Below are 134,669 nucleotides of genomic sequence, written 5' to 3'. Positions count from 1 at the left end.
TGCTATGCATGATTTGACATATGAGCTGTCAAGTCTTCATTAGCATAATAATAGATAGGGTCGAAAGTTATTTTTTGCACTTGTTCAGAATTATTCATACCCTTGCCAATACCTAAACAAAAATGTCCTTTTATGACAATGCGCATTATTTTCACTGTCTGGGAATGTGCTATTCTTTGTTCTATAGTTATTTCAAGATGTTCCAATGAATTAAATACCCTCTTTGTTAAACAAGCCATTAAACAATGATGGAAAATAGCATCTTTCTAAAAGGGTATAGAGGAAAGCATTCTGGATACTCGCAGTCTCTGATAATCGTGGCCAAGAAGAAGGAGCTCAGTGAGGACCTACGGCAATGTCTTGTGAATGCCCACATTGAGGGAAAAGGTTACAAGGCCATTTCAAAGCAGTATGACGTCCCTGTGGCAACAGTCCAGAGCGTAATCCAGAAGCACAAGAGGTACAACACTGTGAAGAACCTTAGTGGGCGTGGCAGGAAGTGCAAGGTGTCCCCTAAACTTGCCAGGAAAATCTGCAGAGAGGTCAACAACAACCCCCGGACCACAACCAAGGCCCTACTTGAAACGCTTGACCGGGCAGGGACGAAGGTGTCCCGGTCCACCATCGAGCGAGTCTTGCACAAAGGAGGTCTCCATGTACGCAGGCCTCAGAAGACACCGTTGCTCAGGAAGAAACACCGGAAGGCTCGACTGGCCTTTGCTAGAGGTCATCTGAAGCAAAATCCAAGCTTTTGGTCAACCATCCTGTGGTCTGATGAGACAAAGTTGGAGTTATTTGGCCATATGGATGTTGAATACGTCTGGAGGAAGAAAGGGGAAGCATACAATCCAGAGAACACTGTGCCAACTGTCAAGCATGGTGGTGGGCACATAATGCTATGGGGATGTTTCTCTTCCAGTGGCACAGGGAACCTCACTAGAGTCAAAGGAATCATGAAAAAGGAGGATTACATGCAGATCCTTGATGAAAACTTGAAGGAATCTGCCGAAATACTCCAGCTTGGCCCTAACTGGAAGTTCCAACAAGACAATGACCCAAAGCATACCGCCAAGCTGGTGAGAAAATGGTTCAAGGACCATGATGTCAACGTCCTAGAATGGCCAAGTCAGAGTCCTGACCTGAATCCGATCGAGAACTTGTGGCGAGACCTGAAAGTCAGAGTGATGGCTAGGAACCCGACCAACCTGACCCAGCTTGAGGCCTACGCCAAGGAAGAATGGGCCAACATCCCGCAGGAGACGTGTAGGAAGCTTGTGGACACTTACAGGAATCGTCTAGAAGCAGTCGTAAAGAACAAAGGCTATGCTATTGACTATTAATGAAAGACATTGGACTCAGAAAACCTAGGGTATGAATAATTTTGAACATGACATTGTTTGAATATCTATGAATAAAATACCCCTGAAAAGAGAAATTTCTTGAATTGTGCATTGTTGTTATTCTTTCACTAGTAGGTCACACATAAATCTTAGAGAAACTTGATAAAATGCATTCATTTCATCACAAACATGAAAAATCACAAATATCAACAAGGGTATGAATAATTTTGAGGACGACTGTACCTTTATGAAAGTGTTTTCTCCCCATCAACATTTATTGTATTCATTGATAGAATGTTGAACCTGCTCTCTTTTTCTAAAGCTCTGAAGCACCTTGAAAGTTCACTTTATAAATTATTAATTTTATGAAGATTATCACAACTTTTTAAAGTATTTCATGCATGAAATTTAAGAAATAAAAATATGAAAAAGCTTAAATTATGTTAGAAACAACAATATACATGTACATGTATTGCTAGAATGTAGGCAAGTGATTTAAAATACAAAATAACAATTCACATTCATTATAATCAACACCCATGAACTTTTGGTGCAGATAATTTACCATAAGATGAGATCATCAGTCATTCATAAAGTCACTTGTAACTTACTAAAAGTTTTGAGAAACACCATCAAGGAGACAACAAGACTATATTTAAAGGCAGTATGTCTCTACAACATTGAATATCATCAGCTTGAGTTTGTTACTGCTCACGGAGTTCCTTGATTTTTACCCAGAATGCAACATTTTGTCCTTGTAGTCTCATAATATTCACCCAGTATAGATTCATAACATGTACATGTCTGGTGGCGGGTCCAGGGGGGAAGGGAAGGTGGGGGGGGTGTATAGTAGTCCAGATTGGACATTGATAGAGGAAATAGCTATCTTTGCATCAATGATATATGGCAAACCAGCCAGTGTATTCACTGACACTGTGCAAGAGAAATGACTGGACACCTACTGGTCATTCTACCTCCCTGGTTGGCAATTTTCGGGGTGAGCCCCCTCCCACCCCACATGACATTAATGAAATCCAGTCATTCGCTGTAATTGTTAGAATTTTAGGTATCAATTTTCTGCCATCATTTCAACCTACACGTCTTCTACCTAACACGATTCTACACTGCATGCAGAATCTTGATTGGTTACTGAATTTGTTGTGTATTGAAAGATAATTTTTCCTTCGATCATATTGCAAAATTGCCATAAAATACAATGAAATATCACATTACACACAAACATCATCTTGGTTATTATCCCGCTGATGACCAAGCCTTCACATCATTATGCAGAATGGGGTCTTTGTAGAAAACACACAAACAACCAGTCTTTAACAGATTATTAAACAAAAAATTCAAACAAAGTATGCACCATGAATTCAATATTCTTCATTATCATACATCAGGAAATTGGAAATATATCCATATCATATTCCCCATTAATATTCAACAATACTAGTTGCAAAATGCTAGCTTTAATATACACATAAAATTATTTCATCATTCTTTTAATAAAATTAATTTCTTTAAAAAAAAACAATTCTTTTCTAAATGGGTAATTCTCATATTCTTCCTTCCATGATTTAAGACCACCAAAATAATTTTTCAAAAATCATTGAAGCTCGTTTTGTTTTTTAAAAAAATGTACTAGATGCTTGACATTTAAAATGCAAAGCAATATCTATGTGCATGGATAACCATACAGTTATGACTCTGTAGAAATATGCAACCAAAATATTTCTTTAAAGGACAAGTCCACCCAGACAAAATGTTGAATTGAATAAAAGGAGAAATATCCAACAAGTAAAAAACTGAAAATTTCATCAAAATCGGATGTAAATTAAAAAGGTTATGACATTTTAAATTTTCGCTTAATTTCACAAAACAGTTATATACACATCCTGGCTGGTATGCAAATGAGGAGACTATGACATCATCCACTCACTATTTCTTTTGTATTTTAATATATGAAATATGAAATATTATAATTTTCTCTTCTATGTCAAGTGATACAACCATTAATTCCTCCCTGAACATGTGGAATTAGCATTGTTTAATACTATATGGTTCAGTCAAGTTGGTCTGTTGTCAAATCTATAAAAAAATGAAATTTTGTATAATTCAAACAATGAAAAACAAAAGAATTAGTGAGTGATGGACATCATCGACCGACTCATCTGCATGTCACTGAGTTGTGCATAACACAGTTTTGTGAAAAATGAGGGAAACTTAAAAATGCCATAACTTTCTTATTCTATATCCAATTTTGATGAAATTTTCAGCATCCTGTTAGTTTGATTTTTATCTATTTATTCAAATCAACAATTTTCTGGGGTGGACTTGACCTTTAATATTAGAAAAATATGAATTAATTGACCTATGTATAAAAGTAATTGGCAGTTCTTTCATAAATTGTTAATATTTTACATTTGACACCATGACAACTCGGGACGGAAATTTAAAGAGTGATTTTAATATTCATTAACAACTTGGGCTGTCAAGTGTATTTGTATAAGAACCAAAAATCACCATAGAAAACATAATCTACATGGAAGCAATGTATGGCACTCTTCTTTTGGCATTCCATAAATGAGGAAATTATTTAAACTTGGTTCACTCACATATTGAGTATCCAACCCGAGGGGACACAAACATCGTAGGATAAGTGTTGCTTCGCATCTTTCCCAATTGGATGGGGAAAAAAGAAACTGTAGACCTATTTTCACGGTCTGCAAAAAATAATTGTGTGCTCTAAGATGCCGTAACAACAGTTTAAAGCCATTTTAATAGCAGCTTGCAATGAAAATCATGCTGAACATTGCATTCTTTCTTATCTTCCAGTTTTTTACCCAAATAATGGGGACTTTGGGGAATCTCCAAAATAGTATGAAGATAGAGGCAAGTTTTGTTAAGGTACAAAGCTATTTGACAAAATTAAGAATCCATGTTAAAGGGGAAGTCCACCCTGGAATCAATTTGGATTTAACAAAAGCAAAAAAAACATTAATGAAGATTTTTGTGAAAATCAAAATTTATGGAGTATTAATGTTTTACTGTTGTACAGCACTCCCACATATCATTTAATCTAATTTCCGTACATCATAATACTTAAATGGTTCATGATGATTGAACATGTTTTCCTTCACTAGCGTCTGATTCCATTTCAAATTCACAAGGTGCATTATCATTTTTCTGAAAAATGTAATTCATGGTATTTACATGGATTTAACATTTATATACAATGTGTCTAAGCGCTGCATACTATTACCCTATAGTATACTATTATTAAGTAAGCTGTTTTAAAAATCTAAGCTGTTATTTTTCAACAGATTTTTGCCAAACCTTTGTTAATATGCTTTTATTATTTCCCTTCTTTAACTAAAATCAACTTGATATCAGGGTGAACTTCCCCATTTACTCATATATGTATTACATAACCCAAGTGACGCAACGGAGTACTACTTTTCTTCAAGGAGAAGGCACATATCATAGATGACCTGGTTGATCCTATCAGAGAGCCCTACCCACTTGTCCGTGTTGAACCCCATCACGTTGGCAAGACACAGCACTTCTACATTTCCCATCAAACCATAGAGGGCAGATAAACCATAGTAAACTAGAGTGGGAGAAAGGAGTAGAGATCGTAATGAGTATCAGTTTATAAAGACCATGCGTGATTTTGTGTTCTACATACCGCTACAAACACTGTAAAACTAAGAGCAAGTTTTGCCAAAACAAAATGGTGTAACTTTTTAGGTTTTTTAACTTTAACATTTTTAGTAAAATGCTAAATAAAATAACTTTGTAGAATTGTTCCCAGAATTATTGGTTAACGTATGAGTAATAATCCAATTGATCTGTTGAGTAATGCATGGTTGAGCACAGTTTAAAGGCAAAACTGGCACTCATCAGAGTTTATGGGGTGCACTTTTATGCCATATTAAGAAATAATTTCAAAATATGTGTATTTACGGTAAAATTATAATGATTCTTATGAATTACATTAAAAATACATTTTTACAACAAATTTTGGGTGCAATTAAAAAAAATTCAAATAAAATTTGGATGGATTTAAACAATGCAACATTTAGCAGAGATGAACACTGAACATTTGCAACTGAGTCAAGCAATGAATGGTAAACAACATTAACTAGAAGTTTTTTTTAAAAAGGACCCATGTGTGTTATCTGTGTTGGTAACAATCAGTTTACCTGAGTGAAGATCCAAGATTTCATATTTGGTTTAATGCAAACCATTTACAAACTTACTAGATCTAAATCTATGATGATATGGTAACCAATAACCTTGCTTTTTTTCGAAGGCTTTCCTCAAAAAAATAATTTCTCACTACGTCTACTCAAGTTTAGCTTTAAAGATTGCAGCGTTACATGTATTCTTTATTTCTTGGATTAGAATGGTACTCACCCGTTGGTTCTGAAAACTCCCCTGTAGATAGCACCTGAAGCAAAGCACTTCCAAACTCAACAGCATTGTCATCTACAAGCTGAAAACAGTACAAAGATAAAAGAAAAGAAAAAAAACATGTTCACAATTTTGGTTTGTAATAGATTACCTGATCATATTTTTAAATATCAATGCCAACATTCTTAATATCAAACTATGTTAGGAAGACTTTTTTTTCAAATTTCTCCTTTTTCTTCATGACTTTATTGCACAATGCTATTTACATGTACAAAGTACATACTTTCACTTTATATTCTTTTTGTTTCCACTAAGTCTTTTTAACTTCATGACATATCTTTAAAACGTGTATAAATATCTGAATACTGACAAATCAATTGTATTTCATTTTAATTCAAAAATAAACTGAGCCTTTGAAATGTACAAATGGCCAATCTAGACATTGGACTGCGATTCTTTGTTAATAAACCTTTAATTGGCTTTATTTTGAAACAATGATCATAAAACCTTGAAATTTCCATCAATTATCATCTGTGGTTTAGCAGTCTGGTTATTTTTCTTCTCAAAATCAATGCGAAATATACAGTTATATATATAGTACAAGTACATATACAGTAATAATATATGTGTAATTGTTAATAAGTTATAAACAAACCATACACAAAGCCAAGCCAGATTGACTAGGATTGAATTCAATAAGACACAAAGATAAAAAATACCTTTCTGTCCAACCAAATCTAACTATACCTTGTGCCTTGCAAAGTTATAAACGAGAGACGCTGCTGCCTCACATAGTTGATCAGATCCACTCAATAACAGGGCTATGACGATGGCCTTGATGGTCTTCATGTTAGACGTTGACGTACCACTAGAGGGGGCTTTCCATTCTTTCTCTGATATGAGCCAGGCATATCCCTGTCTGCTAGAACACAGATTACATAGCTGAAATGGAGTAAAAAACACCATTTTCAAGTTTTACATTTTATTTTCAATGATTCTTAATTTAATCTCCATTTATCAGAATTCTTCAGATTAATTTCAAATATGAAATCTGCCAAAGAGAGCTGAGGAATCCTATTTGAAGTACTTAAACAGAGCTGCCAACCTGATAAAGATCATTTCAGTATTTCTAAAGCAGAAAATCAGTATTTTGGTGAGGAAATTAGTATTTTCAGTGAAACATCATTGGACAAGATATAAAACTGAAACATTAGAAATCAGTATTTTGCATGAAACCATCAGTATTCTTATTTTTCAGTACTAAATACTGAAAATCTGTACTACTTGGCAGCTCTGCTTAAACCACTCTAAACATGGGACTATTTTGTCATATGAAAATTGGGAAGCATTTGCATAGAATGGCAGTGGCTTGAAAGAAAATATCACATGAATACCTGGGCCTTATCTTACAAACAAGAATTCCAATGAATTCACATCAAACTCAATTTGCAATTGATCTAATTTCGCGTAGTTTAGGTGTTGTGTAAAGAATTTTTTATCAATTGCAATTTGAGTTTGATTTTTCATATCAAAACTCTTTGTAAGATGGGGCCCGGGTGTCCTATTGCAAAGAATAGGGCCTGTCTGTGAGTGTGTAAATTACAAAAATGTGTGATTTTGTTTAATTTGGCTTGGCACAGAAAATTGATCACATAAAAATGTTCACTTTTCCATTTGTGACACAACACTTACCAAATGCATGACTTCAACCTGGACCTTCTGGGGCTGGCTCTCGGCCCTGCTCACAAAGTCAATGATAGTCCTGTCCTCATTGGTACAGAGAAGACCAACCACATCTTCCCTGAGAAAGGCCAGTTGAAGGAGCTGTAGCAGTGGGACTAGGACCACAGGGGGTAGATCGGTCCTACCAAGTAACTTTCCTGGTGAAATGAGGAAATAATATCTTATATTCATAATATCTACAGTTTCAAAATAGGGTTTACATTACTGGCAAGATCTGAATGAAACAGTGGAAATATTCTACGGAACATTACATGAATCATCGACAAGTACAATGTTGGCCCTAATGTGTGGAAAACTTCTGGTAGCCCATAAAGAAAAGCCATCCATTATGATCATTATTAATGAGGCAGAGAAATACGGCATGATACTGGACAAGTTATTTAACATATGGTATAGACCTAATAGAAATTGTCAGATTTTGGCATGTTGACAAAAAAGGCAAAATGTATACATGAAAACAGGTGTTCATTCCCCATTATCCACAGCATAACAGTCCTTGGACATATATTATTCCTATATTGTAGTAATTAGCTGAAACAGCAACAGAGACCATGGTTGGGCACTAATCACTATTTGGCACCATATGGTAAATCACTGACCTATGACCAGAAAGTAGTCTGGTTTGACGGGAGGTAGAGTTTTGTCCCAGTCGTCATCAAGGAGACTGTCGCTAGGTGCTTGGAAGGCATCTTTCATCTGGTCTAAGATCAGCATCTCGTCTGCTGTCAAGATGCTCTGTGGAAGATGCTGTTTGATGCTACAGGCAAAGGCTGCTGGCTAAAAAATTTGACAGAAATGCAAACAATTTGATAATAACAACCCTAACAATATTCATATCATAATACAAAAATAACAACAGAACCATAATCTGGTCATTCAGCACTCAACATATACAGATATTTATTCCTTGAAAGTTTATCATTACCCTGATCATTCAATGCAGTCAGTCTTGCCTCCATACAATTAATACACATTCACCACACCCTGAGGAGTAATCCAGTCAGTCTATGTGTGAGGCCCGCCTTCACAATGCTTTGCAAATATGACATTAGAATCCTTCTGGGCACCCATTTAAAACCTGAAAAATGTAGTTTTAATGGCTCACTATAAGGAAGCTTGTTGTGTGAAGGAGACTGAACACACAATCCTGTGATTAAGACAAGAGTCAGGACTCCTACATCACCAAACAACTATTCTCCTGTAACAACATTAATACCAATAATTCTCCATCCAACATTCGAGTGTCGCCCTGATCATCAATTCAATAGGAAGAAAGGAATGGAATAATCACTAAAAAGAAATAGACAAATTAGAAGAAACAGACAAATACAAATCTAGGTTTTTGCATCTGAAAAACAAGTGATGTAGAAGTATGAGATTATATCTTATACGAAAGTGCAAGAAAAAAAACGTCATTCCCAGATTTCTTCTTCATGAATAGATGATTATCTCAATGACTTACATCACCATCTCTGAAAAGACAAAGCCTTGCGACTGATCTCGATTGCCTTCTTTCCCTTAACTTCTGCAGGAAAAGGTCATCTTCTTCATCGCTGCCGTTAGAGGGCGCTGCAGGGGTTTCTTTGGGTTTACTGGCTTCTGAGGGCTTTTCTGTTGTTTCTGTAATTTAATCACAGTATTTCATTATCAATGCATGCAGACAAAATATCAACCTACATGTAGCTTTAGAAGACAAACACAATTATGAACAGCAGTACTTGATGATTTTTTGTTTAATTCTTCTAGCCTATAGTTTAAACTTCCTCTTTACAAAATACCCAGCCAAGTACAGAGCAACATTAGATAGATGTGCATGTAGTGTATTCTGGGGGGGGGCCTGTCACAGGAATCTTATTTACAATCAATTACAAATGTCAGTTGCAAATTTGCAAGTGATAGATCAAATTTTAACAATGTAGCAAATCAATTCACACATACTGCTTCAAGATGCAGGCCAGCAATCAATATTAAACTTGCGATTAATTGAAACCCCTATGATTGATACTAAGACTGGATATTGATTCAAATTTGATTGCCACTTTTCTTGCCATACCCCTGTTAGCCCTACAATGAAAACAACCTTTTATTTCTACCAGTATGAACCCAAAGTGCTAGAGTTCGCACTTTACCTTTGGTGCTTGTGGATGTTGAGGCAGGCTGTGTGGTTGCTTGAGATTGACCAGTCCCACTGGCTTGGGCATCAAAGATGGATGGACCCTCCGAATCAGGTCGGTTACCTGTAGGATTGTAGGCTAGAGCATCTATGAGAGGCTTCATTGCTTGACCTATGGGTCTACAAGAGATAGAGAGGGATATAACCAACTATTTGATTTTCACATTGACTATTAAGAGGATGGCTATGTCAGCACATCATGATAGTTGGCAGAGTAAATCCACACAAGACATTGTGCATTCCAAACTCAACTAACATTGCCTGACATGTCAACTGCCTCTGTACTTACCATTGCAGCAAAGTTACTCAAATCGGAAGATCTTTATGAAATTGTCCCCATCAAGTAGTATCAGGAACATGGCATCAATCGTAGATTACCTCATAACTTCAAAATTATTCATTGCACCAGATGAGATAAATTACACTGAGCTACATTTCTGACAAGTTCAGCATTAAAGGTTAAGTCCACCCCAGAAAAATGTTGATTTGAATAAATAGAGAAAAATCAAACAAGCATTATGCTGAAAATTTCTTCAAAATCGGATGTAAAACAAGAAAGTTATGACATTTTAAAGTTAGCTTATTTTTAACAAAACAGTGATATGCACAACTCAGTGACATGCAAATGAGAGAGTCAATGATGTCCCTCACTCACTATTTCTATTGTTTTTTATTGTTTGAATTATACCATATTTCAATTTTACAGATTTGACAACAAAGACCAACTTGATTGAACCATATGGTATTAAACAATGCTAATTGCACATGTTCAGGGAGGAATTAATCGCTGTTTCACATGACAACAGGGGACAGTTGGAATATTTCATATTTCACACAATAAAATACAAAAGAAATAGTGAGTGAGTGATGTCATCAGTCTCCTCATTTGCATACGGACAAGGATGTGAATATAACTGTTTTGTGAAATTTAGCAAAACTTTAAAATGCTATAACTTTCTTATTTTACATCCGATTTTGATGAAATTTTCAGTGTTATGCTTGTTGGATTTTCTCTTTTTATTCAAATCAATTTTTTGTTGGGGTGGACTTGTCCTTTAAGCTGATTACTAAAGCCCACAATCGCACACTAATATTCCCACAACCTAGGGAATAAAATTCTTACATACAACAAACAAACACCTTTCAAGTTGTACTTTACAAATTTTGAATGGAATGGTACAAAACAATACACATCTGACAATAATATTTCTAAATAATAAGGATGCCAGTCCCAATGTAACTGGAAGACCTTGGTTACACTGCAGTCACTTTATCTTGGACAAAAGTAATTATTGAACAGCAGGACTTACGTGTTCAGTACTTCCTGTGGTAAATCTGTGATGTATGATGGGATAGGGTTGCCTGTAAGGAACTGGGCCACCTCATTGCTGAAGTTATTGCAGTTGTGATTAAACAGGTTGTATTTATCTCCTCTGGGAGTACACAAAGGAAAAAAATGGGAAAAGGATTTTAGATAAATATCAAAGAGGTTGAAGAAAGGGAACATTGATGATAAGTAAACCAAAAAAATCATAATAAATGAAGTAGAATATAAGCATTGACAACAAATAAAATAACAAAAAATGCAAATAATCTGAACAATATTACTGATAGTAATAATAATAATAATCAAAAGAATAATGACAAATATATCTAAAAGAACTACTACTACTATTACTACTAATCATCATGATAATGATAAAAATAATAATAATATATTTCTTCTATTACTACTTAATGTGCTAATACAATGACTATTACAACAGCAGCAACAATAATAGTAATGATCACTATCAAAATGGTAAGTACTGATAATGATGATGACATTCAAAATAATAACACAAAGATAAATATTAATGGCCTAGCAGTAAGATTATGAGTATGCCGAAAACTTATACTAGAATAGACTTATTGATAAAACCAAGGCATAAAAAATCATTTCAATTATCACTATGATCCTATTAATCTTGTCACCTTTTGAATGATCAATATCGTCATAATCATCACAATTTTTCAAATTTTCTTCTGGAAATTATCTTTTCTGTGTATCTTTTTTCTCATTTTCATACATCATAATTAATAATAATGATAATAATAATGATAAGCAACATTCATATAGAAATTAAAACAATGTTTCTCAGCACTGCATATTATTACCCTGGCTTTAGCAAGGCTAGTACTCTTATCGAACACTCAAGCATTCACAGATTTTTTTCCTTCCGGTACCCATTTACTACACCTGGGTAGAGAGTGGCAAATGTAGATAAAGGCCTTGCCAAAGGATGTGAGTGCTGTGGTGGGATTTGAACCCCGGACCTTGTGGTTCAGACTTATCCACTGACCTACAACACATCATCATTGCCATTATTAATATCACCAGTATCATCATCATAGCCTTCAGTAGTAACAAAAGTAACATTATCATCAGACTTAAATTTGCAACACTGCTGTTTTACTTATCATATGCAGTCTCTATTTATGTGCTGGGGCCCGTTTCATAAAGAGTTACAACTGTTGTAACATTGCCATTATGGCAAATACCATGGAAACAGGGCTCAGCAGCCAATCAAATTCAAGGTAACCATGGTAGTTGCCATTATAGCAAAGTTACAACAGTTGTAACTCTTTATGAAACCGGCCCCAGGATAACGAAAATAGATGTTTTTCTTATTTACCCAAATGCAGACATTCCCATCTCCCCTAGATATTCTAAGAAAAGTGAATAGGAGACTTGTGTGGATCCTATCTTGTGCACTTGTGTTGGCTGTCCTAAGATGGTTCCACTCTGCAATAAAATCAATTAAGTTTAATTCATTTTTTTTCTAATCCATGATCCATCAACAATTTCATTCTTTGCAGCAGTAGTTGAAGGTGAAAGTAAGTTTAATGCATAAATATTTATTGCAAATGAACTCTTCCCTTTTCATTCAACTATTGGTTTACTCTATTTTTTGTGATTTATAAGGTGAAGTGTAGTGAAGTAAATTAAAGTACCGGGTAAAGGAAATTAAAATATGTAAACTCCAGTCAAGTAAAGAAGTCTTCAGCAAAAGAAAATAGGGACATTTAAAGAAAATATACATTTCATTATTTACATTATTTTCTATTTTACATTTTAAATAAAGATAGTATTAAAAATGAAAATAAAATGAAAATGTTTTAATCTAAAATCTTATATCCAATATTAATTAGATTAAGTTAACTTATTGCAAGTTAAGTAAATTAACTTCTCTGAAGTAATGAGTTACCAAACTAATGTTGGATAGTTTATTGGATGCCCCTTTACTTGGCCTCAGTACTCCTCCTATTAGCCTTGGATATTTTTGTGCCGTTTTCAATTTTTCCTATTTGTGCTTGAATATATGAAAAGTTGTCTTGCCCCCCAAAATATAGGAATTTAAGCCTACATTAATTAATGTTTACTTTATTTCTTTTAAGCAAATGGGGACATGATATGTGTCACCATGTACGTGTATACTATAATTTACTATAATTATAATCAGTTTTATATTGTGTTGCTGCTGTTATTATTTTTTTAATCATTTTTTTTTTCTTTATCACTGGACGTTGTGGCCTGAATACTATTACAATTATTATCATTATTATAGTTATTTCTATTTTCTAATAATTATTATTGTTATTATTACCATTATTATGATTGTTACTATAATCCTTACATCATTATATAACTATTATTATTATTATTATTAATATTATTATTATAAGTATTATTATTGCTATTGGTATTATTATTATTAGCAAAAGCCGAAAATATAATCATTAAGTAGAGTGGAACCTTGAGCAAAGAAAAGGAAGTGAGGTAAAGTAATATTATTATTATTTGTAAATGGAATTAAATTGAAATGATTGTTTTAAATCTTACTTACCGGCTTACAGCTTTCTATCCCTCCACCACCAAAGAAATACTCTCTGCCAAACACTACAATACCCGTGTGCCATATTCCATCAATGTGTTTATCTGGAATAGAAATCACAAAAGCTGTAAATGAACTTTCTTATTATTTAAAATAAATGACAAAGCTAAGGTTATCTTAGACAGCTGGCAGCCAAAAGGTTAGGCCTAATCTACAAAATTAGTAATTTTGTAGATTTGCAATCATTTGGGGTTAATATAAATAATGCAAGCACAACTTGATCTGTTGTTGTCTGTTGATTATTGATTTTGCTAGAACTAGAAGTAGAACGATATCTTCAAAGTAACACAGGCATTGTAACACTCTCCGTAGAGATTAGCATTGTATTCCAAAGCCGGTAAGCTGTGTTGTGTGTAGCTGTAATGCATCATAACCTTGTTCATTGACACCCATGGTTTCAAATCATCTCGCATGCGAAGGATTCATATGCACCTGGTGCACGCAAATCTTTCACACCTTTTTACTAAAATAACTATGACTTTACATCATAGCTAAGAATTCTAATTGTGCTATGACACTTACCGAACCATATGGATCGTTTGTTGAATTCTCTTTGCTGTTTTTTTAAATAAAATAAGAGCATTTTTCGTGATCTTCACGTAGATACCTTCTGCTCAGCGTGGATATCAATTTTTGCCTAAAGAGGGTGCGCGATATTATTCACAAGCCGGTAGGCACTTAAGAACCAAGTTTGAAAGGATACTCGTAAAATTACGTCACTCTTGCCGATAAATATTCATTAGATCGTGGTCGTGCGTGTTCAATACACACTGAGTGCATGCATGCAGAGAGTTTGTATTCTGCATTTGTTTACGGTATTTACGGTATACAGTACCTTTGTTTATGGTTTTGCAAGCTAGCTGCATTCTAGGCGATCAGCATTATTTTCTTTCTTGTTCAATCCACTTTCATCATCATCTTGTCAAAAGATGGCGTACTTTACCAATAAGTATATACATAAGATGCAACCTGTTGATTTTTGGTATGATGGGGTGTCCAAACTTCGCGCACTTTTCAAAAATATTCATCAGGCTTAATTTTGTCCACAAATTATTCATAATTTATACAAAACCAATTCAAGAAATAGTTACCACATTGACGGCAAGATTGTAAACTATAAAATCATGGACGAAAATGTAAAGTAGGTCACGGGGTTTCGCCGGTATCGCGATCTCAAAATTCTATTCCGATCGGCGAATGCGGGCTGTGCTGGAAAACCGTTTAGAAAAAGTGTGACCTAACTTCGCGCACCAAAGCTTTTGTGGAGATTTAAACAAAGACTCAAGCTCAAAAAGTGAAATATTTATATCAGATTGATGGCAAAATGCTATGGAATCGGTTAGTACCACATTTAACTCACATTTTTTTATGATTTCTGCTTGTAAAATGGTGATATCGTGATGCTCACAACGAACAATTGTGTACAACGGATAGCGGAGCGTGAACGTAGCGGTCGTGTACAGTTTTGCTTATTACATGACGTCATCCAGCCCCTGCCGAGAACCAATTTATGAATGAAAATATAGTAAGCATGCGCAGTGCAAGCCTTTTATTTCCCCACACAGAATTCCACCAAAACAAGTGTGCAATTCTCTATCACCTCGTACCAAAATGGACCTAGAATTTCCCTTTCCCGTATTTTATATGAATTATGAAAGGTATTCTCGGAGGATCTATTTTCTCACCGATACTGCACAGGTAAGCAAATTTCGATTACTTCTTGCTTTTCCGTCAAAATCTTACGAATTAGCGTCTATATGCCATCGTGTTCGTTGGAATTTGTAGAGTCTATCGCAACGTGCACAAAGTCAATTGGCTTCCGGGTTTCGGAGCGTCGCCTGAATATGCATGAAATTGCAGAGTTTCGATAATTTTCGATCGATACCGGAGCGATCCGATCACGAACCAAAACTATTTACGGCGTACACAACGTTACCGGATATCGTTATCGCTATCGATACTTCCGCACGCAGTCCGAAGGAATTATTTTTGGGACCACGTGGTCATGACGTGATCTGCGCGATTGACCAATCAGCGGTCTTCGAATCGCTGTGCGGAGACGATCTATCCGTTGTACACAGTCTATGGACAATTGTTCGTTGTGATGCTTGTTGCTTTCTTCAAAACGGGCGCTACGGGTGACAAATTTGCCGATCTTTTGCCAATATTTTCATGACTACTGGACTAATCCTAAAGAAACTTTCAGCGAAGGGTAATTTTTAGGTCGCTTTTCACATTGATGTCAGATTTTAAGGATATTGGCTAGTTTGGGAGATAATGACCGTCCGCGAAGTTTGGACACGCGCGAAGTTTGGACTCACTGCCATACAATTTCCTCTTATGCGCTGACGACTTGAATCGAGAATGTTCGATAGGAAAAATTGCTTTTCGATTGTTGTTTGCGTACTTTCCACCACAGGATCAAGGATAACTAAGGACGGATTGAACGGTTGATATTTGGAGGTAAGCGATAAAAATAGTTTTATAAATAATTCCTTTTCATTAATGAAGTTAAAATACGAATTATTACGAATGTTCAATTGCAAGAGTCATCATACTTCATAGTGGAGAAATAGTGAAAGGTTTTTGACGTGTGTTTCATTCCCTCACATTCGTGTGATGAATGACAACGTCAAAGTCCACTATGAAATCACATGCATCGTGCGAGGTTAGTATTACTAACCTCGCATGTTGTGTGAGTGGTTCATTGAATGAGTGCTGCATGCTGTAATGTAATCTCGCCTCATACTATTACTAACAAAAGTATGAACGGGTGGGACTGAGTCAGAGATAGTGAAGAGCAAAATAGACCAAACTTACTCAATAGTGCTAAAGACAGCTGGCGAGCGAGGCCTTTCGTTAGGTCATAGATGTAAAGATATACATCCTGTGGCTCTGGTTGTTCCATATCTCCTGAATTACTAGTAAAAGCAGTGAAAATAGATCAGTTCTGTCTCCGCCTCAATCAAGAATGAATCACTGTCTCTCACACATTCCGAAGTATGACGTGCGATCGTATGCCCAAAAAGGGGGAAATTGTCGACTCACTTTCAACAACCGCTCAGGTCACTGTAATTTGAGAATTTTATGTGACACTGTAGACAATGAGAAAACGACATCGCCGAAAATATAATGTCTTTACGTACACTTACGCGGTATCTGTGTTTATGTTTGTGAAATTTGCATTAAGCACATGTAGGGCGAAGAAGCTGATACATAGATCTAGAGTTTTCGAGTTGTCGTTCATATTGTGCAGCGTCAGTGTCAAACATACAACTTCATGCTCATATTCAAGGTGAAACAGGACAGGGTTTACAGAAGAAGAAGATAGGGGATGGGGCCCGAAATTATCGTCACATATATTTCCCCGATCAGTCACTTCTATAGCTTTATTCTGACTTATAAAACAACATAAATATGAAATATATCATAAACCCTATAAAAAAAAAATTAAAAAGTGCGTGCGCGAAGCGCGAGCGAATTTTTAAAAAACTTTCATGTATTTTGTCCTGAAAATTGTAACATTCTGGACAATGTTTATGATACTGAACAAGATGCACATGTAACTTGATAATTACTATGAAGTGTGAACGCCAAGCGCGAGCAGAAATTTTTATGATCGAAATAAAGGGCTGATCAGGACTGTTTACAGATACCCACGGAGACGGTACATTTGATGATGGGAGCGCAAAGCGTGAGCAATTTTTTTTTGGAATTCCGACCTAAAAAAAATTGTCATTTTAAGCACTTTTTGTAATCATAAATGGGATAGGTATGTAACTAAACAATTGAAGCGAGCGCGAGCGGAAGAAAATTGAGATTTTAGACCTAAAAGCAGGACACTCTATTCATATTTTGTAAATCTTGAATAGGATATGGTTAATTGGGAATCATTAATAATGCGAGCAGACAATTATCAATATTCTGATCTGAAACTGGATAATTCAATCTAAAGAAAGAACACGCAGCTATATAGTGAGATTCTGAATACATTTCTTTAATCAATGAAGATCATAATGCAAGCGCAATAAGCTGAATTTGATATTCCGATCTGAAAAAGGTCAATTTAAACACTATTTCAAGCACTTTGTAGGAAATTTACGAAGTGGATCAGACTTAATGAAGGATGCGAGCTCAGTGATATTGTTGTTATTACTTTAACAAAGGACCGGCACATTGAATTGAATTGAAATTGTAGGGACATTTTGTCATCATATGGAAATGATGAGTATCTTCCTATTATTCCTAAGCTTGTCGATATTCCATTCTGAAAAAAAAAAAACAATTTGGTAATTAGGATTCATGAAAATTATTACTTTAATCTGCGTAATGACAGCGTGGAAGTTGTTGTATTTAAGGATTGAAAACTGGAAATTTTAAGCATTTTGTAATTATGAAAACGCATTACAATAGTTAATACATCTTTAACAAAGTAATGCAATCGAGCGCAAATCCCGTACTGACTTTTTAAAACAAAATGTAATGAACAGGAGAGCTTGTTTGGTTATAGAAGTTTTATAGAGTACCTATATACCAATCAAAATGCGAGCGCGCAGCGCTAACTTATGGGCCTACGTGGGACAATCACATCTGAAAATGGATATTTTGAAAACTTTATGAAATACACGAAAACAATAGGAACTTGGCAAATCAAATAATGCGCAGCGTGAGCTTAAAATGTTGATAATTTATGTAGACCATAAAACGGACATTTCACAGAGCACTTAAATTTGTAAATGAAAAAAACATAATGAAAGCTCGATGTCCGAGCCGAAATATGTTTTGTATATATATTGACTTGAAAACTTGATATTTTAAGCTCCATATCAGCCTATTGAGCAAGATGTAAATTTCATCGAACAGGCAATTCGGGCGCGAAGCTCAAGCGAAAATTCTATATAGGCCTATATAACATAAAATATTTGGGGGCTTTGCAAGTCTTTCCCTTACATTATTTTATTCACTCGTCTTCCTCCTCTTCTTTCCCCTTCTGTCTTTCTCCTTTTTCTTTTTTTTCTTTTCTTCTTTTACTTTGTTTTTGCTGCGCCATTTTTTTCAGGGGGGCACCTGGGGGGCACACCAAATCTCAGGGGGCACGTGCCCAAAGACCCGCCCCCCGTATAGCTACGCCACTGGCTGAAATTTAGTTATATTCTGACCTCAAAGCTTGATATTCTAAGCATTTGGGGTACCATGCAGTGATCAGGATAATAATTTATTGATGCGAGCCTGAAGCGCGAGCTGAAATTTTTGATATTTTGATCTCAAAATAATTGACAGTTTATGGACTTTTTTTTAATAAAGAGCAATTAAGATATTTTTTTAAAATTCTCACACATAACATCAAACATGCATGGATCAAATCAGATCCTTGATTATAAATACTTGACAGGGGGCGTACTATAATAACGCTGCTCCTATAATTGTTCACAGTAGAGAATTTTAATTTGAATATTTGTAAGGTATATATTTTCTATACATACATCCTTTTAAAAAATAATCGAATTTACTGTGATATCTAGTTGATTTTACATCTATCTCTCCCCCTCCCCCTTTCTCTCTTTGGTTGGAGGCTTACATTATTACACCAGATATGTATTGACGGTGAATCCCTCCTCCCAGTTCCACAGTGACTCATTATTTTTTTTTTATCTACCTAGTATTATAAATTATCTACAAAAAATATTCCATGTTTGTGAATTTCTTTTTTCGTTAATTTGCATGACTGTATGCAACTATTTACAATATGTAATGTCTCTTGGTAATAAATCGAATGTGAATTTGAATTTTGAATCACTATACACAATTGATTAGTTGCTGACGAATTTTAAATCGCTTTCCTCAAAGTTTATAGCCTCTAGACGTCACTGCAGTAGGAGGGTAGTGAAATGAGAGGTGTGGTGACATCACCAAGACAGAAAACAGGACCAACAGGAGAAAGTACTTCATCTACTACGAGATATGTATTATGCTGCAATGAGCTATATGGTTTAGTTGAAAATGATTACCAGAAAAACTTAAGTGAAAGCAAATTGGAAAGTCAAGCTATAGCTTAGCCCCCACCCCCATGCACCCCTTGTCCACAGTTTCTTTTCTTTCCTGTGCTATATATTGATTAAAAAAACGATAACACAGATATAGTTTCGATGAACAAACCTCTCCTTGTAAAAATAGCGTTTCTGCATTTAAAGTTTTATATATGTTTTGCCTTGTGTGGATGGAGCAAATTGAAAGGGAGAGAGAGAGAGAGACATAGTTGAAATCAGTGTACAACAATCTGTCATATGATTATCTCCCTTCCTTTTTCAATTTTGCTGTATTGGAACCATAATGTTTACTAAAGGCAAGCAGATTTTGTATTACTATTGTATGTGGATACCCTTTTTTTTTTTGGGGGGGGGGATGGACAGGATGTCAATGTTAATAAAGAGTATGCGTTTTCTTTGCCTCATTTTATTTATTTATTATCACAATAAGCCGTTGTTACATATTCAATTTCACCAGTTACTTTCGAAGGTATGGTTCGTCTTAATTGCTTTAATATATAAAAAAAAGTTAGAAGCATATACCAAATAGAATATCTCCTTGCAAGAAAATAATATTGTTTTATCCAACAGTTAAACCGATTAAGCAGTGCAGGCAAAGGAGGTGGGAAATGGGGGGGGGCGCACGTATACCACGATGAGACGAAATTCGATACCATATTGCTGTTTCTTCTGCATCCATCGGGTACATCTTCTCGATGAACCCGCTCCATCCTCATCTTCATCCATCCATCACATCCTCCTCCTCCTCCTAATCCTTTTCTCTCCTTCACTTCTTTCCTCAAGCCTCTTTCCTCTCCTCCGCAGCACGCACGCTGACGTTGTTGAGACAGGAAATGCTCATTCATTTTATTTGCATCCGAGTTGCGGAGGGGGTATCAACAAGACATCAGCGCATCGCATCTCACCGGCTTAACAAAATGAATTAAAACGGTGGAACATAACGGATATCAACTGAGTGGCCCACTATCGTGCGGGTAAGAAATAAATATATTTATTCTGTCTGACATTCAAGTTTTTTTAATTTGAAAAGTCAATTACCATTAATATGGATGTGTATTGTTGTTATAGGCCGGAATGCGTTGTTGATGAAAAAGGGTCTGTACGTGTGATGCTATATAGGAGTAGAATGTGGTTAGCAAAACCACATATGTTTGTTATCAATTAAAACGATTATTATACTCAAACTACTATTTTTAATACTACAAATACTGCTACTATTTCTCCTAATCGTGATGCTAGCGGTTGTAGTGGGATGGAGACAGGAATGAATAGGGGAAATGATAATGATGATGATGATGATGGCGGTGGTCATAATAATGTTTGTGATTATAGTTGTGCTGATGACAATGGGGATGATTATGGTGGTGTTGATGATGATGATGGCGATGATGATAATAGTTCGATATCTGTGGGTTTAATAAATACCATACCTTTCGGCATTTACTTTACAAAATGGGCGGAAATCTTTCCCCAAAGGTAGGGGACCAGGGGCTGGAAAATTTGACATGCAAAAAAAGAAAGAAATAAAGGTTATCACCCAAAATGTAAGGTCATTTTTACCCAAAAAAATTCTCAAGCAGAAAAAAAGGGGGCGTTGTCACCCAACATGTAAGGTAATTTAGTCCAAATACATGTATCAATTCGATTGTAAAAGATGTGAACAAAAATAGTGAGGGGGACATTTGATATTGTGTCCCCCTACAATTTTTGTTTCTGTCCCCCTGGAATTTCCGCCCATGATTCTACTTCAAGCAATTATAATTTTGAAACAAAATAGTTGTGAAATTGAAGAACTGATTTGTCGCTGTATGGGAAAGCTGCTTTACATTCCTACAAAATTTCCTATGAACAAATAGTAATCGAGAATATCGCACAAAGTTTAAAAATAGTCATCATGTCTGTAATCAATATTTTCACCGGTAGAACCATGATGTGTTTATCACTGTAATGATTATTATTCGGGTTTTTTTCTTGTTTTTTGCGTTATTGATCTTCTGTTCTTTCGCTGTTTGAAAATTAAGCAAATGAGAAAAGGCTAAATTTGAATTAAAATTTCAATTCGATTATCAAACATGTCTTTAATAATTATTGCTAATTACTTCATGAAATAGTTCATGGACAATCAAACAATTATCATGTATGTTTAGCCCAATCATTGGGAATATCTTAACGTGGCATATCCTCATACCTAGATGAACAGGAGACATTGGATAACATAGTGAGAAAAAAATGACTTAATTCAAATACCAATCAAAACATTCTGTTCTATGAGGTAACAGTTACTCATCCTGAGACATGTGCTATTGCAATATTGTGTGAAAACTTTCATATAAACTTGCAAATTGTCCAATAAATTTCTAAATAGAATGTAACTTTATTTGTTAATCATTTATTCGATGTATATCATATTGGTTGTGAAATTTGAAAATTTTCAAAACAAGTCAGCTATAACTTGGCTTTAAATGGGTACCCATATTGGCACGGTATACTGGTAGAATAAAGCAAAAATGATTGGCTGGTTTAGTTTCTAGGAAGAACTGTAGCCTATAGATAGGCATGCTTATGGCAGAAGACGGTGAGACTAAGATTACGTTAAATATCATATAGAGATAATACCAAATTGGAACAAAACTTCCATTCATGACGCACAATTCTGTGATTTTAAAAATAAAATGATAATCAATGAGCTGTTTTGTACTCACCCGCTCGTGGGCGAATTTGACCTTTCAAAGTATTGCTTGAACAGGTTGAATTCCAGAAAATTAAAATTACTTTCCTGAAATAAATAGGAATTTCCATCTGATATTGTGTCTTATTTTTTCCATTTGGACCTATGACCATTTCTAATCTGCAAGATTTCCCTAATGGAAGGATTTTCATATCAACAACTGATTTTTTATACAGAAACGCAAAGTGATGACCGTCTGGACATTTTGTATTGATCTGTTTAGGACAAACATCTTTTTCGAGAAAAACAAGATTAATCAACTTTCAATATATATGGGATTGCCATGATAATTCACAATTATCTCTCTATTATTATATCACAAAGAGAACTTTCGACATTTATCACCGTAACAAAAATACTTTTTATCGTCGCTACGGGGGAAGGAAGGGGCGAGCACCTTTATACTTTCAAGCAGTCAAAATAAAAGTGAAGAATGATGAAGGACATTTGCGAAGAGGAAAAATAATTCCCCTTTAACTTGTCGATGGCCCCTTTCAAAACACCTCGCGTCGTCCATTTCGTCCTCCGCCCTAATTTGTTATTGCCGATATACCATTTGCGTATAGATGGCGGGCATGATTTGGGGCTTCGGTCCCACAGTATGTTTCAAGACCAAGGAAAGAAACATCAAAAAGATATAGGAAAGGAAAAGAAAAGGGTGAAATATGAAATTATTTTCTGAATATTAGGTGAAAATCTATAACAAAATTATTATTTTTGTATGAAAACAGTGAAAATTCTCTGCCATATTTGGCCCCTTAAAATATTTGCTTCACTATATACGCTACTGACCGTTACCATTTCCTCACTGAACTAGAGGTTGATAATGGTCGATCCATAAAGCTTATGTCAGACACACTTAACCCCCCCAAAAAAAAAAATGGCCAACGCCCATTCTCCTCTTTCGAGAGGTTTATAATGGGGTCCTTTTCTTAGAAGTTTGCTGCTTTCTAATGATTGAATGGAATGGAGAGTTGGAGGCAAGCTTGAAATCTATAGTCAAATTCATTGCCCAATGCAAAACTCATTACTATATTTTGTGAGTAGGAAAAATAGTGAGTATAGTTACATTGCCTACATAGTTATTAATCATACAGGAATACTCTTACGCTATATCAACAATTTCAAAATTTTCCAAACTCCAGATGTAAAATGAAGAAGCTTTAAAATATTCCTAGTATTATCCCACAAATATCACAATTATATAAAAGTGACAAATTTGTCCTGTGTATTCGAATTATGTATATCAAATTTTTGCCCAAGTGGATTTTCTGCGAGTCTTTCCTCTCGCTCTCCTTTTTTAGTTGAATTCCGCTCAGCGACCATCCAATCACAATCAGTGCTCATTATCTGCACCCCCTTTCCCCTCTTGAACTAAATACATATTATCTTGCATGTGCCATGCATGGACGTTTACATTGCAAGACTTTTGACACGTCTCCTTGAATCAACACGTTCACTAATGTAAGGGATGCTACATCGGACTTTACTTCCTTAAATCTAATGAGGTTACTTAATTAATACAAAATCATAAAAAAATAAGCTTAGTCGGTTGATTAGACGCAGATGTAGGCCTAACTTGTCAAGTCTATTTGACTCAAACTATATAGTTATTGTTTGTTTGTATTTTCTCGCTTTGGTTGTATGATAATGTGTGCTTATCGTTTTTCTTATCGTTTTTCTCACGGGGAGATGTATTCTTGACAAATTATCTAACTGACTTTAGGCATCGAAGTGTTGGTTATCAATCATCGCAGTTTCCCTTCAGGATATTCTCTCTTTTTGCCAATCCCCAATGTTTCAAGATTATGAAAATTGAACATTTCATTTCTATGATTGACAAATTTTCCAACACGCTTTTCGTATTCACACTAGGGGAGGAATTGTTTCATTAATGGTTGTGGAAAGTTGCATTGATTTTGTTGAAAAATAAAGTGAATCTAGAATATATTTGTAGAAAGTTAGTTGCTAAGTAAACATTCGTGCTTCCTGATTACTTTTAATATTACATTTAATCATAGATAACTATAATATTGATTTATTTTCTAAGATCAAATCGATAAGTCGATGTAAGTCAGGGAACATTCGTGAGTCACCTTCCGGATTCCGTACAACCATGATACAACTCTTTTCAATTTCATGGTATACGGTTACACCAAAGAAAACGTCTTCAATAGTCCTATAGTATGTCATTTGAAAAAGTCTCATTGATTTGTTCAGTTTGATATTAACGGTTTAGACGGTACGACTGGGGTACAAATCCTCGGCAATGAAAATAAAATCACCGCCCCTGTTTTAGATACTAAAGGTGCTTTGTCAGTTGCAATTTCATTTTCATTTCATTTCCATTCTATTTTCATTTTCATTTAATTTTGATTTTCACTTTCTTTTCCAATTTCAATTTTAATTTTCAATCATTCAACTTAAATTCCTCAATTTGTTAGTCCAATGAAATGGACCTTCGTTTTGCTCTCCTCCAATATTGGTCATACATTATACAAGTATTATGATAAGGATACGTGTATGTATCAATCAGGAATTAAATAACTACAGTTAGGAATGAGTTTTGTTTATAATTTTTAAGAAATTTTTTTTCATTCGGTAATTCGATTCCTGCGCTGCACCCACCCCCTCCTCCTCTCCTGAAACAATCATAATGTTATTAGTTTTAGAACCCTAGGCTCTCGTCTCGCGGAAGAAGATTGAATTAGAAAACCCATGATGGAAACGAGAGGATCTGGTTGGTTGTAAGCCCTGAAATATAGTGCATGGAAAGCATTATGAGAAAGTGTAAATCCACTGCTCTCTCAGCGCCGTTATGTTGTAACCAATTATTTTTGTTGAAACTCAATCCTTTCTGAAGGTTTTTTCAAAGATTCATTTCTTTAAATGAAGCTGGACTGTCAACATTCCAATTTGTTGATGAGTGCATGCAGTGGCCTTTTTTTGAACCATTGATTCTTTGCGAAAAGAATGAAATATACACATGAAGATATTCATTCCACCTCTCTCGGCAATGATTTCATTATTATGAATTAAAAGCATCGGTAATATTTTATATAATTAGTTGGATATGGGAAAATTTCATATGTCGATGATAACCCGAAATTTTTGGTCCCTTACATCCATTCTAAGATAACAAAAAAGAAGGTAGAAATGCGCAAATTTTGACAGTTCTACGAATCCTGTTTTATAGATTCACACCAAGTATTACAAAATATATAGTTTAAGCAATAAATGCGGCAGAAATTAAATTGTTGCTATGGTAACGTTCAATTACTTCGTAAAAATTCAATTGGGAAACGTATTTTCTCTTCATGTATGATGGAAATATGATAGTCGCTATGGTAACATTTTTTGCAAACAAATAAAGTGAATGACTGAGAGAAATAATGTAATTCTGTTTGACGTTAACCTAAAAAAAAAGGAATGAAACATGTTTATCCACTCGTTGTGGTCAGTTCGGCTAAGCTATAAGGGGACGAAGTTATTTTATAACATCTTCAGGTGTACAATAGGAAGGAATGAAGACACCAAGAAAGAGAGAGAGGGGGGCAAGATTAAAGTATATGTTAAAAAAAAATCGGAACAGATGTAAATTTGGTGGAATCTGGTATAGCTGCTATAAACATAACCGCATAAATTCCGAAGCTTCGTTATTCCGAAGGTTAGGATATTCCGAAGGTTCGTTATTCAGGAGTTTCGTGTTTCCGAAGATTCGTTAGTCCGAAAACGAAATGAGGTTCGTAATTCCGAAGGTTAGTTAGTTCGAAAACGAAATGTTTAACGACCCTTATTACGTTATCGGATTAACGAACCTTCGGAACATCGAACCTTATTTCGTTTTCGGATTATCGAACCTTCGGAATAACGCCACAAATGTTCGGATTAACGAACCCTTTTACGTTTTCGGATTAACGAATATCGAGGTATAGGCAATTTACGTGTTTTGGAATTACGAACCTTCGGAATTACGAAGTGTAACCAATATAACGACATTTATTGTGAGAAGAGTGATTTAAGAATATTGGGGGAAAATATCAAAACACATTCTTATTGTCTATTCATCACATTCACTAGCTAATCAACTCAATTATGGGGAAATGACAACAGCAATAGACAGGGATCAATGCCCACCCATCTCTAACATAGTCTGCTGTGCAAACCCTTTACTCGAGTAAGGGTCTGAATTGCAGCCTACTCATGCCTTGTGTACTGAAGGCGCCCTCTCGCTCCTGTATTGAAACAGCAAGTTTGTATATGCTAGTCTTTGCGTGGAGACACACTTGTTGATCAAAGTTTCAATCAGGGTCTGTGCCTGCAGACTATCTCTAACATGTGAGGGGGAGCAAAGGAAAAAGGTCTTTTTTTATTCGTATATAGAATGCATTCGAAACATCTCGTAGTCCTTCTATGAATATAGCTGGATCGCCAACAATGTATGTATCACTGATTTGTGAAAAGAATTACGACAAATTAAATACATATAACTTTTTTGCTTCACATCCTATTTTTGATGAAAATTTCATGGCTACGTCTGTTCGATTTTTCTTTTTTATTCAACTATACCTTTTCCGAGGAGAAGTGGACTTGGCCTTTAATAACTGCAAGAAGGTCGAACTTTCTGGATAGACGTGCATTAAAAGTATAATTATGACACTTCGATTTTTACAGACTAAAAAACATGTTAACCATCGATCGATCTCCGACTTGGAAAAACAAGTGGAAATCAATAAATGGTTGAAATAAACCTTGACCTTTTCCATCATCTATTCATGCTCCAAAATTTCCGATTTGATCTCAGATGCGGATGATAAGCAATAGATTCGCGGTGATTTTATTCGAAGGACCCAACAGATAAATGATGTCATACAAGATTTTTCTTTTATACTTTGATAAGTTTGATAATAATAGCAGTGCAAACAAAACTATAGTAATATACTCTTGTATTAACAATAGTAATGTCAATGATAATGCAAACGATTGAAAAAATGTATTTCTATATTACCGCTTTTAATGCGATTAATATAACGGCTTTTTACAGTCATGATGTAATTAAAAGATGGAGATACGTCCCCTCTTTATTCAAGCAAGGTGATACAAGAGGCAATAGTTGGAAGCTTCAAGATTGTTACTCAAACGAGGAACAGAGCTTGAAAAGAATAAAAATAATTTGATTTTACTTTATAGAGAAGCAAAGGATTTTGATTATACAAACGGACCTGCTTGGCAGATTGCTCTATGCACATGATGCAGAGAGATATTTAAACCAAGACCGTGTACAGTTTAAATGAAGAACTCTCTTGGACTGTAAAAAAGTGAAGAAAACCTAAACATAAAAAATAAAGATGTAGCAACCGTTTACTGTCAATAGTCAATCTGACTAACTAATGATTATTATAAAATGATCGAATTTCAAGATGAAATAATCAGTCCGTGTGTTTCGTCGTTGAAAAAAGGGATTAATTCACAAACTTTTCAATCATGTTAATGTTGATCTGTTTTTATAGCACAAACGTGTACTTTTATATTTTACAGTTGCATTCATACATGATTATATATATATATATATTTATTGTGTGAAAGAAATGGATGAAGAGAACAATGGTAGGCGTTTAGCTTAAATTAAGGTTCCCCAGAGCTATCTACCCTTTGCAAAAATTGGTGATGCCGAAAAATATCCCCGCCGGGAATCGAACGCGGGCTCCCAGCTTTGAACGCCGGTGCCTTAACCACTAGGGTTAGTGGCTAGAGCGACCCCGATCCGATTGACCGTCAGATAGACAGATTTTCGACACTAAACCAATTATAATTTCCTTTGTCGGGTGAAGGTGGGTTTTGAACATTTTTTCCAAAGGGAAGATAGGTCTGGGGAACCTTAATTTAAGCTACGCCTACCACTGTTCTCTTCATCTATTTCTTTCATACAATATTTAAATAAAAGAGTTGCCAAAGCAGTTGCACATGTATGACTTCGCACATTTGTATAATTTTCTCCCATACTGTACTGTATCAAAGCAATACCTTTGATTCAGCTGAGGCATGGCGGCTTGTCATTGTTCAAAACCCACCTTCACCAATGTTCACCTAAAAAAGGAAATTAGAATTGGTTTAGTGTCGAAAATCTGTCTATCTGACGGTCAATCGGATTGGGGTCGCCCTAGCCCCTAACCCGTCTCTGTGGTGTGGTGGTTAAGGCACCGGCGTTCAAAGCTGGGGGCCCGCGTTCAATTCCCGGCAGAGACATTTTTTCGGCATCACCAATTTTTCCAAAGGGTAGATAGCGTTGGGAACCTTAATTTAAGCTACGCCTACCATTGTTCTCTTCATCCATTTCTTTCACACAATATTTAAATAAAAGAGTTGCCAAAGCTGTTGTACATGTGTTACTTCACACACACACACACACACACACTCCCACACACGCACACACACCAATACATATATATATATATATATATATACATGTGTTTGTATAATCAACGGAAGAGCTCTCACTGCACTATCCAATCAGTAATACACCTCTTGTTGTTATTCGCAGGAAGATTGATGAATAATCCTTTAAGCTACTTTCATAATCCATCAGGCACACTCCTTATTGAAACCTTTTAAAAGGATCTTTGTTGCCCCTGGAAATCTTTTGAAAGCAAGCTTATGGCTTCCATCTTATAATAATTGGCGGCTGCATCAACCAGAATGAAGATTCATTTGGTTTCTCTCGATGTCATACGTATGTAGTCATTTTGTTCCAGCCTCTGACTTATCCAGCTATACATGCATTGTCCTATATGGCGGCAAATAGTTTTGAGAGTTATGAGATTTCGATGAAATGGCATCCAGATACTGCAATCGATCGTATAGATTCGCTGTTGGCTTATCGATTTATTCAAACTCAAACTATGAAACTAAATAGCGGATTATGATGAGCACGATGTTACGGATAATACAGCACGGATGCAAAGTATTCTCTTTCATTGTCCGATTAATCGATTTTTTTTCTTATTTAGCAACGTCTTCCAGCAAATCGCTTCAGGTTTTTTGGGGAAAATCAAAGTCAAAGACAGTCATGAATATTCAAAGTAAGATCAAGTTTCTTCTTTGCGTCAGTCAGCGATGGAAATTGAGGTCACAAGCAGATAATATTTTAGGGCCAGGATTTATGCTCGATTTCATGAAAGAAAAGACGAGACATTTAAATAGAAATGTATCTCCCATAATGTTGGGTTCCCACTTGCCAAAGATTTGGGTTTGACGAAATATATCTTTTCTATTCCCCACCGTGGTCACAAATCATTTTGATATCGTAAATTGAATAACTGTGTTGCACCAAACATTTTGAGCAAACTTTAAAGGGGAATGAAACCTTTGAAACAAGTGGGCTTGTGTGGAAAAAGAAACTCAAAGAATAAGATCAAAGAAATCGTGAGAAAAATCGGACAAATAATGAGAATATTGCGATTACTAATGCTATGGAGATCCTCCCAATGGCAATGCGACAAAGATCAGATGTGTGATGTCATGTGAACAACTTTCCTTGTGAGGGACTATGAAATACCCCTAAACTGTAATTTTATGCTCTTTCTTGTAGTGATACAAACTCTTTATCCATAATTTATTGTTTAAAATCCACATTACAGATCTACTGATAGATGTGATAAAAGAGGCAGTTTAAGCGAAATATATAGAAAAGTAATGGGAAAGTTGTTCACAAGTGACATCACACATTTTTTTTTTTTTCGCATTGCCAACTAGAGGATATACATTATGATAATGATCTAAATTTCAAATACTCATACCTTATTACTTATTAAATTTTTCTCAAAATTTTGTTGATCTGGTTCTTTGATTTTTATGTTTTAAGATAGGCAATCTTGTTTCAAAGGTTTCATTTTCCTTTAAGAAAATCGTATTTTCGGGTATTTTTTCAATCTGTTTAACACGTCATAGAGTTTTACATCCAAAGTAATGCCCAACAGAGTCATCTAGCATTTCATAATTAATTGATATTATTTACATTATTATCAATTATGTGCCTGTGTCGTAAATGAAACGCTAAGAGATGGAGCAGATTGTTTAAAGAAAAATGTGTATTTCTTTAACTGGATTGGATGATTCGAAACGAAAGTATTAAAAAAAACACTACGTGAGAACATGTGCGTACGCATATGCATGAGGGAGAGAGAGGGGGGTGGGGTAGAGTAAGGGAGTTCGTGAAACCAACAATGATAAAATAGCCTAAAAGCAAGCTTCATCATTCAGCTCACTTGTTGTAATAGACAAAACAAACCTGACAAACAGGATATCACGATATGACTAACAGAATTATTTACACACAAGTACCTATTCATGCCTCCACTCATATCTAATGAAGATCGTAAAGTCTTATAATGCCTGAGGACTTCAATTTCTATCATACTCACTCACTCAAGCACACTGACAGTGTATGTTTGTTTTTTAAGTTTTCGTCTTACTTTTATCGTGTTTATAAATTATCTTTCCACCTTCACACAAAGAGTACCCCCGCACATCCCCTATCAGTTAGACGCATTCATCTTGATCTGCTATGCATTGTATCTGGATGCGAAATATGCCTAACGTATCTTTAACTTGTTATTTCTTATTATCCCACCTTCTGTCTCTGTGTCTTTCTTTCCTTTTCACTCTCTCCCTCTCTCTCTCTCTCTCTCTCTCTCTCTATATATATATATATATATATATATATATCTCACACACACACACACACACACACACACACACAACCTCCCCTATCCCCTTCTCTTCCTCTTCCATTCTTTCTCTCTCTCCCTCGCACACACAGCCCTCCCCGATTCCTCTCCATCTCTCCTTCTTCCAATTCCATCCTTCTATATATCCAATCACTCTTGCTCTCCCGCGACTCCCTCAGAATTCTCGTTCAGTCCTTATGGCGGCGCTTCGAGCTGTGTCTAAAAATACCAAGGTTTTGATATCAACGTACCGACCGGCATGCAGGCCCATGAGGAAACGGCCAAAATGAAATTGAAACGGCCTCAACATGCTCAATGTGACTATTAAGCATGTATCTTATTGCTAAGAAAATATTTTCCATCGGTTCATGGCGGGAAAAAATTACTCACTTGAGGAACTGTAGAATTGAGAAAAGAGGATGAAAATAACAAAGGGAAGAGAGTAAAAAGGAGTTGAGTTCATCAGGTGTCACATTGTATACTTCCACAGAGTGAAGAGTCCTATTTGATAGAAAACCCAAGCTTGATCAAATGGTCTATTTCTGTCCAAAAAAGAAAGAAAATGCATTTTGAAAATACATTTTGACAGAGGTTTTCCATTTTAATAAGCATGTCAATAGGCGATTCGAACTACAAGTTTAAGCAGACTTTAAACATGTGTTTTAGGATCTCATCCTTCAATAGATCCATTCACGGAGGGAACATCTTCCATAGATATATAGAAATTCTGTACGAGAATTTTAAGGCCGCATAGAAGATAGTGTTTGGCATAATTTCTTATTTGAGGTCCACGCATGAGCTGAACAAAATGGAAATGATTGCTAGGAAAGAAATCATGTTTCATCGCATGGTTAAAGCTTTGCCTCAGTCGGAGATTTGCTCGATTCGAAAGCGTTCTAAACCTTGTTAGTCATTGTCCAATTCTTGAAAATAAAGAAAAGTTCTGACCTATATCTAAAGTGCCCTCAATCCGTGCTCGCCGTGTGATCGATTGGTGCATGCGGTTCACCCAGTTTAACTAAAATAATTGTTTTCAGTTCAACCATGATTAAATCAATCAAATGCAAAGGAAGGCTGAATAACACCAATGAACGATGAAGACTTATGGTAAAGTCAGAATATGCACGTTGAGTGGGTAAAATATTAGGTAATTGGTAAATCAGAAAATTGCCTAAATATTACCATGGTTACTCTGCGTTTATAGATAGTTTAAATCACCTGATATTGCAATGGCTAAACATTTTTTAAGTGTAAAGATTTCTTTATCGTGTTTAGATGAGGGCATGTATTTTTTCCTCCTAATTATCTGGTTAGTCCTTCTATCATGTCTATTATAATGCTTAGTAATAGATCGTTTTGACATCTTGGGAAAGCCATCGAAGCGATGATATATCATATTTCATTGACAATATAAATACTGCCAGGCTTGGAGATTGTCAATTAAACTTTCGCTCTATCGAAATAATTTTCTCATTCAATTATTTTTCGATGATATTGAAATGGGCATACCTCCAAACATGGGATTTTACAAGTAACTTGTGCTCGTATATTCCAACGAATTTTATTCATCTTTTTTATATTCCTTACAGAAACATCGACTCAAGCAATAGCGTTACACTGGTGACTTCTGATGATATCATTGTGGTCACATAATATCAGTCCCACCAATGACTGCGCTCCACATACTTTCCAGGAGGGAGGAATAATAATTAAAATGGAGAGCCAACAACAACCAAGGCCAAGCCTTGCGTCTGAATTAGAGCGCTCCAGCTTGAGGTGCCTGGTTATGATCTCTGGAGTGACGATATGTCGTCTGGTGAGAACCACACATCAGTCATTTGATCACGATCTTTAATTGCATTTCATAACGAGTTCGGGCTTTACAACAATGCGGAGAAATGATTGAAGGCGACGTTTATGACGGGGAGAAGAACGAAAACTTCTCATGGTAAAAACATCGCATTTATAGCAAGAGAACTCAAACAGCAACCCCTTGCCGTCCACTCCGTGGATAATGAAAGTGATGAAATATCACAGCAAAAATACTAATATGTATAACTTGATCACTGATTGAAGCTTTTCACCGAATATGGATTTGTAAATGAACAATAATAACAATTAAGGGGTAAAATGTCATCTGGGTCACAGCACAATGATGAAAACCAAGCCTTGAGTACGCGGGAAGGTTCAGTGACAGGAATTCTACATACAAGAAAGAGTTTGACACGTAACTCGAGCACAATGAGCAACTTGAAAGATCCAGGAAGGCATTCAAGTGTCCGCCGATGTATCAGTGATTCCGACCGCGACTCTGTATACGACGTCACCGGGAGTACTGTGATCGTCACCATGCTCATTCTCAGCCCGCCCATAGTACTCATTGGCGTGATCCTTCTGACTACAGGCGCCATCATCAGCAACATCTTCGTGCTCGTCGCCGGACTTGCCACGATCTTGAGCGGCGTCCTGATCGCGGCTACCAGCGCATTTGTCTTCGTACGCATGCGCGGTGGCGTTAGAAGTCGGGGCAGTATGAATGAAAGCAGGAGGAGTGATAACGGCGGAGTACCTACGGGTCGAGGAAGCTACTACCGGGTCACGATGGATTTAGAGAGGAGTGCAAATTCTGCAGATGGCTCGTTTCGTGTGGAGATCACAGAGCAACCTGCAACCATGGTCACTTTCTTCTCCTCAGCTGACTCAGACACGCAGTCGATGCGAGGCAATAGAATCAATGGGTAAGTTTGACCGACGGTCGGGTCACACAAACACTGGCCTTCTAAAAATAACTAGAAGATGAAACGCCGTTTTATTCCAATTTTATCGATAAATAAAAACAGGACACTTTCCAATGCCCTATTTAGTTAACTAAAGCAAAGGAATGGGGTTTTAAAAAATCATTTAAAAAATGGGGTAGAAGTTATTAAAGGGTTAAGCGTGCTGTATAAGAAAGCAACTAGCTACCGACTAGCTGGTGGCTCACTTAATTAGCGAAGCAAATTAAGCAATTAGTTCTCGATTGGTGTATATATATATATATATATATATATATATATATATATATATATATATATATATATATATATATATATATATATATATATACACAACAAAAAAAGTAAGTCCCCCCTTAAACAAACATCAATAATTTCCAAACCAATGCGAGTTTTTGATATATTTTTACATGAGCGTGTAGGTAATTTTATAAGCTACCCTATGAGTAAATGTTATGGACGTATTTTACGTCATGCTTCAGTGAGCACCGTCAGAAGGCAAAAATGTCACTTTTCAAAAGTCACAAGCCAAATATCATGACTTTGATTCCATTTCATTGGAACTTATTCCACATTCTCATCACAAAAAATAGTCAGAAGGCTTATAAAAGGTACTTTCTAAAGGACGACACAACTTTTTTGGCTAAATTTCACGGTTGAATAAACACAAGTCAAAATTTGCTATAATTGGTAATTTTACACGCTTCTATCAATAAAAATGATCGAATATGATGACAGTTATTTTTGGGAAGAGTTTCTGCAACAGTATTCATCGTTTCACGGTTCAATGAACATTTATTAAAAACAAAAAATACGATTTTCAAATATCATAGGCAAGTATTGTTTCATTTTGGTACCTGAAAATGATCTTTTCTCAACTTTTTCGTTGTGTTTATGACCAATTAACATGCTTCAATGATTCAAAGGCATTTAATTAAACATTCACGCTTGAATGAACATGTGGAATGTGATAAGCTCTTTTTTACGTTATTGGAAAAAATGCAATTTGTAACTACGAATATCTGTCACAAACCTCTTGCATAGTTCATTTGATTTGATTTTTGTGAAAATCCCGATGTTTAATGCATCAGTGAACACACAATACTCGAAAATTATGCAAATGAGAAGAAAGTTCAAGGCCTTGGCCCCACTCTGTGCCCTATCGAATTGTTATTTTGGTGTGCGCACCTTTTGGATAGTGTTACTCTGAAGCCATGTGCGAAGTTTCATGAAATAACTGTTGGCAGAAGTAACAAAAACCGTCCATGAAACAAACCCTCATTTCAAAATTTTGACTTCTTCTCTCATAGACTTGTGTACATTATGGGTGCATATGTTTACGAATAAGTAACCCCTTATTCAATATGGTGGAACTTTTTTTCAAGGCTGTCTTTAGCAATGTCGTTTGGTAGTAATGTTTATCAACCTATGGGCAAAATTCTGTGCAAAAATGAAATCGATTTGTTTATTTATGGATGAGTGAGCACGCATCAAAGTGGGAAAATTGGTATTTTCAATGTCACAGACACATTTTAAAGGATAATAAAGTGATTATTTGGGGCAAATTCGGTTTCAAATGTGACTTTAATTGCTGTTGTTTTTATCATCCATCATTTCTATCACCACACACTTTCCGAATTTTAAACATTTTTATGGTTGAGCGAGCACAATCGAAAACTTAGGAATGAATACTCTTTATACTGCATAAATGTATTCTTTTCCTCACAATTTCTCAGGATCAGTTGAATGTATGGACAAATCAGTGGTGGATCCAGAATTTTAAAATGGGGAGGGGCCTATAATTGGGGGAGCCACTAAAATTTTCAAATTTTAACATGATCTAACAAGTTGTAGAGGATACTACCGTAAACCCCTATGATGATACGTCACAATTCAGGGGCCGCGGAACGGTTTTCAAAGTGGGAGGGGGGGGGAGACTGAGCCAAAAGTCAGGGGGGGGGGGCTGATCATGCAAAAGAAATCAAAACCGCATGGTCATTTTTACATTTTTGTACATGCTTTTGGAAAAAAGTTGGGGCTGAAGCCCACCCCCCCCCCCGCTTCTGCAGCCCCTGCAATACATTGTGCTCACTCAACCATGAACATACGATATCAAAATCTGGTCTGAAGTTGTTGAATGATGGACAGTAAAACAGCATAACACCAAAAAATTCACCTGAAAAACAACTTTTTCCCAACTTTGTATTTGAACAAACTGAAAAACGACTCTTGTGACTTTTAAAAATGGTCATTTTTAATTCAATCTTTAATCACTCATGCATGACTCCACCGATCGATCTCATTTTTCCCCAGGAGTTGCTTAATGAGTTCAGAAAACCACCTATGAAATATCATATCTCAAACTAATTCGGTTCAAAAGTTACAGCAATTTGATTTAGGGGGGACTTACTTTTTTTGTTGTGTATATATATATATATTCTGCACGCGCTTATGAAGCTATCCGTTATAGTTATTCACTCAGCTAAATAATGACTAGCTATCAGCTAGCTTGAAATTTCTCTGAGGGTTATCTAAATGAATGTAATTTGAAAATCATCCAAGATTTATTCTTATTGGGAACATTACATCTCTTCGGTTCTTTCTTTTCTTTTATTTATTTCAGGTCCAATACTAGTAGTCTGAGTAGCACCAGTGGAACGATGAAGGCAATAGGTGTTAAGCTAGGATCTGAAAACTCCAGTCCAGGTTGAATATTGGTCAAAATGGCGGGAAACCGGCTGAGATGAAAACATGTTTTTAGTAACACCAAGAAGTTTCTATGACTGGAGTTCCAACAAGCAACACATTTATTCAAGCAATTGTTCATTTCTAAAGAAGCACAAAAGAAAGAACGGCAGTTAAGACATTTTTGATGTCCGCCTTCGAAGCCGCCAGTTTCAGTGAAGAAATCCGAAGTGAAATTTTACGAATATCCATTTGGATCAATTTTCCATCTTTGATATTGATAAACAAACAGAAATTTGTACGCATGACAAAACACCAATAACCAAGCACAATTACGCTGAGATATTTGCCCAGATTATATCAATTTACCGTTAATTAGTGGAAAAAGTAAAAATTTGACCTTTACTGAAACCAGATTTTAACACTTTTCCGATCGTTTGCGGCAAATGAAAATTTCAGATGTGGTCGATGGACTCTTGCTGTTCATTATTGTATATGTCAGATGAGTGCCCGCACATGCCCATTCGAGGATATTTGAGTCATATTTCAGGACATATTGCATAGTTTATTTTCGCATGCCTCCTAATTATGTACTACTCATAACCAGACCAGATGCGGCGAAAAGGTAATTATCATCACAATAGCATATTTCCCTTTATATATGACCTATAGCTGCGGAGTCACGCGGGAATCATTTGTCTACACAATCATGACAATTGCAAGAGATATTGAGCAAAGTGCATGCCTGACTTACTTTCTGCTGGCGGCTTCGAAGCTTGTTCAAAGGGATTTTGTTTGCTGTTACTCCATCTCATTTAAACCTCCTTGGTAACACGGGTCGAATGATGAAGGTGGTTCTTATATAACAATTACAGCTTCCACGAAGAGTACCAGAGTGTCCAAGCAATTGTTTTTGTGGGTCTTTTTTTCAAAAATCATATTTTGTACCGTATTCTGAGATCATTCAATAAATTATCCTGAGACGAGGCCTACTTTGTAAATTGGAGATTAATGTTGTCGACAGCAAACATCTCGAGATTCAACTGAAGTCATTAAAATCACCCCTTCATACATTGTCATAGTAACCGTAGATTATTGGTTAAATGTCAAATACATGTAGGTCATCATATCATCGTTACCTTTTTGAAATACAAATATTTATCCAGTTGTGATAAACAGTAATTATAAAACATATTACCACGTATTGAATATAATCCTAAAGTTATTGTGCGTCTAAGAATCGTTATACATGTTTTTATAGTGCTAAGCCTTGCAAAACAAATCACACATGGATGTATCTGTCATACATTAATTTTGTGTTGGCTTCGGTATAAATTTCCCTAACACGTAGTGTAAAATATAATCATATACCTTGTTTTGTTGTTGTGACTGTTAACTTATTTAACAGGATTGGTTTGTATATGTATGTGTATATTAGCGTGTGATAAGTCAGAGGGTGGGCGCGCGTGTGTACATGGTGTATTGGTGAGGAAAATGAAATTTTCACTGATTTTTTTTTCTGTATTTATCGTCTTTTTTGTTATTAAAATAATGTATAGCGTTATTGCTTAATTAAAAATATTAGAATGACAAATTTAAACGTTTTTTATTAATGCGATCAAAATAAAACATTGGAAATAGAGTATATGGACGTGTGGGTTAGATTATGGTTAAACGGACGTGTTTGTGGCACCTTGTATTGTGTATATCGCACTTAAAGTGTGTTTTGTGATACAAGGAGTTGGATTTATAACACAATGCCATTGAGTTTCATCAATGATGTTTATGATATTTAGCGGTTTGGATAAATACTATTTGTTTGAGGAATATATGTAACATAATGAATAATAAAACTATATATGTACATCGTGGATTCTTTAGTTCGATTTGTCTTTTTTCTTCAGGTTTACCATTAGAAGAGATTCACATTAGAAGAGACAATGATTATGGTGCTAATATATAAATTTTGATTATACTGATACTGATGATGATGATGACGACGACGATGATGATGGTGATGATATGATTTATTGATAATAGTAATGATATCAAATACAGTAATCGGTAATTAATAGGTAGCTATAAAAAAATGAAAATTTATTAGCATACTTTCATGGGTCATCTCCAAAATAAGGAACGGATTTCCTGTTACTGTTTCATTGGATTGAAATAAAGCTTGTACGAACTGATGACCAATGAAAGCAAGAGAGAGAGAGGAGGGGGAGAGGAAAGGTGAGAAATGAAAGAAACGGAGACAGGGCGAGAACTTACCCCCCCCCCTCATTATTTTTAATAGTTTTGTTAAACGACTGGCTTAATAAGTGACAATTTTATTGCGCGTTGATTTAGAGCAAACTGTTAATCGTTTTACCAAAGCATGTAGCCAAAAATATTAAACAAGAACAAACAAAATTAGTCCAATGGTTATCACAACCATGATAATTAATGTAATATCTGCATAATATGACACATTTTCGTTGATTCATCGAATACCACTCTGTGCTATTCACTGTCCCTATTCTATTCAATTTGATATCACTGAATGAAAAATGTATGAAAGTGACGCACAGCCGATTTCAACAGAAAATATATACTAATTCTCACGTAATCTCCCCTTCTCTCTCTCCCTCAAACCAACCATCCCCACAAACATCATAATCACTCATATTTTCCCACACATTTCCTCTCCTTTTATCCCCCTCGCTCTCTCTATCTCTCACGTACACAACGCCCTACACCATCTCTATATCACAAACACAGTTTCACGGCCTCTCATACATGTCATACCGTCTCCCAATCATACACACTTTCTCACCGTCTCCGACCACACACCCACACTTTACATTAAACTTTACCATCATCAAATCACACACCCTAACATCCTGTCTGCACATTATTTTTAAAATATTTTATTTAGTGACTGTATTTGAAATCATTCATAAGGTAAAATGCAATTAATTCCATACTCTTGGAAACAGTCCTGCAGGAATGTCTTTTGGGTGGCGGAACGGGTCGGAGTAACCCTGCCCAGATGGGCACTTCTCCGACCCTTCCTCTGACCAAACAGCCTACATCTGGGTTGTGATGAGAAAAATATCTTTAAAATCTTTGTCTATTCACAGTAGAATCTTACCTCTGACCGAGGCTATTGACTGTTTTTTATGCAATCTCCATTCGGTTTTTAATGAATAGATAACGAATGTCTTTGATGTCCCTTATTTTAGGGTGTTTAACAAGCATGACAAGTTTGATATAACAATGTGTGATTTTTCTCGAATGACGCTCGCTAAATCTACAATGTTCAAATTAGGAGAATTACTAAGTATTGATGTGTCAGTCATAAAGTTCATAAAACTGTCATTCACTTCATATCAATACAACAATCTAAATTGAGCAAAAAAGTGACTACCAATATGAACAAGAGTTGAGCTTGCGGCGAAGGCTGTTATTGGAAATTAATGGCAGAAAACTACTTCTTTTGAAAAAAAAATATGATAGTGCCTGTCGATCAGAAATAATTTCCCTTGCCAATACTTGCTACACCCACAGATACTAGTAAACGTGCAGATTTTGTTCAGGTTCTAAGGTATAAGAGCATTTCCATACATAATATTTCAACAATTTTGTCGTCATAATAATTTCAATCATCCACAAGTCGCAAACATGCTTCCAAATGCGAGTTACCTTGATATGATCAAGAACCTATCTGCAAGCTCTAATGCCAGAACATCAACCATGTGCGACGATGTAGTTAGATTCTTTTCTATTACCTGGATTTTTGTGGTTGGCCTACTAGTTTCTTTTATATTGAACATCATTATCATCCGTGCCATTAAGGAAAGCAATGCACTTCATGAGATAGAGGCGTTTCTCTACCAAAGACTTGCTTTCTGTGATATTGTTTTGTCATTGACAAACTGTGTGACTACAACCAGCCTTCATGCTATAGGCCAATCTAATTGTCCAAAAGAAATGGTGTACGATGTGACAGCGTTATTAGTTGTCTTCATAACTTACCAAATGTTGTACAATGTGCTGACGATTCATGTGTCACGTTATGTAATGATTGTCAGACCACTTCAGTACATCACATTTGTAACTCGTCAAAAAATCAACATCGGCCAAATTGCTTGGGGTTTTGCAACAGCTATAATGATGTCATCACTACTACTCTCAGGTGCTCATTCTTTCTGGGCATTTCTTGTTTTTCCAATGATAGTTGGCTTTGTGATACAGATAGCTACTAGCTTCCACATTCTGCACACGTCTATGAAGCATCATAGACGCATACAGGTAGCCCAGGATATCATGGCTAGAGGACGTCCAAGAGAGGCAAACAACCCTGCAGGACACCTACATCTTGCGAACAGTATCAAAGGCATACGGACAATCATAGTAATCACTGTTTCCTACTGGATTGCCTGGTTTCCTTGGGTTCTGTTAGTCTTGAGCAGGACAACCCGTCTTCATTTACCGCCATCGTTTAGACTGTTTGCCGCAGTTACTTCAATGTTGAACACTGCCTGGAATCCGGTCATACATTACGTAACCAATCAGAAATGTCGTCTTGTCGTGAATAACAATCTAAGACGAATAAAGAATAAATACTTCTCAAGGGCATGATTTTAAATTGATTCATTCATATTTATTTATAGGCATGTTGGTGATCAACCTAGTCTTTTTGGAGAAACATACATACTATTATGACTATATTAAGTATGTTCAAATTTAGATTATATATAAGACGTCTAAATTCAACGAAGAAGGATTGAAGTACATCCATTTACCTATCAAGGTTGCGAAATAAAGTACTCGAGATAAAATCATTGTCTGAATAATTTCAAGCAGATAAAAGTAAGCAATTATTTCAAGAGCAAGCCTTTCGTAAATGATACCACAGATCCTGGAATGTACAATTAAATCACACCACTACTTAAATCTTCAATTAACCTGGTTAATTAACGTGGTTGAATTCAATTATTGAAACAATCATGAACAATTCCTGTCTACCCGAAAGAAACTTTCAAACTTTTTTTTACTTAGCTCTTACTTGGCAATTAATCACCATTACTGGAATCATTTGGCACATTTCCTCCATTCATCCATACAAACACCAATCACGATCTTGGATGGTTATTTGGATAATTTTGGAATATATATATATTTGAATTTATGCTTTATAGCCAGCTAATGTACATCATAACATATCCTAATTATTGGATTCTTGGCCCCTATATACTTATGTGCCATAGTCAAATGTGTTTAGAAAAATAGTGAAATATGATCATAATAAAATAGTTGTACTCACGACCCATATTTCTTTAGGGTGAAGAGCCTATAGGGCCTTTTCTTCTAAAGAGATTGTGGCTCCATTGCCCTAGGGAGGCAGGGATGCTGGGGAATGGGGAGGGGGTTCTGTGTCTCATTCACCATATAGGCAGCACCCCCTGGAAATCTGGGAGATATTGTGAATAGCCTGTAATTAAGCAAAATCTCCTTATTTTGTAGCGAAACCCTTAATTTTTTTTTTTTTTGGGGGGGGGACTTGTCAAAGTTTACCTGAACAAAATCACTTTCATTTTATAGCGAAACCCTTAACCCCCCCCCCCCCGGCCTTTTTTTTGGGGGGGGGGCTTGTCAAATTTAAGCCAGCACCCTCTGTGAAAAATCGTTCCCAGGGCCCAGTGTTGCACAATTGAATATATTGCATTGTTATTCTCATATTACCATTGCTGAGAATTACATTGCCTTGATCACGAAGCCTTAAATAATTATAACCATTAGCTCTTTGCATGCAATTTATTTCGAAATAAGTTGGTGCGATTTTCAGAAATGGCTTATATTTAAATTACAGCGGTCTAGAATGAATAAAAATAATAATAATTAACATTTATATAGCGCTTAATACAACAGTTTCTAAGCACATTGGAAAGAGAAAAAAGAAGCAGCAAAATACAGTGAGAGAGAACAGGAAATGGAGTTAAGAGGACTGCTTAATGAGGTAAGATTTGAGGAGTGTTTTGAAAGATTCGACAGTGGATGCATTACGGATGGAGATGGGGAGATTGTTCCAGAGTTTAGGGGCAAGAGCAGAAAAGGCACGATCTCCATAACGGGTAAAAGTGCGGGGTCCTAGAGATAGTCGAAGGTGAGCAGTAAAAGAAGATCGGAGACGTTGAGTTGCAGAGGATGAGGGACAGAGAGAGATAAGATTTTGAAGGTAGGATGGGGCGAGACCATGGATGATTTTATAGACAAGGAGAAGGAGCTTGAAAATAATTATATTATGAACCTGAAGCCAATGGAGGGGGTAGAGAATAGGGGTAATATGTTCAAATTTCTTCGTGAGGGTTACCAATCTAGCTGCAGTATTTTGAATTGTTTGAAGGGGGGCTATACTAGATTGAGGTAAACCAGCAAGTAAAGCATTACAATAATCTAAATGGGATGATACGTTCAGTAGATGATAAAGAGTGTACAAACATAATATGTAGCATTGTATCACCGAAACGATGTTTGTAAAACATTGTTCTTAACTCTTATCCATGATATTTTGCTTTTATCATGAATATTTCCTTACTCTTTGAACTGAAGTGACTAAAAGGCACATCTGGTCAGGCTTACTTTCCCAAAATAAATTAATAAGCAAATAAGACATGGAGGGAAAACATTTACATTTCAGTTCTTGACCCTTTCAATCGTGTCTCTTTTGCTAACTAATATTGACATTGAGTTGTAGACTCTGTTTTGAAATACTCGGATTGATAACTTGTGTTAATTTGCTCGGTATTGAATGATGGATGAAGAGTGGTAAAATTATTTTCAAGCTGCCCAGTTTGGCTGACATGAAAATATGTACTTTCACTGACATTGGATTGATTTTGATTGTTACTTTGAGGCATTATAAACCCATTAGCTTCTAAATCTGCTGTACTTGAGGTCGGTGTGTCATCCGGACTTTCTTGTAGCATCACCTCCAAGGCTCGAATATAATTTTGTGCCAGAACTAAAGTGCTGATCTTACTAAGCCTTTGACGATGGGGTCCATGTTTCCATCGCTTGAATGGTAGCACCTGACGAAGCCTCTCGAATGCGTCACACAGTTGATGCATGCGGTCGCGCTCTCGCGAATTAATGCGGTCGCGTCGCTCGAACGTCGCCCGCCGACTGCTGTATCGCCGTATGCCGTCCGGACCCTTCGGCGGCTTCCGCCCGACCATGCTCCGTTTCCTGGTCGATGAGGTGTACGATGACGGATGGTCGCCCTGAGCAGAATTTGGCGATATTATCGACGATGCATACGTATCGTCGACCACCGGCTGAGCCAGGTAATTGAAATAAGAACCGTTTGTCACGTATCCGTTGTAAGAGTAGCTGCCAACCATGGCACTTGATCCATCAAAGTTGTTGTGAGTGACATACATGGATTCGTTTGATCTCATGGCAAGACCTCGAGTGACTTCCTCAGCTATGTCAAAGTTATCGTCATGCTCCATTCTGTTCTGAAAAAAAGGAAAATGATAGACAATGTACAACCTTAAAAATATGTGAAGCAGTTCAATACATATGAAATAATGTTTGGAAAGGGGGTGTCCTTTAACAACCACGTGAACTGACTAATTTAATTATGCATTAATTTGAAGGAGGATTCAAAATTAACATAGGAAATAGGCTGGATATACATGTATGTAAAAATGTAGAGCTAGAAATGAAATATTATTGTTTTTAAAAAGGTGATGGTAAAAAAGAGAAAATTAGAGAGAGGAGAAACAGAAAGGAATAAAAGTGACAAAAGAATAACGAAATAAACCTGTTTCAAACTAAGAAATTGGAGAAAAAAATTAGTCATAAATGCTATGATTTACTTCTAAAAAATAAATAAACACGGAAATCTAAGGGTTATGAATTACTATAAATTAAGGAATAAAGAAAAATAAAATTGCGAATGAAAACATACACTTGGCTTTTATATAATATTCTGTCTTACACCACGTGAGTTCAAAATACCAAATTTCTTGGACGAAAATGGCCAATTTCTTCCTTAGTCGCTACGTCTTCTCGCAAATAACCACCATTTCGCAGCCTTATAGCATTTGAGTTGAAAATAAGGTTTAACCATATTATAATAATAATAATAATGATAACAATGGGATATGGCTTTGCCCGGTGGCCACGTTCCCTCGCATGTTTAGGGGATGTTGTCACAGACCAAAATCCTCCTACAACACTAACCCTAACCCGACACATAATGGAGTTCCGCCTAACAAAGAGTTAATTAAAATAGCCGAAAAATAATCTAAAAAACATTGGTGAAGGTTAGACGAAAATCCATAAAAGGTTTTAAAAGTTATTGGAATTTTTTGTTTTTGACGTCAAGAGCGTGCAGCCTCCCATAAATCGTTAATTTAAAAAAAACGATGAAATGTAATTTTCTATAAAAAAAAATTAAAATGGGATATGTTGTAAATTCAGCTGTAATTCAGTTGTAAAATCAACAGACAAACTATTTCACACCCTCTCCTGTAAGATTTTTTTTGTCATCATAAACCATTAAAAGTTTGAAATTTATGTATTTTATTTTACATAATTCTTATCCTTTAATGAATTTTACTCAAACCTTCATCAATATTTTTAAATATTTGGTGCTTCTATTTTTACAATAAAATTTTCGTCTGGGAGAACTTCCCCTTTAATGAGCTGGAATCCAATTTGACATGCAAATGTTAAACATGTCCCTGTCTTGTGATGTTAAATCTCCCTTTACTTCCCATTTCCACTGGTTCATCGCTTTGCTCATTCGGAGGTGCCCCTTCTGTTGAAAATTCCTGGCTACACGAGTGGATTCTCGTACAAATTAGTCCTACTATATTGATCATCTACACAGATTTTGTAAAGAGGGTAGCAGTTGAGGTGGTTTACTAGTAGTGGTGTGTAGTTGTATAAATGTCAACAGAGCCCAATTAATGTATTCGGTCTACTGATGCATAGCTATCGCAATAACTGATTCGGTATTATTGCAGGTGGAAAGAGCAACAGAACTGATTTTTTTTCATCAGTGAATTACATATATATATTAATGTATATCCACAATGCCTGTAAACGAATCATATATTTGTGGTTAGGGGTGGTGCCAGGATAATTTCTATGTGGGGCCGCTGAGATGAGTCGAAGATGAGTTTCATTAATTAAAAAGAAAAGAAACCACCCCTCCTAAAAAGTTATAGGAACAAATCCATGGTGCTTAGCTCATAGATAATTAGAACTTCTCTCTGCGCTTTACATAAACATTTCAAATTTATACGACAACAAAATATATACATGTTTGTAGGCGTCTTTTAAATGATTCTACTGATGTACAAGACAGTTTATTAAAAGGGTGCACGGTTGCCCCTTGACACCCATCTAATTTAGCCCCGGCATGTCTTCTCTACGCATTTGATTTCGGATTTGAATATTCACCTGAAGCCCAACGTAACATATGATTTGAGAAAAAAATGAGTAAAATGATAAGCAAAGCACGAGAAATTTTTCATCAAAATGCAATGAAATGTAATAAATCAAATGCATAATAACAAATCGGTTATTATGCATGTCAATATAAACATGCAACGGGCATGACGGGTGAGTCGATGAAGGCACTCACCTCTTCATTGTACGAAATAACTTTTGAATTTTATTTCATATACCAAATTATAATAAATCATCTGTGGATCACCCCCATCAAAATGCGACCCCCCCCCCCCTCCCCAACACACACGGGCGCACGCTCGCACCCCCAAACGCGCCCTCACATACACATTGACATCGTGAGGATGTTGGATGATTGAAAAGACTACCTTCACGTACAGGATTCGAAACCAGCAAATAGATTTGATTGATCGTCTTTTGTACTACACCATGTAAATACCGGATGGTGTTTTTATTTATCAGTTATCTAAAAGATTTTCTGTGCGCCTGACCTCACATTAGTTAGTACTGCAACATTTGAAGTGAAATACCTAGTCTGAATATGTGTTTGAAATTGTTTTATGTTTCAGTTTTTTGTGGTCTATAAAATAATGTCACTTAGTGCTTAAACTGGGCAATTCCCTGCCATAAATTAATGATCATTGATTTGGAGAAAAGGCAATGCACTTATTAAACTTATTTCTGGAGGCATGACATATTTAGATAAATGGATAAACAATAGAATATAAATTTCAAGAATAGATATTTCACATGATAATGGTAAAGTTTCAAATCATTTTTTTTATTGGAAAACCCCAAAATGAATAACGATAATGTTCAAATAATTTGGAGAATTTGCAAGGAACAATATTTTAGCTGAAGTTGAAGGGGAAAAATAAGAATATGAAAACAAAAGGAGTTGTGGAGAGTGAGTAGTAGCAACGATGACCTCTTTTTTTTTTAACTAAACAAAGGAAAATACATCTGTCCTTGATTCTTTTATTTTTACTTTATATTCAAGTGTTCAATTTGAGATTGGTAAAGGGTGTCTGTTTTCTATCATTGCCCGATGTAAAGTGAAAGCTTAATTTTGTCCATTTCGTTGTCCTGGCGAATCATTATATAATAGTTTTTGTCATTAAAAGTTCTGCATTTCGGTGTTTTCGATTTGCTTTTTTTGTTATCTAGTATTTTTTTAATTATGTGCAGAGGTGGACATGTCGCAAATTCCACTCTACGAAATTTGAACTGAATTGAATTTATTATTTTATTTCATGTCTATTTTCAGTTTTTAAATATACAAATCAGAATTACAAATCAATTTTAAGCCAAAAATCAACAGAAAATTTAAATAATGAGCTTACACTTGCAAATTGGTAATAACAATATACAAATAAAGTACAATAAACTCGTATCATCATTTCCTAAGATAAGTTAAACATTCTGAAAAGTATGACTAGTTGTTTGTATGCGTTAAAAGGGAGAAATGCAAAAAAGAGAGGCCAGGGACCCGTTGCATAAGAGAATTTCCATAAAAAAACATTGACAAGTAAATAAAAACTCTGGCAAACAATATCATGCCATTGAAATTTTAAAAAGTCTGGAAAAGAAATGCCAGAGTTTTGTTATGACAAACGTTTTATGCAACGGTTCCCTACTGAGAAGCGAGGCTTGTATAACGCTGATCTCTCGACAAGAAGGCATATAGATATCAATCAACAATTTCTATTTTAGCTCTTGAAAAGAACGCATATATTTGAAGAGCGACTATTTTATTTTGATCAACCAAATCCAGGCAAGTAAGTATAATAAACGTTAATTGATGGGATCTTCAATTAATAACAACTCCTACGTACCTGTTCTATCGTCTGTAGCAGTCTGTATCCCCAATGATTGCCTTGATAAGTTGTTATCAGATGAACAGGTAAGGAAGATGAAGATTCACTTCTCCATAATCACGATAAGCTGTGCTTTATTGGAGTTTAAACAATTATTTCTCTTCAATTCTATACCAGTGTGAAGACGAGAAAAGCGGCAGTTGGGGAAGAGGTTCGGATAATAGCACTTTTATGAACGATTTGTGAAATGGAGAAAAAAAAAATTTCCCGAAAATTTCTAATAGCCACCCGCGCACAATCACCGAAAATCTGCCACTGTTTTACCTCTCCAATCTCCAATTGAATAAATCCTGATGATGAATTTGATGAAAATAATAATTATTTTTAACTGGTTGGAGCAACGTTTACGTATTCCAAAGTTTAACAACGATGTGTTAGAAACACGCCCTTGGTCCCGAGCGTATACCCGCATATTTCAATGAACCATTTTTATTTTTCTTTCAAGAGCGATTTGCGGCATATCCATCTCTCTTATAATGTGATTTTTAATTTGGTTCACAACAAATCTGATGCATGAATAACAATTCCAGTACGCTACAATAATTGAAAAAGAACAAATATATTCCCAACCCGTATGTGAATATATTAATACGGTAGAATACGTATTCGAAACATACTGCAAAATAAAGTTCTACAAAAATATATTTTGAGCAGGTTGTCTGGAAATGCTCAGCTGCAATATTGTATACGTATGATAACATTTTCAGACGATACCTGTATAATCTTGCGTCGTTTAAGGGAATGGGTTTATGGCTGAGCGACACTTCATATTTTACACAATATCGAACTGATAGAAAGCAAGCAACATTTTTTCTTAATTAAATAACACCTAGAGTTGTATAAAAAATTTACGAACTCTTCACCGACGAGCACCGAATAATGCCTTTACCCAACCACTAGACCACAGACCGGCGCTCCATGCTGGGGGTCCGGGTTCGATTCCCGGCAGAGACATTTTTTATTGAAGCTATACGCCTACCATTGTTCTATTCATCCATTTCTATCACTATATATATATATGTATATATATATATATATATACACTATTCTCCAATGATTGATCATCTTAAGTTACCTGATACCTATATCCTCATGTATTATATCATATGATGGAACCATCAACCGAAACCGATATGGGTTCTTCTCGAGGTTTATTTCCAATTCGTCTAATGCCAACCGACCAATCCCGGGCTTCCATCTGCCAACTCGTCTACTATCATTATAGTCTACCATCACTTCTTCCACTCACCACATGGTCTACTTTCATTTAGTCTAATAACCGGCTGGTCCGATGGCAATTTAGTCCATACACCATTTGGTATCATTGGACTAGGCGTTAAATTATGCAAAATGGATGAAAATGAAATGGATATTAGACCAACTGGATATGAGACGAAATGATCACAGACGAAATAGTGATTAGACAAAGTGGTGATTGGACTAAAAGGTTAATAGACCAAATGGTTGTTAGACGAAATTTTGATGGACGGAATGGCATGAGACTAAATGAAAGTAGACCAGATGTGGTGAATGGACGAGTTGCCAGTAGACGAATTGGCAATTTACCCTTCTTTAAGTTGAAGCTTAGGGTGTTGATAAGGGCCACATATCAGATTTTATTTTATGACTATTCCCGCCAGGCAATTATCCATCTATTATTTTCTTGCTGTATATATCCAAATGGGTTTACGCAAAGGTAGGGGTGGAAAGGAATTACCCCTACCCTCGATTGTTTTTACTAAAAAAATTACCAGTAGTGTGCACAAAATCCGTTAAGAGATGCAAAAACGCCCCATGACCATCTCGGTTGCTTCGCTCCCTCACATTTGAATTTTCTCATGCGTCTTGCCTGCCCCCCCCCCCTCCGAAGGAAATTGGCAGCTGGCACCGTCCGCAGTACATACGTATGTCAAACAGGCCCTTCTAAATCCGGGGACCGCGCACCTTTAAATGCTATACGGGATCAATAATCTCTGTATACGTGAGGGGTTGCAAAATTACATTTAATGTGACGGAGACCGCCAGTCATGATTGGCTGGGATCGCTGCGTGGTTCCGACCAATGCGAACTACGATGAGTACAATCTTGTACATTACTTGCGATGAGGCTAAAACAGCTGATCTTATTGGCTATCCCCTCTACACTCTTTCGACCAATCAGAGTCAGTTCAATTACCACTGTTCGGAGGAACTGATTTTCCACTAGTTGCTATAGCAGTGAAACGAGGTGATGATTTTATAGCTGGAAAATAAAATCCTCTCAGTACTCCAGAAACTTTTTCTGCATGTAGACTATCCTCAATGTGGTCATGATAATACAAAGCACAAATAAATATCCAAACCAACGGACTGATTTTCCTGTTGAAAAAAGATCAAATGAGAAGGGTTCAACGCACGCAAAACTAAAAGCAAAATTGTAAAATATGATTCAACGAATAGAATATTTATTTGATTAAAAAAAATAGATGTATCTTCGACTCTGGAAGGGAAGCTTTTCATGTTGCACTGGAAACCATATAATGCAATATCAGGTGTGTGTGTTGGGGGTGTATTGGACGTCGCTCGTTATGTGTTTAAAGTGTATTCCGATACAGCGTGCTATTTTTATTGTTTTCATGAAAGAAATACTCCAGGATCTTTCGTTCAAACAATTACACCGTTCAATATCTACCAATAAATTCATACCTAAACAAATATCAGAATCAGGCATGCACTCAGCAAAAGTGCGTTTTCTTTTCGAGAGTACAAAGCGTGTTTCCTTCTACAGTTATTGTTAAATCAAGAGAACACGTTATCAACAAAGAAATAAAAAGTAAACTTAGCCATATTGCCCTCACTTTTTCTCTTTTTAAACTTGGGGAAGGACACCATGGACATTGGTTTTACCCATTTCTTCATAATCAATTCCATATGTTGTTTTTATTACATCGTCATGCATGCCCTTAACTTCTGTTCAAACTGTAAAGGCCATGGCTACAAGATTAAAAGTTTTGCCTTTGATTTACAAAGATTGTTACGTAGGTATCCTTGATTCTGACCGTTTGGTAGCCGGTATAAAGAAACCATCATGTAACTTAAAATTCAAGTATAGTATCAAGGTGGCTGGGGATTGAGCACGAAAATTCTCGTTTAAAATTTTATTGGAAGCGCCATCCTAATAAATTTAAACTCCTTTGTTTAGACCGTATAATTTCCAATATGTTAAACTGGTTAATGTAGGGATTTTACAATACATAAGATGAGTTTCTCTCTCTCCTCCCCTCCGTATTTGTAAGAATTATGAGGGTCCTTTTAATCCTTCTTATTTTCAAAATGATTTTATAGCCTTAATATATTTTGACCATTGTAGATGTTATTGGCGTGCCTCCAAGTCAGCTTTTAAAGCAATAACAATATCAACCGGCTTTGTTCAAGAATTTCATTAAATTTCTTTGGTATTATATATACGGCATCCTATGTGGCCAGTCCAGCTCCAACACACGAATTTTTGAGCAGTGGCGTAATGAGCCTAAAAAAATGAGAAGGCAAACATTACAAAATGCAAGATAGCAAAGCGAGCGACCAAAATATCGACATATTTTATGGTAAAGATCCAATTTTGTGATAGATTTGGACATAATTTTTAGAAAATGATATCATATTTCACCCTTCTCTCTTTCCCTTTCTTTCCTTTTCTATTTTTTTCTTGGCCGTAAAAGGTTGGGGCGCCCCCAAGCCCAACATCTGTACGTCCCTATTTTGTAAGCTTCGTTATATTATCAGAAAAAACAGATAAAAACGAGGGGGACAATAAACCCTCAGATATAACGAGACTTTAGGAATGTACTCGGTATCACGCAAGCCTGGCAAATTGTAAGCCTCTGTACTGCTGTATGCAAGCTCGAATTACTCAGTTACTAAATCGAGTAATTCAACTCAATGGGAGGTGCCGTGGCCGAGTGGTCTAAGGCGCCTAGCTATACATGGAAAGTCCGGGTTCGATCCCCGGCCGCGGCACCTACAGTGCCCGTGAGCAAGGCATTTAATCTACAATGCCCTTTTATCCTGCTTTCAAATAAATGGAAATGCTATATGCATTATTGGTAACTAGGTGTGCACTTGTTTAAACAAAAAAATAGAATAAAAAAATAACATTAAAAGGCTAGGCATCATTCACATTTATAGGATATGTATATAAAAAAAATACAATATATTGCAGGTAACAACTCTGAAAGGTCAGCTTGTGACAAGCATGACAAGTACATCGTAGACACACAATGTTATTGCACATAAATCCAATTTATAATTATGAACATCCACTTCTAAAATAATGTCTATATAATGTACTCAAGTAGGTTTAGCAATCAGATAAATTAGATTTCTACATTTATATAGCGTATATCTGAGTACAATACCATTACAATTCATTTTTTAGAGTTAATGCCTTCTTCCTTGTGGTTAGTACCCCTGTCAGTCTGTATTCAAAATGTATGAAATCATGTAAACCAATCGATATCAAATGAAAAAAATAGATAGTTGGACTGAACTGAACTGAAATCGGAAATTAAAGCGCAACTTAAACTACACGTTTTGGATCATCGTGTGAACATTACTACTATTTGTAAGGTCAAATTTTAATGGGTTAAACGGGATTTGGTCTAGTTTCACTGCATTCAAAAGCATGTTCTGACCAGGATTCAATTCCCTGATGTATGGAAGTTTAAAAGTGCCACCCAGATGTTCATATAATCATCTCGTCATTTCTACGTCATCGTCATTATGACGAGATATCGGATCTATATGAGAGATGATCAGATGACAAGATCTTGGCTCTCGTCATGTCTGTATCTTTTAGAAGAGATGATCAGATGACAAGATCTTGGATCTCGTCATGTCTACATCTTATAGAAGTGATGATCAGAAGACAAGGGACCCGTTTCATAATAGACTTGCAACTGTTGTAACTTTGCCATAATAGCAACTACCATAGTAACAGTGCTCAGCAGCCAATCAGAATCAAGGTTTCCATGGAAGTTGCCATAATGGCAAAGTTACAACAGTTGCAAGTCCTTTATGAAACGGGCCCCAGGTCTTGGATCTCGTCATGTCTACATCTTTTAGAAGAGATGATCAGATTGCAAGATCTTAGATCCGAGATATTCACAGGAGAAAATCGCGGTCATGTGAGGTTTACGAATACATAAATCTAATATAGGTTTTCTCTCTCAATTTCAGATTTAAATCATTTCATTTAATGTTATGATCATTAAATTTCGCAATAGCAACGATCGCTTTGGCAATTTGTCATTGAATTTCATTATTTGTAGTTTGAATGTATTTTCCGCGCAATATAATTATCAAACAAGTCACTGGATAAACAGCATGTTCTTAATTTTATTAATTCGCAAGCATAACATTTTTCGCATGTGCATGGGTTCATTATCTCTACAAAACATTATTCAAGTGTATCACTTGAATATATAAAAACAGCAAGCAATTTAAGAAATGGGCATTAATTTAAAATCAGATGTTGCATGGCGTGACAGCTGTTTGGTCAAATGAATTCACGTATAGGTAAGCATGATTTAAATTAGTACAATTAATTTAAGATGTTAAGCGACAACTCATTCAAAATATGTTGTTAATTCGGCGATTATATTTCATGAACAGGCCTACTTTTCCTGTTAGTAATATTTGAAATAATGTTATGAAATGAATAGGATTTTCCGGCCATAATCGGGAGTATAACATTGATATTAACTTTCCTTTCTTTCAAATTAGATGGATTCCGTGCACTCGGGGATATCTCTGTTTTATATTCCCTTTTCCTGCTTAAAATTTTACGAAGTTTTCATTAGAATGAATGGTATTAATGAACAATGTCCTTATTTTGCAAATCGGTTTTCGGTTCTCGCGACGGCATGATTTTATCATTTGATTTCGTTTATATGCAATCAAATTAGCATATAATGTGCATTATAATTTGTCTTTCGGGAGTTTTTTTTTTGCAGTGCTCAAAGGATTACTTTTCTTTATTTTTGTTCTCTCGTTATCTATATTAGAGAGTATTCTTCTTTTGTTTTCTTTCTTCATATATATATATATATATATATATATATATATATATATATATATAAACACACACACACACACATTTGATGTTGACGCCATCGCCTATAGTCTCACTATAGTCCATGGCCGTTCGTAGATTTCTTTTTTTTTGCGGGTGTAAGGCAACTCATGAATGGTGAATTTTGTGTAAATTTTAGTAAATATATGTATGTTTTCAAAATTTCGTCCTTTCCGTGCCCACGGGAACAACAAGGCTTAGGCCTATAAAAGAAGGGAATCTTTCCAAATGCGTATAAAAGGTAATATCTGGAATGTCAATGGTATATTCAAAATGAACAGATTTTATTTTAGGTTCGGTGACCAACAATTGGCAGGCTTAATTACTTCTGTCAGGTAGCTAATTGAACATGTTGAATGGACTCTTTTTGCAGATGTGTTCTTTATATGACGTAGATGGTAATAGGCAGGATATGATAAAAGTCAAACATTGCTACAACGCTCAATTTGCATAAAATAAATTTATAATATAATATAGTATTTGGAATAATAGTAATAAATCCAATATTATAAATGGGTAATATATAAAGTAGATGAGTTTCAGTTTGGTTGCTCTTCGTTCACATTTTTTTTGTTTGGTTGTTGTTTTGTTTTTGTGTATGTTTATATATAAAATCTTTATTCAGATTGTTGTATATACACTTTCTAACTATAAACGTGTAGACATTTTTTGTATTGTCTTACAAAATGTGGAGATATAAATATATATATATTTATCGTGGGAAAACTTCTTTACATCTCTATTTAAAAAAAAAATCCATTTCAATTTTATTATCTGCGCAGAACTTAAAAAGTCTTTGTTTTGGATTTTTTCATTATACAATACCGTGTTATTATACAGTGAATACAAGTGATTTTTTTGTATTTTGGGTTTTGTAATCTTCGTTCCAAAAATGTATATCACAATGTATATTCCGTTTGTTATATTGCTGTATACATGTACTTCACTTTGTTTTGTATATTTTTATTTATTACCCTTGTGTGTATGACAACTGTGATATTATCTGAATAAAGGCTAAAAGAATTAAAAAAAAAACACATTGGCAATGACGAAGGCGACCATGGCCTAAAAAAAAGAAAATTAAAAAGAAGGGGGTTCGTTGCAGCAAAGTGATGGTTAGGATGGTGGATGTATGGATATAAGTATGATCTACATGTATGAGCAAAGAGGAAAGTGGTTAGTATATTTTTAATCATACCTATTTACAGGACGCCTGATATATTTTCATTTTTAATATATAATATGTAGAAAAATATACGTTTTTTATATAAATTTTGATGAACCTTGCTACATACAATACTGCTTTGTCTTAAGGTTTTTTTTATTTTGTTGATATTTTTTAAAGGTGATGTCCGCCTAATCACAAACTAGAGAGAAGTAAAACAAGCATAGAATATTAGAAGATTAAAGATTAGAATATCATCAAAAAATCGGACGTAATCTAAGAAAGTTATAAAATTCTAAATTTGTGTTTATCAGCACAAAACAGTTATTATGCATAACACGGGTGATAAGCCAATCGCAAATGAGAACGTCAATGGTGCATTTTATTATTACTTTAAAATATTTCCATTTTGCAGGTTTGACAAGAAATAATCATAACCTACTAATTACACATCCGATTATTTATAATGATTTTTTTTGTTTGACTATTCATTTGTTTAAATTCAAATAAACATTTTGAAGGGGTGGACTTCCCCTGTAAAACAAAGTTTACCAAAACGTTACCCACCCATATGGTGTTCAATTCAAATTTGTACTCGGAATTTAAATATCTTTCTCCAAAATTATATTTTTAAAGACAGTTTTAGAGGGAGTAATTATCATGATTACTCGGTGATCACTTACCAAAAAAGGTTCATTATTGATTTGATTCTGGATTAGGATAAATATGAGATACTGAAGGAATGAGATGAAACCGCTTATAGTCAGAATAACATCATATACACACTGGTGAAATACTGCATAGGAAATCTGTGTGTATGTGCGAGGTGGTCAAAACAAGAGTAAATATCCGTTTATAAATTCCGAAAAGCGTTTTCAACACTTATACTCTTTTTTTGGAAAGTTACAATTTTTGTATAGAGTTATCTAATCAGTGAAAGTTAAAAGTGTAGATTTCACTTTCAATAATGTTTCTGAATATTGTATTTCAAATGATTGAAATTTAACTTGAATCGTTGAGACGGTTTCTATAATTATCTGGGTGATGAATGGTTTCCCCTAGTCTAAAATGGACAAGTCTACCATTACATTTTTCATACAGTCAATACAGAACATGATTCCATTTATATGCTTTGAAAAGTGGTAACTCGGAAAATGCTCTTGTTAAGTTACACGATGGCTGTAACAGATGCACCAACTCCAAAGAGAAGAATTAAAAAAAAAGATAAAAGAAAGATACTGAAAGGGTAGACTTGGTATCACGAGGCAGACAGCTGAGATAGTTTGTGACCGCTAGAGGGAGACAGTAGCTATCTAGCATGTCGATCATTTTGTTTCACTGAAAAGTAAAAATGAATGAATAATTTAAAAAAGATACGTTTATAATAGATGATACGGTGATTTTCCTTTTTCATGGTATAATGATAATAACAATGATAATGATATTATTCGTGAAAATGATAATGCTGATGATAATTACATGACCAACAACAACAATAATTATAATATCACACTAGCAAACAATAATGATAATAATTTAACAATAATGATTATAACAATTTGATTTATTCATCGCCTTTTTCAGAGGACACAAAGTGCTGTTAAGTTTTAAATCCAGTAATTTTTTTAACAGATTGTGGTTCAGATGCGTATTGAAAGGCCTATTAGTCAGGTACATGTAATGTTTCATAAATTTGGAGAGAATTTCATGAATCTGCTCCAATTACAGGCGTGGACATGGTGGGTAAGAGATTGAAAAGAATCGAATGAAGCCATCCTGTTTTCTGGATTCGGGAATGACATGTAAAAGGGTAGATGTAGAATGAAGAGAGTTCGTTTGCTCTTGGTGAAAGAACGAAGAGATACATGAAGGAATTACAGTTGAAAGTGGTTTGTTAGTTTCAACTAGTATCCAATAATGTACTTTTTCATAAACATGCAGCAAATAGAAGGGTATCAAGGTCATGTTATTATTATTTCAACAGCGAACGTGCAAGTCGATACTCCTTTTGAATAGGAAGTCGTACCTCGTCCTGAAACGCGAGGGCCTAATGCGTCACGATAGGCCTATTATATGCCTAACTACTTTCTCAAAAACATAAAGCAGAATTGCAGATAATATACAAGATGAAGAGGTCTACTTTGATTATCTTAGCTTTGTTCTCATTGAACACGTCTGCCAAGCCCGTTGTGAGACTACATGAAGGATTAATAAAGGGAAAGACAGACTTATTCGACGAGCGCAATATCAGTCAACTCGTCGATGTTTTTCTGGTAAGTTATTGTCTTACATTCTTATAATCAGAATCGCCCCCTTTTAAATGATTTCACATTCGCTTTCTAAATCGTATATTATTATTATTCCTCTTCGAGCATAATGATTAGATAAAAGTCAAAATTACAAATATGATAATGATATTATTATTGTCACTATTATCATTATCATCACTGTTATTTTTATTATTATTATTATTATCTTTATTACAGGTGTCGTAGCTTATTGTAAGTCATATTCATAACAACCCGAGTGTCCCACCAGACCAAGTAAAAGAAAAATAAAATAAAAAAACATGATGAAAATAAACGAAAGGAAAAATTGCAGACTTCATACATTATAGACATTAACGAATAAAGTCTGCTTTGGAATTTCTCTATTAAGCTGCCTAATTTGGTTTATCAACTATATAGTGAATAATATTGTTTGTTTCTTCCTCGTTAACAATAGGCTATATTTGAGTTATGAGCCAACGTAACCTGTTAGAACAAAACTGACAAAATTAAATGATAGGATTAATAACCAATGAAACGTTTGGTAAATGAATGATGCGATAAAACTGATTATATGAAACAATTCATAATTTTCTGTCACGCAGGGGGTTCCATTTGCCGAACCGCCCATACGTTTTGGTGCACCGGTCCCTAAGACTCCATGGAGCGGCGTCCTGGACACCACATCCTTCAAACCAGCTTGTATGCAAACACGAAGGAATGTATTTCCCAATGTAGATGAAGATTGTCTCTACTTGAATGTGTATTCCCCAAACCCCAAGGTAAGCCTAGAGGCCAAGTCTATCTAAGATATTTGGACTCAGTGGCGAATGGTGGGGGGCACGTCCCCCCCCCCAAAAACGGCTGACCAACAAAAAAAAACGGGGATAAGGAGAAAAAGAGGGAGAAAGGAAGAGAAACGTTGTGGGTAAGAAGAAATTAATGAACATTATGATGTTATATTATGTTATAATTATGCTATGTTACATTACATAAGGAACACTTTTTCATAACTTTATGAAACATAATTTGCTCAGGGTCTATGTCTCATTGTTCCTGGTGCTCGCATTCTCTGTTTAACGATACATATAATCCTGTTGTGCTAAAACCTCCCGTTTTCAAGTCAATATACACCAAATATTTCCTTGCATTTCGAGTTATTATTGTTTTATGTACAATAGGCCTTTTTTGCATGACGACTTAAAGTGATTGTCCCATTTTAAGGTCTTGATATAAAACATTTCCTTCCGTGCTTACATTCGCATTAGAGGATTGGTGAGATATGTCTGCTCTCCATGAATTCCTAAAATCAGTCCTTAAAATGTCCCTTTTCTGATCTGAAAATAAAAAAAATTCAGCTCGCGCTTCGCGCTCGCATCATTTAGTTGGTGAAATACGTATGGTCTTAGAATTCCTACAAAAAAGCCTTAGAAAGCCCTTCAGCCCTTCAGGTCTGAATTTCCTAAATTTTCAGCTCGCGCTTCGCGCTCGCAATATTTGATTAGTGAGATGCGTATGATAAATATACAAAAAGTGCTTTATGTGTTCAGATTTAATTCTAACAAAGTCAGCATGCATTTGGCACTCGCATTAGATGACTATGGTGATATATGTACATTCTTAATGAATTTCTTAAATATAGTCCTTAAAATCTCCCTGTTTGGGGTCAATATATACAAAAATTTCACCTCGCGCTTCGCACTCGCATTGTTTGTTTAGCGAGACAGGGACATATCATGATTACCAAAATTGTTTATTATAATGTACCTTTTTTGGTCTGACTATCAAACAATATCAGCTCGCGCTTCGCGCTCGCATTATTTGACCAGTGAGATACATATTGGCACTGTCCTTAAAATGTCTTTGTTAGATCAGTGTACGAGGCAACTAAGCGCGCTCACTAAGTGACTCAAAATTTTTGCTGGTGCCCCCCCCCCCATGCCGTGACCCACGGTATGCCATTGTTCGGACTAAATAGTCCACAGTCACACCCGGAGTCACACCAATTAAACCGACCGATAATGAACCATTCAAAATAACTATAGCTTTGATCGGTTTGGAGCATAGAGATATAATTAGTATACATCTCTATGGTTTGGAGTCCGTTTCGTCGTTGTGATTGTAGCGTAAATTTAACAAATTTGACTCGCGGTACAATAAGATGGATGTATTTTACTGTCATACATTGATATCGGTTACAAGCGCTCAAGATCATTCTCTTAATTAGAATACCTCGATGATTCAAAATACATTGTTTATAACTTACAATATTTTAGAAAAATATGCACGATGCAAGCTAAGTACACAAATTAGCTCATTCGCATTTCGATAATGTCTTCTTTTGTTTTAACATAGCCCAGCCAGGCTGCAGTACTTGTTTATATACACGGTGGGACGTTCAGAACAGGTACAGCAATGAGAACCCACTCTTATGGGGTTCCATTGGTTGCCGTCGGGAATGTTATTCTGATCTCCATCAATTACAGACTTGGGATATTCTCAAGATTTTCAACAGGTTGGTGTGAATAAAGATCTCGTGATGCGTGAGTTCGTTTGCAACAACAGATTAAAAAAAAACTAAACCTAGTTTTTAAGACTGTTCCTGATTAATTTAACTCTTCTGGAAGAACCCAATACAACTTCTCATAGTCTTGTCATACACACGGTGACAGAGCCAAATGATAATGAATAAACAATAATTGTTTCATCTATATACTGATTTGTTCATCAATTTTAATCGATTGATAATATTGATTGATTGATTGATTGATCGATCGATCGATCGATCGATCGCTTGCTTGCTTGATTGATTGATTGAAATACGAGTGTGTGTTTTTTTGGCAAATCACGAGATAGAAAAAGAAATATTTATTTCCAACTTCGATCAAGCAAACACGAGCAGGAAGAGAGAAAAACTGGTAAGTTACTTCCACAGGAGGTCGCTGACGACTTTTCCTTTTGTTGTGGTGTTTGCCCTTCGAATGACATAGATCGGAAACATTTTTTGCATGTGCAAACCACATTACAAGGTTGCCCTTTTCGGTTCTGTTCAAATCTATAGCCCGGGGGGCCACTTCCATTCACGAGTGGATACCATGCGCGACCATGGGGTCTCGAAAAGCACCCTAAACACGTAATTTCCATAATCTGAAAATGCACCCCTTAACAAGTATTGGCGTGTGAAACACTACCCTTAACAAGTATTGGAAACAAAACGATACTCTTGGCAAATTTTCCCTGAAATGAACCCCTAAACAAGTACAGGAATGTTTTATTGTCGGGGCTTCGGTCGTCGGCTTTACCTTATTTGGTTTAGTACGACCTCACCTTCTACACCTCGCGCAAATAGGACTCTAAACACGTAGTATTGGGGCAAAAGGACATCCTTTATAAAACATTTTAATTTTGTTTTATCATCCCCGCAAATTCGACCCTAAACACGTAATTTTCCTAGCGAAATAGATACCCTTTTTTCATTATTTTTGTGTTTTTGACACCCTTATCACGTTACGTACGTAACGTGCCCTATAGTGAAAAGGACATCCTTTTTACGTGTTTTTATGGTCGCGCATGGTATCCACTCGTCAATGTAAGTGGCCCCCCAGGATCTATAGAACCACCTTACCTCTCTCCGACCGTGGCATAATGAGCAAATATTTGAAAGGGGCCTGATATGTCGTATCGGACAAAATTTGTTTTGAAATAAGTTGCGAGCGAACGAAAATGTAATTATTATAACATCAGTAGTTACCAGTATTAGTCACGAACCCTTTTTATGAGGCCGCCATCAATTACAAGCTTAACCGCTCACGATGGCGGTCTCCTGCGTTCATTTGTTAATATTGCTTTTTATTATTATTAAAATGTAAAGTATATGCACACACCATTTTTTTCTAATTATGTTTTATGTTTATAATTGTATACATTATGGATTATTTTGTATATTGCAAACAATGTAAATATTTTTGATAATGTATTGTGAATGAAGAACAAAATAAAACAAACAAACGATATATATTGACATATATTATACGAAAATAATATCATATTTCACCCTTCTCTCTTTCCTTTTTTTTTCTTTTTTTTCTTGGTCATGAAAATGGGGGGAGCATCATGCCCCCTCTTTACGTCACTGCCTCCCTCGTGAGCCTGTCGGGGGTGGGGGGCATTTCGTCCCCGTTTTTACTTCGTATCATCCCGTTTTACCATGTGTAATAATATCGGTACCATGTAACGAGCGGAACGGAGACCGTTTAATATAGTTTGCTTCGAATATTTCAGCAATTTTCGTATACAATTCCATGACGACATGAATTCACTATACAAATTTATTTTTATACAGGAACCGATGATGCACGTGGTAGCTATGGAATGCTAGATCAGGTAGAAGCGTTGCGATGGATACAACGGAATATTGAAGGTATATCGTAATATATTGTTGGATATACGAGTTTAGTGGTTGTTATACCAATTTATCTATAGTGCCTCTCATGAAAACATACAGAGGTAGGGTTATTCTTTATAAATAAAACAAGTTAATTGATTCCAATGCCAATGATAACTTAAAACATTGAAATATAAGCTATAGAAAATATAGATAAACAAATAAACTATCAAATAATTTGTGGATTTGTTTTCGTATTACGAATTAAATCCAAAAAGGATTCTGTCTCTCTGTAAAGGCTCCAGTCAAAGCTGATTGTGGGATATGTGGGATAACAATTTACAACATGACAAGGGTTGTCTCTTGAAACTAATTAAGATTTTGAACTGTGCCAAGCATGGTTTGCTTTAATCTTTCGACATATTCAATAAAGTTTAATTTCTTTAAAATCTACATTTTATGGAGCACTATAATCTTGTTGATATGGACGATTTGTAAAGCATTTTTTTGCGCTTCATCATCATTCACCTCCATTTAACAACTTATTATTGCAGTGCAGGTTTCAAACAATTTCTTGATAGTAATTTGTAATCTCTTGTCTTGTCGAATTTATTCAAGCTTTTGGAGGAGACGGCGATAAGGTGACACTGATGGGTTTCAGTGCTGGCGCTGGGAGTGTTAACTTTCATTTGCTCTCCAGGTTGAGCCGAGGTCTTTTCAGTCAAGCAATAATGCAGGTATTTACTTATTCTTAATTTGAATGCTACATCAGTCAAAGAACGGCGGCAAAGGGTGACCAAGCCCAAATTTTCAAGATATAGTTTGCTATGTCAGAGGTCCATTATTACAAAAGCACCGTCTTATATTGCTACTAGATTCAGTACAAATTCTGGTATGATAAGAAATTGGGAAATGTGCACCCTCCAAGAAAATTTATCCCCCCCCCCGTCAGGTCCTTGTCTGTGTGGGCTATTAAAACTTAACAACAGATATCTATCAATTATTCTGCGCTAGGGAACACCAAAACACATATGAAATCATATATCAAAATAACAATTTCACTTCATTCCAAGTTCCTCTTGATAATTTCCTATAGGAATTGAAAAAATAGGCAATTAAAAAAAAATAGTCCAACGGTCAAACATTACTCTTTATTTCAGTTGGTTTCTTCGTCTTCGAATTCATCTGTCCCAGAGGGCTGGGAACCATTTTTGGGGTGGGGATGCTGAAGGCAAAAAAAAACTGTTTCAAGACAAAATTTTGGTCATTAATTTTCTCCAATTCTACACACATACCTCAAGGGGTGCTGCCTATGAAAAATTATACGCTCAGCACCCCCTGCACTGCAAAACTCCGGTGTTAGTTTAACACCAGCCCGGAATCTATCTATGTTCACACCAGAGAAGTGTTAAACACCGATTTTGGTATTAGTCTAACACCAGATAGGTGACTATATATCACCATTTAGTATCAAAACAGCATCGGTTTGATTCCAAACTGATCTTGTTTCAATACTTCTCTGGTGTGGATATATACAGATTCCGGGCTGGTGTTAAATCAACACCGGAGTTTTTGCAGTGTGGGTAAAATCTTCACCCCCGCTTCCCAGGGCCATGATCTGTTACAGAACTCATGAAAATTAATAACCCTTGGTAAACAAGGGTAAAGAGAAAACATGTCCTCATTCAATGAACTTGATTCAAGATGTAACATAAAGTGTCGTCATAATGATGAAACTTAAAAATACTCTAACAATTGACATGATTGATTAAAAAACCGACGAACTTTGGTCACGCTATCGTATGCCTTACTCGAGCATGTAGGTCCATGCTTACTCCAACACCAACCGAGTATATCGACGACGATTTGACCTTTGCCCACTGCACTGATTTGACTTTTTACTAAATTGGACGCAAAATGACGTAATTGATTGGACAAAATCAATGAGACGATATTCATAATACGCGAGCACTCTTAAAATATTGGGCAACATACTGTCCACACAACAATTGGTTTTAATTTTTATTATCCAACTCTGGGTAGTTTTCAACCAATACTGTGTAGTTTTCACCCCAAAGCACACATTGGTTTAAAACTACCCAGCATTGGATAAAGTTTTAACCAATAATATTGTTGTGTCGATAGTATGTTGCCCAACATTTTAAGAGTGCATGATTTTTTTCTAGAGTGGTAACGCTTTCTCTCCGTGGGCATTCAAGAATGTTAGACCAGAGGAGGATCGCAAGAAAGCAGAGCAACTTGGCCTTTCAATGGGATGCCCAACGACTTCTATACCTGATATGATTGAATGTTTGAGAACATCAAATGCTACTAATCTCACGACAACAGCAAATATGGTATTCTAAATGTTTTACTCAATCCTATACCAGGTGACCGTTTCATAAAGCTGTTCGTAAGTTAAAAGCGACTTTAAGAACGACTGGTGATCCTTTCTTGTGGTAAATGATACATTCATTGGCGAGGGTTAAGCGCGTAGGAAATGGTCACCAGTCGTTCTTAAAGTCGTTCTTAACTTACGAACAGCTTTATGAAACACCCACCAGGAAAGTGGCCAACTAGCCTATATACTGTAAATAGAACCACGTGATCAGATGAATCATTCAAACATCATACCTAATCCTGTAGTCACGCCAAGAAAAACAATTCAAATCAACCCATGTCATTGGAAATGAAAAATATCAAAGAAATATCTTTGATCCAAGCATGTCGATATAATTATTTTGGTAGATATAAAATTGTATTTCTGTTTTATTTGAAAATATAAGAACTTCATAACTTATATTCTGAAAATCGGGTTGTTGATCATCTAGGTGTTGATGTATACGGTTCTGGAAAATGGCTGAAACTGATTGACTCTTTATCAACCAATAAATTATTGCCCTTCAAGATTTAAATTTCAGAGCTTAGAGTTCATCACCTACACAATAGCAACTAATCATTCATAAACGAAAACCTGCATATTTCTTTTTTTTAATAGATCTATAACATGGAATATCCAATCCACGTGGATGGTCTCTTCCTAGAGGACACGCCATCAAATCTTTATAGGTTGGGTGAATTCAAAGTGTGTCCTCTTCTCGCGGGATACTGTAGAGATGAAGGCACTACCTCTCTCACTCTTCGTTCCTTCTATCGGGAACATCTACACCAACGATACCGTCCTCAAATCAACCTGACGACTGCACAAGATCACGTGATATCTATGATGGCTCTGATTGGTTACAATGGAACTATTCTACGTGACGCAGCTTTAGAGCTGTACACGGATTGGTCCAAAGCTGCTGACGGAGATTTCACTCGGACCTACATCGATGTCTACACTGATGTGTTCTATGCATGCACCACGGACAGGGTCATTCGAGCTCACTCATCGGAGGGATCTCAAATCTTCAAGTACATTTTCACCCATGAACCAACAGTGTTAGTCAGAATTTGATCATTCAATTTCGATAATCATGATGATAGTTGAGAGAGGTAAAATAAGATGTGTTGGGGTCGATTTTAAGTTACAAAATCCAGTCGACGGCCCGCGCCCATGTGTCCCCTTTGGCGTACAGACATCCTGATGCATGGCCTTTGGTTTTGAAATCATTTTAATGAACCACTGAGTACACTCGCTCAAAGTGTAATATGAGTAAAAACGGCAATAAGAAAATCGACAACTAAAAGGGGGCAATCATTATAAAGTATACAAACTAGAACTTCCAAATCATAAGGCCTGTGTGTCAAATGCTTTTTACTTCTCTTTACCCATGATACTATCATGACCGTAGACCTGCGTGTCGAAAATCGTAAATCTATTTTCAATCTGCTTCAGCCAGGCGGGTACAATCTGTGTTTTATCATGTCTATTATCTCTATCGGCTTTAAGTGATCATAATTCTCTTACATATGGGTTTTACTCGCACATAATGATCATGCTCCATATATATATCTGTCATTGTTGCTTACAGGAGTAAGCCAATCTTATATCAAGGCATAGCAGATATGAACATGACCCTTCCCACTCCCTGGCTAAACGCGACTCATGGGGCAGATACAACGTACGTCTTCGGAAGGCATTTTATGAAGGAGTTTCAAAATCCTTTATTCAACTACACAGAAGAGAATAAAGCCCTTTCTGTCCAGATAATGAAATATTGGACTAACTTTGCTAAGTCAAGGTAAGATAATTATAACTAGTATTGATATAGATCCGTTACGACCTTTATGTAGGCCTAACTAGGATGCGCGGCTACTTTTTTTTCATACAGAATTTCCGTCGATCGGTAGAGAGCACTAATGCTCGCAATTCAAACTTGAAGTTTAATCTCCCTTTAAACCTCAGTCACATTTGCTTTACGGTGGCCTTACGGCGAGTCGAAAACAGTCATTTTTAACTTTTTTGTTTGTTTTAGCTACAAGGTGGTTTGAACAGAAATGAATAAGACGGTTGTTTTCGACTCGCCGTGTAGAAATCAATCATTTTTGGTAATCGATACTCGGAAAAAATAGGCGTTTTTTTGTTATATGGGGGCGTCGTGGTCTAGTGGTTAAGACTCTCGTCTTTCAATCTGAAGGACGTGGGTTCGATTCCAAGCCATGGCGTGTTTTTCCTTCAGCAAGAAATTTACTCACATTGTGTTGCACTAAACCCAGGTGAGGTAATTGGGTACCGGCAGGAATTCCTCAAGAAGCTGTGCGCACCGGAATCGGTAGACTAGCTTAGCTGGGGTAATATATAGGAGCGCCTTGAGCACCTAGAAAGATGGATATGTGCAGTGCTATACAAATCCTATATTATTTATTTATATTTCAGTGATCCTAACAAGTCGAGTAGAGATGATCTGATAGATGATGAAATTGAACCTTGGTTACCATTCACAACGGATGGTTTAATGCACAAAGAACTATCTCCTACTCTTAGAAATGACAGGGCAGCAAGGGCCAAGGAATGCCACTTCTTAAACGTCTACATGCCGCAGTTGAAATCAGCAACGAGTAAGTGATGTAAATTTGCTTTTTGATACGTATAAACAAATTTTGGCAAATATCATTGCGTATGTTGGTTTGATTTTCTTGCCCCAAACTGCGCACATCATTTCCAAGCGTGTTTAAATCACTGACCACTTAAAAGAAAATGTTACAATTTTTTTTGGTCACATTCTTGCCAAACAGTTGTGTCATCTGTGGTCACATTTATATTGGGGTAAAATTAACCTCTACCTTTCGGTGAATTCTGTTAAGGGTTACTTAATTACACTCAAACCTACAACATATGTGTTAATTATGTGTCAATGCATTTTGATTATTGATCAATGAGAAACAACAAATTGTCGGGCAATCAACTCACCCAAAATGTGTGAATCTATAGTGACCGATTACTTTGTGCAATAACTATAAATGTTTAATGAAAGGTACGACAAAACTATGTTGGTTAGCCATTATATTGATTCCAATATTTAAAGAACAAGTCCACTCCAACAAAGTTAATTTGAATAAAAAGTGAAAAATCTAGCAAGCAAAACGCTGAAAATTTCATCAAAATCGAATGTAAAATAAAAAAAAGTTATGACATTTTAAAGTTTCGTAAATGTTACAAAACAGAATGCAAATGAGGAAACTGACGACGTCGTCCACTCACTATTTCTTTTGTATTTTATTATATGAAATATTCTAATTTTCTCCTCATTGTTCAGTAAAACAACGTTTAATTCCTCCGTCAACAACTAGCTTTGTTTAATACTACATGGTTCAGTCAAGTTGGTCCTTATTGTCAAGTATGTACAAAATGAAATATTGTATAATTAAAGCGATAAAGTACATTAGTAAAAGTGAGTGATAATCATCTTCTGTCTCATTTGCATGTCACTGAATCGTGCATATTACTGTTTTGTGAAAAATAAGCGAAACTTTTTTGTCATAACTTTCTTATTTACATCCGATTTTGGTGAAATTTTCAGTGTTATGCTAGTTTGATTCTTCTATATTTACTCATATCAACATTTTTCTGGGGCGGAATGACCTTCAATTTAATCTTAAACGTGATATATGAATCGAATATCACACAAATAAATACGAATTCTTGCAATTTAGAAATTTGCCCAATTTTACTCATCTCAAGTATGACGCTTAATCTATCCCTAGAATTTACCCCTTTTAAATGAGTGAAAAGTTTACAAAAACAAGAGTTGAAATTAGGAGTGAAAATAACTCAGTCATTTCCAGTGGGCTCGTTGATTAACAGCACACTATCTCTCAGGTCACCTTTTCCTAAATTATCTCCTGAAATTGGGTAACATTTTCACCCATCTGCCGGCAGAGATAAAATGCATTCATTCGTAATTTTTATGAGTTATATTAACGAATTGTTCTCATTCCCGCTTTCTATCAGAATCAATAACGGAGGACGTACAGCAATGGAAGCAGGATTATAAATCGTGGCAAGAGTATTTCATTTCTTGGAAGGACCGATTTGAACATCTTAATGAATAACTTTCTGTGATCCATTTCTGGACGGTATATACACCAGCTTTCACCGATTGAATGATTAATCATATATATATATATGTATTATTATTATTATTATTGGCTTATTAAACCATATCATTCGGTTTAACTGAATTAAATTGATGTCATTTTATTGTTTTCGCTCATTTTCCAGGGGAGCGTTTCATGAAAGGACTTAACGTACGCTTTATCTGAGAAGTCTTGTTTTATCCGACATTTACCATAGTAACAATGCTTCTCAGCCAATCAAAATTAAGGAAAGTTGTTAAATCTGACAATTTGTCGGACGAAATGTTAATAAAACATTCCCCAGGATTTCACAAACAGTAAAATGCGCAACATGTGCGACAGGAAACTCACTAAACTTCTCGTGAGTATGAAATATTTCAATTTTCGTAGACTTATCGGATAATAAAATAAAGAATAAAGATAGAGTATGGAAGAAACCAAAGAATTAGAGCGTTGCGAAAATGCTGCCCTTTAAACTCTTCAAAGACGAGTTTAGATGCATTCACCTCCAAAAGGGTCGGGCGCAAAATTCTCTAAACATCATTTTTCTTTTATTTCTTTATTCAGTTTTCTTTATTTTTTTAACGATTCTTCGGCCCTCAAAAGAATTGCCGCCCTCAGAGGTTACGTTTCTTCCAAGCAATGATTCACATTTAACAAATGCAAACTCCAAGCATGGGCTATGATGGTTCCACAAAAAGGAAGTCAAGGTTCCAGAACTATAAAGGGCGCACAACATTGTGCTTTGCTGAGAGCAATTGTGCAAGAACCTCGCAAAGAAACCTAACTTAACCCCCCCCCCCAAAAAAAAAAAGATCTGTGCCCTTTTTTCCGTGCATTAATTTCACTTTCAAAGGGTGGGGTGTAAAATCTTCTAAATCTTCTTTATTATGATTTTGCGCCCATTAAAATGTCCTCTGTGTTGCCTACCCCCCCCCCCCCCCGAACCTAACTTCGCTCCAGTCATTCTCGAGTCCCAGACCATTGCTATGAAGCTACAAGATTAATCTTTGATTTATTTTTCTCTGCTTTCTTAAAATTGATCACTACAGTGTACACTTTCACGCAGCAATACTGAAATAATGCACGTAAGTTCTCAGTTATACTGCCGACAACAATCACGAAAAAAAGACCTTCATTATTACAATAAAGAGAGAGGATGGAACTCCATGAACAGCCCGTGGGCCTGTTTCATAAAATAAGCATATTTGCAAAAACAGTTGAAAAATACTAAAATAATTTTATTTGATTGGCTGATAATTAACTTGTTATAGAAATTGTGGAGTTTTGTAATCAAAACAAGTCTTTAATAAAATGGCCCCGTTTTACACCCCATTGAGACCGAGAATGCTAACATGGCTAAGTTTCTTTATTGTTCATGTCATTGCACCTCCCTCCTTCCCCTCCATCCCTGTGGTGTTTTAAGTAGTGAAAAAAGGGAGAAGAGGAGGGAGGGGAACAGGGATGTAGGAAAAGAAAAAAAAAGACAAAAGAGTAAACTGTAGTAAGAGAGATGTGTGCTACATACATTCAGCAATACAGAATAATCTTTTGAACGGTTGTAAAAAAAAATGCGCTTTGCTGTGTCGCATAATGGGATTAAGAACATGACAAAAGGGCATAGATGTGTTTTATAAAAAAATAAGGAAATTTGCAACAAATTGGGAGGGCATGACCCATTTTGGGCTAAAGGGGGATGGGAGCACATGTGATTTCTGCCTCATCCAGTGATTTTTCTTTTATTCTTTATCTTGAATTGATTGCTGCTTAGTTCGATCAACGCTTCACCCAAGTTGGGCTATGTATCTATTTATGATTTAATTGGAACATTGTCTCTTATTGCCCAATATTTTATCATGACACATAGCTCATTTGACCATGAGGCAGATCCAGAGAGAATTCCCCTGCTCAACCCGTAATTTTGATAATTAGATAAGTAAATTCAATGACAGATAAAGCAGGGTGTGACAATTTTGGGGTGGTAATTATGCTATTGCTTGCCAAAAACCTTCATTAAGTGTGTGTGAGAAATTTTCAACAAAATATCAAATTTTCTAGACCCCAATTCTATGAAATTCTTGATCTACCCTTGAAGTTTGATGCAGTAAACAACATCGTTTTCAAAACAAATGAACATATTCTTAAACAGAATTGTGAGAACAAAGAACTAGATTGCTGTCTGCGGTATGTTACATATTTCTGTATATTTTCAGAATTTACAAATCAAACACAAATTATGAATATTATACACTTATTATATGTTACTGGAATATTTTCAAAACTTTTAAAAATGCAGAATACAGCACATTCATCAAAATACATACAGAATACTGTATATTTGGTAAATAATTTACAAAGTACTGTTAATTCATCATAAAATGAAATTGGAAGAATATACATTGCATATATAACATTGTTCCTTTTTACAAACATTATTTTCTGATCTGTTCTTATATAATCTCTTATAAAATAATAATAAACTCTTCTACATTTTCATAAGAAACCACAAGCCTTTTTCTTTGGCCTTATTATTCAGTGTCAAATTTGTGTGGCATATGTAATAATAACTGTATCATCCAGTGAAAGAGCTTTGCATCACATTTACACTACAAAGATACCATGACACTACTCTTGCATAGTTGAACTATTAGTTTATATACCTTTCCAATATTCAGAAAAAAATGTAGTTGCTGCACCTTTATTTGATACATTAAGAATCACCTCAGTGACATCCCATTTATACCACTTTGGGTACTCTATACCGTTTTCAGTAACTCATGATTTTGGTTTGTACGCACCAGGCCCGCACAAAAATAGTCTGCACCACAAGCGTTCTGTAACTGTAGCAGATCCATGCTACTTTTTACGCTTTTACAATGGGGTTGGTCTGGTGCTGAGAAAATAAGCACCGAAAAAAAAAAACTTACATGCAGCATTATCTTAATAACATACAAGGCTGTTATAAGCGTATCTGCTCTTCATGAAAGAATCAATATCTGTGCTGGCAATTCAAATCATTTCATTTAAAATGTTCTTCATTGTTTGTTACAAGTCACACACTTTATTTGAAGTTATATTATACATTGAAGAATTGCACAGACTTATCAAATGCAGAGCCACTGATAAATATAAAAATTTCTTTTAAAAATGTCTTACATAAGAAAATATTGTTTTACAATGATTATATGGTTCTAGACAACGTATTCTAAAAAGGAAAATACACAATCAATTCATAAATTCTGATCATCTTTTGTGAAATAGATTTATCAATATAAAACAATGTATGAAAGAAAATGTATTATCAAAACAAAAACAGACCAAAAAGTACCTGAATCATTTAGTACATGAATAAACATAAATTGACACATCGTACAATAATTAACCAGATCTTTCAAACTATAGATAAAAACTAACCAAAAATTAGGATCTCATCTCTGTCTGCAATGATAAGTAATAAGTACTCAGGTAGCATATTCAAAATCAGGTCTTCAATTTAAAGGTCAAGTCCACCCCCCAAAAAAAAAATGGATTTGAATAAAAAGAGAAAAATTCAACAAGCATAACACTGAAAATTTCATCAAAATCGGACGTGAAATAAGAAAGTTATATTTTAAAATTTCGCTTCATTTCACAAAACAGTTATATGCACATCCTGGTCTGTATGCAAATGAGGAGACTGATGACATCATCCACTCACTATTTCTTTTGTATTTTATTATATGAAATATTCAAATTTTCTCCTCAATGCAAAATGAAACAACGATTAATTCCTCCCTGAACATGTGGAATTAGCATTGCTTAATACTATATGGTTAAACAAAAAATGAAATGTTGTATAATTCAAATAATAAAAAACAAAAGCAGTAGTGATTGAGTGACATCATCGACTATCTCATTTGCATGTCACTCATTTGTACATATCACTGTTCTGTGAAAAATAATTGAAACTTTAGAATTTTATAACTTTCTTACTTTACATCCGATTTTGATAAAATTTTCACTGTTGTGCTAGTTTGATTTTTCTCTATTTATTAAAATCAACATTTTTCTGGGGTGGACTTGACCTTTAAATATATCAGCTACATAATGTCAAACAGTAGAGGGCTCCTTGCCTTCCAAAGTGCACATAAACATAGTAATGCCATGGTCAAGTTGTCTAAGGCCAGGGACTGACTTTACATATGAAAGTATTGGGTTTGATCCCCCGTCATAGCACCTAGGTCCTTTGGCAAGGTCTTTGCTCTTTCATCATACATTAAACTAAATCAAATTCTATAAGAATACTTGGTAAGACAGAAAAAGAAACAAGTAGAAAGAATAGTTTATGTCATGCACATATTCAGTATAGTGCACAATAGCCCAGGCACGGTTCATATGTTTAGCCCGCAGGCCTACTCAAAATAGACATGCCAACTCTAAAGGCCACCGCACACCTTACGACCCGACTGGTCTGTGACCGAGTGAAGGGAAATGTGACGTCACAGCTCTTGTCAACTTGAGAGTTGCATACCAGTCAGAGACAAATCGCAAGGAAAATTGTAAGGATATGACATGTCGAATCCTTACAACTGGATCACAAGCTCAATCCAGCTTTCTGCCAATAAGACTGCAGGGTCGCACTTAAATATCGACATGTACATGATCTGCAACGCGCATACGCAGTAGCAAGCATCATTTTCTCAGTTGCTATGGCAAAAAGCAAAAAGAACATGCGTGAGTCGCAGACAGAAGGGTAGTCAGATCGCAAGGCGTGCGGTGTCGAGGCTTATGACTACCTTGCGATTCATGTCCCCTCGCTCAGTCGCAGACCAGTCGGTCATAAGGTGTGCGGAGGCCTTAATGCATATGGTATGAGAGTCCTGCATCAGGGACTCATGCTTGACATCTTCATCACAGCCAGTATTATAGCTACAGTGGATGGCAGTGGTTGGGACCAACTGCCACATAAGATTTCCGACCAACAATCATCATGAAATACACTGCTTCTGTCCACCACTGATTGCAAATAAAAAGTGTTCCAAAGCCAATTCCTTGAAAAAGAGGAATTCCTCTTCATTCATTTTCATCTCTAATCTTGCTTTATACATATATGCATAATTTACATTAAAGAGAAATTCCAGTAGTTGCAGTAAACACTGATTTCATGAGAAAGTCTGTAAAACAAGGCTTAATTGTCAGTATATCATCGAGGATCTAGATCTGGTACAGTTACATAAAACTTAATAAAATATTGATATCTACGCTGAAAAATGTTCACGCCGAAGATCCCCAACACAGATAAGCGCACGTGGGACAGTGTATAATTATTGCTTTGAATGTCGTGCCCGACGCCCTACCCGAATCCTGTGCTTATTTGCTGATTTCTAAGCAATTACACAATTTCTTCCAGAATCCTTTGGCACATACGTTTTATTCATGCAAACAGACACTTTGGTGGTCATTTCATTGGATTCTGTACGAACTCATTTTTATATCGTTACCAAAACTAGCCTTTACATAATTTACATTAAACATTGTCATATTTGATAAATATTAGTTTATTTTAAAAAATTTGCTAATGTCAGACATTCCTTCACTTTCGGCTTTATAAAACCACTATCTCGGCCTGAAAATACTTTGTAAGCCCATGAAATAGTGACCACAATATATTGGGTCTAGCCAGAACACTGATCAAAGCAGATACATTTCACAGTATACACAATACCTGGGCCCAGTAACACAAAATGTAGCATTTGATCTTAGACCTGATTTTTATGTTTCATTACATAGATCATTGAATGCAACAAGCACACAAATCAACTGTACAATAAATTGCTAAACTTTGTGTACCAGGTGGGTGTTTCATAAAGCTGTTCATAAGTTAAGAGCGACTTTGAGAATGACTGGTCATCGTTTCTTTTGGTAAATGGTATATTCATTGGCGATGGTTTAGCGCGTAAGACAGGTTCACCAGTCATTCTTTAAGTCAATCATAACTAACGAACAGCTTTATGAAACGGCCCCCTGAAACACAAAGTTTAGCAAATTTATTGTGTGCCTGGTGATTTGTGTGCCTGGTGATCTCATGTCAAGCTATCAAGTGGATGTTTCATAAAGCTGTGCGTAAAGTTACGCACAACTTTACACATGACTGAAACATGTTCTTGGGACAGTGATTTTCCGTTTCTAAATATTGCCTTTTCCGTTTCAGAAAATCTCAAATTCTGTTTCAGCATGTCTGGAAACGGAAATTGAGTTTCCCCATAGACTTTGTGTACAAGAAAAATTGACAATTCCGTTTACATAGAAAACCAATACGCAACGAGTAGCGATGTCAAAATGCTAGCGCTGCTCAAAATTTGCATCTACCAATGTACTAACATCGCTTTAAAATCCATTTTAATCGAAGAGATTCAAGCTAAAAAAAAAATTAGGGAAACATAATCAACATTAATATATTCTCACCTTTCATATCATTAGCATTATTTTATTGTTAAATGGGATTTTATCGCTGATTTGGGGACTTTTCGGACATCGTTTTGAGCAGTCGACGACTTCCGAATATCCGCCATTTTGGATTTGATGAATCACCGTGATCATTATATTATGACCGAACGCAGAGGGCAGCAACACACGGCCGGATTCTGCCTTCTATGCGGACGTAAGTGTAAACTAATTTGGATACGATCGAGTGATGGAGAGGCTCGAGTGTAGTTACGATGTGTTGATTGTTATGATTGTTGTTGCAAAGTGAGATCGTGTTTTTTCAGTTGATATTAGTATTTTGTTGAGGATTTGGGATTAATTTCTGTTGTTTTTTGTGCATTTTGAGAAAAAACGTGTTTTCTGTGATTTTCCGTTTGAAAAGCCACTTTCCGTTTCAAACAGCCGATTCCGTGAATTCCGTCCGTTTTCCGCGATTGCGGAAAATCACTGTCTCAAATGTTCTTGGGTGCTAAATCAGTTACATAGAGATATCACATAGCACAAGAAAGGATCACCAGTCCTGGGTTAAGTCATTCGTATCTTACAAACAGCTTTATGAAACACTCACCAGTTTCTGCCTAATATCTCACCTATACATGTTGCCTAGTTGTTAACACAAACCTTAGCAATTGATCCTGCAATGGATTTGTATTTCTTGATTGCACACACTAATCAATGTAATCAAGTGTAAAAATGAGACTTTCTATTAAACTCTAAGTCTTGTGTTACACCCCCTGGGTCCCGTAACACAAAGGTTAACCATTAATTGTATGTTTGATTTTCTTGATTTTCAAAAATGACTGTACATTGTAGTCAATGCAATCAACCGTAGAAAAATGTTATACAATCATTGCTAAGCTTTGTGTTATAGGCCCCTGGTCTTTGAACTTTGCATTTCTAATAGTTATAGGTTTCATCCCAAGGAGCTACTCATATCATAGCTCAGATACTTGGACATTCACTTCTTGGATACTATCATCTGGATTGCTTTTATCCTGCTGACTGTCCTGCTGGCTCTCTTGAAGGGTCTTATTTTCCATGCTTCCATCTCGTTTGCTTTTTCCCTTCAGACTCGCATCCACCTGGTCCTTGTTTGTAGTATCTGTGTGAATTGTAAGTTAACACAAAATAACAATCAGCACTGGCCTCTTGGTGAAGGAGGAGCTGGGGTCTGGAGCACCCTATAGATTAACCCAAAAATGTTTGTTAATGAACTCACATAGATAATTTTCAACATTGTAATATTCAACGCATTTCGGTAATATACACCTAACAAATTTGGCCTATTCAGATACATTAACTAATTATTTATCAACAAATGAATTTCTGAGCACACATGCTTTATTCACAAATTAAAAAAAACTATCGTATCCAAAAAAGCCCACATCAACATACAGTATATTGTAACTTTAGATACTAGATTATCAGCAGTAGTAGATTGCCATCACCAGGCCGGGGAGTCAAAAGCATCTAAGACAGAATACCCCCCACAACTAACACTAAAATTACTGCAAAAATGCTAGCATACACATGAATCTCTTTCATTGATACTCCGTACAGTGCATCCCATGATTGTGATCTTAACAGTGTGGTGATGGATTTTCACCACATGCCACTGGAAGTTTAAGTGCAAATTTTAGAATTAAACATTTGTGCAACACATCTGTAAAGACTATTCCCTACATTTTTTTAATGAACTGCTTCAAAATTGCACTAACCAATCTCCTCCTCCTCCTCTATGTCCACTTCGATGACATTATTTGATCTTTCAGTTGGACCAGGATTCAAGTTTGAAAGCTGAACACCCTGATGGTTCTGGTTGTTATCGTCATCGATGACCATCCTCTCCAGGGCATCATCCATCCCTTCAAGGGCATCGTCTACGGTATCGTAGATCACCACCTCCTTGATGTCCGCACTGTCAATCATACTTTTCATCTTGGGCTGGAGGAATGATATGAGAGATGTAAATTAGAGATTTAGGGTTTACACATAAAATAATCAACCTTTTTGTACCGACCCCACTTTTCCCAAGTCTGCCTTCACTTCATAAACTGACCAAGTCATGATCATTTGAGAGCATTACATACTGTCAAAAGAAACAGAAATCAGAGACAGGAAATTTAATAAAGGCCTCACATACATGGAGTCAGACATACATATTTTATGAAATTGCCCAGTGCAAATTATCAGCAAGGATTGTAGTCAAGTGTATGTCATTTGTGTCACTGATTTATCATTATATGTATTTCAGTCTAAGATATTAATTTTAATAATTTAAATACAGACATTTTACAATGGTTGACACGAGCATGACATATGAGACGATGCTTCTTGAAATAAAAAAAATATACACAATGAGAATCAAACCAGTGAAGAATAGAGGGGTATAAGTTGAACGCAAAGCTGGGGGTTAGAAGCCCAAAAGGAAAAATAGAGCCATGCATTTCCGCCAAGGCATACCACAAGCATCACTTCATCACTGATCCTCACAATACATCATAAACAAAACATTGGACAATACAGGGAAAACAATTTTTTTAAAAAATAAATATTATTTCATTCTGTCTTTCTTTCCAACATGTTTTCACTACATATACTTTATTCTACCTCTGATGCTTTCTTCTCATATTCTGGGTATTTCAATTAATTTCATATACGCATAATTATTTTGTAGAACAATTTCATTTTGATATTTGCCTATTTTATTCCAATTTGTATATTTTTTAAATGTCTGTACATACCATTTGTAAACTGAATGTAATTCAGCCTTTGGCTGCTATTTTTAGTGAATATTGAAATAAATAAGCCATTCAATCAATCAATCAATCTTCAACACAGCCTTATTGACTGTGTCTGTGATGAATTATGATGATTAGGGGTGAAAACAGGCTTGCCAGAGTCCAGGGGAAAAGACATGGCTCTGGAGGTACCTTAAATTTGTGTGATTTTCAAATACTTCAGAACTATGGTCCTTAAGCTCATTATTTGAAAATAGAAAGCAGCGAAAAATGTGAACAAACTGAGCTTTTTCAAGCACCTAGTATTGTAATTAGTAACTATATCATCAGAGCTGCCAACCTGAAAAGGAACATTTCAGTATTTTTTAAGCTGAAAATCAGTATTTCGGTGAGGAAATCAGTATTTTAAAAAATACCATAGGACCACACATACAACTGAAACTTTAGAAATCAGTATTTCACATGAAACTATCAGTATTCTTCTCGCTTTTCAGTACTAAATACTGAAAATCAGTACTACTTGGCAGCTCTGTATCATCCATACAAAAAAGAAAACATGACAGTCAGTATTTTATGATGAAAGGAGAATTACCAGAGGTGAAACAGAGTATGATTATTAGTATTGCAATATTGCATTTCACGTAAAGGAGAGCAAGGTATCTACTCGGGTCTTTCTCATACTACTAGTAGGTCTATCAATTTGTCTTATTTGTAGGGAGATACACTTGAAAGCTTTAGCTTCTTTTGAGTCCCCCCCCCCAAAAAAAAAAAAAAAAAAATCTTGGATATTTTTAAAATATAATTTTCAGTTTTCAATGTTTGTTTTTAGATATGACTGAACCAATAAAATTAATAAAATGAAATGGAGGATATTACAATAATTCACCTTTGCATCAGTCTATAAATGGATTTGTATGATACAGAGTCATAAAACAGGTTTGGCGAAACAATTTATTCTCCTACCATCTCTCATACACATTAACCCTATCTAGGCCGGGGTATTTTGGGAGTTCCTATGGCCGGGGGGGGGGGCCTCCCAGGCCCCCCCCTAAGATCTCGGCCGTCGACCGCGCGATCGCGCTGAAAATTGGCACGCGGGTTGCCTGGGACATAATCTACAAGACTGTATAGTAATTTATTTCATGCGAATCGCTATTAAGTGATTATGCTAATTTATGCGTAATTAGTATGCAAAATCATACTTTTTCCTCTAACTCCCTAAATAAAGCTCCAAATGTACTAATTTTTGGTATAGAAACTCTTTGTGGTGTCCTTAGCAAGTGTACATGAAAAAAATTGTGATATCAAATCATTTTCTTATGTATTATATTGTTTTTTGCAATTTCTTATGTATTTCTTTGTTTTTTTGACCTTTTGTTTTTCATTGTTTTTTCAATGAAATTTGTTGGGGACTCTTCTGTGATCATAAAAAGCATAAAATGAATACATTTAGACTAGCAAAACTAAAAATAATCATACATTTATGAATTTTGGTTGAAAGCACAATTTGCATTGACTTTGTACACGAAATCACGTTTTTGAGCCATTTTCGGTCTGACATGCACTTACTCAATGTTACGTAATTTCGGAACCACGTACCCAGGTGACGCAAAATTGGTCTCAAAAGTTGCGCAAGACTTGAAAGTAAAAAGTCAGCGAGTGGCGCGGTCAAAAAATTTTGCACGGCGAAAATATCGCGCGATTCGTTGAGGGGGGGGCCTCCGAGGCCCCCCCCGGCCTAGATAGGGTTAAGCCAAAAAGAAAAAGAAAAAAGAAAGTGAGAGAAGCAGAGAGAAATTTTAATAGATGTTTTGATTCTCCTGGGGTCTGTTGCAGAAAGAGTTGCGTTTAAATGCAAGTAAAAAAAATCAATCGCAAGTCCCAAATGCGCGCTGTTGATTGGTTGAAAATCTAGTTGCGATTGATTGCAACTCTTTCTGCAACGGGGCCCCAGGACAATAAGTGATACATACCCTCACTCCAGCAAGTGCCAGTCTGCTTTTCTTCTTTGAAAATGATCTGACAATGTCTTTCAGACCCTGAAAGAGAGAACAAGCAGAACATCCACTTACATATTTTTTAGCAAAAAAAAATAAATTGCAAACACACATCATTTTGCTTACTTCAGAAAAATATCAAGAGACTATTGCAAGCACATAGCATTGCTTGTATATTACCATTGTCCTCATTATGATATAGAGTTATTATATTTTTGGAAATCAAACTTTAAGTGAAATTTTTAGGAAATATTTATGTCACTTCGGCGACAGTTGCTCTGATGGGAACAAGTTAAGCCAAATACAAAGTCTACCTTCCAAACTAAATAAACCCTAATCCTTATCTTCCCATTATTCTGAACCATTAACTCTATTACAATCCTAAGTCTAACCCTATACCCTCTTATACATTTAGACTGTTGTGTCACCACATAATCATAACATTACTAAATCCACTGAATAGTTTTGTTGAAAATGGATTTGATAATTTTTAATCTTATAATATCAACAAATCCTTTAAAAAAATTATCGGTAAAATTGTGGATGAGAGTTTGATATCCTGCAGATACATTTTGAGAAAATTAATGAAATGCAATTCATAAGCTATTTTCTGCTTACCTCAACAACCGAGTAATCCATGGAGGAAACATTAGAGAAATCTAAGATGGCTGCAGGCGGTTTCTCCTGGATGAGAGCTTTGTCGTCCAGGAGGTTCTGAAGCTCACCTACTGCAGGAAACCTAAGACCTTGCTCCATGTGGATAATAACAACACTCTGATCCTCCTCTTCGTCAGACTGGGGGGAGTAGGAAATATCAATTAAACATGATGGGTGGTACTGGTATTCTGATAATGGAAGCGTCGAGGTGTAGCGGTTCTGACTCTTGCCTTGTAATCAGAGGGTCATGTGTTCGAATCCCACCATGGCCTAGCGTCCTTTGGCAAGGCGTTAATCCACACTTTGCCACTCTCCACCCAGGTGTTAAATGGGTACCCGGTAGGATGTGAAAGCCTATATGTAGTATGCCTAGCAATTGAGTCTTGGAACTCTTGGTGGAATGCTCCCCAGGGAGTGGAGAAGGTGCATACAGCGTTCTCGCCAGTGTATAATACGCATGGTTCAAACACCATGCGTGCGGAAATGGAGATCAAGTGGAACCATGCGTAAAATTTCAGCGACATGCGTGGCGACATGCGTGGAAAAATTAAATGGAAATATTCATAAAAAAATAATACACTCCATGAACTCATCTTAGTGATATCAACTTAATTTATCGGGTTGCGCCGAAGTCCCACCAACTTAAGACCACTTACAGGCCTACTACGGCTAGGAAAGTGGCAAGGCGCCCAGCTAGCTCGCGGCTGCTCGCTACGGTTCTCCTCCCGACTCCCTGGTCCTTTCATTCTCTCCCAGTCATCCATGCAGACATAAAAACCACACACACAAATTCTCTCCCCATCATCACAAGATCAACTCACTGCAAACATTATACACACACAGGACACAACGCAAGCACATGTTTGACCGTGGTTTGACCCTGGCAATTGTTTCTTCGAAGTGATTGTTTATATTTTTTAATGCTGTGATGATAGAGTGATTTCCGTGCTTGACTGATATCTGATTTGATTTAATCCAAGTTTGAATGTGTGGTACTTGGTTTACTTGAGGTCTGTATGTTTACTGTTTAGTATTTTTAGCCCATTATTTGTCAAGAAACATCTGCATTCGTGTCCAAATACAATGTAAAAAGATAAAGTTTTTGTAGAACTTTCGTACAATTCTGAAAAAAGTAATTTTATCATAAAATATACCTGCAAGCCTGCAAATGTGAAGTTGAAATTATTTAAATGATGCATTAAAAAAAAAGACTATCCATCATGAATGCCGTCCAAAGCCTCTCTTTGCAATTAAATTTACCCTGACCTAATTTCTCAACACAGGCCATGTAGCAGCCAAACCCAACACAGAATGAAAAGGGCGGCAATCTTGTAACCCCTCCCCCCCCCCACCGCAAGAATATCAGATTTCCAAACATGTGCTTCTCAAGATTGTGCAATACTAGCGGAGACAAAGAAAGTTATGTAAACAACTCGCAGAGGGTTGGGACTAGTCTTTGTTTTCAGTCACTTAAGAAAATGGCAAACTGGATAAAGGTGAAATACATCCTTAAAAAATGATTGTTTGGAATGACAAGACTAAGATTAAAGGAAATATGACTGAAAAATATCCATAGTTCAATCGCTAATTTCATTACTGACAGAACAATAATATGTGTTTTATTAACTTCTGGTCAATATTCCAATATGACAAGACTCCCATTTAAGACTAGCGAGCAAATGATGGTGGGGGTTCTGGAATGAAAACAAAAAAAAAAAACTTCTCACAAAAGTCACACACAAATCCCAATACACTAACTTTGATGATACAATCACGAGTGTTGCTTAAAGCAACGCACGTGCTCTCTACTGGCTTTGTACAGTCACAGAAATACAACACACACGATAAATCCTCAGTCACATGCACACGGCATACACTGCAGGCTCCAACTCCAAGCAGAGAAAGTTTGTCCTCTGCTCAAGTAAATCATTCTGTCAGCTCCAAATTCCATGTTTTTTCTATCTCAGTGCTTGGATTCGGCGCTGGCTCCCAAGCCTACTGAACGGCAAGTATCTGTGCATTTGTGTGGGCTTAAAAATACGCCACAATGGGGCTTCCTTAGCGTCTCTATTTGATGAAAAGGCCGTCGCTTCCGCGCTCCGCGCGGGGGTGAACCCCCCCTCCCGCACCCACCCCCCAGGAGTGCCAGCACAAGTCCCCGACATGCGTGATTTTTTTTCTGGCGAGAACGCTGGGTGCATACATTGTATGCGGGCATGCAAGTATCCGATGACTGGGGTAATATGTCTGTAAAGCGCTTAGAGACATCGTTCCGATGTATTAAGCGCTATATAAATGCGGAATATTATTATTATAATAAAACCTAGGTTTAACAAGTCTAAACTGGAATTTTAAAGCACACTTCTATGGAATGCTGGCTTAATGATTTTTTATTCCACATTCGTGGCAATTATAATAATTTGTACCAGTTTATTCAATAAAATTCATGATATTTATGTATTTTCCTCTTATTCCCATATCACAACTCAATTAATTCTTTGATAACTTTTGCAGCAGGATGAGAATAATTTTAATCAATCAAAAGGTTTAAAACTAGCAGTCCACAAAAGTGTGGTCTAATTATCCCAGGTTTACATAAACCATGGCTATCAGAAACCAGCCGATGACAAAAAAAAAGACCTAGAAGGCTTTCACTTGGTCAATCCACCAATGCTCCTCAAAATCAAATTAGCAACAATCATTACTTGTTCCACACATTTATAAATATTTTTTTTTGAACAAAGATGTTTGAATATTGTATTTGTTAAAATGCAAGATAGCAGCAACATTATAACGAGAAGACGTCAATTGCATTTTCAAACAGTAATTTTGTTGTTTTCATTGTGTTACCAATTTTGAGTGTGTAATGATTAGTATCATTCAGGAATGGCACCACATACTACATTGCATATCAATCAACATATGTTTGGTGTGTCATACAAATGAATTCAATTTCTATAGACAATCTCTCATTAATTGAGATAAAATTAATTCAGCCTTGACTTTGAATGTGGCTTATGCCATACACCTTCAGTCTCATTATGTAAAGGCCTGGTCCCACTGGCCGACAGACACAAAACATATTCATAACAGATACAGCAGACAAGCAAAATGTCGGGGTGGCTCCATTCATTTTCATCCGCTCCAGACAATGGACAAAATGGGTGAACAATAAAATCAAAGTGGACAGTTGCTCGATGGATATAGAGCATATAAAAACGCATGTAAAGAGTACACAATGGGTACATAACTTTTTCCAACAGAAGGCAAGATTCTTTTTTGGTTTACATCCTCTCTGCATCCGTAAGTACAGTGGGACCAGGCATTAACTTGTTAATATTTGTGGGTTAATTACCGTCATTTAATAATTACATTATACCCACAATATATCTAATTTTTCAGATTGTTTCTTCTTGGTTCAATTCAATTTTTCATTTGATTGAAATCTGCGGCCCCGCAAGGGCTGGACATTTATTTCTCATATAAATTTGATGTAACACCCTAATACTAGAAGTTACAACAAATACAGTCCATAAAGCAATCCTCATATAATCAAATATTTTGTTTAAATTTCATTTGGCTGTGATATGTTTCTCCAAGAGTAGGTCCAATTCAAAATATTCACTGTGTATTACTCTGTGAGGCCCATAATTCAACTCTGGTGTAACATATACCATAATCTAAATCTGGGTAAAAATTATGGGGCAGCTAAATTTCTTCCCAAAAGTTGATTTAGACTGTATGCATCTTGGGGTTTACTGGAATGTATTGCCAATTTTTAATGTTGAAGAAAATTATTGTAGTTATCATTTCAAGACAGTTTGGTAATGATTAGAATGCCAAATCTAATCTCAAATTTATCATCTTGTAATAAAGATTGTTTCATATTATGCTACTCATAGTCAGTTAAACATCAAATTCAACCATCGTTCAGGATGCAGGCCCATGCATACATAGGAAGATCAAACAAGAAGTTTCAGTTCCCCTTCCCACCCCCAACAAAAAAAATGGCAAAGAACACTCACAGTGAAACCAGGTTTGCCATAGGGATATAGCAGCATCAGAAGATCTACTAAGATACCGATAATGGTACCATACTCAACTCCCAGCCACAATGAAACAAAGAAGGTCATCGCTAGGGTGATAAGGTCAGGTTCTGGAAGGGAACAAAATGCAATCAAGTAAAATAATGAGGAGTAAAATGTTAATGATGGTTATAACAATGATGATGACAAAAATTCCAGTTTAGATTCAAATGTACTAGTCTTGTACAAAGTAAATCAAGGCATATATTCACATTCCCTTATTTCTACAGTACAATTACAGCTCAAAAGACAACTATTCTCTAAAAAACACATAAAAAGTTGATAAAAAAACAAACATTATATCTTTGTGTTAATTGGAGTACTGAAATATACTGTTTTAGCAAAGACTATATTCCTACAAAAAATGACTGCACGGAAAGCAGTAGATGGCAGGTTCGAATCCCACTGGTTCCAATTTTTTCTGACTTATGATCTTATGATTTTCATCACAGATCGAGCACACTGATCTTATGATTTTCATTTCATTACAGATCGAGCATACTGATCTTAAACAAATAGGAGTAATGCCGAAAATTTGTTAACAAAAAAATGACTTGCAATCATGAATGAAATTCTTTGACTATTGTTACATTATTACATGTATATTCAAAACCAAGTCAAAAAGTAATAAGGTATGTGAATGTGTGATGGCAAAAAGAAACCTTTCAAAATGACTTACTCCTGACCCTCCACAGCTTGACAACAATGTGGTAATCTATCATAAAGATGACTGCATAGACAATCACAGCTGCTAATGAAGCCTTAGGAATATAGAAGAATACTGGTGTAAGGAAAGCAATAGAGATGATGACCAGTGTCCCTGTAACGATGCCGGAAGCCTGGGTCATTACCCCACTCTGCTCGTTAATCGCTGACCTGTCGGACATAAAACATAGACCCTTTCATCGTTAGCTTATTACAATTCACTGAATTGTTGTCTCTTGTCACTGACAGATGATATAATTGGAAATGGAGTGTGGAAATTTGAAGGGAACTTGTAACAATCGAGCAATAAAAAATAATAGTTTAAAAATGCGTGACAAATACATGGTTTGTGCATCCTACCAGATTCCCAACACCTGGGTTGAGAGTGGAAGAGATGGTCAGAAAATACCAAGAGAAGGAATTACTTTTGTTGTTTGATGCCCATGACTGCCACCCTAAAATGTGCACGAATAAAAGTAGGGACAATCATAAATGTCCACGAATAAAAACAATCATAAATGTCCCTCCATCATCAGTTCGTATGTTTGTGTTAACAGGACCCTGATCTATCAATTCTGATGTCTATTATCCCACCGCTGCCACCCTACAATCTACAGTAATTAATAAAAAAAGAAATCGTAATGTCCGTCTATCATCAACTGCTGTTACGGTCTTAAACTTTAAACTCCTGCTATAGTGTAACTCGCTCCCTAGCTTATTGAAAATGTGTCCAGTGTGTGCGCGCACTGCCTCTGTGTTGTTTGGTACCATTTGTTTGTACACCAACGCACCGGATGCACGCATAGGATCCACTGCATGCACACGTACACGATCGCCTATGATTTGCTCTAAATGAAAAATATGCTGCTGTTTTTTTACCAGGTTATTATACTTCTTAAATCTCTTTTAATTTTTGAGATGAGTAAGATGTGTTTTTCTAGAACAGACTACAACCCCCACCCCAAAAGAAAAACTTAAGTAGTTGGAAAAAAGAAACATACAGAGTGTTTGTGCGTGAATATTTTGTACTGAAGTGATTTTCTCGCATAAACTCCCCATTCACTGTGCGCTCGTACATTATATTTGCAATAGAACACTTTTACGCGAACTTACCCGGCGAGTTACACTATAAGCACAATTCGCTTATAAGACCGTAACAACTGCTATGTTTTGTGTTAACAGGACCCTGATCTATTAATTCTGATGTCTATCATCCCACCGCTGCCACCCTAAAATCTACAGTAATTATAAAAAAATCATAATGTCCGTCTATCATCCACTGCTATGTTTTGTGTTAAAAGGGCCCTGATTTATTCATTCTAATGTCTATCATCCCACCGCTGCCACCCTACAATCTATAGCAATTGTAAAAAATCAATCATAATGTCCATCTATCATCAACTGCTATGTTTTGTGTTAAAAGGGCCCTGATCTATTAATTCTGATGTCTATCATCCCACCGCTGCCACCCTACAATCTACAGTAATTGTAAAAAATCAATCATAATGTCCATCTATCATCAACTGCTATGTTTTGTGTTAACAGGACCCTGATCTATAAATTCTGGCATCTAGCATCTCACAGCTGTCACCTGAAAATCTACAGTAAGATCAAGAGTAAACAGGTAATGTAGAACCATCAATCTACATTAATATTGTAGGGATCTTGTGAAATCAGCATTGTAAATGACAGAGCACATGTTAGGATTATTACCTGGCACATCAGATACAAGTGCTATATCATGTCTTCATAGTTTGTTTATGTATGCAGAACACAGATTTCATCTTTATTTCCATTTGAAGGATGCAAATTACATTTGGTACAAAGTAGTATGATGAATTGTTTATACCTTGAAAAGCTGCCTGTTATAGGATACCCCGATATAAACGATGAACCAATATTACAAGCACCTGCAGAAACAAAGCAATTTTGATAAAGATTTTATTCATTTTTGTTAATTCATCTGCAATTAGAGCCAATCTTATTTAACATTTTAAATACAAAACAACCATTTGTATTGTTCTTTACAGTAGCCCTATATAACACCACCTCAAGTCCTCAACTACTCAAATCAGGCCAGGTTTCTAACCCATAATGCATCATTCTTACCGATGTAGTCTTGCAATATAGGCCCACTTGAATAAGACACTAATTCACTATACAATACATTCATATCGCAAAAAAATGTTTATACCAAGTACAAGTACCTCTGAAAACATTTTATTTTCTCTATAAAATAGAATTATAGGCTAATTTATCCTCTGCATTACTAATAATCATCTTAAAATGTATATTTTCAGACTAGCTATTCATAACAGTCGGTATAACGGGTCGTGTGGTCCAGTGGTTAGAACATTGGATTCATAATCGCAAGGTTGTGAGTTTGAATCCCAACTCTGCCATTGTCTCCACTTTGATAAATAGGCCAGAGAGTGATATCTTTTGTCTATAACGTCAGCCAATATGACTGATTAACCTAGATGTAAAATGTTTCATAGGTAATTGGTTATATACCAGCTTGGTATTTACCAGCAAAATGCTGTCCTGCCGAGTTCCTACAGGAGTTACCACAAACAGAAACAGAATAATACACGTACACTCAACTAGAGACGACAAATAGTGTTGGTCACTTCACTCTCATTTAAATGTTTCATTCATTGATATTTTTAGAAAAAAACAAACACTTTTTAAAATGGAAATGCTTTTTTATAGGCTTTGTTTATTGACTGTCTACAATAAAAACTCAAAGACATTTTGCATAAGTGTTTGTTTCAATAGCTTTTATAAGTTTTATTGTTAAAACCAATGTAAACTAAGATTACTATGTAAACCTGAAAGATAAATCGAAAAGTTTTGATCCATCAATCAAATTGGAAATGAGAGTAGCATGACACCTCTTCCCCTACCTCCGAAATTAACATCATAAGTTCAGAGGGACAGCTGCTGCCAAAGTTGAGAGCAAATATTTATCAATGAAGCAATCAAGCAACCAAATTACTCAGTACTCACCTATCGCTATAAGCTCTTGGTTTGTGTCAACACGGTAGCCATTTTTACGGGCTGTTGGTAGCAACATAACAAAAATAGAAAAATATATCACTTTATATATCGTAACAAAATACACTTTCCCTATTTTAATTACTGAAAAAAAAAATCAAATAACATCAAACTGTCTTATATATTCAAATATTCATACATATCATACTGCAAACATGCATATCAACGAGTTAGAGATGAATCCCAGCTAAGCTCACATTGAGGAACAAAATCATGACACTCATGGATTACAACAGCATCAAAGAGCTTGAGTTTGAAAAATCACAAAATAAAAATTTCAACAATGGACTTCTTATATCTTTAGTGTTAAATATTCAAGGGGGTGTTTCTTACAAAAAGATGTCTATAAGGTAATACAATCATTCAAATCCTAAATATGAATGCAAAAAAAAGCAGTCAAAATATTGATAACTTTCATTCAGAAATGAGCTAAAGTATAAATTTTCAGAACTCCCATCTAACATTCTCATCCTTTAAAATAAACTCTGTCGAAAGTAAAGTTTGGATGAGAATCAAAATAGGATCAATGAGAATCAAGTAACACCTGCTAAATAACCATAAATTTGTGCAGCCAATTTGCCACTTCAAGCATTTTGTGAAGGAAACATTTATGCATACAAAGAGGTGAATTTGAAAGGAATTTACATAGCTTAACAAAGATAGGTCATTTATATCTACAGACATTTCTATGATTGAATGAAATTGGATTTTGTATCAGGGCAAATGCTGAAACTAATGAGAGGGGATTAGAAGTGAAGCGTGGTAAAAAGAAAGTTATTTCAATCAACTGAAATTGCAAACACTATAATTATGAAGCACTCTACATACATGCATCTGAATGTTAATCAGAAAATATTGAAATAATTCACTTTTGTTATATGAATTCCACATTGTCTAATTTATGCAAAAGTGTTGTAAAACAGTTATAGCATTAGCCATATTGAAATAATCTCTTAATCAATGAATGGCAACTTTATACAGGAATACTGAGGTATGTCAATTGAACTTACAATCACAAAATATACCTTTGTAATTAATATAAACTCATATGAAGTCTATAAAGTTGTTTACTACCTCCATGGTAACAGAATCAAAATAATGTATATGTAAATAGAAAAAGCCTCACTAGTACAAACATGGAAAACTACTGTCTCATCTTTTGTACATGCCAAACATATCATTGAATATTTATCAGTTATGCAAACATTCAAAAAGCCACTTACCAAACCCTTTGACAATAGCTATATTTTCCAGAAAGCCAAGCATAGGAATGATTATTAGACCTATATTCAAGTTCTGGCAACAGGGGGGTTAATGCAACAGAAAAAAAACAAGCAATTAGTAAAGACATGCAAAGCAAACAAAAACTTCATAATAGAGGTTCTGATGAATACTTCACAAAAAATGGAATAAAGCACTTTCAAAGACTACAGGTTTAAATTAAAACTACTCTCCAACATGTAATTCATGCATAATTTTGTTTGTTTTCAGTACAGTGCACATTAAAGACTAAATATCTATCAGCAGAGATTTTTCAGGTTTTACGACATAGCTATTCTAAATTCAAATATAATTTTCAGCTTCAATAGATAATCAAGGTGAAAAATGCAAGGGAATGAAAGTTGGAAAATATGTGATTTTACTTTTGCATGCACTATTTTACTATCTATCTAAACCTTATAATAGCTTCTTTTTCAAGAATGGTGAAAAATAAATCAGCCATCTCATCGATAGAACAACAAAGAAGAAAGTAATATTCAGAACATGTCACAAACATTTTCCACACGTGGCAAATTTTGTATATCACTGAAAAGAACAAAGCTTAGAATTATCAATCATTGATTAACAGCCTGTATAAAGCGTAGGAAAAGGTGCAAGTTGCATGTATATTAACCTATCAAACTAATATTTCAAGCATAAAATCACTTTTTAGTGACTGATTCTGTACAAAAATTGAAACTGTCAGTTAATTGTTTTTAATGCCCTCTCTAAATCATGTTAAAAATTTTTGCACTTTGAATACTCATCTTACAAATTTGATGCTTGCATATTACAATGCTACATACAAAAGAAGTGTCCTGAAATTCTGAAACTACTTCATACTTGAAGAAGGTTCTATACAAAAACAAAAATCTCACCTTTTTTTTTAGTTGGGGATGTGAATATCAAATTTTAAATCATATCTTTCACACAAATTATGTTAAGATATCCTTTTCAATTTTATCTGATAATGATGAAAAGTCATGGGGAAGCTTCCTTTGGCTAGGCTTACAGGTTCATTACAAAACAAAACTATGCCAAGAAATTATCCATAGCCTTGAGTTTCAAATTTCACATTGTGACACATCATCAAACAGCTGAACTTGTGGACAAGCAATCGCAATCACAAACGAAGCATAAAGCAGTGTTACGTAATCAGAGCAAGATGTCTAGAAAGATCTGGAAGGATCAAATAATTAAACAGGTGAACCAGAGCTAACAAATTTTCACTTTGAACGTGTAAGCATGTTACAGGATGTTGGTTTGTGTTAATAGTCATGAGACCTGTAATTGGAGCCTAGGAGTAGACTTAGGATTGTCGCCAACCTCAGTAACCGAAGGTAAATGAGGGTCTTGACTCTTTAGTTCAGTCAGAATTGTGCTTTCTTATTTTTAATCTCACAAGTCTGATGGACTTGAATAATGGACAGATTTATTATGAGTAATTAAATAAGCCTTTCAATATCTCTGTGATTCAGGACTTTTTGGTCCCTTTAAACTTGAAATGATTAATTTAGAGATTAATCACAATTTAATAAAGGTGAACAATTTACCGGTAATAAATATTAACATCAAAACACAATAATAACTTGATGAATGAATGAAACAAAGACATTAATCCATCAATAAAGTAAACTCATTAATACATAATTTAATAATGGATGAATGAAAGAATGAATGGATAATAATAATAATAATTAGACTTATATTGCACAAATCCACTCTGTAGAGTGCTCAAGGCGCTTTTTAGGAAATTATAAAAGAAATTAAGAAGAATTGAAGATAAATAATTTAAGGTATTGTTTGAAAGTTTCAGAGGTCAAGCACTGTTTGATGTTTTCAGGGGGGCTATTCCATAACTTGGAGGATGAGTGAACAAATGATGGAATGGATGGATGGAATAATGGGAAAAAAACATCAAATCAATGAACCCACAATCTATATAACAACATGACAAAAAGCTGAAAAATCAATGCAGAAATCACAATTTAGAAAACTCCAACATTTCTAATGGAATGGATGATTATAGATTGGTTTATCATCACATTTTAAAAGAAATATTCTAATTTGTTCTTCATGATGATGGCAAAGATGTGTGTATAATTAAATGACACAGAACTATCCTATTCAAAATCAGATTACACTGTCATTCACAAAATTAGCCTAGCATTCAGTCTTTTACAATATATCTCAAGCTATATGCATATTACACTGTCAACCTTTGAGTCTGCACAGTTTCACAATCCTCTTAATAAAAAAAATTGTATTGGTAATTTTTTGGTGTAAGGGCTATACACTGTACATTGTCTACACTGAGCCACAAAGATCTGACTTTAATAATAATATAAAATATAATAAATTATCATTAAACTGGCAACAAGTATACATGTACATGTATCATTTTTACTTGAGCATAATAAAGCTTTATGCAGAATTGAGAGAAAGTAATTAATTACACTGATCTCATTAGGACTTGAACTGCAATGGACAGCTGTTAATGTTTGTTTTTCATTTAAGAGTATTGATATGGTTACTTTCATTAAAGTTTAACATTCCAGCATTGTTAAAACGATATAAGGTCATAAGTTGACCCAGCTCTAATCCAGTCATCGTAATGATTGGTTGACTAGCATAATCCTGATCTGAACCAGGACTGTGTTTATATCTTACTGGAAGAAAAACCTTGCAAATTTTTGTTATTCCTGACTTATTTGCTGAATTAAAAAAACAACTACCTCCACCTTTTTAACACAGGGACTATTTTCCTGTCCAGGGGAGGGGATGATTTAACATAAAAAGATACGATCAATAGTAAAAACCGAATTGTAAATATTAATTGATTGTAACTTTTGCTACATACAATTATTCTAAATTGGTTGTTGTCAGAAATTTCAAAGTGAACAAAAACTTCAGAATAGAGGTTCTCATGAATACTTCACAAAAATGGAATAAAGCATTTTCAAAGACTACAGGTTTAAATTAAAACTACTCTCCTAATTCATGCATATCTGTGTTTGTTTTCAGTACAATGCACATTGGATCGGCAGAGATTTTTCAGGTTTTATTGCATAGCTATTCTAAATTCAAATATATTTTTCAGCTTCAACAGATATTTTAGGGGTCAAGGTGAAAAATGCAAGGGAATTAAAGTTGGAAAAATAAGTGATTTTACTTTTGCATGCACTATTTTACTATCTATCTAAACCTTAAATAGCATCTTTTTCAAGTATGATGAAAAATAAATCAGCCATCTCATTTATAGAAAGACAAAGAAGAAAGTAATATTCAGAACATGTCACAAACATTTTCCCATCTATCCCCCCAAAATATGTTACAGCTATTATGATTTATAACCCATACTAATGAGCATGAAAGGGACTACCCATGCTCTTTCCTGCACACATGAAACATCCCGGAATACTGTTATGATGCGAAGTGATTTTCTTACTTTGATAATGTTATCTGCTCCAAAGTTTGGTATAGCCAGGGGAGGAAGGCCATCTGTGACATTACCAACAATGGTAAAAACCTCATCATTGCCACTCTCATGAAGACCATATGTTATAGCTGCTGCTATGATGACGATAACAGCGTTACGAGCTAAAGAAGAAGAAAAGAAACAATGAAGGTTGGACATGTAAGCTTACACATGTAGCCATATTCAAAAACTACCTTTCTACTACTGAGTGATAATATTCTCCTCCTCCTCTTGGTCCCCCTCCTTCCTCTTTCCTCCTCCCCCTCCCCTCTTTCTCCATCGTATATCGTATTCACCTCCTCCTCTACTTCTTCTTATTCCTCCTCCTCCTCCTTCTCCTTTTTCTTCTTCGTCTTTGTCTTCTTCTTCTTCTTCTTCTCCTCCTAAACTTCTTCATCTCTTCAATAGCTTCATGAAATTTTACATCCACTTCACCATCTGTGATTATGCATGCCTCATTTAAAAAAATGTTAAACAATATACATGTATATTTCTATTATAGTTACGTTGACACAAAGTTGTGAATACTTACCAGTTCCAAAAATCCAGATGAATTTCCAGATTATCTTTTTTCTTATTGGTGGCTTTTTCCCCAGCTTTTCTATTCTTTTCTGTGCCTTATTCTTCATGAACTGTTTGGAATAAAGATAATAAATGACGTGATTAGTATATCAATAGCTGTCTAAAACTTAGGTCATAATGTTAATTATATTGATGTACATGTACCATGTTTTAGACTCCAAAAGATGTAGGAAACATCAACTCTCATTCCTTTCCACAATTTGAGAAGACAAAGGGACATACACACACTTGACACATATTTTCTTAATATATACCAGGGGGCCGTTTCATAAAGCTGTTCGTAAGTTAAGAGCGACTTTAAGAACGACTGGTGATCCTTTCTTATGCGCTGAACCATCACCAATGAATATACAATTTACCATACGAAAGGATCACAAGTCGTTCTTAAAGTCGCTCTTAACTTACAAACAGCTTTATGAAACACCCACCAGCTTCAAGGAAATGGGGAAAAAATCATTACAATTTACTTACTCTCATTAAAGCAAGTGCAACAATACAGCTCAATCCAAGCGTAAGGTCCTGCCACCTAAACAAGGATGGAGAAAAAAAAGGAGAGAAATTTATTCCTTCAGCAGTCATCCTAAGTATAATATTATATTTTCCTCAATAATGTACATCCGATAGCATAATTGTGGTGATGATAGAAGTCTTAAGCTGCTCCACCTGACTACTAAATAGCAAACATTTTCTTTACCATTGTTCAAATGTATACTACTACTACTACTACTACCATTGTTGATTATTCAAATGTATACTACTACTACTACTTCTACTGCCACCACCACTAACTACTATTAGTACTAATGTATCACATGTGTAGTATTACAATTTCAACTACTTCCACTACTATTTGTACCACTACTACCACTACTACTACTACTACTACTACTACTACTACTACTACTACTAAGTACTACTACTACTACTACTACTACTACTACTACTACTACTACTACTACTACTACTTCTACTACTACTACTACTACTACTACTACTACTACTTCTACTACTACTACTACTACTACTACTACTACTACTACTACTACTACTACTACTACTACTACTTCTCCTACTATACAGTACTACTTCTACTTCTACTACTACAGTACTACTACTACTACTACTACTACTACTACTACTACTAATCTTAAACCACCTGTACAGCATATAGAGTAAAATTGTACCATGTAATCTTACAACAAAGTTTTGAGCATGGTGTCAATTCTATTTCTACATATATTTTGAAAGAAATGGCTTTAGCAAGTTACATCTTTTGTTTCATGTATTTTCAGATACAAGATTGGATATATTGTGGCACTTATTTACATGGAGGTAACAATTTCTCTAAATTACTAAAAAAATATGTCCTTTTCACTTCCGCATTAAATACAAACCCACAGTTATCTTTGAATAGTGCATAAAGTACCACAAATAAAAAAATGTTAATCATAAACTCAAAACATATATGAAAGATCTTTCAGTAATTACTGAGAGTTAATAATCAGAGAGCAAATACAGTCTGCTCAGTTATCATCGCCTAATGGAATTTTATAGCAATGAACTTTGATCACTTCCAGCTTTACTAGAGAACGGTTCATCTGATGTATATGGTCACATGTCATGAGGTCGCCTACTTTCACATTACATGGTGATTTACGCTTTAGTTTGCATTCTCTTTCTAACTTCAAAGTCTATATAGAATGGATGAGAAAATTCCCAGCAATATGATTGGTTGAGAGCTATGCAAGAATTTTTACTGGGCTGCATGAACGATACCGATGATCAAAACGATATCCGCTGTAAACAAGCTATCACCCAAAAAAAGGTCATTGTGATGTCAATGCGCATGTACTGTTATGCTTGTTTACGCCAAAATTTTGTTACATTAGTGTGGATAGATCTCACATACTAACACAGGAAATGTTCATTTGGATGATGAATAGAGAATGTAGCTTTTGGGTCCTTTAAAAAAACATATTAAAATAAGAAGTATTTTGATTACTGGTATTTGTTTTTCTCTTCAGATTATGACCTTTAGAATATTGACCCCAATCTTATTATTAGAAAATCTGGCTATACATTTTGAAAACCATTGTGGTTAAGAAACAAAGTGCAAAGCTTCTGCACCCCCTCCCCCATCATGATGATCATCATACAAAAATCTTTGAAATATTGCAAATTATTCACAAAACTTGTACAAATATACAATTAGGAAGCTGCTTATCAAATTCTATTGCCTCACCACAAGGTGCTATGCAAATATTTACTGTTTAAATATAGTATTTGAGCTTTACACTCTGATTTGATCATATTCACTTGTAAAATATAAGTAATACTACTAAATAATACATGCAAAATCAAAATCAAGTCATTTCCCAAACACTCACTAACATGTTCTCACTTTCTTAACCCTTGGCAGACTTATTTTTGCATGAACTCACATTTTATCTGTTTCTAAAAAGGCGGTTCTGAATAAAAATGGTTTAAGTGTGTATCAATTGTGCCACAAGATTTTTAAAATAATTTTTACATGAACATCTACAATGAATAAAATGTAACAAGTCATCACCTTGTTTCCTTTATATGCTTGAATGTCTCGATGAGGTCATGAATGAACGTCTCCGACGGGAATTTCACACCTAGAATGGTTTTGACCTGACTCATCGCTATGGTAATAGCTGATGCAGAGGTAAAGCCTGATATTACCACAGCAGATATATAGTTGGCAATAAAACCTTTGGAAAGACAAGAAAAGGAAATATTGAAAGTTAGTGACACCATATTGGATATTTTTTTATCACGTTCCAGATCGTCACCTTAATTGACTATGTCTGCATGATCACGTCATATTTTGAATAAAAAGGGGATTCTTTTTAATAGCATGATTTGTAGGCACTAAATGGAGGCGATCTTTTAAAAAGATTTGCTCTGATGAGCTATATGCACTGACTCTTAATCTCATGGATTTGATAAATCTATATAAGAGTGTGCTAAAAATAAAAATGGGTTTCTATATTCTAATTGATAATGGAAAAAGGTTGAATTTGTGGATGCAGAACAATTGTGTTCACACCTTGAAAGTCAACAGGAATTTAATGAACATCTAAAATACTCCTGAGCACATGCAGCTCCAATATACAACCGGGGCATAGTACATGTAGCCTATATATTACAGTACAATATTGCAAGGCCAAAAGGGTGATGTAGTTGATGGGCTAAATGGATTTATGCTATTGGTAACTCTGTCATCCCCTATATAACTGCATGGTCTGTAGCCAAACAGAATCCAAGGGCAGTTCTGAATAAGTAACCATCAGTCATAAAATGACCCTGGAATCAAGGCATTCATGCTTTATTTGCATATCTCAACGCATGTTACTCAAAATACTGCAATAATGAATGATTCATCACATCCACCGCATAACATCTTTAAATTCAAGATTCGCTCAGACATTCACCTCCACATAGTCGCACCCAAGAGTTCCTGTTGTCACTACCATTTTTTGTGCCTAATTCAATTTATATTATGTATAATGATAAAGTGTAACGCTGCGACTTTTGTAGCCATGAATATCAGTATTCAACCTTTGAGACGTCTTGCCAGTCCACATGGTCTATATTAAGTTTATTTTCTATAGTTCAAATTTCAACACACTTGCAATCTGTGCATTCTAGACTCTGTCATAATTTTCTCCTATCCATCCCCCCCCTCTCTCTCTCTCTCCTTTCATCTATTTCCTTTTTCTCTTGCTGTCTTCACAGTGCCCACTTTCTGTCTCTATTTCTATGTCCCTGTGACTTTCTCTCTCTTCTTGCCTGCATGGTCCCTACCATCACCTCTCTTCAGTTATAACTTTCAGCTTTATTTCTTTTCACTGTTTTTCCTATGTCCATGTCAATCCTGTAATTGTTTTTCTGTCCAGTCTAAACTCTAAAGTGGTTACAAAGGGAATCATATTAAATGTTTAGCATTACTGGATGTAAGGGAAAAGCTGCTCTATACAGTCATGTAAGAAAAACAAGTGGAATGCCTCTGGCCGTCTCACCTGCATCACGCGGTTCAATATAGCAGCAGTGCTGACTTTGAAAACTACTCTAACTTGCACAAGATCTTCAATGATACATGGTTACTCTTATGTCCACTTTTTATGAACTAGACCAATAAACTTTCAGAGATATGATGGTTATTCAACAAAAAAACCCAACATGGCCAAAGTTCATTGACCTTACATGACCTTTGACCTTGATCATGTGACCTGAAACTCGCACAGGACGTTCAGTGATACTTGATTACTCTTGTGTCAAAGTTTCATGAATCAGATCCATAAACTTTCAAAGTTATGATGGTAATTCAACAGATACACCCAATTCGGCCAAAGTTCATTGACCTTTGACCTTGGTCATGTGACCTGAAATGCGCACAGGAGGTTCAGTGATACTTGATTACTCTAATGTCCAAGTTTAACGAACTAGACCAATAAACTTTCAAAGTTATGATGGTAATTCAACAGATACCCCCAATTCGGCCAAAGTTCATTGACCCTAAATGACATTTGACCTTAATCATGGGACCTGAAACTTGCACAAAATGTTCAGTGATACTTGATTACTATTATGTCCAAGTTTCATGAATCAGATCCATAAACTTTCAAAGTTATGATGGTAATTCAACAGATACCCCCGATTCGGCCAAAGTTCATTGACCCTAAATGACCTTTGACCTTAATCATGGGACCTGAAACTTGCACAAAATGTTCAGTGATGCTTGATTACTATTATGTCCAAGTTTCATGATTCAGATCCATAAACTTTCAAAGTTATGATGGGAATTCAACAGATACCCCCAATTCGGCCAAAGTTCATTGACCCTAAATGACCTTTGACCTTGGTCATGTGACATGAAACTCTAATAGGATGTTCAGTAATACTTGATTAACCTTATGGCCAAGTTTCATGAACTAGGTCCATATACTTTCTAAGTTATGATGTCATTTCAAAAACTTAACCTTAGGTTAAGATTTGATGTTGACGCCGCCGCCGTCGGAAAAGCGGCGCCTATAGTCTCACTCTGCCATGCAGGTGAGACAAAAATGTGATAGTAGTCATAAAACACTGTGGAGCATATTGTGATGAAATACAAGGAAAATAATTCCTGTTACAGATGTGTCTGTATATAGCTAGATATTGGTAGCTGTGAAGTTTTAATAGGTAGTTTTCATATTTACTACAGGAAAACTCTCTACAACGCATCAATTCCTTTGAAAATGTAATTAAAATCACAATGGAGAGCTGAGAGGCTTTTGTCAAAAGTTTTCTCTCATGATGTCACATTGGCTGGGTCAATACTATATATACAGGCACAGATTCTACTTCATAAAAAATATTTTCTTTGTGATATGTGTTTTTATAGGGGACGAAAGTATGTTTCATAGATTTTTTCAAACAATTTTCGAAAGAATATTTCCCAATTTGCTAAGCTCCGTCTCATTCCATTTGTGACATCATTTGTCAATCTAAATCAGTATCACTAACATTTTTACAGCTAACAATGTTATGTAACTTCCCACAGCTCATGAGGTACATATGCTCAAAATAGAATCTTTTCATTTGCTGCTGCAGCAAGTCAGACATTAGCCTATTAACAGGTGGTTTGCAAGATAATGATGGGAATGGGATCTGACCTCTGTTTTAGGGGTGGAGCTTTAACAAGTTTTATTTAAAATTCTACAAAACATATTTTGATTCTTAAATTGTAACACAAGTGTATTAGCACTGAAGACCAATAGGGGTCAACTTAGAATTGGATGGCACAACACCTTTAATAATTATACAAACTTGTTGAAATATTAGATTCAATATACCCTATCAGCAACAACAGTGAAAAACACATTAGATTTATAGGCATTCAAAGTTTTGTTTTATCCATTGCTCATGCTGCTCACTACTCACCTAAATGAAGGACCCCAAATACAATTTGGACTATTCCACAGAAGAATGCCAACAGTATGGCATAGGTTGGATCGTTCAATCCATCGTCTCCTGGTAGGGGTGTTCCATACTGGGCCACAAGGAGGGACATGATGGCTGTGGGACCAACAGAGATATCTTTGGACATGCCAAAGACAGCATACATAAAACCACCCATGATGGCTGCATAGAGTCCATACTGTGGAATTAAATCAGAAAAAAACAATGGTCTTCGGAGATGGAGGACTAAAAACATTTCATCAGGGGTGTGTTTCATGACAATGTCAGCTCTGACTAAATTGTCAACTCTGACAATTTCAGTGGAATGTATGTTTACTGCCAGAGAATGAAAACTCGTCACTGTTGACAAGCTTCATAAATTTATGGTCATCTTTTAACTATACAGTATGTACAGCTGAAAATGTAATTTACGTACAAGTAATCAACATTAAATCAAACGCTTCTTTGCATATAATCTATATAAAAAAAAAGGTATGTAGTCATGAAGATAGGTTTTTCACGAATAATGTATTCTTACAGTACTCCATCTTTCAGGAGGAGCCCAGTACTGCAGGCTATGATATCTTGTTATAGGCCCATTTAATATCATTATTTTGGGAAAATTTACAGGCAAGGATCCAGGGCAACACTGGGGGCACATAACCCCTCCTTTTGAAATTTAACATCAGGAAGGAGAGTCATACCTTTCAATTTGTTTCGAATTTTGGCTTATCAAAGAAGGACCAATTTGGTCCTTCCTTCGGCAGTGATCTCTTCTTTCTTTTTCCAATTCTAAATTGCAATTTCCCAACAAAATCAATCAACTTTCTCTGTGTTCAAGTGAACAATTCTAATCATGTTCAAACTGCGAACTGAATCTTTAACTTTTCCGCAAGTGAATGATGGCACTCTAATGCACATTTGGATGGCAATTTGAATCGTTATCTAATTTGTTAAAAACATTTTGTTAAATAGCGAACAGGCCTAAATAGTTACCTCTGATGGAAGTTTTGCAATGCCAGCATAAGCAAGTCCTTGAGGTAGCACAGTTAGACCCACTGTGAGTCCAGCAATGACATCATTGACTCCTTTGTATGGACGGTACCGTGGCAGCCACATAGAAATGGGAAAGCGCTCCTTCCATTTTTCTACAGAGCAGTAATCCTTGACCTTGGCTTTCAATCTCCTTACCACCTCCTTTCTCTGACGGTTTGACGAGCTCATGGTGACAGCCCGGGGTGACGGTGGATGCTTGTGTGGAGGGATAAGTGCACGTTCTTATTGTTTACAAGAAGTCATCTAATGGAAATAGAATTAAGAAATCTATGAATTTACTTTAAAATTGAAATGAATTTGAAGGACGATGTACAGGCAAGTCCCCTTTTCAAATTCCTGGGTGGTGTTTCACAAAGATTTAAGTATGACTTAGGTCGCACTTAAATGCTGACGCGTGTTATGATACATGTATGCAATGCGCAATATCTCATTAATCAATACGCAGTAGTGCGCATCCTGTCCTCTTGGCATGATCTGATGAATACTGTCATGCACGACAAGACAAGTGCTAGTCTAAGTCATGCTTAAATCTTAGTAAAACACCCCCATCCCCCCACTGGTCATCTAGGCTCATCATCACCAATATTTCTATCTACTGGTATCAGTTTACTATGCCCAATTTTAATTGCATGGTTATGCAAACAAATTAATAAAATCATGTAGTAAAACATTAAAAAGTCAAAATATCATGATATCAAAATGATAATCATGTAAAAACAAATTATCACAAAAGTACTTGCAACAAAGCCAGACTGGAAAAAAGGTTATGTTCTTCATGTATGAGAATGGAAAGAATAAAATCATATTCCTTCATAAATGCTGTCACCTGAAATAAATCAATGAAAACAATCATATCATTATGAAAATAATGACAAGCATCAAATAGACTGACAACAAAACTTCTGAAATGGCATTTCTATTTATTTTTGACATCATTTTAGTACTAACCAATCTTCTGACATGGAGTAGAATCATAGACACAGATTTTTTTTCATATACCAATTAAAACAAGAGCCGTCACAAGTAGGCCATATAATCACACTTTTGCCTTGCAAAACATAATCTATACAGATTAATAAATATTTGACAATTAATAATATGAAAGTCAATATTGTAAGATAAATGATCATTAGATGATTTACTTACATGAAACACAAAATTTAATGCAACAGAATGATCTTCTTTTTAAGTCTTCATGTACTTTGAGAGATATATTACACATCCACATAGGCCGACATTTTTAAGATCATCCCTAACTCGATTACAATGTACAAGTTGTACTAATTAAATACAATATCTACATGGGTTCTCAATGTCCAACCATGTCCTAAAAGTATCCATATAAAATAACCTGGTACCAGCCTCTCCCTCTTGATATTAATGCTTGGGCTACCATACCCTGCATATCCCTGTGTTTAGCCTATTCAAAGAGGGGAATCCAATAGTCAGAGAGTTAAATGGAAATGCCTTGAGTAGACATGCAGGTAGCAAATCAGGGTACATTTCCTGCACAAAATATAATCTATATGAATAATAATATCCCTGGAGGCTATTTACATATTTATTTTTTTTTGTGTGTGCAGGCATGCTTTAACTACTTAAGAGCCTTGTGAACTTTATTTTTTAATTTAAACTTGAGCAGAATTTAATAAGAGAAATTTACAGAAGGGGTTAAGGAAATAATCAATTAATTTTCATCAGAGGTAAAGGTGCCTTATATTTCACTTAAAATGAATTTCTCGGAAAGTTCGTTTTGCGACAGCCATCCTACCCCTAACCCCATATATACATTTCTTTCACTTTGGGTGGCTGTCGCAAAAGGAACTCTTCCCAATTTCACTTTCACAAAACCATATCACTCCAGCACGTGTGTATTCAGCTTCTAAAAGATACTTGCATGCCTATCACTTTTAGCTGAACATCGTTCTAAATGTGAAATTGAAGAAAATTTTTACTTCTGAAAGTAAATCTGTAAAATAAGTTTATACAAGAGAAAAGTACATTTCCGTGAAAAGGAAAAATGAATTTGGTATAAAATAAAGTGAAACCAAATTTTTAGAAAAGTGAAATGTTTTAAAAGTGAGATTCAGATGGGAAAATTTTTCCCCTCATCAAAACTTAAAGAATTTCAGTTGGAACGTAGTCTAACATTGATTGAAAGTAATTATGAATTATAAATATCGTAGGGAAACAACAAATTCAAGAATGAATACTTTTAAGCTTTATAATCATTTTTAGCAGGAAAAAAACAAAGCTAGGAAAGCCTGAAGTATATCAGACTATGGTTTTATGACAAGAGAAATCTTCTAAAATCAAGATTGTATTTGGCCTATTGGCCTCTACAAGCTAGTATTTCGATTCTGTTCGAATTATAATAATAATATATCTTGCAGCAACTGCACTGGTAATTTTGGTTTTAAAAATGAATAAATAAAAAAGTTTTGTGGAAGAGCAATTAGCATGTCCACTCATCATGATCTCATGTATGAGAATAAAAATCAACAAGGTATTCATGGCATAATACACTGATCAAACTATATATTTCAAAGATGCTAATGAATTCCATCGCTATATTCATCCATCAGTTATTATCGCTACGTTACCCATCCCTGCACCTACCACTACCAGTACCGAATACGCAGGGTAGGTGGTGGGTAGAGCCGCGCACCCCTAACTTGCCCTGCCCGTGCGATGATGCACCGGACCGGCTTCGATGGGGGGGAAACCCCGGCCCCGATCGCCCCGTTAAATCTCTCGCCGTGCTGTCTTGGACTCCCTGGTAAAAATATGGTACAAATTTTGATAGAGAAATTACTTACCCCTGAGGCAAAGTCTGTGGTGTGATGTGGGATCTTAAGGCAGCCGATCTTAAAAATTGATCCGTGTCTATCTTTTCACAAAACGAAAACCACCGGTAATTCCACTTGTTCACTCCTGAACGGGTTAAACGCCAAGACGAAGCTGATCAATCGCGCAATTATCGATTGATGAATTGGCAGGTGCGTTGAAAAAGCGAGGTGGGCGGAACTTTTCTTGCGGAGGCGATTGGTAGGTGGCGCCAAACCCCTGCGCTGCCAAACCAATATTACCTGCATCATGGCAATGACCTAAAGGGGTCAATCCACTTTGGACCATTCCAAAGGTTTTAAGAAAAAAATATGAAAACTTGATCTAATCCCTTTTGACAAATGAGCTGCTTGAGCTCTCCAGAAGAGTTTTGTTGCAAAAGGGATCCACTCCAAGAAAATCTTTTTTTTTATTCTCCCGTATTGCAATATTCTGATGCAAAGCTAATTTTTCCTGATACCCTACAATGAATAAAAGAATTCTACCTGTCTTCCTTTTTTTTTTAATTATTCATTTTTTGAAAATATATATATTTGTTGCTCTAACCCCTTTTGCAACCTAAACTGAAATGGATCTAACCCTTTTGAAAAAAAAAATTCTTTGCCATTTTTGTTCACCTTTTAATGGGAAATTCAACTTTAATATTTGTCAAATAAACGTTCTCATATCATTCCCATCGTGAATTCGCTACATTGGCTCCCGATCAGTAATATTTTCTTTTAATATAGCATTCAGGGATCAGCACCACAGTCTTTTCTTTATCAGTTACTACAGACCAAGTAGGTCTTTGCGCTCATCCACTTCTCACTACATTGTTATTCCAGAAGTTTAAAAAAAAAACTTTGGGGGAAGATCATTTGTATATACGTGCCCCACTTTGTAGAATAGCCTTCCTGAAGACATAAAAAATGCACCTCTGTCGAGTCTTTTAAAAATCTTCTTAAAACTCTTAACTTTTAGCTCTTCATGTGCCTTGAACACCATATGTACCTAGTGGATTTGGCGCTTTACAAGTCACATTGTTACTATCAATATTGTTATTTTTATTATTATTGTTGTTGTTATTATTATCATTATCTTCACAAGTATTATTATCATTATTCAAAAGTCTATACATTAAGAAAAAGAACCATATGTACCTAGTGTATTTGGCGCTTTACAAGTCACATTGTTACTATCAATATTATTATCATTATCTTCATAAGTATTATCATTATTTAAAAGTCTATACATTAAGAAAAAGAATCAAATTTGATGAAAAAATGGATCTGAGCTCTTTATATATTTAAGAGGCTTTTGGGGGAAAAAACCGGGAAATGAACAACGGTCTGATCCGTTGTTCATTTCCCATTTTTTTCGATGAGTTGTGGATCCAACCTCGCCCAAAATGCCAATGCATGTGATTGGTATTTTCACTTCTTCCTTTTTCTTATTTTATTTTTTGCGTTCTGGTGAGCTTTCAGATTAGGACAAGCTCTTTCAGTTTTTGAAGTACATATATACATAATTATATTGCCAAATCTATCTATTTATCTATCTAGTAACAAAAACTGTCCTCTTCATAATAATCCCCAAAACATGTTAAAAAGTGAAATAATTTGATCTCCACGCTCGTTTTGTTTATTGACATAATTCTACATAACTCTTTCTTTATCTAAAACGTGTTTTTAATTTCCGGATTTCAGATTGGAATTTACAAAATTTTCAGCTTTTGCTATGCGCTCGCATGATTTCTTTATTAGCAAGGATGCCATATTTTTCATGATTAAAGAGTGAATAGAATGTCCTGTTTTATAAACCTCAAAAAAGCTGGCACTGCAGATTTGCAATAATCGTTTATCAAATTCTTCATCAATTCTTCATTAAACTGTCAATTATTTTTAGATCGAAAAAAGTGCGCGCTTCGCGTTCGCATCAATTATTCTTTTAGATACCCGACTTGTTCATTGCATATACCCCAAAACTTAAAAGTAGTTAGCATATCATAAAAACCATAAAACTCGCGCTCGCATTATTTGTCATCCTTATGATCGAGTTAAAGTAAACCAGTATAGTATAAACATTCCTAAACAAGTACCTCTTCCTTCATCACCAATACAAAAATTACTTTGAGTGTAAACTTTTCAGGTCTGAACGCATAAAATATAAAACATTTGATCTCGCTCATGCATCATTTATTTAAGCGGCCGATCGGGGAAAATGTACATGTATATGATTTTTGTCTATCCCTGGGGCCCCCGTATTGGCAAAAGCTGGATCAGCCCCGGGGAGTAACAGAACTGAGAATTAGAAAGGGGTCACTATTTATAATTCAACCCCCTAAAACAAAATTCTGGCTATATACAGCCCTGTTTTACTATAAGTTTATAATAAATCCACAGACTCTGTGGATTTATTCATTGATAAATTACTACAAATTACAATATGCATAACTTAAAAGAATTCAAAGAAAAAAAGGATATCGGTGTGAAAAAAATGCTTTATATGATGTTTTACTGTATTAATTTATATATCAATTCATTTATTCACTTACTGCCAATCATGTTAGGCTAGTAAAGTTACCCTTCTGAATGAAATAAAATTTAGAAAATCAATATTTCTTAGTCATAGTTTGATATTATTGCATCAAGAAATCTAAAAACATAATTTAAGTCTTTTTATTTTGTGTTCATATCATAGTTATTTTTCTAATCTGAGAATTCCGAAAGTAACTTGCAGTACTTATACCATCAAGGGATACAAATAAATTATGCAAAGACTATTAAATTGTCTCTTTGTTTTTTGTTTTCAGCATATAGGCCTTACTCGAAACTTTGTTGTGATCTTCGTGAATATTGTGATGAGGGTCAGGTTTTCTTTATAAACCAATCCCGACATTTGGGCGTAGTTTACAGAATTATACCTTTTCTTTTATCAAAATCATCTTTATAATCAATTTTGATCAATAGCAAGCAAACAGTGGACTCACTAGGCCCTAGGTCCATGGTAAAACTGATTGTCGGAATTAGCCATGGCAACCTCGTGTCCAAAATAGCTGCGCGAGTTTTGATAGTCTTCATTTGGATTCGAATTCTGTTCAGAGGTGAATTTCTGTTCTTATTGTTTGTAAGCAAATAAAATTCTATCGCACAATAAAACAAGTGGAATGCCTCTGGCCGTCTCACCTGCATCACGCGGTTCAATATAGCAGCAGTGCTGACTTTGCATACTACTCTGACTCGCACAAGATGTTCAGTGATACATGGTTACTCTTATGTCCTCTTTTTATGAACTAGACCAATAAACTTACAGAGATATGATGGTTATTCAACAAAAAACCCCAACATGGCCAAAGTTCATTGACCTTACATGACCTTTGACCTTGATCATGTGACCTTAAACTGGAACAGGATATTCAGTGATACTTGATTACTCTTATGTACAAGTTTCATGAATCAGATCCATAAACTTTCAAAGTTATGATGGTAATTCAACAGATACACCCAATTCGGCTAAAGTTCATTGACCTTTGACCTTGGACATGTGACCTGAAACACGCACAGGATGTTCAGTGATACTTGATTACTCTAATGTCCAAGTTTAACGAACTAGACCAATAAACTTTCAAAGTTATGATGGTAATTCAACAGATATCCCCGATTCGGCCAAAGTTCATTGACCCTAAATGACCTTTGACCTTAATCATGAGACCTGAAACTTGCACAAAATGTTCAGTGATGCTTGATTACTATTATGTCCAAGTTTCATGAATCAGATCCATAAACTTTCAAAGTTATGATGGGAATTCAACAGATATCCCCAATCTGGCCAAAGTTCATTGACCCTAAATGACCTTTGACCTTGATCATGTGACCTGAAACTTGCACAAAATGTTCAGTGATGCTTGATTACTATTATGTCCAAGTTTCATGAATCAGATCCATAAACTTTCAAAGTTATGATGGGAATTCAACAGATATCCCCAATTCGTCCAAAGTTCATTGACCCTAAATGACCTTTGACCTTGGTCATGTGACGTGAAACTCATGCAGGATGTTCATTGATACTTGATTAACCTTATGTCCAAGTTTCATGAACTAGGTCCATATATTTTCTAAGTTATGATGACATTTCAAAAACTTAACCTCAGGTTAAGATTGCGATGTTGATTCCTCCAACATGGTCTAAGTTCATTGACCCTAAATGACCTTTGACCTTGGTCATGTGACATGAAACTCTAATAGGATGTTCAGTAATACTTGATTAACCTTGTGGCCAAGTTTTATTAACTAGGTCCATATACTTTCTAAGTTATGATGTCATTTCAAAAACTTAACCTCAGGTTAAGATTTGATGTTGACGCCGCCGCCGCCGCCGCCGTCGCCGTCGCCGTCGGAAAAGCGGCGCCTATAGTCTCACTTGCTTCGCAGGTGAGACAAAAATCACATAGAACAAGAATGTTTGCTTCCGCCATTGAAAATCCAAAGTCTCTCTTTAAAAATATAATGCTCAAATCTTGTGTTTTCACTCTATATTCCTCATTTCATCACTTCAACATCAATAACAAACTAATATCTCTCTCATGCTCTCCATACTTTAATTTATACACCCCTTATCAATCTCCTCCCTCTCTTCCCCCTTTTTTCCCCCCTCCAAGCTCCTCCCTGCGGCCCTGACCATTTATCTCAATTTAACTACCGGTATTTCTCACATTGAACTATACACCAAAAAGTTATTCCAAATTTACGAACTGGGACAAACACAAACTACCATCACATACTTCCGCATTCAAGACCTGCAGAGCCCTTTGAAGATTACTACAAAAGAATTTACACTTTCATTCACTATAAACACATTTATACAATTACAAACAGACTGATACAGAATCAAACTTAGAATTCATCTGCATTGAATTTCCTCTTGTAAAAGGAATAACATCAATATGGTTTAAATCAAAACGAATACAAAAACCAGATTTCTTTATACCAACTAGCAATAGAAGGATTCAAGATACCAAGCAGTACAAAATCAGTTTTTGTTCTTGAGGAATTAGAATGGTAAACAATTGTAACTTGAAAACAAACTTCAATGGTGTTCTTTTACCATAACCTACCAAATACACCTGGGTGGAGAGCGGCAAGTGAGAGTTAGTATCTTTCCAGTAGACATTAGTGTCAAGCGGGATACAAAATGTTACTCAATCTTAAAAAGTATACTGTCTTCATCACAATACAAGAATGTTATTGCATATAATTATGACATAAATAATCATAAACATAGCCTCTCCGAGTAAACACAGAATTCAAATAATAGCCAAGTTCTTGGGGCATTTTGTATCCTGTGATTCAAGTTATGATCCAAAGAAATACTTTTATATGGAAAAAAAATCCAGGGAAAAATATGTAAGCTCAATAAAGAATGTTCCCTTTCTAATCCCATAGTAGTAAGTGACTGTATTTTGCTTTTTGGTATTTTTTTTTGGAATGTCATGAAAGGTGATTAAACGCCCAACCTTATCTTGAAAGCCTTATGTAAGGTATCTAATAATATGCCATTACCATGGCAATGCAGTACCTGAAACACTAACAAAAATGTGTCTTTGTCACCATAAACAAGGAAAAATAATGATATCAAAATAAATTTGTGAATGTATTTTATTGTTTTATACAATATATTTTAAATTCCTTGCTTTTCCTTTTCCCCTAGCTAGGCTTAGCCTGTCATGGGAAGTCAATTTTCAGGGACAAGTGGATTAGCATATTGATGACACCAACATTTATGAAAAGCAGTTGAAATCCCTGTAACATACCTGCATATTTTAAGGTCAGCCAAATACGATGCACCATCATATTAAATCACAGAAATTCCTTTTATTTGGCGATTTAAGAACAGGGATGATAAGGCAACATGAAGCAAGGATGAGGGTACAATTACATAACCTCTAACGGATGTAAAATTCCATTCCACTCTAACTGATGGACAATACTTGTTAATGAGTAATTCCCATATAGGTGTTGATTTCCCCATGAAGCTGATGAGAGACACAATTTAAGTTGGTTGACAGTAGGAGAAACCAGCATTCCAAAGACTGCAGGTTCATGTTTCCAAACAAATGTATTTGAGAACTTAGGAAATAAAGCACCCAGCCATGCTCTTCCAGCCTGGAGGTCCTTTGCTGTTGTAGGAAGCTTACCAAAAGATAACACCATGTATTTGCAGAAGGAATTCCACAAGCATCTTTCATTGCTAATAATCCCCATTCTTCATAGAAAGAATGAAAGGGTTGGGGGAGAGACACTGAAAGCAACATGCAGCTCATTCGCAGACTCGCTGCCTTTAGCCTTCTATGAAGAATCATGTAAGCTACAAATGTGGGATTCTTGTGAATAAGATACAGCCATGCTTTGGTATAAGGTGCCTGTCACACTCTGATCACTGATGCATTATGATGTATTATCTGACACAATCTTCAGCTGGTTGCAGACATTACTAGATGCTGACGGACAGTGCATTTCCCAAACCATTCATGGCGAGAAAAATTAAATTTGCGGTTGTCTAACATCATCTGACAAAAAAAAAGGAAAAGGAGAGGCTTACAGTTTTGTTAATCTGCGATAAGAGCCTTTCCTGAGGTGCATCAGCAGCTTGCATTAAAAAATATTTAGTCTTATCATCATCGGATGAGGCTATTCTTTTAATCTCCTCAATGACCGTGCCAATCCTGCTGGAGCCAAGGCTAGGGGTGTCTTTTCCTCCTAAAATAATAAAATGAAAAATAATAATTTATTGTTAAAAAAAATCAAATAACAGGTATATATAGCTCTGTCTCTCTAGAAATAACCTATTCTAGGGTGCATTGTTATCATATTACCAAGGCTTTAGCTCAAGCTGCCTTTCAGTGCTCAGTGCAAATCAAGGAATCAATCCTCCCGGGTACCCATTCACCTCACCTGGGTTGAGTGCAGCACAATGTGGGTAAATTTCTTGCTTAAAGAAAACATGCCATGGCCTGTTTGAAATTTGTTAATGGTCAATAAATGAATCAAACTCAATCATTATCTAACATTCCAACTTCCAAAATGTGTAGTGGATGTTGATTTTTTTTAATCTAATGAATTTTTGAGAAAATTCAAATTTACAAGTTAAGATATATAGGGCCCTAATGTAATTAGCTCAAATAGACATAAAACATTGAAATTAATCAGACATAGTAACTTTTTGTCTTAAAAAATTTGAAGTATGGCCGGGGTCTTGAAATCCAATCAAGCATGTTTTGAAACTGTTTTTTCTTTATTCTTCTCCTTACCTTGAAATTTTTCTACATTGAATCAGGTAGTTTATGGATGACCAGTCTTATATCACTTCAAAACTGAGGATCTGGTTCTTCAAACTAATTGTCCAAAATATAACCTCTAAAGTTTATTTCTGCAAAATTGTCAAGGGTTTTGAGCTTGTTGGTTAAATACTATAGACTCTCAAAAAAATATCTTGCTAAAATTTCGGTCCATCTTCCTTCTTACAAATTTTGTATACACTTCTGAAATTTTGCTGTCTAGTATTATCTGTGCTGGAAAAGATTCTTTTAAAGTGGTTTAGGAGCTAGGGGATGATTTTAAGGCCTCAACAGGACAGTCCCTGCCCTATCCATCCAATGGTACTATCACACTGACCTTATTCAATATTTCAAGGCTTGCTCCATGTTCAACAAGGGCAACAGCTTCTTCTGTTCTCTCCTCCTCACAAGCAAGATGTCTGAAAGGAAGGAAGATACAAATATCAAAATGTCTGCCATAAAGAGGCAAGAAAAACAACTAAGGGACAAAAGACAGGGATGCATCAAGGATCGACTAGAGGGGGAACTTTCGACAGCAAAAAAAGAAAGACAGCAAAATAGCCTAAATTCAATGGGGAAAAGGGCTCTGAGGGTTTTCATAAAAAAATTACCAAAGTTAGAGTCAGACACCTGCCTTCTCACAAATCAAAGTCAAGGAAAGTTGTTCAACAGCAACCATCTTTGAGGAAAGAAAACTTTCCCAACAGGAAAGCGTGATAAATGAAACTTGAAGAGCTCTGCATGAAAGATTGTAATACCTTTCAAGCTCAACGATACTGATGAAGTTATAGTTTATCACTTACAATGGCGTGTTTCCTTGCTTATCTGTTGCATCCACCCGGCAGTTGAACTGGAGGAGAAGTTTGACAATTTCTAAGTTTCCTTTGGAGGCAGCACGGTGGAGGGGCGTGGCACCATTTTCGTCACTGATCACTGGGTCTGCTCCGTGATCTAGTAGAATCTCTGTCACCTAGGAGTGTGTCATAGAAAAGCTTGTTGTAAATTTGCTAACAACCATTGCAATTGTGGGAGCTGGAGCTAATACTAACATTCAAAAGTTTTCCTTTTTTTGGGGGGGGACAGCTGGAGTGGTTAACAGATCATACAAAGTGTGCACTTTTTATTCTTGAATGAATTATGCTTCATCCCCATTTTCTCCTTTTTTAATTGATTCTCTCCTGAATATTCTCCTATCTTGAATTTATAAATGGGTAGTTACTAGTACTATAGGTATTTTGAAAAAATTTTAAAGTTTATTCATAGCTTAGGATCTGCTTCCTGCTTAGTCCAGATTGGACCTTGTTGTTTGGAAGTGCCCTTTCCCAAAGCTAACATAGAGGGCACATGTCTCCCAATCTCTAATCAGCACCAAACCACTCATCTGAGGGAAGATGAGTGGATTGGCGCTGATTAGAGATTGGGAGACATGTGCCCTCTATGTTAACTTCGGAAAAGGGCACTTCCAAACAACAAGGTCCAATCTGGACTACTCCTTGCTGTGCACGGGAAGTAAACTGGACTGTGACATACTGTGAGTCACATCCTTCTTGTTCTCACATACTTACCTCAACCCTATCTCTTGAGGAGGAATAATGAAGAGGAGTCTGCCCCGTATGATTGGTTGCATTGATCTCAGCGTCATTACCAATCAGAGCAGAGACAATACCTGCATGTCCAACCGATGCTGCAATGTGCAGAGGACTCCAACCAGACTAAAAATGAAAGAAATTTTAAAAATGGCACTGAATAGAAATATGCTCAAAATTTGGCCAACAATTGTTGAGAACAATGGCAATTGCAGAATTCAACATCAAACAATTGTAGGGTTTGAAAATAAACACCTACTTGTATAATTGTCGAGATGAAATAATATCAGTTCAAATACACCAGCAACTCAACAGGAACATAACATCAGCAAACATAACAGGAACATTAACAGAGATGAAGATGGTAAATGAATTACATAAAGAGAGTGTCTGGATCTCTGTATCTGTGTCTTAATTTGAAAAATCCATCTACTTATACACTTGGCCTTCCCGGCCTACATAAATATTGCATCCACGGTAACATAACAATATTTAAATCAACCTAAAGCTAACCAATGAAATTAAAGAAATCCACTTAATTTGATAAACAAATGAGAAAGATCTAGGATGAGGAGGGAAGGGTTAATGACCAGGGTGATATGATTATGTAATGAAGAATGTTCAACCAATGAACCAGATGTGAGGATGGAGCACATCTGAATATAAAAGGAATGATGATAACTAGAGGAGTATGATAGTGGCTGACATGATGAAGAACACATAGAAAGCTAACTGAAATTCATACAAAACTGAACTGAATTAAATACCAAACTGAACTGAGCAGATCTATATCAAACAAAAGCAAACCAAAATGTACAAATAACCTTTCTACACAGTAACACAATGGAAAATGGAAGCTGGAAGGAAGAAATGGTCTGACGTACCTAACATAGTAGTACCAGACCCTAAACAGCACACACTAGAATATTTGTTATTTTATTCTGAGCATATAGATTCTTTCTAAGTACTTACATCATCTTTCACATTAACTTGTGCTCCATTTTCTAAAAGATACTGGACAACCTCAAACTTAGCTCCTGACGCTGCCCAGTGAATTAGCATGCGATCATTCTAAGGATGAAAAGAAATTAAAATATGTTAGAGTTGCATGGTGGATGAGATTAATCTATTTTCAAGCATTGGTAGAAAATATATATATCTAATCGAAGTTCATATGATTTATTTTAACAAATGAATATAATGCAAAGGCCTAGATAACAAATCAAATTAAAAATGATTAGTCTTTATAGATATGAGTTTAAAGCATTCTTGGCACAGCTACAGTAGCAGATGCAAATTTTGACCAACGCGTAATGCGAGTAGGCCTGTGACATCGCTAATTATAATGCATGAAAAATGTGTATTGATTATGTTCTTGTCAATAGTTATCGATATCGGTAAGATATTTTTAGCGATTTAGTATCAGAGAATTTTCTTAGCAATATTCGATAACAGCCATAGTTGCATGGAATGATGTAACCCAGGGAGCCCAGGACTCGTCCGTGTAATAATAGGCAGACATGGGTATTCTCCAAAATGGAGTAGAATGGGGTCGCAGTAGCACTCCAAATAAATTGGAGAAAAATCAATTATGCACTTACCTTGATTATATGGATGAAGGTCTATTGTGATACAGAATCCTGACATCGAGGCAGAAACTGGACCTTCAAAAAAAAGGGAAAAGTTAGACCTCCATGTCGCATTCATTCTCGGTATCGATTTGTTTTCAATTTTGAAAGAAGGAGAACGATCGTGACAGAACTATTCCTTTTTTGCGGGTCCATTTTGTGCCTCGATGTCAGGATTCTGTGTGACATGTCACAATAGACCTTCATCCATATAAATTATCATCGAGGTATTACACGGACGTCCTGGGCTTCCTGGGTTAGAACTTAGAAATGATGGATTTATCATAGACCTACACTATACATGATAATTGATAATGATCTGAATGATATATGACAAGTCAACATGAACAGAAAGTGTTTCATTGTTTGGTAAATCTGCCAGCTGCTGTTGACACTCAGAGTCAGACAGACATAGATCTACATGAGTACAAGACTATCTAGCCTATCATGCATACATGGGTTTTGGCAATAAATCAGGAAACTCCGGCGCGCCATCGCAAAGCAGCCTTCGGCGGCGGGCGCGGCGGAGTTTCCTCCTGATCCTCCGCTTTAGCTCAGCTCAGGGAGCTCAAGTTGAACTCGGGCTCGGCCTCGCGGCACGGGCTCCCACTCCCACTGTCCCAGCTGAGCTGAGCTGAATAGCCAAACACAAACAGTAACATTACATGGAATCTAACAAGTGGGACTACATCGCGACGCGACACATGCACATCAACGACAGTGAAAGTAATTGGAATACTTGCAAACCTGATCTAATTTCAAGAGCAGCGAATTATTCTCCGATAATTTCACTCTCAACACGGAGAGGTCTCCTTCGTATGCCAACTTCCAAATGTCATCTGTAGCCATAATCAAAGTAAATATGAACTAAAATTCGACACAAACGTGACAAGGCAGTTTTGAAATAGCAGACGTTTTCACACCACATATGAAGTGCCACTGAAGTCTGATACGCAAAGAGATAGATTCTTTCTCAAGTTAGCTTACAATATGCCTTGCTTTTGCTTTTCAAAATTCTCGGAAACAAAGTGATCCTTGAGACTCTTCTCCCCTTTTAAATTCATCCTGCCAGTTTATCACTTTTTTGCACTACTTCAAGACCAAAGGACCGGGGGCGGCGACCCCTTCATTAGAAAGAAAGGGGGGGGGTATCCCGTATACCCTGATTTAACTGATCGACCCAGACCCCGGCTTTTTGGACTGAAGCCCCCCCCCCCCCCACAAAAAAAAAATCGACCACAAAAAAAAATATATATAGGTCCTATATGCGAAGGCCTATATAATTATTTCATTCATGTCGTCAGTGCTCTAAAATAAAAGTTTTTAATATTCAAATTATGCATTTTCTCGCTAGGTCGCTAAACGCTCCCTTGCAAATTATCATCTAAATGAAGAATACATTAATGCTCTCTTAAAGTGTGAGTATATCCTACAGAATATCAATAATCTCCTGCAATAGCTAAGCTATATAGTAGACTGCCTTGCAACTTAATCTCCCTATGTATTCACCCACCACGAAATGCCATAAACTTTGAATAAAACCTGACGTGTTTTGGTCACCAAAAGCTTTCCGAATTTTTCATTCTTTTGAGGATATTTTTCTTTAGAAAATGTCTCTGTCGCTATATGTACACTCTGATAGAGGCTGATTTTGCAGGTGAAGTTTCACCGAAAAGTTTACAGTTTTGTATGTTTAGTATAGTATTTTCATGTCAAGTCAATAGCGGTTTCAGATGTTTGTCAAACAACCCCCCCCCCCTTTTTTTTGCAATGGCCTTCTGTCAAAATTATTGGGCAGGGCAAATCGATATATGTTTGCCGCATCCCCAATATTTTCATAGCGATTGCCCCGGCTCCCCCTTAAGCACTAGTGCTTTTTTTAAGACATTGACTATTTGTTCAGACATGCATTATGTGTATAATAGTTTGTTGTCTGCTCTGAAGCACCTTAAATGAGCATCTAATCTAATCAAGATGGAAAGTAAGTCTCATGTATTCTTATTAGATGTAGAATGATTTGACTAGTCTTCAATATATAGACCACATATACTTTTGTGTTCTATCCTTGGGTGTGTTATACAGGTATGTATAGCATTGGGCCGTTTTTGGAAGCCTTTATGAATGTTAATTGAATGAGTATTCCAGCGGCTCACATTTATTTGAAAAGATCATATAAGTGCTCCAAATGCTATAGGTTTCACTTAAAACATTTTCTCCCTGGTCACCACATAATTCCCTCGTAATATTTTTTAGGGGTGTCATATTAAAACCCCTTCCGCCATGTTCTATTAGTACAATAATTAACACAATTAAACCAAAAGTTTCCTGCCTATTTAGTCCTACGTACCCCCGCCCCTTTCTATTGTTAAATGCCCCGCATCTATACATCTGTTACACCGATCAGGCCCTAATGCATAATATGGATGAAAAATTCTCAAGTATTTTGAAAATGTGTTTTTTTTTTCTCGGTCTCTATGCTGCCTCGCACAATATTAGAAATTTCATAGGAGGGGGACTAGCTAATTGGTGTTTATAAGGCTATCCACAATTTTTATTGTATTGAAAAAAAAACAACGTCAAAAATATTTCAAGCCCCCAGAAGACCCCCCCCAAAAAAAAAAGTTTAGTCTAGAAACGCGCCTGCGTTTAGCTTATTTCTCCATTATTTTCTCTTCATCTTTATCCTCTTTTCTCCTCCTTTCTCCCCCCCCCCCCTTAAAAACCCACAAAACATTGGGAGGTACACGGCTACTCACATTTTAAGGTTTTATAAGGCTTGCACATAATGCGATTTCAGCTTAAGGGCTTAATTAGGCTTACAAGGTCATGACACCCAAAGCCCCCCCCCCCCAACCGCGGTACATGAATCATTGACCGGGCCAAAAACGGGGTTGTAAAGTGGACCTATTTCTTGCTCCTTGATCGGACCATCGACCATGGTGCTACCATGCTCGGACTTAAGTCTGCAGGCACCCCGAGCCCGGGGGCCACTGTGACTAGATACCATGCGCGACCAAATAAACATGTAAAAGGGACTTTTTTAAGATAGGGCACGTGACGTACGTAACGTAATAAGGGTGTCAAAAACACTTTAAAAAAGGGTATCTATTTCGCTAGAAAATAAGCTACGTGTTTGGGGTCAAATTTGCGAAGGTGTTAAGAAAATGTTTTTATAAAAGATGTACTTTTTACCCCATGCAGGAGTCAACACTACGTATTCAGAGTACGATTTGCGCGAGTTTAGCTGTACTATAATGATGTAGGTAAAGGTAAAACCGACGACCACGTATTAGCGTACCTACGGGGGGGCAGACTGCCCTCCCCCCTGACGAGTTACAACCCATGCAAGGGACGTACCCTGGCCCCACTACTTTCAACTTGAATACTTTTTTTTTTGCTTGTCAAATAACATTTTTTCTGGTAGGAAATACTTTATTTGTGGTTGAAGACCTTTTTTTTTGCTATTTTTTGGGCTTGTCAAATTTTTTGGCGGACGCAATTTGCCCCCCCCCCCCCGCCTGTGGAAAATCCTAGGTACGCCACTGCCGACGACCGACGTGTTTGAAATATCGCTGTACTTGTTTAGGGGTTCAATTCAGGGAATACTTGCCAATAGTATCGTTTTGTTTCCAATTAATCATGCCTTGTTAAGGTAGGGTTTCACATTGACGAGTGGATACCATGCGCGACCCCCCCCAAAAAAAAACGTAAAAAGGATGTCTTTTTCAAGATAGCTATAGGGCACGTATGTAATCATAACGTGATAAGGGTGTAAAATACAAAAATATTGAAAAAAGGGTCGGAAAAATATACGTGTTTACGGTCAAATATGCGGAGAAGATAAAACAAAATCAAAATGTTTTAGGATGTCCTTTTTGCCCCAACACTACGTGTTTTGCGCGAGGTGTGGTGGGGCCGTATACTAAACCAAAATAATGGCCGTGTCTAAAGCCTATATAAAGTAAAACCGAAGGACGCGTGACATAACAATAAAATATCTCTGTTCATTTCAGGGAACACTTGCTAAGAGTATCGTTTTGTTTCCAATACGTGTTAAGGGGTGCATGCATTTTTAGAATATGGAAAATACATCGCTGTACTTGTTTACGGGCTCAGTTCTGGGAATACTTGCGTATTTGTTTCCAATACTTGTTAAGGATAGGGTTTCACACGCCAATACTTGTTAAGAGGTGCATTTTCAGAATATGGAAAATACGTGTTTAGGGTGCTTTTCAAGACCCAGTGGTCGTGCATGGTATCCACTCGTCAATGGAAATGCCCCCCCCCCCCCCGGCCCGGGGGGGGGCAGTTTCAGAATATGGAAAATGCTTTTTGAGATCTCATGGTCGCGCATGGTATCCACTCGTGACTGAATGGAAGTATGAAAGTGCCCCCCCCGCCCCCCCCCCCCCCACTGGGGGGGCACTTCTTTGCCTGCCCCCCTCCCCTGGGGGGGGCATGCAGGCAAAGACCATGATTGATCAGCAAGTGCATGCGTCTCCACGTAAAGACTAGCACAAACAAAATTTGCTGAACATTTAATTCTGAGCAAGAGGGCTTGAATAGTACACAAGGCATGAGTAGGCTGCAACTCGAGTGAAGGGTTTACCCAGCAGCTCGGACTTCACGCATATCCATAGCATGCATCCAAAATGATCCGATCGATCCGGCGATCCCCATTATTTGCTTTCCATAGGTACACGCACGTGGAGTTCGTTAGGCCTCAGTGAAGCGCAACGCCGAGAGGACCGAAATTCATCTTTTCTATCGTAGCCAATCCAAGAAACTCTCTGATATGGTATGTTACATACTTATTTCGAATTCACGACCCATTTCACGCATGTTTGATTAATAATTTTAGCATTATTTGTTTAAATTGTGTATCCTGCACAACCAATTAATATTATATGGCAATACGATAAACTCACCTCAGCGATTTATCTCGTGTGCAATTCTAATACTGAATCACGAAAACGTGATAGGTTACATGGGATGTTCGGGGGCAAGAATCGCATACGCAGATAATGGAATGGACTAATGGCTAGGGCCTGTTTCATGACACGGTCATCACTTGCTAGTCGAACCATGCAAGTTGTAACGACGCCGAAATGTTGACATTTGATGAGGCCTGTACTGTAGCCTAGGTTTTATCTTGGAAGTATTTGGTCTTGCTTTTGAATTTGATTTGTCTACTGTTGTCTTGAAATTGAAAATGAATTGAAGGCCTTTGTATTATCCTGAAATAATTAAGACAAGTTGCCTCTCTCTCTTGTGTTTGTCAGTGTGTATGCGCTAGTTGTGTGCAAAGTCAATAGGAGATGAAAGGAGTTACCACCGCTGACAAAATGAAAAGCAGTGAATGGAGTGGTCATAATGCCCAAACGAAATTGTTTCTTTTGTTTTGATATTTGATTTCATGTTGAGTTTTCTTCTTTTTTCCATGTGATCCGATGTAGCTGCAGCCCAGGTCTGTACATTTGTACTTCTAACAAAAGTTAGATGAAAAAAAAAAGTTTATTTTTCTGTTTTTTCCCATGATTGATCCTATGTGAACACTAATAAAATCCTGTCCATTACTAGTCTTAGCCCAGCTAGGACCCCAAAATTGAGAGAGCTCTTAATGTGTCATAAAAAACACATAAAAATAATCTTCAAGTCATAAAACATTAAAAAAAAATTGTTACAGAAATTCCCTGAAAAAGTAGCAAAATAGATTTTGTTTATGACTTTATTTGAGAAGAAATGGTACCTCATTGACTGTACACTCAAGACTAGTGGCCAAAAATAGGCTTTATGCTGCCCTGGGACTGTTTGTTTATATGTTGTAGCTGCCCGGAGGAGCTATGGAAACATCAAACATGTCACAATGATAGACCATCAACTCGGCTGCCAGAAAATGCGAAGATACCGCTAAACGAATCATTCAAAATATGCCAGAATATTTGGAACCAACTCATGCATTGACAAGCGGGATCTCCGAAAAATGTACTAAAATAAAGAAATCTGTAGTTTTGTTCGAAGTTCATGAACTTTCTCGCAAATTTACATTCTTCAAAATGACATAAAAAAAAACCAAGCACAAAAAACTTGACCACATTGAATTGGCACAGAAATTAAGACGACAGCATGCTAGCGGGTTGCCTTCATTTGGCAGGGAGTCCGAATGGAGCGAATGGGTGACCTAGATGATGAAATTTTCAGCATTGTTCTTAATTAATTTTTCTCTTTGATTCAAATCAATATATTTCTGGGGTAGACTTGACCTTTAATGAACCTAAGTCTGGAAGAGAACCAATCAGAAAGTAAGAACTTATTTACAGTGAAGTATGTATGAACACAAGTATGGAAGAGAGAATCTGGTATGTTGGAAAGAATGTAGAGTATATGGTGGAAGATGATGGAATTTTGATGACTAACACTAACAGAGAAGATGGTGATTAAGAGTGAATTACAATTTATCTAAAATGTCACTATTCAAGAACCCTGTTTACACTACAGCTCTACAACAGGAAACATTTTATGTTAAAGTTTATAAAGCGTAGTGGCTGACCTTGACCTAAGTAATGGACGATGCTATCTATATCTGAAATCGATTCAATTTTTGTCAGATTTTATTTGAAAATATTAAATCTGTCACTTAGAAGTTTAGTCACCTTTATTCTGAATTCCTGATACATATTAAAATGACCCTCTTTCAGCCTCATTAGTTATCATTGCTCAAATTAGACTTTCTACATCTCTCAATCTTTGTTCATGGTAATATCATAACTTTTTAGAACTTTTTACACACATGTATAATGGTACTCCGGGCTGAAATTTAATGATTTGAACAGATACCTTGTATCAGTCCTTTTCATATTAAGTCCAGCCTGGATTGGGAAGTGAAAATTGACAATTTTTATTCAGCCAAATCAAATTTTTTTCCATCGACTATTTCAACACAAAAATGGGCCAACAATTTTCACAGGATCTAGTTCATGGAATGATGTCCAAATTTGATTACCGGTATATTTGACATTTGGTTATGATGCAACATATTAATTAAAAAATTGTGAGGTCTCTCATTACCGCACAAAGGGAGAACAAATTTCTTCCTTTTTTTAGCAAGGATATAGCAAAATCCAACAAGGCCAATATAAGAGGCATATTGAAGACTTGGATTGCTTTAACATGTAAAATGGTAATTTGTTGGAATCGGTTTGAACTTTGCTTGCGAATGGTGCTTCAAGTGGAATATTTTGAATTTTAGATGATTAAAGTTTGAAATGCATTCACTTGGGATTGTATGACAGTAAATTTTATTTTTTTTCCCTCCCCCTTTTTCCTCCTTGTACACAAAAAAAAGGCTGATGAAGTAAATCCCAAAGCCTACCCCCTGGCTGATGCTGAACTTACTAAGACTCTTCTTGATCTGGTGCAGCAAGCTTTCAACTACAAACAGCTACGGAAGGGAGCAAATGAAGGTAACGGCTACACAATATTTGGGTATTCAATATCAGCAGTCAGTTTGTGAGTAAAAATATGTTGTGTTCTGCGACCACTTGTCCTACTTTCATAAACCTGGTAAACAATGAGTGACTCCATCTAAAACTTTTTGTTCCGAGGTCAAATGAAAAGTGTAAAGTGTATCCTTATGTGAAATTGGGCAGAATGCATGATTTGTGTTAGATTTGTACATGAAATCACATGTTTTTAAGCATAACTTTGTATTCAAATTTGTTTTTGTTGCCTTTTCCTACATTTACCCCCACCCCCTTCCCAGTCCCTCTTGTATGTGTGCTGGTGATTGATGATGCTGTGTGTATTTTTCTTTAAATTTTGTTATGTATTTAACTTAATTAGGAGTTACAACTCACAAGTTTTCAGAAAATTTTTCAGTAGTTTCAGTTTTCTCTGTTATGTCAATTTCATTCTTGTACATTTTTTTTTTATTCTGAGAAAATGAATAAATTGAATTGATTGAAAAAAAAAAATTTAGCTACTGGTAAAATATTGTTGGAAATGCTCTCGGTGTCCTCAGCGTTCTCGCCAGAAAAAAAATCACGCATGTCGGGGACTTGTGCTGGCACTCCTGGGGGGTGGGTGCGGGAGGGGGGGTTCACCCCCGCGCGGAGCGCGGAAGCGACGGCCTTTTCATCAAATAGAGACGCTAAGGAAGCCCCATTGTGGCGTATTTTTAAGCCCACACAAATGCACAGATACTTGCCGTTCAGTAGGCTTGGGAGCCAGCGCCGAATCCAAGCACTGAGATAGAAAAAACATGGAATTTGGAGCTGACAGAATGATTTACTTGAGCAGAGGACAAACTTTCTCTGCTTGGAGTTGGAGCCTGCAGTGTATGCCGTGTGCATGTGACTGAGGATTTATCGTGTGTGTTGTATTTCTGTGACTGTACAAAGCCAGTAGAGAGCACGTGCGTTGCTTTAAGCAACACTCGTGATTGTATCATCAAAGTTAGTGTATTGGGATTTGTGTGTGACTTTTGTGAGAAGTTTTTTTTTTTTGTTTTCATTCCAGAACCCCCACCATCATTTGCTCGCTAGTCTTAAATGGGAGTCTTGTCATATTGGAATATTGACCAGAAGTTAATAAAACACATATTATTGTTCTGTCAGTAATGAAATTAGCGATTGAACTATGGATATTTTTCAGTCATATTTCCTTTAATCTTAGTCTTGTCATTCCAAACAATCATTTTTTAAGGATGTATTTCACCTTTATCCAGTTTGCCATTTTCTTAAGTGACTGAAAACAAAGACTAGTCCCAACCCTCTGCGAGTTGTTTACATAACTTTCTTTGTCTCCGCTAGTATTGCACAATCTTGAGAAGCACATGTTTGGAAATCTGATATTCTTGCGGTGGGGGGGGGGAGGGGTTACAAGATTGCCGCCCTTTTCATTCTGTGTTGGGTTTGGCTGCTACATGGCCTGTGTTGAGAAATTAGGTCAGGGTAAATTTAATTGCAAAGAGAGGCTTTGGACGGCATTCATGATGGATAGTCTTTTTTTTTAATGCATCATTTAAATAATTTCAACTTCACATTTGCAGGCTTGCAGGTATATTTTATGATAAAATTACTTTTTTCAGAATTGTACGAAAGTTCTACAAAAACTTTATCTTTTTACATTGTATTTGGACACGAATGCAGATGTTTCTTGACAAATAATGGGCTAAAAATACTAAACAGTAAACATACAGACCTCAAGTAAACCAAGTACCACACATTCAAACTTGGATTAAATCAAATCAGATATCAGTCAAGCACGGAAATCACTCTATCATCACAGCATTAAAAAATATAAACAATCACTTCGAAGAAACAATTGCCAGGGTCAAACCACGGTCAAACATGTGCTTGCGTTGTGTCCTGTGTGTGTATAATGTTTGCAGTGAGTTGATCTTGTGATGATGGGGAGAGAATTTGTGTGTGTGGTTTTTATGTCTGCATGGATGACTGGGAGAGAATGAAAGGACCAGGGAGTCGGGAGGAGAACCGTAGCGAGCAGCCGCGAGCTAGCTGGGCGCCTTGCCACTTTCCTAGCCGTAGTAGGCCTGTAAGTGGTCTTAAGTTGGTGGGACTTCGGCGCAACCCGATAAATTAAGTTGATATCACTAAGATGAGTTCATGGAGTGTATTATTTTTTTATGAATATTTCCATTTAATTTTTCCACGCATGTCGCCACGCATGTCGCTGAAATTTTACGCATGGTTCCACTTGATCTCCATTTCCGCACGCATGGTGTTTGAACCATGCGTATTATACACTGGCGAGAACGCTGGGTGTACTGCTAATGGTGTGTGAGTGTCCCCAGTTTCCCTTTTATTATTCTATTACATGATATTATAATTATTTCATATTTTCATACATGTGTACTTGTAATAAATTTAGTTTCAGCAATGATTATCTTACACAGTGAATCAGTAATCAGTCCTCCTTTTGCATTCTTGGAAAAGGAGGAATAACATTTGAATAAAAATAATTTCATCTTGATAAAACACAAGAATAGGTGTGGGAATGGCAGCATCTCCTTGCTCACCGCAAACCCATGAGGGCATTTCATAGAACTATTTCACGAGAATTATGCAAAATTTTGAGTTGCTATAACTTTGTAATTCTTAATCCAATTTTAATGAAATTTTCAGTGTTTAGTTTGTCGAATTTTACTTGGTTTGAAACACATTATTTTCAGACTGGAGAATTCTTTTAATGATAGTTATCCTTGATCATTAACAGCCACCAAGACCCTTAACCGTGGTATCTCAGAGTTCATCATCCTGGCAGCTGACGCAGAGCCTCTGGAGATCTTACTCCACCTTCCTCTCTTGTGTGAAGATAAGAATGTACCTTATGTCTTTGTCAGGTCCAAGGAAGGTAGGTGACACACAGCCTGTGAGATTTTTTTATGGAACATGCGTATATGTACAAATATTCACTGCTATTGTGTGATCTAAGCCAAGATCACCTAAACAAGCAATACTGTTGTATTTGTCATAAAGAAAATATGATTCAGAGTAAAACTTGAAAATGTCATTGTACATGTCAGTTTTATTATTCGAGCAAGATTTCCATTTTAAAATCAATTCCCAAGCATACATGTTGCGTTACAGCTGTTTTTACCTTGTTCAAATTCTCACCTCTGCTTCTGATATCTTCAAGGGTGTGAGAGTTTGACTGTTAAAGGACAAGTCCACCTCAACAAAAACTTGATTTGAATAAAAAGAGAAAAATTCAACAAGCATAACACTGAAAATTTCATCAAAATAGGATGTAAAATAAGAAAGTTATGGCATTTTTAAGTTTCGCTTCATTTCTTAAAACAGTTATATACAAATCTCAGTCGGTATGCAAATGAGGAACTGATGACATCACTCACTATTTTTTTATGTATTTTATTATGTGAAATATGATATACATTTATTTTCTTGTCATTGTCATGTGAAATGAAGTTTCATTCCTCCCTGAACATGTGGAATTCCATTATTTTAAGGTTTTGTGCTTCAGGCAAGGAGGTCCTAATCGTCAAATTCGTAAAAATTGAAATATTGTATAATTCAATCAATAAAAAAAATAGTGAGTGACATCATCGACTCTCTAATTTGGATTTTACTGGCTCGTTCATAGAACTATTTTGTTAAAAATAAGCAAAACTTTGAAATGTCGTAACTTATTTTACATTCGATTTTGATGAAATTTTCAGCATTGTGCTTGTCTGATTTTTCTCTGTCGATTAAAATCAACATTTTTCTGAGGTGGACTTGACCTTTAAGCTATTTCAGCAATAAAAAAATCTGTTTATTTTCTGTCTTTTATGTTCTTTGTCTGTACAAGAGTGTATGAACTTTTTGTCAGATTTTGTTCAAATTGTCAACTCTGCTTCTCTTATCTTCAAGGGTGTGAGAGTTTGACTTTTAAGCTATTTCAGCAACAACAACAAATCTTTATTTTCTGCCTTTTTTGTACTTTCTCTGTACAAGAGTGTATGAGCTTTTGCGATTTAGTTTTTTTTTTTTTTATTTGTGGTCACTTGCAGTCTTGTATATTATCTTTCCATGTGGGTAGGATTCCCTTTCAGTAAAAAGTAAATAGTGCTATTATTGTGTTTTTGCTTATATTTTTCAGCTCTTGGTCGTGCCTGTGGTGTCTCCCGTCCCGTCATATCCTGTTCAGTGACCACCAATGAGGGCTCCCAACTGAAGCCACAGATCACCCGTATGCAGCAGGCAATTGAAAAACTCCTTATCTAAGATGTGACAATCCACTACGATCACATGGTTTCAGATAGGATGAATTATTATTTGTGTTCTTTTTTTCTTTCCTAACTGTGTGGTATTCTGCATCATTGCACTTGACCAAAATATTTAATTGGCAAAGATTTTTAAGAAACATTTAGATTCAATCTTCAAATTAGTTTTTGCTTTTCCAGAATTACATCTGTGGCTTTACCCCATTTCCACAGGAGGCAATTTAATGTCATTGTCTCTTGAAGTGGTCATTATTTTTGTGTACAAAAAAAATCACATGTGGCAGCACACAAAATTATGTATAATAGACCTAAAGTACAATATACATTTGTAAAAGCATTCCAATGATTTTATGTAGACTTTTACTGGTGGAATATGTCTACAGTGTTCATCTTTTCTTGACTAATGTTTGCTATATACCGGTAAAGATCATATCAAACTGAAACAACATCGAGTTTGGATATATTTTTTTTTCAGAATATTCAGTTTAATTTCTGTCAGTAAACAATTTAGTATTCACCAAGCAATTATTAATTCTTTATGAGTTTCTCACATATCATTTATGGGATAAATGTTGATCCTACAATGTTGTGTACATATTAACTTGTAAGTATTTTCAGGTTTTAGAAAATCATGATTTTTAATAAAATAAATATTTGAAGAAAAAAAGAATACATGTGTATTTTATTATGAAGTGTAGTACTTATTTGCCGTAGAATATTGGATATATGATTTCATGTACCGATTGAATTTATGCCCATCATGGAAGATGTTACTAAAACTATGGTGATAACAATGTAATGCTAAAAGTTCTTGTATCATAGAACTGTTTTTTTTTTGTGGGTTGACAGTACAGAAACTTTAACTCGAATGTATTTTTGAGGAATTTCAATAGGATTTTAATAAAAGGGAAAATACAGGGAAATCTGCCTAAGTCAGATCAAATGGGACCACTATAATCTCTTCGATTTAGAAAGAAGCAACACATGGTTTGCATAAATACAAAGGTTTTGGTGAGTATTTTACTTAATAAAGGGGTACTCCATGCTGAAAATAATTGAATATAGAATAAAGTTCACCATGCAAAACAAATCTGATATTTATCGAGGATATTGAATTTTAAAGTATAGCAATATTTTGTGAAAACAGTTGTATACATTACACATCATGAATATTCATTTGATGGGCTGATGTCACATCTCTACTTTCTCTTTTATGTTACTACATAAAATCAAAATTATTTACATTTATGTGTGTCTCCCTTTAAATAAGTTGCTACAATAGATATCTAATGCATTAAATTAGTTGTCAATCCAATCTTTTAATTCTGGAAGGACAAATTTTGAATATATATTTCATATAATTATAAAATACAAAAGTACAAGAGGGGGTATGACATCAATTTGCTCATTGAATATTCAATTATGCATGCTTAGAACTGTTCACTAAAATAATGCAAATTTTAAAAAATCATGACTTTGTTATTCTTTTTTTAGATTTTGATCTAATTTTGAGTGTTTAATATACATGAAAGTCAAATAAGGTCAAATTAGGCAGTTTCTACTACCATAACATTGCTGTTGAGACACTATCTGTATTCAACATAAAATGTCCAGAAATTTTATACAAATTAGAAAAGTTGGTATACCTGAAATTCAGCATGGACTTTCTCGTTTCTTTTTCCTTCTTTTTTTTTGGGGGGGAGGTGAGGTCTACTTCACCAAAAGGTATTGGATTGTATGTATTCTTATAATTAAAGGGGAAGCTCACCCTGAAAAAAATGTTTTAATATTAAAGGTCAGAAAAATGTTGATTTGAATCATTATATGGAAAATTTCATCAAAATTGGATGTAAAATAATAAGTTATTTTTCACTTAACAGTTAATGCACAACTCGGTGATATGCAAGTGAGAGAATCGATGATGTCCCTCACTATTTCTTTTGTCTTATATTTGAATTATACTATATTTCATTAATGACCAAATTGACAGATCCACAAAATGTTGAGACAATGGTAATTCACATGTTCAGGGAGAATAAACTTTTTCACATGACAATGAGGAAAAAATTGAAATATTTCATATAACAAAATACTAAAGAAAAAGTGAGTAGGCGATGTTGTCAGTCCCCTTATTTGCATCCTGACCAGGACATGCATATCACTGTTTTGTGAGAAATAAGCGAAACTTTATTTAACAAACGATTTTGATGAAATTCAGAGCGTTACGCTCGCTTGATTTTTCTCTATTGATTCAAATCAACATTTTTCTGGGATGGACTTGACCTTTAACTAAACCATGGTATCAGAACACCACCCTTGGACTTTGGTTCCCTTACACAAGCATTTTACAGTTATTGACATGGATATTCTACTTCGCAAGTGTATTATTTCAAGAGCTTGTTTTTTTACTGTGTTTTGAGTAAAGGAGTCTCAAATGGGCTTGAAATAAATTTTTGTTGGGAGATTAGAGGGAGTGGATAAGATATTGTCTTAAAAGAGAGAAGGGAAGGCACATATATGTTTTAACTTTTTCAGGGTCTTGGTGACTAGACCGGGGGGGGGGGGGGGGCACTTCCATTCACGAGTGGATACCATGCGCGACCATGAGATCTCAAAAAGCACCCTTAACACGTATTTTCCATATTCTGAAAATGCACCCCTATCAAGTATTGGGGTGTGAAACCCTACCCTTAACAATTATTGGAAACTAAACGATACTATTGGCAAGTATTCCCTGAATTGTACCCCTAAACAAGTACAGCGACATTTCAAACACGGTCGTCGGTTTTACCTTTACTGTGATTGGGTTTAGTACAGCCTAGTTCACGTAAATCGTACTCTAAACACGTAGTGTTGACTCCTGGGGCAAAAAGCACATTCTTTATAAAACATTTTAGTCTCGATTGTTTATGCCCTCGAAAATTTGACCCTAAACATGTAAATTTCCTAGCGAAATAGATACCCTTTTTTCATTATTTTAGTGTTTTGACACCCTTATTACGTTACGTACGTAACGTGCCCTATCTTGAAAAAGACGTCCTTTTTACGTGTTTTTGGGGTCGCGCATGGTATCCACTCGTCAATGCAAGTGCCCCCCCTGACTAGATGATCAAGGAAGATACTCTAGGCTGAAAATCTTCTGTCATGCACTCTCACACTTGAATATTTTTATCAATTTTGAATTCACTTTTTGTGAATGAATTCATACTCATAGAATATGTGAAATCAATTTCCTATCTATTTTTGTGCGACACATTCACAATAAGTAAAAGCTCTTCACAATATTCAAATAACACAATGCAAGCTTTATTGCAAGAAAATACCGTACAAGAAACTAAAATGTATAAGTACATCAGTATTCATCTTTGGCTTTAATTTTTAGTATCACCAAATAAACAATATATACAGAGTTGTGCATATGACATGATTGGTGATAACAAACAGAGAAATATAACATCTTGACTGAGGAATTAATTTGATAAAAATTTATAATCATACATTGATTCATGTATATAAAACAATCTGATTTTAAAACGACAGCTACAACAGAAAATATCTAACAAAAAAAAACAATCTAAAACCATTCTGGGTATATCACTGCAAGGACTGCATATCTAACATTGCAAGGCAATATGAAAATCATTGACCAGCCCTCAACATTTTTGCTACAATGTACAATTTCAAATTAAAAATGCATGAAGTGACTTGCAGTATGATTTTTTTTCAAACAATTTGCACTAGTAAGAAAACTAACACAATTTCAAATACCGGTACTTGTTTGAATACATGTTCTGGACACAAATAATTTGGGTGGACATTCCTTTGCAAAAAAATATATATATATTTACATGTACATCAAGTAATTTTCATATTAAAGGAGACCTGAAAATGAAATAATTTTAAAATAAATAATAGAATGAATATAAGAATTAATGGTTTGATGGATGAATGAATTAGTGAGTGAACCAAATAATATCAAAATTAATGAACAAAGAGTAAAAGAATTTGGATGGATGAATAAAGGAATGGATGAGCACATGGTTGAACTGAATGGATGAGTGAATATATGAATTGAAAAAAAGAATCAAACTAATTTGATATCCAAGTAATGATAAAATCTTTGGTCAAAAAGAAAGAAACATAGTCTCAAGGTGAATTTTATTATCAAGGTTAAACACAAACAGCCTTTGATGTTTAGGGGAAATGATAATTCAGCAAGTCGAAACTGTTTACTAGTTAAGTACAGCCCTTGGCTTATATTTCTCTGGTGAAATGTTAATAACACAACAATTTTTCAAATATGAATCTTGGGGTTCACAGTATACAGCTTTCCAGTTTATTAAAGGACAAGTCCACCCCAACAAAAACCTGATTTGAATAAAAAGAGAAAAATTCAACAAACATAACACTGAAAATTTTATCAAAATCAGATGTAAAATAAGTTATGACATTTTGAAGTTTCGCTTAATTACACAAAACATATATATGCACATCTCTGTCGGTATGCAAATGAGGGTACTGATGACATCACTCACTATTTCTTTTGTATTCTATAAAATGAAATATGAAATATTTTGATTTTCTCGTCATTGTCGTGTGAAACGAAGTTTCATTCCCCCTGAATATGTGGAATTCCATTATTTTAACATTTTGTGCTTCAGGCAAGGAGGTCCTAATCGTCAAATTTGTAAAAATTGAAATATTGTATAATTCAAACAATAAAAAACAAAAGACATAGTGAGTGACGTCATCGACTCTCTCATTTGGATGTAACTGGCTCGTTCATATAACTATTTTGTTAAAAATAAGCGAAACTTTGAAATGTCATAACTTTATTTTACATCCGATTTTGATGAAATTTTTAACATTATGCTTGTCTGATTTTTTCTCTATTGATTCACATCGACATTTTTCTGCGGTGGACTTGACCTTTAAGGAAAAAATGAATACATACAATATATGACAGTGCTAAATTCTTCATCGATGTACCTGAGACACAACTGAAGCCAGGTTCATTTTAAAATCATTCATTTCTTTGAATATGATTTCTTGTTGATTATGTACACAAAAAATAAAAATATAGGCCTACACACTGGCCCATATTCTGAAGTCGGGTTTAATTAAAACTCAGGTTTAAAGTTGTGGTTTAGGTATGGACAGCCAACTGTTGCATAATCACTAACAGTACAGATATCAGACTTCAGCTCATTCGGCTCTCAAATCATTCATAATTGTGTAGGAAGTACAAATAGATGATTGTCTTCACCATCGATGAATCAGGAAAGAGCACAGTAAACATAAGAAACATACAGCTTAATAAATTTTGATACTTTGGGCTTCCCATATTTAAACCACAACTTCAAACCTTAGTTTAAGTTAATAAACCTGACTTCAGAATACGAGCCACTATATTTAAGGCTATCTTGCTTTACCATGGGATTCTCCAGATAAAACAAACAAACCCAAAAACGATTCATAAAAATCAGATGATAAATAATGATCAACAATTCGAAAGAATGGTTGATTTAATGAAATTCTAATTCCTTAAGATTCAAACTACAGTACCCCTTCAAAATTAATTCAAATTAAGGCTTGTAAAGGCCGAAACGACATGTAGCATACAGCTGCAGTAAATATGAGAATTACGTGTAGGAATGTCCAGTTTTCATTATATTTCCATTGAAATCCCAAACTTAGAAGAAAGATACATGAGCAACACATTATAAAGTGATCAGGGCTCCGTAAAACAAATGTTTGTGATGAATTGCAAATATGAAAGAACCGCACTGATTGGTCCCTGGTCAGTATTTTAAACATAATGCGCTTGTAACACTGATATTGATTGGTCAGTCGATTTAGCGATTGATCGCTAATCTTTGTGTTACGGAGCCATGGTACCCAACTTATAAAAAAAATCAACTCTATGAGATCTAATTAATCTCAATCATGTAACCTAGAGACAGGACTATACTGGTAAATGAAAATAATATCCTGCTTGCGTTATACAACACTTAGTACATCGGATGTGTCTATACTTTTAAAGCGCTTTACAAACATACTGCATTATTATCGTTATTGGACTCTGGCTTGCCACACACAATGAATGCCAAAAAGATGTTTCTGCTAAAAAAGGCCATAATAAAAATGTGACTACTTTCAGTCAGGTTTTAACATCAACATGGTCTATAGAGAGATATTAAGTTCTTCCCAATTAAGTTTCCTCCATTTGTGTTGATAACAACAAGAAAGCGTGGTAAACATAGTACAGTAGTCAAATACATCCAAACATATAAAATACAAATTTAGTTTCAGTGCATATGTCTGATCAGTGTTTCAAGGCATCTATCACACTATACAAAAACAAATTGATTTCCCTAACATACAAGGCACTCTTACAAATCTGCAGTTCAGTGAAAAGTGACTACCAATTTGATTCATTTGACTCAAGATCACATATCATATCAGTCAAAACTTTCTGAGTGACGAGTGTAATATCAACTACCTATTGACCACCAAGTATTCTCATGGAGGCATATTATGTGTATGATACTGTCAAAAGCAAACACCCATATTACAAATAAAGGCCACATTTTTGTGCTACTTATCATAGGTTGTCACTTGAGATGTAAGTGTACAGATATATGCAAAATATACAGATAATCAGATATACAATTACAACATTAGATTATTAGACTTAATTTTTTCAACTTGAATGATACACTTAGTAACAATCATGTTGGAAATTCTACACTTGGCAATAACAATTTTAAAGTAAAAACTGAAACCCCATGTCCAGAGGAAAATAAAACAAAAAATAAGATTAAAATGTTGAATCAGATCTCCATCCCCCCCCAAAAAGTGAACTTTTAAAGGATTAATGCTCCTATTAAAGTTCTACATGTATTACTCAAGAGTCAAACAATTAACTGGATTTTCCATCCATTTTGTTCCCCTCTTGCTAACATTAAATATTGCACAGTCATAAAAAAAATAGATGTAGGCTGCAGGGAGAGGGGCAATCATGAGCCATGTTTCATCAAGACTTCATATGATCATGGCATCTACTGTACCATGAAACCTTATACCGGTATTAAAGCGACAGTTTATAACATAGTGGTACCATAATTGTTATTGGATTTTTTTTAATTTTGAAACATTCTTTTAAGCAGTATGGAAAGGTGAAAGCATGTTAATTATGTTATAGATGAAGAGTAATACAGTGAAAAGCACCTCTGAGAATAAACAGCAATTAGAGTCTATTCTGGGGTTTTATTTATCAATATTTTACAATTATAACTCATCATACACGGTGGTATATGATAGAACAGATACTGAAACTTTCAGTTTATACTCTTTAAGGATTGCTCTTTAGATGCCCTTAACATTGAAAACATAGGCAAAAAATCCCAGTTTGTTCGGGCAAAATACTTGTGTATAGTTAGTTCCACACTACAAATGTATACAGTATGTGCAGTGCAAGGGACTGACAACAAAATCAAAACTCTTACAGCTTTTTCAAGGGAGTTTCATGTACATGTGTAGAAATGCCTCCTCCAACTTCAATATATATACTGTTCTTTCAAGCAATGGAAAGCATCAAATCAAACTATTATAAGAATCAGCAAGGGACCGATACATAAAAATGCTCAATAAGTAACAAAATAATAATAATAATGGTATATTTACCCAGGGTAGCCACTTCAGTTCCGAAAACTGTTCTCCCAGCAGGAACGGGCCCTGTTATTACTATTACCCAGGCTAAGCTAGGCTGCCAATTCAGGTGCACACAGCTTTTTGAGGACTTACTTCCTGCAGGTACCCATTTACCTCACCTGGGTCAAGTGCAGCACACTGTGGATGAATTCCTTGCTGAAGGAAACTACACCATGGCTGGGATTTGAACCCACGACCCTCTGTTTCAAAGTCTGTAACTAATCCACTGGGCCACAATGCTCCAACTTAATGCACCACTGGTGACCCTTTCTTGTGCTAAATAGTATATCTCAATATTTGTTCTTTCTTCTTCCTCTCAAAGTACAGACCAGCTTCTGGTGTATTATCATACTGTATTTCCTATTTATGCGAGAGAAATTTCTATAAAATTTCATATTAATATCTAGAAAAATAATAAAAAAAAAACCTTGCATAAATGGCTTGTAAACAACAATAATTTACTCCAAAGATCAGATTTCAACTTTAGCTGGTGGAGTATAAAGTATTGAGAATCTGATTAGCACAAGAATGGATCGCCAGTCATTAACACCGCCCCCCCCCCCCTGAAGATATGAGTTGTTCAGCCCTATGACTCACGATCTGAGCCTCTTTTATTACATTTTCAAAGAAAAGTTCACATCCTATCTTGATGATAATGCATAATTTCAAATATAAGTTTCAAAAACTTTCACTTAGAGGTAAAACGGAGACACAGCAGGCGGGTGATTCATAGAAAGCTGTTCCAAACTACTTTACACGGACATATGACTGGTGACCCATTTTTGTACTAAATAGTATGACTAACTACCGAAGAACATGTTCCCAGTCAATCGTCAAGACATATGTACTTTTCAAACAGCTGTATGAAACACCCACCAGCTTTCTTAACACACCATTATGATCTACATACATGATACAGTTTTCAAAACTGCCGACTATGACAAAATTGAATAATCATAAGACAATTTAGATATATGATAATAATCCAATCATTAATAAGAGGCTTCGATAAAAAAGCCTCTATAGATTATTATTGTTGTGATCATCAGTATTCCCTGCATGTATACAATGTATGTCCATTATCCACTCCCTGGGGAGTATTCCAAGCGATAAAATAAATAATGATAAAAGCAGTTCAGATACAAAGTCGGAGAATTCAAAGAATCCAGTCACTATCCTCTTACGACAAAGAGAGGAGCACAAAGCTTGCCCGCTAGGAGCTCAGAGATGACCGTGAGAACAATGGAGATAAGGAATATCACATAAGACGACCCTACGGAAACGGTGCTCGGAAGTTTGTATGGTTCACCTCCGATTTCATCCACGTAGAAGCCAATGGGGAATATGATGGCTGCTAGGCACAATAGAATAACTGGAAAGGAATTGAAAATTATTAACGATGCAGAATTGGCACTTGGTATATAAC

At 35.7% G+C, this 134,669-nt stretch overlaps 9 protein-coding genes across 10 annotated transcripts in view; 4 read left to right on the top strand and 5 right to left on the bottom strand.

The window, feature by feature from the left end:
• Nucleotides 1–4,643: 4,643 nt before the first annotated feature.
• LOC121423013 lies at nt 4,644–16,646 on the bottom strand. Its single transcript, XM_041618282.1, has 11 exons — nt 16,434–16,646; nt 13,566–13,657; nt 12,354–12,463; nt 10,989–11,111; nt 9,635–9,798; nt 8,968–9,125; nt 8,105–8,282; nt 7,455–7,642; nt 6,510–6,704; nt 5,766–5,844; nt 4,644–4,956 (listed from the first exon to the last, which is right to left on the bottom strand). Exons 1-11 carry the CDS (start codon nt 16,519–16,521, stop codon nt 4,799–4,801), a joined length of 1,533 nt encoding a protein of 510 aa, XP_041474216.1. The 5' UTR covers nt 16,522–16,646; the 3' UTR covers nt 4,644–4,798.
• Nucleotides 16,647–20,476: 3,830 nt separating this feature from the next.
• Nucleotides 20,477–36,633, top strand: LOC121422188. The gene is made up of 3 exons (XM_041617078.1): nt 20,477–20,634; nt 32,704–33,852; nt 36,512–36,633. The coding sequence occupies exons 2-3, from the start codon at nt 33,245–33,247 to the stop codon at nt 36,597–36,599; spliced, it is 696 nt and encodes a 231-aa protein (XP_041473012.1). The 5' UTR covers nt 20,477–20,634; nt 32,704–33,244; the 3' UTR covers nt 36,600–36,633.
• A 5,551-nt stretch (nt 36,634–42,184) lies between these two features.
• Nucleotides 42,185–48,385, bottom strand: LOC121423038 (neurogenic differentiation factor 6-like). The gene is made up of 2 exons (XM_041618318.1): nt 47,877–48,385; nt 42,185–44,075 (listed from the first exon to the last, which is right to left on the bottom strand). The coding sequence occupies exon 2, from the start codon at nt 44,067–44,069 to the stop codon at nt 43,290–43,292; it is 780 nt and encodes a 259-aa protein (XP_041474252.1). The 5' UTR covers nt 44,070–44,075; nt 47,877–48,385; the 3' UTR covers nt 42,185–43,289.
• Nucleotides 48,386–57,142: 8,757 nt separating this feature from the next.
• Nucleotides 57,143–64,208, top strand: LOC121423202 (acetylcholinesterase-like). The gene is made up of 6 exons (XM_041618523.1): nt 57,143–57,464; nt 58,064–58,240; nt 59,814–59,973; nt 61,801–61,878; nt 62,461–62,579; nt 64,029–64,208. Exons 1-6 carry the CDS (start codon nt 57,318–57,320, stop codon nt 64,206–64,208), a joined length of 861 nt encoding a protein of 286 aa, XP_041474457.1. The 5' UTR covers nt 57,143–57,317.
• Nucleotides 64,209–64,844: 636 nt separating this feature from the next.
• Nucleotides 64,845–68,410, top strand: LOC121422247 (acetylcholinesterase-like). Its single transcript, XM_041617158.1, has 4 exons — nt 64,845–65,283; nt 65,817–66,026; nt 66,662–66,843; nt 68,237–68,410. Exons 1-4 carry the CDS (start codon nt 64,850–64,852, stop codon nt 68,335–68,337), a joined length of 927 nt encoding a protein of 308 aa, XP_041473092.1. The 5' UTR covers nt 64,845–64,849; the 3' UTR covers nt 68,338–68,410.
• A 6,875-nt stretch (nt 68,411–75,285) lies between these two features.
• Nucleotides 75,286–103,366, bottom strand: LOC121422484 (sodium-independent sulfate anion transporter-like). 2 transcript variants are annotated; one of them, XM_041617558.1, is made up of 16 exons: nt 103,231–103,366; nt 100,352–100,654; nt 99,338–99,554; nt 95,958–96,123; nt 93,860–93,914; nt 93,339–93,438; nt 92,777–92,928; nt 89,292–89,364; nt 88,021–88,071; nt 86,861–86,921; nt 84,986–85,182; nt 84,247–84,377; nt 80,183–80,359; nt 79,541–79,606; nt 76,545–76,770; nt 75,286–75,928 (listed from the first exon to the last, which is right to left on the bottom strand). In XM_041617558.1, the coding sequence occupies exons 2-16, from the start codon at nt 100,577–100,579 to the stop codon at nt 75,762–75,764; spliced, it is 2,067 nt and encodes a 688-aa protein (XP_041473492.1). In that variant the 5' UTR covers nt 100,580–100,654; nt 103,231–103,366; the 3' UTR covers nt 75,286–75,761. The 2 variants fall into 2 exon arrangements, with proteins under 2 accessions (XP_041473492.1, XP_041473493.1); XM_041617559.1 differs by lacking the exon at nt 103,231–103,366 and adding an exon at nt 101,558–101,684.
• A 4,769-nt stretch (nt 103,367–108,135) lies between these two features.
• LOC121423021 (26S proteasome non-ATPase regulatory subunit 10-like) lies at nt 108,136–114,717 on the bottom strand. Its single transcript, XM_041618292.1, has 6 exons — nt 114,532–114,717; nt 113,129–113,227; nt 112,136–112,282; nt 111,374–111,540; nt 110,908–110,989; nt 108,136–109,992 (listed from the first exon to the last, which is right to left on the bottom strand). Exons 1-6 carry the CDS (start codon nt 114,631–114,633, stop codon nt 109,924–109,926), a joined length of 666 nt encoding a protein of 221 aa, XP_041474226.1. The 5' UTR covers nt 114,634–114,717; the 3' UTR covers nt 108,136–109,923.
• A 3,733-nt stretch (nt 114,718–118,450) lies between these two features.
• On the top strand, nt 118,451–125,777 carry LOC121422767 (NHP2-like protein 1). The gene is made up of 4 exons (XM_041617948.1): nt 118,451–118,582; nt 121,130–121,247; nt 124,021–124,158; nt 125,407–125,777. The coding sequence occupies exons 1-4, from the start codon at nt 118,580–118,582 to the stop codon at nt 125,529–125,531; spliced, it is 384 nt and encodes a 127-aa protein (XP_041473882.1). The 5' UTR covers nt 118,451–118,579; the 3' UTR covers nt 125,532–125,777.
• Nucleotides 125,778–133,485: 7,708 nt separating this feature from the next.
• LOC121423223 (uncharacterized protein C16orf52 homolog A-like) overlaps nt 133,486–134,669 on the bottom strand; it is a 4,036-nt gene continuing 2,852 nt past the window's right edge. Inside the window, exon 3 of the mRNA XM_041618541.1 lies at nt 133,486–134,615. Coding sequence (XP_041474475.1) covers nt 134,416–134,615 — 200 coding nt within the window. The 3' untranslated portion in view covers nt 133,486–134,415. The remainder of the gene's footprint in view (nt 134,616–134,669) is intronic.

This window comes from Lytechinus variegatus, chromosome 10, assembly GCF_018143015.1.
Source record: "Lytechinus variegatus isolate NC3 chromosome 10, Lvar_3.0, whole genome shotgun sequence".
NCBI lineage: Eukaryota > Metazoa > Echinodermata > Echinoidea > Temnopleuroida > Toxopneustidae > Lytechinus > Lytechinus variegatus.
This window is presented reverse-complemented; position numbering and strand designations above follow the sequence as displayed.

Bases quoted from the DNA above. Each gene is read 5' to 3' on its own strand.
- LOC121423013 (XM_041618282.1), bottom strand. From the start codon at position 16,521: ATGGAACAACCAGAGCCACAGGATGTATATCTTTACATCTATGACCTA. The intron at 11,112-12,353 runs GTAAATAAGAAA...GTGTACTCCCAG, and splicing joins ATGGGAATGTCTGCATTTGG to AGGAGATAAATACAACCTGT. The intron at 9,126-9,634 runs GTAAAGTGCGAA...ATTAAATTACAG, and splicing joins AACATCCACAAGCACCAAAG to AAACAACAGAAAAGCCCTCA.
- LOC121422188 (XM_041617078.1), top strand. From the start codon at position 33,245: ATGTCATCTGGGTCACAGCACAATGATGAAAACCAAGCCTTGAGTACG. The intron at 33,853-36,511 runs GTAAGTTTGACC...TATTTATTTCAG, and splicing joins CGAGGCAATAGAATCAATGG to GTCCAATACTAGTAGTCTGA.
- LOC121423038 (XM_041618318.1), bottom strand. From the start codon at position 44,069: ATGGAGCATGACGATAACTTTGACATAGCTGAGGAAGTCACTCGAGGT.
- LOC121423202 (XM_041618523.1), top strand. From the start codon at position 57,318: ATGAAGAGGTCTACTTTGATTATCTTAGCTTTGTTCTCATTGAACACG. The intron at 57,465-58,063 runs GTAAGTTATTGT...TCTGTCACGCAG, and splicing joins AACTCGTCGATGTTTTTCTG to GGGGTTCCATTTGCCGAACC. The intron at 58,241-59,813 runs GTAAGCCTAGAG...GTTTTAACATAG, and splicing joins TGTATTCCCCAAACCCCAAG to CCCAGCCAGGCTGCAGTACT.
- LOC121422247 (XM_041617158.1), top strand. From the start codon at position 64,850: ATGGAATATCCAATCCACGTGGATGGTCTCTTCCTAGAGGACACGCCA. The intron at 66,027-66,661 runs GTAAGATAATTA...TTTATATTTCAG, and splicing joins ACTAACTTTGCTAAGTCAAG to TGATCCTAACAAGTCGAGTA. The intron at 66,844-68,236 runs GTAAGTGATGTA...GCTTTCTATCAG, and splicing joins GCAGTTGAAATCAGCAACGA to AATCAATAACGGAGGACGTA.
- LOC121422484 (XM_041617558.1), bottom strand. From the start codon at position 100,579: ATGAGCTCGTCAAACCGTCAGAGAAAGGAGGTGGTAAGGAGATTGAAA. The intron at 93,439-93,859 runs GTAAGTAAATTG...TATTCCAAACAG, and splicing joins TTGCACTTGCTTTAATGAGA to TTCATGAAGAATAAGGCACA. The intron at 92,929-93,338 runs GTAAGTATTCAC...CTTCTTCTTTAG, and splicing joins CATCTGGATTTTTGGAACTG to CTCGTAACGCTGTTATCGTC.
- LOC121423021 (XM_041618292.1), bottom strand. From the start codon at position 114,633: ATGGCTACAGATGACATTTGGAAGTTGGCATACGAAGGAGACCTCTCC. The intron at 110,990-111,373 runs GTAAGTGATAAA...CCTTCCTTTCAG, and splicing joins AAGCAAGGAAACACGCCATT to ACATCTTGCTTGTGAGGAGG. The intron at 109,993-110,907 runs GTCAGTGTGATA...TTATTATTTTAG, and splicing joins GCCTTGAAATATTGAATAAG to GAGGAAAAGACACCCCTAGC.
- LOC121422767 (XM_041617948.1), top strand. The intron at 121,248-124,020 runs GTAACGGCTACA...GATCATTAACAG, and splicing joins ACGGAAGGGAGCAAATGAAG to CCACCAAGACCCTTAACCGT. The intron at 124,159-125,406 runs GTAGGTGACACA...TATATTTTTCAG, and splicing joins CTTTGTCAGGTCCAAGGAAG to CTCTTGGTCGTGCCTGTGGT.